The sequence below is a fragment of the Hibiscus syriacus genome, unplaced genomic scaffold, assembly GCF_006381635.1.
Source record: "Hibiscus syriacus cultivar Baekdansim isolate YM2019G1 unplaced genomic scaffold, ASM638163v2 tig00112281_pilon, whole genome shotgun sequence".
NCBI classification, from domain to species: Eukaryota; Viridiplantae; Streptophyta; class Magnoliopsida; order Malvales; family Malvaceae; genus Hibiscus; species Hibiscus syriacus.
This window is the reverse complement of record NW_024063292.1, coordinates 1765236-1894637: the sequence shown is the minus strand read 5'-3', so window position 1 is coordinate 1894637 and position 129402 is coordinate 1765236. Positions and strand designations below refer to the sequence as shown.

General features: G+C 34.0%; 2 protein-coding genes, 2 long non-coding RNA genes and 2 pseudogenes across 4 annotated transcripts; 2 read left to right on the top strand and 4 right to left on the bottom strand.

Moving 5' to 3' along the window:
- The first annotated feature begins 20796 nt into the window (after positions 1 to 20796).
- On the top strand, positions 20797 to 40357 carry LOC120177025 (receptor protein kinase TMK1-like). Its single transcript, XM_039183287.1, has 4 exons — positions 20797 to 20959; positions 21238 to 21506; positions 26354 to 26361; positions 40344 to 40357. The coding sequence occupies exons 1-4, from the start codon at positions 20848 to 20850 to the stop codon at positions 40345 to 40347; spliced, it is 393 nt and encodes a 130-aa protein (XP_039039218.1). The 5' UTR covers positions 20797 to 20847; the 3' UTR covers positions 40348 to 40357.
- Positions 40358 to 62307: 21950 nt separating this feature from the next.
- On the bottom strand, positions 62308 to 80330 carry LOC120177124. The gene is made up of 3 exons (XR_005521379.1): positions 80244 to 80330; positions 71282 to 71285; positions 62308 to 62318 (listed from the first exon to the last, which is right to left on the bottom strand). It is a non-coding gene; the product is annotated as an uncharacterized LOC120177124 (long non-coding RNA).
- Positions 74250 to 108613, top strand: LOC120177123 (annotated as a pseudogene).
- On the bottom strand, positions 105276 to 105937 carry LOC120177125. The gene is made up of 2 exons (XR_005521380.1): positions 105833 to 105937; positions 105276 to 105585 (listed from the first exon to the last, which is right to left on the bottom strand). It is a non-coding gene; the product is annotated as an uncharacterized LOC120177125 (long non-coding RNA).
- Positions 106115 to 111751, bottom strand: LOC120177122 (conserved oligomeric Golgi complex subunit 2-like). Its single transcript, XM_039183356.1, has 11 exons — positions 111624 to 111751; positions 110885 to 111397; positions 110608 to 110805; positions 109516 to 109852; positions 109073 to 109234; positions 108430 to 108529; positions 108128 to 108343; positions 107940 to 108048; positions 107185 to 107385; positions 106534 to 106638; positions 106115 to 106231 (listed from the first exon to the last, which is right to left on the bottom strand). Exons 2-11 carry the CDS (start codon positions 111341 to 111343, stop codon positions 106133 to 106135), a joined length of 1986 nt encoding a protein of 661 aa, XP_039039287.1. The 5' UTR covers positions 111344 to 111397; positions 111624 to 111751; the 3' UTR covers positions 106115 to 106132.
- A 1120-nt stretch (positions 111752 to 112871) lies between these two features.
- On the bottom strand, positions 112872 to 119184 carry LOC120177058 (annotated as a pseudogene).
- Between the last annotated feature and the right edge of the window lie 10218 nt (positions 119185 to 129402).

Here is a 129402-nt window from a genome sequence, read left to right as displayed (position 1 = left end):
TGAAGCAATGTACATGTATGCCAATATCAATTCCCAAAACTCAAAATGAGTTCGTAATATTCAAGGTATTTTAAATTAAATAAAATGTATGAGCTTAATGAGTTTTAAATACATGTATGAGTAAAAAAATGTGAAAAAGAAGTAATATAATTATATTAAAAAGTATGTATAAATATAAATATGTATGTGGAATTATATATATATATATATTGAAAAAAAATATGTGTCTATATATATATATAAAACTATGTGAACTAAATATGATCATGTATATGTATAAGTATATATAAGAGATTAAACAAAAAGTAAAATTTGAATATATATATATATATATATATATATATATATATATATATATATATATATATATATAATTTTTTAATTTAAAAATAATAAAATTTTGTGAAAATATTATAGATTAGGGTGTGAAAATGATGTATAAACGAAGTCCATTCACTAATTTAACACAAACTAACAAGATATTAAGCCTAAATTCAAAAAAGAAAAAAAATTAGGATTTTAAAAAAAATTGTATAAACAAGAAATGAAAGAATGTAGTACGATTTGATGATGAATGCAGGTATTGGAGAAGAAAAATTATGCGATTTTTACCCAAAGTTGAAGGAAACGACGAAAATTTGAGAAAGAGAGAGGGCTGACGATCGATTGCTTTAGGGATTTTAAAAGAATGAGGATTTTGGGGTATTTGAACTCAAAAACACGACCAGGGGTATTGGTACTTCAATAGGAGTATCGATACTTCAAAGCATAAAAAGTGAGTATCGATATAATGGTATCGATACCCTATCAATACTTCAAGAACAATATCATTACTATACGGATGATATCAATACTATATGAACAATATTGATACCAAATGCACGAAATAGTAAAAAATATAGAATTAAAATCCAAAACTTTCATTTAATCATTAATTAATCACATACAAGACATATTATCATATAAGACATAAAAATTATAACCAAGATACTAATATTCATTCATACAAGGTTTAACAACAAAAATACCTATGAATGCTAAAGTTGCATAAAAATTAAAACCCATCGGGACTGCAGGCTTAGAAATTGATTGAGGCTTTGGAATATAGTTGCTCTAATGAGCAGAAATACGGTTGGACGAGTTTTCCCGGTTGTGTTTGGACTTCTTGGACTGCCAATGGTGCTTGTCGTTACTCCTGGTTTGTTTATCTTTCTAGGAATTGCTAGTCTTGCGTTTCTAAGAAGCTTTCATCTTCACCTCAGTAGCGATAACTCGGTTCACCAAGCTCTGGAAGTCAGTGATATCCAAGGTAGTGAATGTATGAATTAGCTCGTCATTCAGTTCGTTGATAAACATTCGACATTTTCGCTCTCTTTCTTGATGTATTCTGACCCGTATTGGCAATATTTACAAAAGTCGCACACATACTGCTCGATGGGTTGGCCATCTTGTTTAAGGTACAAGAAAAGATTTCTGCGTTCAACCAAATATTGCTCATTAATATATTTCTTGTTGAATTCTTCTAGAAAGAACTTCTAGGTAACAAATTTAGCAGGAGCAGTCAGGGTAGTGGTTTCCCACCAATTCAAAGCCTCATCTACCAACAGGGCCACAACATACTCGAGTTTATGCTCATCCGAGCATTGCAATTGCTTGGTCAAAATTCGGGTGGTATTCTCGAGCCAATACTCAGCCTCTTTGGGTTTATCTTTATTGGCATTAGTAAAAAGTATATGTCTGGTGTTGGGCCAACATGTCGATAGGGCCATTGTTGGGTACAACAGGGGAAATAGCATGTTGATCATGTCTCAGGTTGACTATAAGTTGATTGAACATCTCCGTCATTCTTGTTGGACTGAATTTACAATAGAATTTCCCTGTTGATTAAGAAATTGGGCTCGTTACTGTGCTTGTTGTGTAGGATTTCGATCAATCCTTACACTGTTTTCATTTGATGACCCCTCAGAACTTTCACTATCCCGGGTCATTCTTGTTTCCTACATTCTATGATAGAACAAAAAGGGAAATTTTAGGTTAGGCAAGAATACAAGTATGCTTGAGTACAACTCCTAGATGGCTCAATGTAATCCTATATGATGCATGAGACTCGATTTTGTCCTAGACTCGACCAAAAGCTCTGATACCATTTCTTTGTAACACCCCCAAACCTGAATCAAGGATTTATAGCATTACTGAGATTAATAAGCAAATACAAGATCATTAAACATTGAATCAGACATACGTAGTGGACATTACAATTGAAGAGTCATTTTTTTCGAATACAAGATTAATCAAATCTCAATCAATTTACTTATTAATTAATTAAATTAAACCATGAATCTCAATTTATAACATATAATTTCAATTAATTTTCATTCTTAATACATTAACTGAATACTATCATTTAAACCACATACATTCTATAAGAGTTTAGTGAACTTAACATAATATGACAGTTATATGTAGCCCATCTTATATATATATTCCAAAAAAGAACCCTTAATGGCTTACACAAAAGAACATACTTGTAAGCTATATACACACCAAAAAAGCCATTGACATTATATATATATTAGGGGTCCATCAACTCCATTGACTATACTATTTCATTAAATTCTTAGGAACATTTCATAAACAATTTAATTACCCACTATATGCATGAGATTTGAACCACTATACTCAATGCTAAGCCATCAACTAGGAGTATAATGATAACGAAATAAGTCATACTTGGAATCTTCCTTTGGGTTGATTAGCCATGGAGGTCGAGATTTAAATACTCTAGAACCTGTGGTTTGCGAAAGAAATTAACAAGAGTGATAAGTACTTAAAGTACTTAGTGAGGTAACACTTAATTTCATTGATTATTTACCATTTAATGATTTCTACAATAAACTAATATTTTGATTTCTTATAACTACTATATACCATAATATGATAGTATTCAATTTAAACAATCTACCTGATCTAGCTTCAATTTTGAACATGGAGAGAGTATACAATCATATACATTTAATTTAACAATCGACCAATTAAACATTTCAATTCTTCTTCTATTAGATCAAGGTATAAATTCCATATATACAACATACAATCCACATAGCATTTTGAATTAAGCAATTCAATCTATGTAGCAATTTGATTTGAATAATTCATGTATATACAAGAACTCTTATGATTTAATCTTGTCAATTAATTTAAGCCTTGATTTCTAGTTCAGTCTAGATAAGCAAGTATCCAACCAACTATTGTCATACACTTTAATTGCACCGTAGTGCTCGTCAATCCTCATACTATCACCAAAAAAGTACCCTCTGTATGTCTCCAATAAGCATCGTAGTGTTGAACCATAGTCCCTCATACACAATTGAGCTCTAGACTCTAAGGCATGCCCTTATACTTGGACCAACTATTAACCAAGGACATTGGATTTTATTTGCCAAGAATTCAAATTTCCATAACATGGCAATCAATAATCGTTCTATGTCAAGATTATACATTCAATTCCAAATTGATCATGGTAGCAAGCAACAATTTGTTCATTCAAGATTTCAATCCGATCGAGTTCGATTTTGGCAGCATGCACTAATTCACAATTCGATTCAGTTCAATCATAGCAACATGCAATAATTCATCATTCGACTCAATTCGATCATGGAAGAATGCAATAATTCACAATTTGATTCGATTCGATTCAATTCAATCATGACAACATGCAATAATTCACAATTTGATTCAATTCAATCATGGCACCATGCAATAATTCACAATTTGATTCAATTCAATCATGGAAGTTAACTTAATTTGATCATGGCAGCAGGCAATAATCCATAATTCAATTCGATCATGGAAACATGCATTTATTCACAAACCAATTCAATTAGATCATGGTAACATGTATTAATTCACAATCCAATTCAATTTAAATCAAGGAAACGAGTAATACCTAATTTACCAATTAATTTCATATGACACTCAATAACTTATAGTCTTTAATTTATCTTTCTTTCCCTTAATTTAGGTTCCAATATGATTTAATTTTATTATTAGCATACTGATTTCATGAGCAATTGAACATAGCAATAAAAATAAGGGTGAACTACATGGGTGACCACCGAACTATAATCATCAACCATTTTGGCCACCAACATTTAAAAGTGATCAAACATACCACCAAACTATTTAAATGGTTCAATCAAGCCATTGGCTTATAATTTTTAATAGATGTGATGATGTTGTCATTAATAAAATTGACAAAATTATATATTTGGTCCTTCCTCCAATTATATAGTGACATGTGGCACCTCTAGATTGGAGGACTAAATTTAATTAATTGAATTAAAATAGTGACTAAATTGATATAATGTGTAAATATTAAGAACCAAATATATAATTATGCCAATTTTATTAACGACCACATCATCACCTATGTTAAAAACTAACAGTCGGTGGCTTGATTGCACCATTTAAATAATTTGGTGGTATGTTTGATCACTTTTAAACGTTGGTGGTCAAAATGGTTGATGAACATAGTTCATTGGTCATTCGTATAGTTTACCCTGAAAATAAAAGGGTGGTTGGGACCTAATTCCCAACCCTAGCATAGTTACCCTCACAATACTCCAAGTTAGCCATGAATTGCTATTCCTTTTTGCCTATCTTTGGTGGATCCTCCCTTAGTTCCTTCAGAAACTTCTTTAATTCCTTGATCTAGTAATTTATACACAACATAGGGAAGTTATTAGAATCAATACAATAGTAATTCAAGCTTAATTAAGCTATTTGGCACTAAACAGATTTAGTTCTCGCAGATTGTACACCTTAGAGTAATATGTCCATAACTTTTAATTTACTCATCAGATTTTCGATTTCTTTATACCTTAGAAATCTAATTCAATTATCTTTTCAACCATGTAAGGATTGCATTTTAATTTTGTTATATACAATTACAGTTTTTCATTTGAAGTTAGATGATTTTCCAATGACCAATCTGTCACTCTTATAATTCAATGTACTTTGGTGAACTAATTCACCTAAAATCCTTACCATTTTAGCTTAGGTCTTTTTACCATTATTCAATTTTATCCTTTCCATGAATTTTCATATCAACCTTAACCTTTAATACTTCAATTAACAGATTTCCAAAAATTGTCCAATTCAACTATTTTACCCATATATCACCTACAATCTTTCGAATTATCTCAAATTGATCCTATGAAATTTATTATTTATTCATTTCAGTCCTTTTCCCGTTTTCAATTATTTTTTCCAGTATTCAATTATGTCCAATTAGACCCCAAATTTACCAATTTGTTCAAAATAGTCCCTAATTGAATTCTTACAACCATAGTGACTAATTTCACTTCTAAGGTCAAATTTCCATAATTTCACATAATTTTCTATTGTTTAATGTTTCAAAATCCCTATAATTTTCAATTTTTAGCAACTTTTCCTATACCCATTTTCCAATTCGGTACACAACCTTTCAATTTTCTTGATTTCGTCACATGCATGAACAATTCTTTTGGTTATCACCCTTAAGGTGATAACCCTTAGTTTACCCAATTTAACAAGGTTCTTAATCACTTATAATTAACTTAACATGATCATCATAATCTCTAGTATCATGTAAGCCAACAATTTAAATTAATTCCATAATCAAACTTATCAATTTATTAAGAATCAACTCAATTGAATCCTTAAAATTTCGAATGGAAAGAGAGGGAAAGAATTACTTGTTATGCTAGATGAATTTTCCTATGTAATCTAAGTTTAGCTTGAAACCAAGCTTGCATGGCCGATCTTCCTCTTTGCACCCTCTCAGATTTTTCTCTCAATTTGTTTCTCTCAATTTCGGCCACCAAGATGAAAGGAAGAAGAGAATGTTATTTCTTCACTAATAATGCAAGTTTAGACTCACTTAGTGCTTAAGTAATAAATTATTCATGGGCAAATTTAGGAATCCATGAAATTAGCATGCAAACTTCTTATTTATGATCCATTCCAATTATATCACTCCAATTTGGTTAGCACTCCATCAATCCTTTCAATTAAGACCTTGTTTAATTCAACTAACTTAAATTTTAATTCAACTTGATTGTTATTCTAGGAAATTTGATTGGGTTCTTTTCAATCCAACTAATTTAAATTTCAATTAAATTTGGTTTTTACTTTAGGCAATTCAATTAAATTTGATCCTATAATTCAATTCAATTTGATCTTTATTTAATTATATTAATTTAAATCTTTATTCAATTTGGTTTTTATCCTTGGCAATGTAGCTTAATTCTCCTAGGCTAGGATTTCAGGGTGTTACATGACTGAATTGTAAATTGGGAAACTTGGGATTCTGTTTTATAATCCTTGGTAAGTGGAATGTCTAGTTTTGTAATTTACTCTTTGTCTTTAAAAACAAAACACCCACCCCCGATTATATCATCTTAGCAGTACCCTCGTTTATTTTTCAAACCCTAGTAGTGTCTTTCCTTCCCCCTCGCAACCCTAGTCGCTGTTCATCGCTTCGCCGTCGGTTGACCAATTGGGTGAGTCCATCGACCCTTTCTCTTGATCCTACGATATTCGCTCATCACCATCGACTTGAGGCATCCATTCCGTGGAACCCACGAGCCTTTAAGCCACGAGCGTCACTGTCGCTGCTTGTTCTGGCCGTGTGTGGCTCTCGCTCGATCGGGTATCGCGTGGGGAAGACTTGGTCGACCATTGCTCCACCGGGGTCACTTTCAGCGGCCATGTTGGAGCCTTTGAAAGTTCTATCGCTTTACCCCTCCGTCTTTAGCGCCGCTGACGGCCGTTTAATGCTACGACAAGGCTGGCCATGAAAATCCCGACTGTGAGACTGCTTCCAGTGAAGTTTGGTTGTCTGTAGCCTTGCTTTTGTGTACTGGAAGCCCTTGTTCAGTACTGGCATATCGATATATTTGATACGAAACCACTGCCTTTGCTACTGAATCGATTTGAAATTATTTATTAATTCGTCGATAATTATTATAGTGATATAGAAATTTGTTATTGGATGCTTATTGGAAATTTGATTCGGCAACATAATGTCGTAGGAAATATCAAACCGGGAATCGAGTTACTGCCACCACCTCTGTTGCCCGTAAACTTTGAACCGAATCGAGTTGCAAGTGTTAACCGTGAGCAAATTTATTATTATTTTTAGTACATTTAGTTCTTGTTAAATTCTAGATTAATTTAGTAATAATAATTATTTCGTAAGTTCTGATTTGGGTCGTTCTTCTTCTCGGGCTGACTGTGGTAGAGGATATTACAGTCGGTAGCGTAGTCAAGGTGTGTCTCTGACTGGTGCTATATTAAATTATGTGTTTATTTGATTGTTTGGTATGCATGGTGAATTGTGAGATTGACTGTTATGTGATATCGGCTGAAATTGTTTACATTAAATTTTGATAAATGTCATGTGTTGTGTGTTGATATGTCGGATTCAGAATATATGTTATTGCATTCAGAATATCTGATTATTATGATCTGTTATACATAAATCGTGTTATGTGTAATATGTTATTTATCAGATTTAGACTATGCTATGTGATCGGACTCTGGGATCGGGTAATTGCATTCTTATTCGAATTAGATTAGAATTCGGATATATGCTATTCGAGTATGTGTTATTCGGATATGTGTTACTTGGATCAGATCAAATAACGAATGTGTGCTATTTGCATGTCATATTGGGACAATTTCTGATAGGGAAGTTCAGTGCATTCACTCGATGAAGTGAATGTCACTTTTCAGATTTAGTGGGCTTCACCTTTGTGGCGGACCCCACTTACATGGTGTGAGGGATGGACATAGTGCAATTATGGGGAACCCACTTTTCTGGGTGAGATTAGTGTATGGGTAGGTGCATGTGCACATGCATAACATCTTAAATGTCATGCTTATTGATGATTTGGTATGTGAATATGATCTTTGAATGCTTCGAATGATGCCTATTTTTGTTATATATGCACTTTAGAGACACACTAAGCCTCGTTGCTTACTCTCCCTTAATCTCTTCTTTCAGATACTTGAGCTAGGATTCGATACTTGGAGTTTCATCTTACTTCAGAACTCATTATTTCAATAGTATGAATTTTTATTTGGAATTCTTGTTAATTTCTTTATTTATTATTTTATTTGGGTATATTTTTATTAAGATTTACTTATTTTGGGACATTGGACATTATTTTACCTTTTTAATGGTTGAGAAGGTTTTTATACTTGTGTTGGTTTAGAGTTGATTTATTATTTAATAATATTTAGTATTTTTGGGGTTTCAAAGCCTTCTGGTATTCTATAGCTATTTTCGAGTTATAAAACCAAAATTGATTTTAGTGAAGGATAAGTTTTATTGTGACTCTCGAGTTTTGACCTAATTTTCCATAGGTCAGAATTGGATGTTATAGGCTCGCAGAACCATAGAAAAGCTTGTGGAACAATTAGGTTAAGAATAACCTAGAATTTAGGCTTGGTTTGAGCCCAATTGAGATGAGAAATGAAATCAGGGCATTTATGGGTAAAAGTATTGGTACATGATGAACACTACCGAAACTGTTCTTAAGGTAGCTTAAATAAAAAATGTTTTTGGCTTAAAATATCGATACTCATTCTTGAAGTATCGATACTGAGTACTGAGTTTTGATACTCTGAGGTGAGTATCGATACTAGGATTACAAATCAGATTCCAGTAACCATTTTTGGTATAGATACTCAAGAGAGTATCGAACCGATGGTAGAGTATTAATACTCTCAATAAGAGTATCGATATTAGGATGACTTTTGAAACATCGAAGCTTTTTTTTTGTATCGGTACTTGAGAAAGTATCGATACCCTTAGATAGTAAGTATCGGTACTCTCAATAAGAGTGTCAATAGTAAAATTTTCCAAAACATGAAGCCAATTTTGGTATCGATACTGCCAAGCTTAGTATCGGTACCATCGTCTTGGATTGGGTAGAAAGCCCAATTTTGTTTCAAGTACTCGGGAGATGAATTCAAGAGTTGTTGAGACTTCCTTAATAAGAATACAAGTGAAAACAAGTAATAACCATAGTTATAACAAGAACGACTTAAGTAAAATGGCATAAAACTAGCCTTTGGTTGATGTTCGGGAAACAATAAGAACATCCGAGCTACTTGAATATATGAACGTTCGCCGAGTAACTTTAAATAGAGATATCTAAGTTTTCTCATATCATTACTAAGGCACTAGTATCAACGCGAATGCATTTTCGTACCAGTGCTGAGACACTTTAGTATCAGTGCTAAGGTACTTATGTTATTCGATGGCAATACCACGATATATGTATAGGTGGTGCAATACTCATACCTTGTGTTGAACTCAAAACCTGCTATGACTTTTGCTTGTATTTTTGTTGCCGCATGATTGAACTTGTTAGCATTTGCATTTAATGGAGGCATGAAGTATAGTAGAGTTATCTATGTAGTATTGGGCTCGTAGCTTAGCGTTCGGAATTTGTTTTCGTTCGCAGGTTAGTAGGTACCAGTCAAGGAGCGTATCGTAGATTTCGGATTTCAGATATCATCAAGCCATAGAGTACGTCTTGGTTATTTTAGTGGGCATGCATTTCATAGACCCTTTTTGTACAATTTGAGTCGTAACTCTTTTGAAAAATCTTGATGTATTTTGAGAATCCAATTTTGGAGCTCTACTGTTTGTAAACTCAATTACTATGTTTTAGAATTTATAATTGCAATAGATGGTTTTACTTATGAGTAAAAATGTTTTAAAATATTTTTTTGGGTTAGCCACTTCGATGGTCTCGTGTAATATACAAACATTTCGAACTTTGAGGTCGAATCGGATAGGGGTGTTCACTATTCGATCTTAACCAAATTAACTGATCAAATCAAATTAGTTCGATTAATTCTATTGGCTACCGAATTAGTTTGATTGGGGAATGGTTAATTTTTTTCAATATTCGATTAAAGGTTAGTTCGGTTTGAAATCATTTAATTAACTGAATTAACCAAAATATTAAATATATTATATATTATATATAATAAATCCATACTTTAAATTCAAACTCATTAAGAATTAAGATCCAATTATTTTTTTAACCACACTAAATTCATTAAATTATCAATACCTAATTAAACTTTAACCCATATAAAAAATATCTCTATTATAATCAAATTAATCTAACTAATATTTTTTTGAAAAAATCGGTTAATTTAGTTAATCGATCGCAAAAAATTGAACTTTGTTCAGTTCTTCGATTAACGGTTGAAGAAAAAGTTTAGTTAATTCGGTTAATGATAATTTAGTCCAGTCTTTGTTCGAATTAACTGTTACAACCATAGCCCGTATACATTTCAAAACACGAGCTAAAGATGTTACATCAACTTTACAAACATCTGATCATAAATGCTTAAAATTTTGTTCCATTATTAACTTTACGATTATTCCATTAATCGTGTAAAATCATAAATTTAGGCAGAAGTTTAGTAGTTCAATAGTAAACAATACTGTTTAAAAACTACATAATTTTAAAATATTTATTTGTTCTCGTAAAATATAATTTTTATCTAAAATATAAAACTTCGATTAATATTTATAACCGTAATAATATATCTTAGACATTTCTTATTCATATACATACCATCTAGAAAATTTAAAATAGTAGGATGTCATTACTGATACTTGTAGTTATTCTTTGTTGATTGATGCCAACTCGACTTCTTACTTCACTTGCCCTTCTTTATACACTAAGTATTCACTTAGTGAGGCATTATAAACAAACTAAGGTGAAATAAAATATTAAACAACTTAACAACATCATAACATTAGTTTTCTTTATATAAAACTTAACTTAAAATATCATAACAATTCAAAACAATAAACTTAAATTCAAATAAAATTATTAAATATTCAAACCAATTTATTCAAGCCGTCTTTCCTTATCAGCGACCTGAAAATCATCATCTCATGATTTTGTCAAAACCATGATAATCAATAATAAACATAACAACCATGTCATACTCTATTTCATTCAAATACTTTTCAGAACTTTCTTATTTTATTCTCATTTTCCACTTTCATTTTCCATGTTCATAATAAACACTTTTAGATTTGAGAATTTATTTTCTGAATCTAAACTTATTTCCATATTCATAACTAAGTTTCAGACTCAAAGCTTACTGTCAGATTCATAGCTTATTTTCAAATTCATAGCCTAATTCATATTTATGAGAATGTAAGGTACATAAGTAGAATATAAGGGTCGTACAGGGCACATCACGGTGCCAATCTTAACTGAAACATGTAATACACTTTGAGTGCAATCATAACATGGCACCAACGGTGCAGATCATAATGTACACGAATGTACCATAACTTAACTGGAAAATGTTCAACTTAATGACATGCCAAATGTACCTACGACTCTTAATGCAACATACAATGGGTTTTCCATTAATTATTATTATATATTATTCAATTATCAAAGATATCAACATATCAACATATCCAACTCTTCATATCATAACATAATGGGCAGATCATACCCTAAATATTTCATTTCCACAAAACATTTATATATAATAATCATCGCCAATTATCTTTCTTTAAAATATAAACATCATATTCATCATGTAATAAATATCATAACTATCATACCAATTGTAATAAATCTGACTTATTTCGAGCACTTATAATAACCTATAACATAGAAGTAACATGAAAACAAAATTTATGACAAGTTTTATATGCTGGCAGTATGCACTACTTGAAAATAAATATTATTATGTATTAATATAAACACTTAAAAATTATTTTGTTTATACCGCTAGAAACTAGACTCAAATGAAAATCTAACTATATAAGGCACTTTTTCTAGTTCATCTTATACAATTTATAGTGAATTTTTGAAGTTGACCTATAGAAGTTGTTTTGAACAAAATATGTTGTCCTGCTTTCTGACCTATCCTCAATTAAAAATTCATATCTTTCTGTATACATATCAAAATAAGTATCCGTTTGTTTTTAAACGAAACTATACTGACATAAAAATCCAACATTATAAAAATCGTTCTCTAATCATTTCTGTATAATTTATGATGATTTTCTAAACTTACTATTCAAAACACAAATCTGGACAGATTTCACTAACTTATATTTTTAGCTTCTTCACTAATTCTATTAGCATATTAACTGAACATATATGTATGAATCAAAATTCGCATAATAGTTAGAAGTTACTTATTACCATATTAATTTTGTCACTGGCTCATCGCAAGTCAATGTTTGCTCAAAAACAAAAATACGAATTAAATATGCACTCACCTGGTGTCCTTAGCTTATAAACCTTCCTAGCACTTCATATTGCGCCCTTAAGCTTATCCTTAGCTTTAACATTGTTTGATCTTGATTTCAATCATTATCTAAATGAACACAATTTACATAATATATACATTTCAAACCATATGTTAGAATCTTAGTAACATAGGCACACAATAGAAAATAAATTCCTAAAAACCTTTCGATGCTCATTCAATACGAATTTCATATCACGTCATCAATGTTGACTTTAATACTTCAAATTGACCAATAAATCCCTTTTTATCCAAATTCACCCAAACTTCACATAACATTTTTCAACTTTCCATTTTAACGACAATTTATGAATTCTTTTAGAATTCATATCAACTTTCCATTTTATTCTAAATAGTCATTTTCCTTTTAGCTTCAATTCAAGTTTCAAACAATTTAATTAAATTTTCAGAATCTAATTTTCAGCTAAATACCTCAATAACTCCACTATTACCACTCAAGTCACTAACTTTCTCAATATTTGCCATTTAATACTTAAACTTTGCCAACTTTCCAAAATAGTCAAATTTCACATTCTAACATCAAATTCAATATTCTAACTTTCAATTCAAGCATAATACATCATCTTTCTAGCATTTTCACATAAACCCCATAACTTTTCATAATTGTCGAATAGTTCCCCCAACTTTTATAAAATTAAAAAATGGCCCAAATAACTTTCTAAAGTTTGTAGAACCTTTCAAACATCATTTCTATGCTTAGGGAAAATTTTCATATTTTTCCCCAATTAATTCCTTAGGGTTGAATATCATAGTGGTTAGGGTTCTTGATTTTCACTTGATTCAAGCATGAATTTCATCTCTAAACAACATTTCAAGGCTTCTACAATCAAAACCCTAACATAATTTAACCAAATCACAATTTTCTCAAAACCCTAAGTCATGACCAAATGAAATTTCACCCAATTTCAAGTAGTTTTAACCATCATACAAGTTTTAGAATTAATCTCCACCATCAAAAACATAAAATCTTTCATCAAATCCTCAAAATCAACAAATCCTACATAAACCATAATTTCCAAACTTATCATATAAGTATGATCTCCATGTAATATTTATACCAAATGATAGAGAATTTCAAGGGATTAATTCTCTATCTAATAGCTTAATCCAAAAATCAATTGAATAAGCTTAAAATAAAAAATAAAATGCTTGCCTTGTAGCTATGGTGGTGCACGTTTTGGGGATGAAATAACTGAAAATTTATTAGTTTTCTCCAATTAAAACATAATACACTTGGCTTAATCTAATATAAATGAATTTAAAATTCATTAATGTGAAATTATCATTTCGCCCTTAATGAAACATGATATTTCAACTTGCCATTGCATTATTAGCCCTTTAAATATTCCAAATTCAAATATGAACAAAAAAAATTCACTTTCCACCTTTGTCCTTGCAAAATTTGAAAAACTACAGTTTAGTCATTGATTTTTCCAATTTCAGCTAAATATGTAAAATTGACTTCAATTCTACTGATGCACATTAAATTTCATTGTTTTAAAATTTAGAAATAATATTTCCAACCTTCATCTATCATCCTTTAAATTTTCCTAAAATTCTGGTCAGTGTTTTGAAAATCGGATCGGACCGGCCGGTTCCACCGGGAACCGCTGCATTGTCCGGTCCATTCTACCCCGGTTGAACCAGACCGTGAACCGGTTCAACCTAATTTTTTTTATAAATATTTTTAGTATTTTTATTTAATTTTTTAAATAATTATGACGTTATCCGATTCTTACGACCGGTTAAACCAGTGAACCGGCAGCACGGCCGGTTCGCTGACCGGTCCGGTTCTGAAAACCATGATTCTGGTTCGATATGATTTTCTTTCGGGTTTTACTGCTTTATAGCTTTTAACACAAATTCTAGATCAAAATTCTAATTCCCAAGAAAACGTCATTCTTTGGATTGAACTATTCATTTACGGGTTCAAAACACTTAACTTTTAAAAGTTACCATTTTGATCCCTAAACTTTCCAACTTTCTACTTTGGTCACTAAAACTTTCAAAATTTATGTTTTGGTCACTAACCAAAATTTGGGGTATTACATTAACCGTTTGAACACCCCTAAAATCGGATTTGGATGTTACAGGCTAACATCGTTTTCATTGCATTAAAATTCACCAGAATGGATGTTTCCAAACAATTTTCTAGAGATAAACTGTCCATATGTAAAAATCAGAACAACTTTTATGTCCTCTTCCTCATCATCTCCTACTTCAAGTTCTTCCGGTATACGTTCCAACTCTACCATGCCCTTATGTGTGAATATAAGAACAATTCTCTATTGTTGATTCGAGCCCGTGAGCAAAACTCAAACCAGAAAAAACCTAGAAAAACAGAAGGCGAAAACCTTAATTACAGCCAGCGGCCAAGAGAAAAAATAAGGCAAAAACCTTACTATAGAAATAGTCATCACAAAGGGGTATTTAACTCTTAGATTCTTTAATAGAAACTCTTTATCTATAAGATCGTATCATATATGTAAAAATATATCCGGTTGATAGTGATTTTTCTAAATTTCAATTGAAGGATATCATTTCATTAAATAATTTAAAATAAATATTATTTTAATATCTAATCTTTAAAAATATTATATTTGAGTAAAAAACCTCATATCAAACTGAAACACGTGATCTGAAAATGTATAATATATAATAAGCCTTTTTAAACAAAACAAAAAATAACTTGAATTTGATATATGGCACAGAAGTTTGGTCGAACGAACCTCAATCAATAAATAACAGAATGTTAATTTTTTTTTAGATTGAGTTGAGATTGCAGTTGGAATGCGGACTAAGACTTTTAGGCCGAAAGCCATGGTAAACGTACTCTAAAAGAAAGGGGTGGCATTTGTTTTGTTACTAAAGTGATTTAAAATAGGTTAAATTACGCGTTTTATGCCCAAACTATTCTTTTTGGTCTGTTTTAGTATCTAAATTTTTATTTCTTTCAAAATCATAATAAAAATTTAGTGTTTGTTTCAATTTAATATCCCCATTAAAAACTTTTGTTTTGCTTCATTTTAGTATCTCGCTCAAAATTTAACATTAAATAAAATTTAGATATTAAAATGGACCAAAATTGGTAGTTTAGGTATTTAATGCGTTAAGTTTTTAACGGTAAGATACTAAAATGAAATGAAAACTAAACTTTAAGTAAATTTTTAAAAAATTAAAAATTTAAGTACTAAAATTGATCAAAATTAATTGTTTATGCGCTAAATGCGCAGTTTACTCTTTAAATACTAAAAACCGTTTGGTGTGTGCCGGCAAGGCAATTGTCAATTGCCAATTTGCCGATGGCATTAGCCAATGGCCTCAGCTAAGTTGGCGTGCAGTGAAACCCGAACCCGGCAAGGATTCCGAGATTTGTCAAGCCCAATACTAGGGATCGGCACATGGTTATAAAAATCCAATGGCTTAAACTAAAAAATTCTCTTAACTATGTTTTTTTTTTCTTTAAGCCATTAAATTATTTAGGGTAAAAATATATAAATAGTTTGTTGAGTTAATCGATCTGATGAATCGATCAAGAGGGGTGAATTAGCAATAAAAATTTCAGTGGAAGCTTTTGCAGAAAATTGAAAAGATTTGTATAGTGATTTAGAGTGGTTCGACTTTCTCAACCAAAGTTTACATCCACTACCTTAGCTATCCACACTAAGGATTTTCCACAAATTCACTAATTCTTCTAGTTCGATTTAGAGTGGTTCGACTTTCTCAACCAAAGTTTACATCCACTACCTTAGCTATCCACACTAAGGATTTTCCACAAATTCACTAATTTCTTCTATAGTTCGATTTTTCCTTTCAACAAATTCATTTTGTTGAGGAATTCTAGGTGCTGAAAAATTATGGCTAATCCCATTTGAATTACAAAACTCAGTAAATCCAAGATTTTCAAATTCAGTACCATGATCATTCCTAACACTAGAAATGGAGTAACCTTTTTCTTTTTGCATCATAGATTTTATCTTTATCAAATTTTAACTTTGGCAACCCTCTTACTAAATTTCCTTGAATTAGTCTTTGTAAAAAACTCATGCTAGTGTGTCCTAGTCTCCTATGTCATAACCAACTATCATGTTCATCCTTAGCAACTAGGCACAAATTAATCATATTTAATGAATCTAAATGCACCATGTATATGTTTCTTATTCTATGACCAATAAGCTTAATCCGATTAGATGCAATGTCAATAATTTTACAACCATTTGATTCAAATAAGACATTGTATCCTTTATCGCATAATTGACTAATACTCAATAGATTATGTTTTAACTCATTCACATATAATACATTTTCTATTTGTATGGAAGAGGTATTCCCTATAGTACCTATACCTTCAATGTAACCTTTTGAGTTGTCACCAAAGGTTACCACTCCTCAATTTTTGTCGTTAAGCTCTATAAACCAGCTCTTGTCTCCGGTCATATGTCTTGAGCATCCCTATCAAGGAACCATGAATTTGAACTTGTATTTTGTGCCTTGTAGCAATGTTCATTTTCCTACAAACATAGATTAATTTCTAATTTTTGGTACCCAAATTCTTTTGGGTCCATATTCATTAGTCTATAAAATTCTAGTCCCCTTGGGTATCCATTTATTTTGGATATCCTTATCTTTAGTAGTATTGAGTACTTTCGGAACCCATATACTTCTAATGATTTTACCATTAGAGGTTCTTTGGGGACTTCTATGATTGTAAGATTTAAAATTCTTTCTAATATAGTTGGATTTTGAACTTTCTCCTTTTTCAAAATGTTTTGGTCCAACTTTATTGAAAGAAGCTTTAAGATCATCAATTTCTTATTGATGATCATCGTTAACTCTCGAAAGTAAATTATGCAAATCAGAATTTTTCTTTTCAAAATATTTGATTTTGATTTGCAATTCATTAATTTTACTTTCAATATCATTATTGGTCTTGGATATGAGATTATTTTCGTTTTTCAATTTTGAAATATATTTCTTGTATTTTGAAAACAATTTCTCATAATCCTAAGCCAACCCAGTATATTCCTCTAATAACTCATCATAAGAATAATCTTCTAAATCAAATGAGTTAGAGGTTACCTGAGAATCTTCCCGGTGGCCATCAAGCACAGGTTCACTACTTCTTGCTCCTCTTTATTTGATGATTCATCATCATCGCTCCAAGTAGCCACGTGTGCCTTGTGTTTCTTCTTTGATTGACCATTCTTATTTAATTGTGGGCAATCGTATTTGACATGCTCGGGCTTTTTGCATTCATAGCAAATGATCGGGTCCTTCTCATTTGGTTCATTTTTGAAGCCTTCATTTTTTTTTAATTTTTTTCCTCTGTTGGGCTTCATTAATTTTCTGAACCGCTTGGCAAATAATGCCATCTCTTCATCATCATCATCAGAATCATTCTCGTCTTTTGTGGATTTGAGAGCAACTCCAACGTTTTTCTTCTTCTCTATCTCATTCTTTGACTCATCATTCTTCTCGAGGTCTACCTCATCTTGAATTATCATTTCATGCGTGAGGAGAGAACCAATAAGCTCATCGAGAGTTAAAGACTTTAGGTCTTTAGCTTCGATAATCTTCGTCTTCTTTGATTGCCAAGCTTTTGGAAGAGAATAAATTATCTTCCTCACAAGCTTCTCGTTTGGAATAATTTCTCCATATGCTTTGAGACCATTGACAATAACGGAAAATCTATCCGTCAGCTTTGATATCTTCTCCTAGATTCATCCTGAAATTTTCATAGCTATGAGTAAGAAGACTAATTTTTTATTCTTTTACCTCGTTGGTGCCTTCATGAGTGACTTGTAGTTTATCCCATATTTCCTTGGCGGTTGTACAAGATGAAACTCTCCCGTATTCATCTGGTCCAAGTGCACAGAAAATAATATGAATAGCCTTTGAGTTGAGTTGAAACATTATTGTCTATTCTTCATTTCACAAATTTGGATATGTGGATGGTTCAAAATATCTGTTCATCACGATTTTCCATGCTCCCATGTCACTAGCTTGAATGAAGTACCTTATTATATTCTTCCAATAAGCATAGTTAGCTCCATTGAAGAAAGGAGGCTTGCTGACAGACAATGACTTAAGAACGAAGTCAAAATTTGATGTGGAGACCATTGATGAATATCGATATAACTCTTCCCGAATCGACTCAAGAAGTGGTAAAACCTTCAAATGAGTGTAGTTCTGATACCAATTGTTGAGTTAATCGATCTGATGAATCAGCCAAGAGGGGGTGAATTGGCAATAAAAATTTCGGTGGAAGCTTTTGTAGAAAATTAAAAAGATTTGCACAACGATTTAGAGTGGTTCGACTTTCTCAACCAAAGTCTACGTGCACTACCTTAGCTATCCACACTAAGGATTTTCCACAAATTCACTAATTTGTCTTTCTTTTGAGGACAGAGAGTAATATTACAAATCCCTCAAGAATTATACCCAAATTCTTGAGAACACTCTCTCCCAAAGAGAAAATTACAAATTTCGCAAACTTAAAGAAAAACCTCTCAAGGCAAGATGTTTTCACAATTCTAGAACAAAAAATGAACACTAAAAAATGAATACAATTGAGCACAAATGGTGTTCTTGAAAGCAAAATGAATATTGAATGGAAAATAGGCTTGAAATGCTTCAAACAATAAATTTAAGACTTTCTCTTTGATTCTCTCTCAATTCTTGTTTCTTGTTTTTCATCAATGGCTTCAGAACTTGTTTAAATACACCTTGGATTGATTCTGAAGGTTGAGGATCGTTGGTGAAGTCAATAGAGCTGTTGTTGTATGTTTTCCATTTAAAAAATATGTTGGGAGCGTAGGTGTATCGGTACATTCATCAAAGGGTATCGATACACTCAGTGTAAAATTTAAATATTTCGACCGTTATTTGACCAAGTGTATCGGTACATCCCAGGGGTATTGGTACGCTAATTATATTCGATGTTTTTCGGAGCCTGGAGTGTATCGGTACATCAGCTATATATCAGTACCTTTATTTCATTCGAAATTTAGGTGTATCGGTACATATAGGAGTGTAAGGGTACCTCCCTTTATAAAAATTATTTTTGGCTCGATTATGGTTCGAAATACTTTGTAAAAATTGTTTCAAAAATATTTTAAGATTGAAACACAATTTTACACTTAAGTAAGGATTAAAATTGACATTTGAAAAATTGGAGTAATATTTTTGATATTCGAATAATTTAATCGAATATTATTTTTGAAATCGAATATAAAATCTTAAAATTCATTTATACTTTATTTGTTATATCGAAACATTAAAATGTTTTCAACATAGTTCCCGATTACAAGATATTATTTTGTTGAGTCCTCGACTATTAAAAGTTATAAAATGGTTACTCGACTATTTATATATTTCAAACTCGTTTTTTGTTAAAAATTTACGACGGTCTGAGAAGAACGTTAACGTGTTGATAGATATGATTAATCATATTTTAATGATGTCTACTGGCATCGTAGTTGCTTTCAAACACTTACTCAACAACATAATATTTTAAGCACTGGCTCAACGACATAATATAATTAAAGAGTCGATCCACAAAATATAGTTCAAACAATTTTGAGATCAGATTTGATCAAATCTTAGTCAACATGTTAACATTTAGTTTAGATGACCGTTAATTTTTAACTTAAAATAATAAGTTTAGAATATTTGAATTGTCTGGAGTCCATTTTATAACTTTTAATAATTATAAAATTTATTAAAGTAATATTCTATAATTGAATGATCATTATATAATTTTTAATAGTAGATCTAGGTTCGAAACTTCGAAACCCACCCCTTTTTGGTCATCGGTGCAACCCACGCTTTGGTTTATAAAAACCAAATCTCAAAAAATAATATGCACATGCGAGAAATGAACGATTCAATGTAAAAAAAAGATGTTACATTTTATTTCCTTTTCGAATCGTTTACAATAGCTTTGCCTTTGTATTTTCAGTGCTTTCCTCTGTACTTTGTATGTAAAATCGTCTTTTACAAATGGGGAGGATTACATGTATTTATAGTGAAAAAAACTAATTATTTTTAGAATCCTATTAACAATAGAATCCTAATACAACTAGACTCTTTGCTCGGTTGTTGCACGTTTATTGGTGTGATTGTTGCTTTAAAAGATATGGTGGTGGAAGAATCCTCCTAGAAGAGAAACTCTTGCTAGTTCTATCTTTTAAGAAAATGAGTGTCTACATGTCCGACACCGACATCTCATTGCTCTTCTTGGATATTGCCTTGATGGAAATGAAAAGCTTCTTGTGTATGAATTCATGCCCAAAGGTACTCTTAGTGGACACATCTTTAACTGGGCTGCAGAAGGATTAAAACCACTTGAATGGACAAAGAGATTGACCATTGCCTTAGATGTGGCAAAGGGAATATCTTCACAGTTTAGCCCATCAAAGTTTTATACATCGAAACTTGAAGCCTTCGAACATTCTACTAGGAGATGATATGAGGGCTAAGGTCGCAGACTTCGGTCTTGTGCGTCTTGCCCCTGAGGGGAAGGGCTCCATTGAAACTAGAATTGCTGGAACCTTCGGATACTTGGCACCAGAATATGCAGGTATCTTTTGTTCATCGGTTTTCCCCTTTAATTTCATATAATTTTCTTCTTCATAAAGCTAAATGCAAATAAGTTATTCATGGTGAAAGAATGCAAATATTCGGTTGAATATCACTTGACACGTTGAGCATATAGCCGAATTTCGCTCGATAGTTCTTCAAATTGCAAAATTTTATTCCATCTTATGTATTTGTTGAAGTGTTGACTATGACATATAGTTCTATACACAAAATATTCTCAACATCGAATCATTTTTTTTCTTTGAATACCAATTGTAGTTACCGGACGAGTTACCACTAAAGTTGATGTGTTTAGCTTTGGGGTGATACTGATGGAGCTGATCACTGGTAGAAGAGCACTTGATGAGAGCCAACCCGAGGAAAGCGTGCACCTTGGTTCAAGAGAGTGCACATCAACAAGGACTCATTCCGCAAAGCCATCGACCCCACAATCGACCTCAATGAGGAAACGCTCGCCAGTATCAGCACTGTTGCTGAATTGGCTGGTCATTGCTGAGCAAGGGAACCTTATCAAAGGCCCGATATGGGTGTTGGAAATATGAAACAGCAAAACCACACCGTTAAGATAAACAGTAATTTAAAATGAACATATTCGTAAACCACATCGTGGTAAAATCACTGCCTTAGAAAGGAATTCTTCCCGATGTGTGTAATCGCTACAGTAGGCGGACCGTCCCCTGAGGTTAATACGGTCGCTCCGAATTTCGTACACCCGAAACCGGAGTGGATTGTTGGTGATATTACTCTTCTTATCGGAATCCACACAGAGAGAATATCTAGAAAACACTTGGAGAGTGAATTCTGAAATGTTGAGAGTGAGTTGAAAAGTTGAATTCAACTCTCTATTTATATGCTAGAAATAGGGTTAAAATCGTATATATAAAAAATCAGAATTAAAATCATTCTTTGTAATAGCTGAAACGTCTAGATGAACCTGACTCAGAAATAGTCTAGGTTCATTGCACCATTATTCAGCTGTTATAACTCCTGAAATTATATCATGTAACTTCTGAAATTAAATCATATAACTCTTGTAATCCTTGTTATTAACAACTTGTCTCCTCTGTACAAAGCTGTAAATCAGTCCAGATACATCTTAACATTTTTTTAATTTAATTTAGGAAAAAACTGTTTAATTTCTTATAACTCATAAATCAGCTGTTATCATTTGAATTTATACAATCCTCAGTAGCCTATAAATATCAGTTGAAATCTTTCACATTTTCCATTTGTTTCTTTCAAAGTGAAATTTCTTAAGAATTTTTTCTAAAAAGATAGTATCCGCGCGCGGACGTGTCGAAAACATGTATTACCACGACCACACGACCACAAGCCAAGCCGAGCTGAGCCAAGATGGACGGCGGTGGTGCGCGAGAATCCCCTTATTCTCTTTCACTCAACAAGGAATTGGGAAATCCAAACCACTAAAGAAATGGCAAGCTTATGAAGGCAGAAGCAATTTGGAGTCCTCATCTTCTTCACTTCTTCCCAGCTTAGACAACACGCAAACCAGCATTCCTTCACGGCCTTACGGATTTGCCGAGTCATTCACATCAGCAGATGGAAGATAAGCAGCTGTTGTATATTATCGAATCAGTCAATCTGTATGTTCATTCTGATTGCTTCTTGCTTCTTAGTAGAACTTGTGTAGCCTAATTATTTCCTCGAACGAGGTTGTATTTTGCTTGGAATATGATTCGGATGTTCTTCGGTTTCGATGCTCTCGAAGCCAAACAATTAATGTTTTGTTTAGTTTGTTAGGTATGGCTCATAAATATACCAGTAAAGAGGACAGGAGATGGCGGAGTGAGCGAACATCAACTGTCCTTACAAAGAAAGTCTCGTTGTGGGGTTACAAATTATGTGGGTTGGGGGTGCGGGGGCGTAGCCCCCGCGGTACGGTACAGGGTTAATTTTGTAATTATGTACCAGGGTTTTCTATTATAAATAGAGATGTAAACTAGACCTAAAATATCATTGAATAAAATTCTAGCGCCGCCTAGGCACCGAGGACGTAAGCACATTGCCGAACCTCGTAAAATTCTCGTGTTCTTTCGTTTTCTTTACCCGTTTTCGTCAACAATTGGTATCAGATGTCAGGAGCAAAATTCGAAGTCGCGAAATTCGATGGTCAGGGTAACTTCGGATTATGGCAAACGAGGGTGAAGGATCTATTGGCGCAGCAAGGGATCTTGAAGGCTTTGCGACCTACAAAGCCGGCGTCGATGGATGAGGAAGATTGGGAAGAATTGCAGCAGCGAGCGGCAGGAACCATACGATTATGCTTGGCGGACGAGGTCATGTATCACGTCATGCATCTATCGTCTCCAGACGAAATTTGGAGGAAGTTGGAAAGTCAGTTTATGTCCAAATCCTTAACGACAAAACTGTATCTGAAGCAGCGGCTGTATGGGCTGAAGATACAGGACGATCACGATTTGGCGCAACACGTGAATGTCTTCAATCAAATCGTTTCTGATCTGGCTCGGCTTGATGTGAAAATTGAGGATGAAGACAGAGCGATGATTCTGTTGTGTTCGTTGCCTTCCTCTTACGAACACATGGTGACTACTCTTACATATGGGAAAGAGACTATCAATGTTGAGGAGATTACTGCAGCCTTGTTGGCTCACAACCAGCGGAAGCAGAATGCAGGGGAAAGCTCTCAAGACGATAGCTTATATGTCAAGGGTAATCGAGATCGTGGACGGAAGCCAGAGAAGGCAGGGTCCGGGAAGTGGAATTCCAGATCCAAATCCAGGGATAAGAAGACGATTCACTGTTACAAGTGCAAGGAGGCGGGACATATGAAGCGAGACTGTCCGAAGTTGAAAAAGCAGACTGATGAGAAGCGTGATGGCTCATCCAAGTCTGTGAACGTGGTCGAGGATGATACTTCTGATTGCAGTGAGGGTGATATGCTTTCTATTTCAACGACACAATTGACGGATGCTTGGATTCTTGATTCTGGATGTTCTTATCACATCACGCCAAATAGGGAATGGTTTTCGACATACAGGCCGGTTAATTCTGGTTCGGTTTATTTGGGTGATGATCGATGTTGCAATATTGTTGGTATTGGTGATGTCAGAATTAAGATGCACGATGGCTCCGTTCGGACGTTGAGTGGTGTTCGACATATCCCAGACTTGAAGAAGAATTTGATTTCCTTGGGCACTTTGCACAAGAATGGTTTTATCCCTAAGGCTGACGAGGATAGGGAAACCATTCGGATTGTTAAAGGAGCATTGAATGTGATGAAAGGCAAGATGACTGCAGGGAATATCTACAGATTGTTAGGGAGTACCGTTGCAGGTGGAGTTCACTCTGTTGAGTCCTGTGATGATACGACAAAATTGTGGCATATGCGCCTTGCTCATCTTAGTGAACGTGGTATGGCAGAATTACACAAGAGAAACTTGTTGCATGGTGTCAAAAGCTGTAAGCTCAATTTTTGCAAGTATTGTGTTCTTGGTAAACAGACTAAAGTCCGTTTCAAGACTGCGAAGCACACAACTCAAGGGATTCTTGATTATGTGCATTCTGATGTATGGGGGCCTTCCACGACATCGTCTTTGGGTGGATCTAGGTACTATGTTACTTTATTGATGATTTTTCACGGAAAGTTTGGGTGTATTTTTTGAAACAGAAATCTGAAGTTTTTGAGAAGTTCAAGCTGTGGAAAGCTGAGGTAGAAAACCAAACAGGACGAAAAATCAAGTGTTTGCAGTTTGACAATGGTACGGAGTACACAGATTCACAGTTCCTACAATTCTGTAAGGAGCATGGGATTCAGAGGCATTTTACAGTGCGCAAGACACCACAACAGAATGGTGTTGCGGAACGAATGACAGGTCGTTGAATGAAAGAGCCAGATGTTTGCGGTTGAATGCGGGCTTCCCAAACACTTCTGGGCTGAGGCTGTTAACATGGCGTGTTACCTTATCAACAGATCGCCAAGGGCATCGCTGGCTGGGAAAGTTGCAGAAGAGGTATGGACTGGTCATGATGTTAGTTTGATAACTTACGGATTTTTGGTTGTCCTGCTTATGTGCATGTACCTGCTGATGAGAGATCCAAACTTGATGCAAAATCGAAGGAGTGCATTTTTCTGGGTTACAAGAAAGGTGTCAAAGGATTCAAGTTCTGGGATCCAGTTGCGAAGAAAGTTGTGATTAGTAGAGATGTCGTTTTTTGATGAACAGTCTATGTTGCAGCAGAAGCAAGGCACGACAGTGGTAGATTTCGAGCAGTTTCCAGTTGAGAAAGCAGAAACTTCTCAACCGACTTCTGGTGGTTCCAATACGGATGATTTGCAGGATTATAGTCTCGCCAGAGACAGGGTGAGACGGACGAATATAAGCCTCCGAACAGATTGGGTTTTGAAGACTTGGTATCTTTTGCACTTACTGTTAGCAGTGATGATCCAGTTACTTTTCATGATGCCGTTACTAGTCAGGAAACGACAAGTGGATGGCAGCCATGGTTGAGGAGATGGAGTCTTTGAATCACAATCGCACATGGGAGTTAGTTCCCCTTCCTGAGGGTAAGAAGCCGATTGGTTGCAAATGGGTGTATAAGAAGAAACCAGCAGTAACAGAAAAAGAGGGGAGAAGTTCAAGGCTCGTTTGGTAGCGAAGGGTTTTTCACAGCAGAAAGGAGTTGATTATGATGAAATCTTTTCTCCTGTGGTCAGGCACACTTCAATCCGAGCAGTACTTGCATTGGTGGCTAGTTGGGATTTGCATTTAGAGCAGATGGATGTTAAAACTGCTTTTTTGCATGGTGATTTAGAGGAGCAGATCTACATGCGGCAACCTGAAGGTTTCACTCAACCTGGAAACGAGCATTTAGTTTGCAGATTGAAGAAATCTTTGTACGGGTTAAAACAGTCTCCGAGACAGTGGTATAAACGGTTTGACTCCTATATGATCAAGATTGGCTACAACCGATGTGAGTATGATTGTTGTGTCTATGTTAAGAGCCTTGATGATGGTTCTTTTATTTTTCTATTACTGTATGTTGATTGCTGCGAAGAACATGGATGATGTTATCGGTTTGAAAACTTTATTGAGTCAGGAATTTGATATGAAAGATTTAGGTGCTGCAAAGAAAATTCTTGGAATGGAAATTTGCAGGGACAGAGACTCAAGGAAACTGCGGCTATCTCAACGGGGTTATGTTGAGAAAATGCTAGAAAGGTTTGCGATGAGCAGCGCGAAACCAGTTAGCACTCCATTGGCGAATCACTTTAAGCTCTCATCAGAACAGTGCCCTAAGACAGATAAGGAAGCTGAAAATATGGCAAAGGTTCCGTATTCTAATGCTGTTGGCTGCTTGATGTATGCGATGGTATGTACTCGTCCTGATTTAGCTCATGCTGTTAGTCAAGTTTGTAAGTACATGTCTAAACCTGGTAAGCAACATTGGGATGCAGTCAAGTGGATCTTTCGGTACTTAAAGGGTACTGTGGGACATGGAATTGTTTTTGGGAGTCAGCGGGATAATCCTTTGGTTGTAGGATATGTGGATTCAGATTATGCAGGTGACTTGGATAATAGAAGATCTACGACAGGGTATGTGTTTACTCTTGGTGGAGGGCCTATTTGTTGGAAGTCTACTGTTCAATCTGTCGTGGCACTATCTACAACTGAAGCTGAATACATGGCAGCGGCTGAAGCTGCAAAAGAAGCTTTATGGCTTACTGGTTTAGTGAAGGAGTTGGGTGTTCAACAAGGTGGAGTTCAGTTGCTTTGTGATAATCAAAGTGCTATTCACTTGGCTAAGAATCAGGTGTAATGTGCTAGAACTAAACATATTGATGTAAGGTTCCACAAGATCAGAGAGTTGGTTGCATCTGGAGAGGTTTTGTTTCAGAAGGTACATACTGATGAGAATGCCGCTGATATGTTCACCAAGCCAGTTACGACAGACAAGTTCAAGCATTGCTTGGACTTGTTGAATGTTTCGAGTTGTTAAAGAAGCAAGGTAACCCAACCCACATTGAAGTTTCCAAGGGGCAGGATATTCGCCAAGGTGGAGATTTGTTAGGTATGGCTCATAAATATACCAGTAAAGAGGACAGAGATGGAGCGGAGTGAGCGAAGCGAACATCAACTGTCCTTACAAAGAAAGTCTCGTTGTGGGGTTACAAATTATGTGGGTTGGGGGTGCGGGGGCGTAGCTCCTGCGGTACGGTAGAGGGTTAATTTTGTAATTATGTACCAGGGTTTTCTATTATAAATAGAGATGTAACCTAGACCTAAAATATCATTGAATAAAATTCTAGCGCCGCCTAGGCACCGAGGACGTAAGCACATTGCCGAACCTCGTAAAATTCTCGTGTTCTTTCGTTTTCTTTACCCGTTTTCGTCAACAGTTCATGCAAATATGTCCATTCTTAATCCTGCTTGAGTGATCATGCTCGACATACAAGTGCATATGACATATTCGTGTTAGATATGTATCGGAATCAGTCGTGTCTAAACAGTAGCTTGGAACACCAAACTTTGACCATGAAAACAGACACAAAGTTCAAGTGATGTTGGGAAATAGAACAGAAAAAAGGCAGAAGTGAAACGGCTCAATACCATCCAATGAAGAAAGAGATGGGATGTGGTGGGGAATGGCGTTGCTGTCTGTAGTATTAAAGTAGTGTGCGGGGACCTGCAGGTGTTGGCGGTGAGGTGTAATTGTTGCGTTTCCACATGGCTCAAATTCTTGTCGCAACTGTCCCCTCTGGCTCTCGGTCTCGCACCCACTGTTGTTTTCGTGTCATTTCTTTTTATGTCTATCCTTCCATACTACCATTGCATTGCGGTAGCAAATAAGGATGAATATTTTTTAAAATTTCAATTTTTTTGTGACTTAAATATTTTTTTTATTGATTATGTAATTTTATCTCTTAAATTTTATAATTTTACATCTTAAAATTTTAATGTGATTTTATAAGCTTACATTCCTTACATAATATCATACATCTGTTTCTAATAGGAAATTATAAATTTTATATTGAGATGGAGATAAAATATAATTGAATTATAAATTTAAAATTTAAAATAAATATCTATCTTTAATATAAAAAAATTAGCGACAATACAAAAGACATCGAAGTAATATGATACTGTTTTTAACCACTCTATCATCCACCCTCTGAATCTTCACTTTCAAACGAAACTCTAAATGTGGTCGGTCCAGATTCAGTTACGTGTATTAGTTTTAAGGTACCACCACATAATATTAGCATTTTACGGTTTGAGTTTTTATATTAATCGCTCATTATTAGTATGAACCGATTTGGTTACTAGAATTATATCAACGGTTCTTGAGCCATGCCTACTTTTTAGTGTATTATTCATATTTTAAATATACTTATTTTATTAATGTGATTTTTGTACTTTAAAATATAAATTTTAATATCTAAAATTTCCATCTTGACATGCGTGAAGTAATGCGAATCGTCTCTCCAATCTCAACTAAATTAATGACATCATATAATGATCCCGATTGTGTAATTAGGTTCTTAATCTTTTTAACCACGTATATTTAATTTATATTTATATTTATATTTTTAATGTCATTTAGTTGAAAAACAATACCTATTACAAATTCAAAAGTGAATAATTAAACTTATAAGTTTGAATAATTATAATTTTAAAAAAGTTAAATATTTGATTGTACTAACAATGTATATACAACATTACCTATTCTGTGGTAAAAGGGTCTCTTACTTTCTCTAGAAATTATATGTTCGAACAGTTGCAACTTTATTACGTATATACATTGTCAATAATTAAGAGACATTTTTAACAGATACTAATTTGTAATCATTCTTATACTTGTAATTAGGATTAACTCGGGTTACCATGTAGGTAAATTTTGGAGTTGGTTTAGTTATTAGCATTTGAGGCTGTTGTTGAACTTTGGAGCCCAGTTAGTTTTTCAAGGATGTCTTTGTAAAAGGGGGCAACTAAGGAGGACCTAAAGAGTAATTTATCTATTATGTGAGAAAAATTTTCTTTTTTATATAATTTTAAATTGTTGTCGCGTGTTCTAGAGAACACAACATGATCTCATCAAACCTATCCCTCTATTAAACTCTTTCCCTTCACCCATCTCCTATTTAATTTTAGGGATTTGTTGTGGCTATAGTAAGATTTAAGGTAAGCATCTTACTCTCCATTTTTCAAGCTTCAAAAAAAGTGGCGAATCTCCATGAAAATGTGTTTTGATGGAAAGTTAAGGTTTTGTAGGGTTCCACGTGGGAGTGGGAATAGGTTGAGGGAGAGAATATGAGTTTAGAGTTTAATTGTTTTCTAATCATTGCCTTTAAATGTTTTACGGCATTATGAGTTTACATAAAAACTAATAAAAAAACTGAAAAATAAGTGTTCTATTCATTTGGTAAAAGTTACATTAATTTATGTACAAAGCTACAAGTATGCATGCAATTAACCTTAACTGCCTAACAGCTGAATAACAACTTCAGTTGACTAACAAACCTTTAAAAACCTTCCTTCAGCATCACACAATCTCAGCCATGTGTAGTAAGTGATTACAACACCTTTCAACTCCGATGTTACCCCTGCTTCTTCCACTTTTCTCTTCTTAGTTTATCATCATATAGACCTTGGCATGGAATTCCTCAAATGCTACTTTGGTGAGAGGTTTAGTGAGTCCATCAACTATTTGATGTGAAGCTGAAACATAGTTCACACACAACTGTCCAGAAGCTACCTTCTATCGAACGAAATGCACATATAGATCAACATGCTTGGATTGTGCATGGTAGACGAGGTTTGCACTCATTGCCACCATACTTGTGTTGTCGCACCACACAATTGGTGCTCTACTCTGTTGCAGACTTAGATCTTTACCCATGTGACTTCAGTTGTTGAATCTGCAACGCTCTTGTACTCTTCTTCCATGGTGGATCTTGAGACAATTCTTTGTTTCTTGGAGTACGATGCCACAAGGTATTTGCCTATAAACACATCATACCTCAATATCTACCTTCGATCATCTACACTTGTACCCCAATCAACATCAGCAAATGCTTACATAGTCAATCCATTTCTAGTATGAGAGAATACAAGACCATAGTCCAATGTGGTGGCCAAGTTGTTAGGATTGTTGAAGCTCAATTGGACAACTGAAAATCGTACAAGAGGGGTGAGTTGGTAAAAATTGTTGAAGGAGTAAGGAGAAAAAAGATAGGCAATTATGCACAGCGATTTATAGTGGTTCGACTTCTCAATCTAAGTCTACCTCCACCACCTTAGCTCCTCACTAAGGATTTTTCAATAAATTCACTAATTTGTTCTTTCTTTTTCAAGGACAAAGATATAACCTTTACAAAACTCCCTAACTTTTTAAAGGCTCAGCTAGGACCAAAACCCCTTTACAAGGAAAAAGGTGTAAACAAAGAAAACCTCTAAAAAGGAATGCGTTTACAAATTAAAGCTCACTAAACACTAATATTTACAAGATAATAGGAATAAAGAGTGAAAAGATCTTCTCTTGTGTTTGATTGCTTGGATAGGTGTTCTAACCCATCTTCAAGTGTCTTGAACTTGTATTTATATGTTGGAATGAGTTTGTGGCCGTTTCTAGCCGTTGAAAGTGATTTGGAGCCATTAGGGATGTTTTCTCTGCAAAATAAAATTGCCCAATATAGAGGGTATCGGTAATCCTATAGGGAGTATCGGTACTACCTTTGTTATTTTTAAAGCCGTTGGGCCTGACGGTATCAATATTAAGCCTATGGTATTGATACTACTATGTAAAGTAGTATCGGTACCCCTTTGGGTATCGGTACCATTTTTGTATTCTGGAATTTGAGCAATGCTGGTAGTAGCGATACTACCTAGAGAGTATCGATACTTCTCTTACCTTGGGTATCGGTACCACATGAATAGTATCAATACTGTAAGAACAGTATCAGTACTACGTACGTGAAAATTAGTTTTGTGCTCAAATTCACTTCTAAAGGACTTTGAATTATTTTTGAAAACTTTAAAAACTTTGAATAAATTCAATTCAAGTCCAAAAACATTTTGCCTTAATTTTTTATATCAAAACTTGGTTCAACACAAGTATCTAAGGTTTCTCTTAACTGCAACAAGATGAGTTACACGAGGAGCATGCATAAATTAAGTAACTTGCCTAACACTAAAGGAGATATCAGGTTTTGTGTGACACACATAGAGCAATGAGCCTATAATGCTTTGATATTCACTTGCATCTTGGAGAAACTCATCCTCCTATTGAGATAACTTTGAAGATGTGATCATGGGAGCAACACACGCAATAGCATTCTTCATTCCAGTCTTCACCAGTAGTTCTAGGATAATTTTTTTCTGGCTAAGGACAACAGAGTCATGAAAACGATTTACTTTTAAGCCTAGGAAATAGCTTAACTCCCCGATATCTTTAATATAGAACCTCACTTGCAATGTTTCAACTGCTTCTTTAATTGTATGGGAAGACCTATCAGTAATAACTATATCATATACATATACATATACATATACATATACATACGCATACATACGCATACGCATACGCATACGCATACGCATACGCATACGCATACGCATACGCATATACAAGGATGTATATGTGATCATCACCTATTCCACTAATGAACAATGAAGGATCTGCTCGAGATACAACAAATCCCATTTGTACTAGGTTCTCATTCAGCTTGGCATACCAGTTCCTAGGTGTTTGTCTTAGGTTATATAAGGCTTTTTTCAGCTTACACACAAGGGGAGTGCCATCTTCAACAATATGCTCAAAGCCAGTAGGTTGTTTCATAAACACAACCTCATCCAAATCACCATTGAGAAAGGCATTGTTTATGTCTACGTGCCTTAGCTCATAGCCATTTGAAACAGAAATAGCCAAAATTGTATTAAGGGTAAAGAACCTAATCAGTGGGCTAAAAATATCTCTAAAGTCATGCCTGGGATTTGTGAAAAACATTTGGCAACCAATTGAGCCTTGTACCTATAAATTGAACTATCAAGATTGAGCTTTAGTTTGAACAACCACTTGTAACCCACAATAACTCTTACTTCAGGCAATCAAACCAAGGAATAAGTGTCATTTCTTTGCAAGGCATCGAACTCATCTTGAACAACAACTTTCCAATTCACTGATTGCAATGCCTCACAAATACTGGTTGGTACCTCATCTTCAAAACAACTAGCATAAGCTTTAATTTTAAAAATTCTAGATCTACTCTTTGTCATAATTTGATGCACATGTTGATTAGCTGCATTGACCACAGGTATAATACTTCTACTATCATTTATACCTTCACTTGAAACTTCATGCACAGATGCCTCATGAGTTAAAGGTACACTACTATTTGTCTGGTTTGAATCTATATTACTAACTGACTCATCCACCAAGCTAGGCATATTATCATTATTAGAAGGTCTTGGTTGCTTTTTCAAGCAAGGTGTATCATCAAAGGTTGTTTAAAACATTTTGATGTTTCGAGATAACAAATGGAGTATGAATGATTTTAAGATTTTATATACGATTTCAAATATTCGATTAAATTATTCGAATATCAAAAATATTACTCCAAGTTTTTCAAATGTCAAATTTAATTCTTACCTTAAGTGTAAAATTGTGTATGGGTATTAAAATATTTTTGAAACAAATTTTACAAAGTATTTCGAACCTTAATCGGGCCAAAAATGATTTTTTCAAAGGGAGGTACTGATACACTCTTTGATGTATCGATACACCCCCAACATTGAATGCATTTTGTGTATCGATACACTGGCTGATGTACCGATACACCCCTAGCTCCGAGAAACATCGAACATAATTAGTGTACCGATACACCCCAAGTGTACCGATACACTAGGTCAATCAACGATCGAAATATTTGAATTTTACACTAAGTGTACCGGTACACCTTGAGAGTGTACCGATACACCCATGCTCCCAACAAATTGTTTAAATGGTTTTCACACCATAATGGCTCTATTGACTTCACCAATGATCCCCAACATTTAAAATCATTTGAAGGTGTATTTAAACAAGCTCAGAAGCCATTGATAAAAAAGAAGAAACAAGTATTGAGAGAGAATCAAAGAGAAAGCATCAAACCTTATTGTTTGAGCATTTAAAGCCTATTTTTCATTCAATATTCATTTTGCTTTCATGAACACTAATTGTGCTCGATTGTATTATTTTTTAATGTTCTTGTTTTGTTATAGAATTGTGCAAACATCTTGCCTTGTGAGGTTTTTCTATAAGTTTGCGAAATTTGTATTCTTCTCTTTTGGAGAGAGTGTTCTCAAGAATTTGGGGTATAATTCTTGAGGGAGTTGTAAGGTTACTCTTTGTCCTCAAAAGAAAGAACAAATTAGTGAATTTCTTGGAAAATCCTTAGTGTGGATAGCTAATGTAGTGAACGTAGACTTTGGTTGAGAAAGTCGAACCACTCTAAATCGATGTACAAATATTTTCAATTTTCTGCAAAAGCTTCCACCAAAATATTTATTACCTATTCACCCCCTCTTGGCCAATTCTTTGATCGATTAAATTAACAATTGGTATCAGAGCTACACTCATTTGAAGGTTTAACCACCTCTTGAGTCGATTTGGGAAGAATTGTATCGATATTCAAGTCTTCAATGGCCTCCACTTCAAGCTTCGTTCTTGATTCAATGCCCGTCAACATGCCTCATTTCTTCAATAGAGCTAATTATGCATATTGGAAGACTAGAATGAGGTACTTCATTCAAGCAAGTGACATGGATCATGAAATATCATGGAAGACGGATACATCATACCTTCCACTCATTCAAGATTGTGGAGTGAAAAAGAAATAAGAATGTTCCAGCTCAACTCAAAGACTATCCATATTATGTTTTGTGCTCTTGGACCAGATGAATACGGAAGAGTTTCATCTTGTACAACCGCCAAGGAGATATGAGATAAACTACAAGTCACTCATGAAGGCACAAATGAGGTAAAAGAATCTAAAATTAGTCTTCTAACTCATAACTATGAAAATTTCAGGATGAAACTGGATGAAGACATCAAAGCTATGAATGATAGATTTTTCGTGATTGTCAATGGTCTCAAATCATTTGGAGAGATCATTTCAAACGAGAAGCTTGTGAGGAAGTTAATTTATTTTCTTATTAAATCTTGGCAATCTAAGAAGACGACGATCATTGAAGCTAAAAACCTAAAGTCTTTAAATCTCGATGAACTCATTGGTTCTCTCCTCACGCACGAAATGATGATTCAAGATGAGGTAGACCTCGAGAAGAATGGCGAGACAAAGAAGGATACGGAGAAGAAGAAAAATGTTGGAGTTGCTCTCAAATCCACAAAAGGTTAGAGTGATTATGATGATGATGAAGATGAAGAAATGATATTATTTGCCAAACAGTTCAGAAAATTAATGAAGCCAAATAGAGGAAGAAAATTCAAAAGAAATGAAGGCTTAAAAAATGAACCAAAGGAGAAGGACCAAATCATTTTATACGAATACAAAAAGTTCGGGCATGTCAAATACGATTGTGTGTAATTAAATAAAAAGGGTCAATCCAAGAAGAAGCACAAGGCATACGTGGCTACTTGGAGCGATGATGATTAATCATCAAATGAAGAGGAACAAGAAGTAGTGAACTTGTGCTTGATGGCCACCGGGGAAGATTCTCAGGTAACCTCTAACTCATTTGATTTAGAAGATTATTCTTATGATGAGTTAGTAGAGGAATATACTGGGTTGGCTTCGGATTATGAGAAATTATTTTCAAAATACAAGAAATATATTTCAAAATTGAAAAACGAAAAATAATCTCATATATAATACCAACAATGATCTTGAAGGTAAAATTAAAGAAATGCAAATCAAAATTGAAGATTTTGAAAAGAGAAATTCTGATTTGCATAATTTACTTTCAAGAGTTCATGACGATCATCAAAAAGAAATTGATGATCTTAAAGCGTCCTTTGATAAAGTTAGAACAAAACATTTTGAAAATGGAGAAAGTTAAAAACCCAACTTTGTTAGAAAAACCTTTAAAAACTACAATCATAGAGGTCCCCAAAGAACCTCAAATAGAAAAAGCGTTAGAAGTATATGAGTTCCTAAAGAACTCATTACTACTAAAGATAAGGATATTCTATACAAATGGATACCTAAGGGGACTAGGATTTTAGAAACTAATGAATATGGACCCAAAATAATTTGGGTGCCAAAAATAAAAAATTAATCTATGTTTGTAGGAAAAGGATCATTGCTACAAGGCACAAAATACAAGTTCAAATTCATGGTTCCTTGATAGTGGATGCTCAAGACATATGACCGAAGACAAGAGCTGGTTTATAGAGCTTAATGACAAAAATGGAGGAGTGGTAACCTTTGGTGACAATTTAAAAGGCTACATTCAAGGTATAGGTACAATAGGTAATACATCTTCCATACAAATAGAAAAAGTATTATATGTGAATGGGTTAAAGCATAATCTATTGAGTATTAGTCAATTATGCAATAAAGGATACAATGTCTTATTTGAAACAAATGGCTGTAAAATTATTGACATTGCATCTAATCGGATTATGTTTGTTGGTCATAGAATAGGAAACATATACATGGTGCATTTAGATTCTATTAATATGACTAACTTGTGCCTAATTGCTAAGGATGAACATGATAGTTGGTTATGGCATAGGAGACTAGGACATACTAGCATGAGTGTTTTACAAAGAGTAAATCAAGGAGATTTAGTAAGAGGATGGTCAAAGCTAAAATTTAATAATGATAAAATCTGTGATGCATGTGCTAAAGGAAAACATAAAAGAGCTTCCTTTAAATCCATTAATGATGTATCAACTAGTATAATATTACAATTGATCCATATAGATCTTTTTAGGCCGATTAGGACCACTAGCTTGGGTGGAAAACAATATTTTTTTGTATTGGTAGATGACTATTCTAGATATACTTGGGGTTCTATTCTTAAGTACTAAAGATGAAGTATTAGAAAATTCATTACATTTTCAAAAGTAATTCTAAACGAAAAAGGTTACTTCATAACTAGTGTTAGGAGTGATCATGGTACTGAATTTGAAAATCTTGAATTTACTGATTTTTTAATTCAAATGGGATTTGTAACATCCCAAATTACGGGTTAGTGACTAAATTGTAAAATTTTAGAATTTGAGGATAAAAATAAAATAGTTGAATAGTTCAATGATTTATGTGGAGATATTTCCTAAAGTTATTAGTAATTATTAAATGAAGTGAAGGGCAAAACAGTCATTTGACTTAGAAATTAATTAAAATAGGTTTGATAAGGATATAAGGATAAGATGTAGATATTTTCTCCAAAACTTCTCTTCATCTTCTTTCTTTCTTCTTCACCGTGAACCCCCAAAGGCAAAGGTGAATTTTTTTGTTAGTTAATTATTTGTTGATTTTATGGTTGGGTTTTGATCATTAGATGTTAACTAAGCTTAAGGAAAGCTTAAGTTGTCTTAAAATCAAAAGATGAAGAAGTTATGAGAGATTAAAGAAGATGGGTTTTAAGTGAATTTTTGGAAAAGAGTTTATAAGTTGAATTTGAAACTAAATTTGACTTGTCGTCAACTTAATTAAGAGATATGAAGTGATAGAATTGGATTTAGAGTATCTTGAAAATTTGGTATGATTATTGATTTCCATATGAAATATAGAATTTTAAGGTTAAAGATGTATTGAATGAGTAGAAATTAGTTTAAGTATATGTACTTGAGTTAAGAATAGAAAGGGGAATGAAACATGAAGAATTTTAATGAAAAATTATGGAATTTTCAGATTAAAATCAGTTTATAATTGACAGATGCATCGATACACTATGAATGTGTACCGATGCACTAAGACAAATTTTGAAGGTGCATTGATACATTAAGGAGTGCATCGATGCATGGGAATTTCGAAGCTATTTTGGGTACCAATGCATCCATAGTGCATCAATACACTCCTAAAGGAAATTAGAAATATGAGTTTATTAAATTCGTTTAAGTTAATAGCATCGAAGTTGAAGGTTTAGGCTTCTTATAATCGTCTTGAAAAATATATTTATGAAGATACAGAGCCTAAACGAATTCTGGAATAATCGAAGGATTAGGATTTATTCAAAGCAAGGCTAAGGTGAGTGCAATTTAAATTGTACTTATGTTATTGAATAAATATTGGCTTACGATGAGCTAGTGACGGAGTTACTATGGTAAGAAATAACTTTTAAAATGTTATGGGATTCTTATGTGTGCATTAGGATATGGAAATGGGTGTATGTTATTATATGTTACATGATCTATATGTTTATATGAATATGCAATATGTGATATATGATGTATATATGAACATATGTCAACAAGATATGACATGCATGTTGCATGAACACATGAGAAATAATATAAGTTATATGATACGATTTATATGATTAAATGCACATGTGATATATGTTATATGATATGGATCTATGTGACTATGTGAGAAAGAATATATGTCTATGAGAAGACATAAAAACAAGGTATAAGCTATGTGACATGTGAATATGAATCATATGAAAATGTTCTACGTGTAAGTGAACTATTTGTTTATATGGATATGTGATAATTATAAAAGATAATGCCCATGTTATGTGTCATGAGATCTAGAGGTATAGTTGGCATGCCAAGAGTTGAGGGTCTATGCGGTCATTCGGGATAATTCTACGTGGTCCTTCGGGACATATATGTAATTCCGTGGAACATGTATGTGGTACTTCGGTACACTTATTTGTTCCATTGTATTATGTATATGGTTCTTAAGGAGTGGTCCTTCGGGACATATGTGATATGTAGTCCTTCGGGACATAGTGGTCCTTTGGGATATTTCTACGCGGTCATTCGGGACAAATATTCAGTGCCCCTAGTGGGAATTTATATGAGCTGTGGTGACAGCATTTGTGCACAACCTCAATGTACTCACATACCTTAAGTTCTAAACATTGTACATGGGATAATAAAGAGATTTAATAAGTATATTGAATATGATATGTATATGTGATTTGTTATATGGAATAGATCACAAGATTTATGTAATGATATATTCTTTTATATGATATGATCGTAATAATTGTTCATGCATTTGATATGAATTATATGATGTTAAGTGCATTTCTTTATGAAATGATATATAATGTGTATAAATGGTAAGTATATGATTATATGATAAAAGGCATTAATGATAATAATAGGACAATGAAAAGGAAGAAGATAATCATATATGTACATGTGTGGATTTGATATATGAAATGTTTTATGATTTTTATTATATGTTTTATATACCTCAATAAGTCAACAACTTAGCGTGTGATTGTTTCACACGTAGGTTTCAAGAAGAGGAAGATTGATAGAAGTTATGCAAGACAGGTCAGTTCCTCCTATCCAAATATCATATCAGAAAAGAAATGTATAGTATGTATTTTGTAATAAGGAAAGTGGTTGGCATGTAATTAAGGGATTAAATCCGATATGTTCTAATCGATTTTGAAAAGTCATACGATTGAGTTTTGTAATGTTTTAAATGCGTATATGAAATTGATAAATTTTATATGGATTAAAGCTTAGATTTTATACTGTTCATTACTGTTCACGGTACTGTTCATATCATATAGTACTGTTCATAAGTACGTTTTTTTTCAATTTTATAATGAAGCATAATTTAATAGTATATTATTGTATTTTCTTAATATGAGTTCAAATGTTTTGATATTTTATAAGAATACTGTTTTAATAGTCAATGTGACATCTCATACTCGTATCAGAGTCGGGTACGGGTTGGGGTGTTACAAGATTAGCCATAATTATACATCACCTAAAACCCCTAAACAAAATGAAGTTGTTGAGAGGAAAAATCAAACTTTAGAAGAAATGGTTAAAACCATGCTTTGTGAAAACAATTTGCCAAAAATACTGCTTGTTATGTTATAAATCGAGTAATGATTAGGCCAATTTTAAAGAAAACTCCATATGAACTTTTCAAAAATAAAAAGCCTAACATTAATTATTTTCATCCTGTTGGATTTAAACGTTTTGTTTTAAACAACGGTAAAGAAAATCTTGGCAAATTTGATGCTAAAAGTGATGAAGGAATTTTTCTGGGTTATTCCTTAAATTCTAAAGCTTATCAAGTATTTAATAGAAGAACTTTAGTGGTAGAACAGTCTATACATATTGTTTTTGATGATAATCCTCTTGCGAGGAAGGATTCTTGTGTTGATGATGATGTAGGTATTGTAAATACACATTATGTTGGACATGACGTTAGAGAACCATCGTCAAAGGAAGAAGTGAAAAATGAGGAATCTCATGATGCTCTCGAGAATCCAACCATTGAAGAAAGGGAAGTCTCTTACCCAAGAGAATACAACTATGTCAAGGATGGTGAAATTATAGGTGATCCATCTAAAGGGGTAATAACTCGATCTTCTCTTAGAAATATATGTAATTATGTTGCATTTATCTCATGCATAGAGCCTAAGAATATCCAAGAAGCATTAAAAGATGAAAATTGGATTATGACTATGCAAGAAGAGTTAAATCAATTTGAGAGAAATAAAGTATGAACATTAGTTGAAAGGCCTAGTAATAAATCTACTGTAGGTACTAAATGGGTATTTAGGAACAAGCTCGAAAAAAGTGGTAATATAGTGAGGAACAAGGCTAGACTTGATACTCAAGAAGAAGGCATATACTATGATGAAACATACGCTCCCGTAGATAGGATGAAGCAATAAGAATGTTATTAGCATTTTCATGTTTCAATGAATGTAAATTATATCAAATGGATGTTAAAAGTGCATTTTTGAATGGTTTTATAAAAGAAAAAGTGTATGTGGAACAACCTCTTGGTTTTGAAGATTCAAAATTTCCAGATCATGTTTTTAAATTGACAAAAGCTTTATATTGTTTAAAATAAGCTCCTAGAGTTTGGTATGAAAGATTGTCAAACTTTTTAATAGAAAAAGGTTTTCAAAAGGGAAGGTTGACATTATATTTCTTTTAAAGAGAAAAGGTAAAGATTTATTAGTAGTTCAAATTTATGTTGATGATATAATATTTGGTTATGTGCTACTGCCAAGAATTTTCTAAGCTACTGCAAAGTGAATTCGAGATGAGCATGATGGGAGAGATCTCATTTTTCTTGGGACTCCAAATCAAGCAAAGAAAATATTGCATCTTCATCAATCAAGCAAAATACATCAAGGATATGATCAGAAAGTTTGGATTGGAAAATGGAAAACCCCAAGCCACTCCAATGAGCTCATCTACAAAGCTTGACAAAGATGAATAAGGTAAATGTGTAGATGTTAAATTGTATAGGTCAATGATTGGCTCTTTGCTTTATCTAACCGCAAGTAGACCAGACATTATGTTTAGTGTTTGCTTATGTGCTAGATTTCAATCATGTTCTAAGGAATCACATCTAAAATCCATGAAGAGAATCTTTAGATATCTTAAGGACACTCCTAGTTTAGGACTTTGGTATCCTAGAGACTCTAGCTTTAGCTTGTATGCCTTCTCTGATGCGGATTATGGAGGATGCAAAATAGATAGGAAAAGCACATCCGGTACTTGTCAATTCCTAAGAAATGTGTTAATTTCATGGTTTACAAAGAAACAAAATTGTGTTGCATTATCTACCACTGAAGCGGAATACATTTCAGCCGGTAGTTATTATGCACAAGTTTTATGGATGAAACAACAACTTTTAGATTATGAAATTAAAGTAGGTACTATGCCTATCAAGTGTAACAATACTAGTGCTATTTGTCTCACTAAAAATCCCATCCAACACTCTAGAACTAAGCATATTGAAATTTGACATCATTTCATTAGAGATCATGTCACTAAAGGAGATATAGTTCTAGAATATGTTGATACTGCATCAATTAGCGGATATTTTTACAAAACCTTTAGAAAAAGAGAGATTTTGGACACTTAGGAGAGAATTAGGTTTAACAAACCTACTTTGACTTAGTGTTTAAAATAATTCTAGCACTTTTAATTAAAATTGAAAAATGCTTATAAAAATAACACTTTTGATTGCATTCTTTGCTAATAGTTAGGTTATGATCTTTAGTGAAAATTAATTATATGTTCAAATAAAATTTAAGGATAGTTTTAATTGATTGAACATAGTTAATTTTTGAAATATGAGTTGCCAATACCACTAGAGCTAATTATTTTAGCATTCTAAATGTTTAAAACATATTTTGGACATTTTTGTGCAAAGTGTATCGATACATATGTATCGATACATCCTCTCTATATATCGATACACTATGAAAGTGTACTGATGCATTCCTTGAATGTGTATCGATACACTCAAGAGTGTACTGATACACTCGTCGGGTTTTAGGCTTATTATCCCTAAAATTAATTCATTTTGCCAAACCCTCATACTCAAAACTCTCATTACTGTCGCCCCTCTCTCTCACCCTACTCTCAAACATTGCTCAAATCCAACGTTTCAAGTCGGAATCTCTTCATTTTTAACAAATAACCCTGCTAACAATCATTAAATCGTACGAACAACATTAAATCTCTCTCAAATCCGAATTTCCAAGGTATATTTTTTAAAACCAATATTTTATTATTTTTCAACTTAGGACTAGTTTTAATTAGTTCTAGGTTGAAATATATATCGGGCATTTGTTAGATTGTAGTCTAGAACTATAATCTACAACTAATTTCTTCAAAAACAACACTATTTTCAAATTCTCTTTAAATTTCAAAATAAAAAATTGTGTTTTGATTCTAAAATTGTTGTTTTTGATTTAATTATGATTAAAAAAATACATATTGATTTTCAAACATTGTTTTCAAAAATAATTTTCAAATTTGCCCATTAAGATTATTTTAGAGAACCTTGAATATTGAGGACTCGTATTGAGTTTTGGGATTGATTGTATTGCATACATGTGTTTTTAAATTGCAGGTAACCCTATCCATTTCGATTCTAATTATGTCTAAACCCCCTAGGTCATCCTCTAGTCAGTCTTCAAACCAACCTCAAAACTGACCTCCCATTCCACTTCCTAATCCAAATCCAAACGAACTTGAAATTACTATCTTAAATTCATGTTTTAACCAACCTGGTCATAGAGAAAATCTCTACCATAGGTATGTTAATTTATTCCAGTCATATAAAATCCGGGAAGAGCATATTCCTTCTATCCAAGCCATGGTCGATATGAAATTTGAATATCTTCCTACCCTCCGATCGTGGAAATTTGATAAACTGTTTTAGCTCAAACCTATCGTTTATTATCAACTAGTCCACATTTTCTATTCCAATGCGGTTTGTGTCCAAAACGAGTCTAGTATTAAAACCATATGTATTCGGTCTTATCTCTTAGGCCAATTTGTCTATATTGACTCCGACACAATCGCTAATATTTTTGGATTAGATAACGTGGGATTAGATAATAAATGAGAAATTGTGGCTACTCCTTATATAGCCAAATCTAGTGCAAGTACATTGTTAACCTATCACGAGTGTTTTCTTCACTTAATCATCTCTTGGTGGTTTAGACCATCCGGAGGTAGATATTCTACGCTTAGAGTACTAGACCTTTGGTGGATACGTTATATCCAAAATAAAAAGAAAATAAATCTTCCACAAATCATCTTTGGTGAGCTAGTAGAAACTGTGAACAACGTTCCCTCCAAATGTAGAAACTTTATTTTATGGTTGTCTTCTTAGCAATTTGTTTATGAAATTCAATATAAGGGTCCAGCTTGATGTAGCCATCCCTCTAAAGAACCAAATAAATTTCACAACTTTGAAGAAATCGTGTAGGTCCGGGGACAATGATCAATGGGTTCGATCCACCAGAAAACACCGGGAGCTAGCTCTTCATGAGCTCCTCTGACACCGGTAGCGGATGATGATCCAGAGATTGAACAAATTATGCGAGATATTGATGATCATGTACCCGAGGATGAGCGACACAACAAGAGAGTCCAATACCTCCATATTTTCAATCATTTATGGAGACATTCGACTTAAGGTTTACATCCATAGAGTCCCACTTAACCGCTATGGGGCTCAACAATTAGAAATTTTGCGGGAGATGCGCGCGAACAACGAAACAACGAACGAACGAATCAATGCGCTCACACTCGAAATGGCTGTTCCACGAGCACATTTTCCTCTTCCCGATCCACCGATGAATTATTAGACCTACCTTTGCTTTGTTTTCTTAGGTTGATTTAGAAATTAATTGTTAAAACATTTTGATTGTTTTTGGATTTGTTTGTTATGGATGTTTGGATGATTGAACTTAGATGTTTGGTTTTAATTGTTTGAATTTGGTTTGAATGGTTAATTTGAACTTAATGTTTTTATTAATTTTTGCATCATTAGTTTAATATGACCAATTACCATTACATATTGTTTATGAATATTGATTATGAACTAATGGCTAATCTTTCTCTTGATTGTGATTTTAGCAGCTTAAGCTTTTATCTAAATATCAATTGACTAATTTTCTTATACACTTGTTTAAAACGTTTTATAGAGTTTTTTTTTTATTTAACAAAAACGGGGAGAATAAAGTAAGGGGGAGTAATTTTCAAAATTGATTTCAAAAATGATTTTCAAAGAAAATCTTAAAATTACTAAAATGTTTTGTTATATCAAAAAGGGGGAGATTGTTGAAAACATTTTGATGTTTCGATATAACAAATAGAGTATAAATGATTTTAAGATTTTATATCCGATTTCAAATATTCGATTAAATTATTCAAATATCATAAATATTACTCCAAGTTTTTCAAATGTCAAATTTAATCCTTACTTAAGTGTAAAATTGTGTACGAGTCTTAAAATATTTTTGAAACAATTTTTACAAAGTATTTCGAACCTTAATCGAGCCAAAAATGATTTTTACAAAGGGAGGTACCAATACACTCTTTGATGTATCGATACACCCCCAACATCAAATACATTTTGTGTATCGATACACTGGCTGATGTACCGATACACCCTGGCTCCGAGAAACATCGAATGTAATTCGTGTACCGATACACCCCAAGTGTACCGATACACTAGGTCAACCAACGGTCGAAATATTTGAATTTTACACTGAGAGTACCGATACACCCACGTTCCCAACTGATTTTTTTAAATGGTTTTCACACCATAACGGCTTTATTGACTTCACCAATGATCCCCAACGTTCAGAATCAATTGAAGGTGTATTTAAACAAGCTCAGAAGCCATTGATCAAAAAGAAGAAACTAGTATTGAGAGACAAAGAGAAAGCATCAGTTCTTATTTTTTGAGCATTTCAAGCCTATTTTTCATTCAATATTCATTTTGCTTTCAAGAACACTAATTGTGCTCAATTGTATTATTTTTCAGTGTTCTTCCTTTGTTCTAGAATTATGCAAACATCTTGCCTTGTGAGGTTTTTTTATAAGTTTGCGAAATTTGTATTCTTCTATTTGGGAGAGAGTGTTCTCAAGAATTTGGGGTATAATTCTTGAAGGAGTTGGAAGGTTACTCTTTGTCCTCATAAGAAAAAAAATTAGTGATTTTTTTGGAAAATCCTTAGTGTGGATAGCTAAGGCAGTGGACGTGTCGAACTACTCTAAATCGCTGTGCAAATATTTTCAATTTTCTGCAAAAGCTTCCACCAAAATTTTTATTGCCAATTCACCCCCTCTTAGTCGATCGATTAACTCAACAGATGTACTATTTTTAGGACCAACATTCCACCCTTCACATCGACCTACCTGAATTTTCAACTGTTTGAGGTCAGTAACAATTCTTACAGCCTGGGACTGATGGTTTTTTAACACAAGTGGTACTTTACCCCTTTTTGTAAATGTGAACACTTCCTTATTAAACACAACATGTCGAGATATGTATACTCGACCATCAGCAACAAGACATTAAAATCCTCTATGTTATGGACTAACTCCCATGTAAGAACATGGCTTTGATCTTGTCGTAACCGTCTTTCGGTTGGGCCACAGAATTAGGCTTCAACTTGAAAATTGTGATTGGAGTCGCCACCAATTATTTATTTAAAAAAAAATAGGTTAATCGGATACCTTATATCTTACCTGATCTGCGTCTTACCAAAGATATGTCGGATTCGGGAGTCGGTTACGGTCAAGGAAGGATTAGCACCCTTGAACCGCCCTTTCGGTACTACGTAATTTCCAGTTGTTTTTAATTAAGAAAATCGAAAGTTAAAATTTAAAGGTAACATATGATCCAAAATTGCTTACCTCCGATCAATTTGAAAGAGTACCCTTAAAAAGTCGAGAAACGCGTTAAAGGAAAAAGGAAATAAGAGTAAATGAAATAAAGAAAATAGAAGGGAAAAAATAAAAAAAAATGATGAAAAACTAAAAGAGGAATAAAAATATATAATTATTAAGTGCAAAATAATAATAATGATAATAAGTAGTAAAATAAAAAAAACGCAATCACACCAAAAGAAAGTAAAAAAAGAAAGTCAAGGTTTGGTGAAGTATAACTGTCGGGAAGGAAAAAGACGATAAGGGGTAGGACCGTAGTTAATAAATGAGTGTGATGTATCCCTATAATATAGTAAGAATGAATAAACAAAAAAACATTATGATATAATATATATATAATAAATATAATAACGAAAAAAAATAATTCAATAAAGTAAATAATAATAATGTAATATAATATAAATACATGAAAAAAAAAATAAAGAAGTATAAAATATAAAAATATAATTAAATGTATATATATGCATATGTTTAAAAAAAAGTAAAAATAAAAAATAAAATACAATAAAAAATATACATATAATGATAATAATAGTAGCAAAAGAGAAAAATATATTTATACGTTAATAGTAAAATAATAATATAATAGTTATAAATATATATATGATAACTTTAAAAAACATTAAAATAATATTAGAATAAAAATAATTATATATATATACTTAATAATACGAATTATCAAAAAGAAATAAATAAAAATATGAAAATAATACATAAGGGACCGTTCATCGGCGGCAAACCTCGAAAAAAAATTGATTTTTAAAATCCTTTCCTTCCCTCGTTTTAAATATTCTAGTATTTTTCCAAAACGGCCTCGGGGTTGTGTAGATCTAAAAGAAAAGTTTCGAACGACAACCCCTTTTCCTCGGCCAAAACTATTTTTTTTTCAAGCACAAAGACGAATAACAATACATGCAAGTGAAGAAAAGAATGCGAAAGGTAAAAGCTTTCACCTTTTATTGCTCCTGAATTGTTTACAATAGCTTCAAAACAATCTATTTGCTCGTATTTTTTTCTGGTAATTTCGTATGCCCATCGTGTGTTACAATAGTGAGCTACAATGGCTATTTATAGTGCTTGTGGATCCTATCTTTAGGAGTTTAAAACATAGAAAAATTCTATTCTATTTTAGGAGTTGAATCCTAGCAGAATTCTATCCTATTTTTGAGAGTTTGAATCCTAGTAGGACGAAAAAGGTGTGTTGACAGCTGCCCCTCTTTGCCCATAGTCGTGTAACAGGGATAGGGAAAAGATTGAAAGACACACTTTTCGTTCGGTGGAGTTGAAAATTGACTCTGATGTTTCAATAACTCCCTGTCGAATTGAGTTACGGATGACTCCTCCGTCGTGAAGTCGAGTTCATCTGGAAGCTTCTGAGCACTATATCCTTCGTCGTGAAGTTGGAATCGAACTCAAAGCTTTTGGCGAGTGGCCTTTGAATCGTCTTCTGGATCAAGATACTTCGTCGTGAAGGTGAAACTTGACCTGAAGACTTCGGTGTTGATGCGTTACAGATGACTCATTCGTTGTGAAGTTGAGTCAATCTGTTTGTGAAATTGGAATCGTACAGGGCCCCTTCGTCGTGAAGTTGAGCCTAAGAATTGGATATCCTTCGCCATGAAGTTGAAATCCAAATATTGTTCCGAGTCCAATATCCTCCGTTGTGAAGTTGAAATTGGTTCTGGAACTGGGAAATTGTTTGTTGACAGTCAGTCGCCCCTTCACTGTGAAGTTGAGCTTGTGCTGTCTCGAGTCTAATATCCTTCGCTGTGAAGATGAAATTGACTCTGAACGAAATCTTGTTAACAATCAGCCGTCCCTTCATTGTGAAGTTGAACTTGTGTTGTCTCAGTCCAATATCCTTCGCTGCGAAGTTGAAATTGGCTCTGAAATTTGAAAAATGTTTGTTGACAACCAGCCGTCCCTTCGTTGTGAAGTTGAACTTGTGTTGTCTCGAGTCCAATATCCTTCGCTGTGAAGTTGAGTTTGGCTCCGAAATTGCTTGTCGACAGTCAGCCGCCCCTTCGCTGTGAAGTTGAGCTTGTGCTGTCTTGGGTCCAATATCCTTCGCTGTGAAGTTAAAATTGGCCCTAAAACTGGGAAATTATTGTTGAAAACCAGCCGTCTCTTCGTTGTGAAGTTGAGATTGGCTCCGAAATTGTTTGTTGACAGTCAGCCGCCCCTTCGCTGTGAAGTTGAGCTTGTGCTGTCTTGGGTCCAATATCCTTCGTTGTGAAGTTAAAATTGGCCCTGAAACTGGGAAATTATTGTTGACAACCAGCCGTCCCTTCGTTGTGAAGTTGAACTTGTGTTGTCTCGAGTCCAATATCCTTCGCTGTGAAGTCGAAATTGACTCTAGCTAAAACGTTATTTTGGGGCTCAGGAGAGAAATCTCGATCTCTGGTTGTTTTTCTGGAATCTTGGTTCTGGAATCTTCAAGTTCTGATCCATGGTCTCAAATTCTTCAAATGTTCAAATCTGATGTGCACATTCTATTTTTTGATTTGAGAAATACTATCCCAAGTATGTGCCTGAGCTGAGTGTAACGGTTCAGATGATGCTTCAAGAGGAATTGTCTCAAAAGAGACAGAACTCGTTTCAAGGGAAACAATCTCAAAGATATTTGTTGTTTCAAGGGAAACGATCTTAAGGGAGACAAAATTTTGTTTTAAGAAAAACTGTCTCAAGAGAGACAAAACTTAGTTCCAAAAGAAATTGTCTCACGGGGAGATGAAATTAGTTCCAAGGAAAACATATTCAAAGATGATGCTTCAAGAGAAAACTGTCTCAAGGGAGACAAAATTTTGTTTCAAGAGAAACTGTCTCAAGAGAGACGAAATTCATTTCAAGGGAAATGTTTTCAATGTTTATGTCTCAAGAGAAACTATCTCAAGAGAGATGAAATTCATTTCAAGGGAAATGTTTTCAATGTTTATGTTTCAAGAGAAACTGTCTCAAGGGAGACAAAATTTTGTTTCGAGGGAAACTATCTCAAGAGAGACAAAATTCATTTCAAGGGAAATGTTTTCAATGTTTATGTTTCAAGAGAAACTGTCTCAAGGGAGACAAAATTTTGTTTCAAGGGAAACTATCTCAAGAGAGACAAAATTCATTTCAAGGGAAATGTTTCCAATGTTTATGTTTCAAGAGAAACTGTCTCAATGGAGACGGAATTTTGTTTCAAGGGAAACTATCTCAAGAGAGACAAAACTCATTTCAAGGGAAATGTTTTCAATGTTTATGTTTCAAGAGAAACTGTCTCAAGGGAGAAAAAATTTTGTTTCAAGGGAAACTGTCTCAAGAGAGACAAAGTTTGTTTCAAGGGAAACTGTCTCAAGAGAGACAATGGTGAGCACGATTCCCTTCGTCATGAAGTTGAAATCGTGGGTGGCCCCTTCGTCGTGAAGTTGAGCCAGGAATTGGATATCCTTCGTCGTGAAGTTGAAATCCAACTTGAAAATACGAACTGGATCGGTTCTGAATTATCTCTCGAACTCGTCTGAAGTTGATTCTAAGATCTGTCGATCTTTCAATATGTCAAATTGGTTGAAGTGTAGCTTCTTGCTGCTGAGTTAAGCAACCAACATCAATCTTTAAAGGTGCTTTTGAATCGAGTATCCTTCGTCTTGAAGTCGAAACTTGACTCTAAAAGCTGCAAAAATTATGTATGTGGGAAAAAAATGATGCTCTAAAATGTATGCATAAGATGCATATAACATGAATTGGTTATATTTATCTCTTGAAAAAGGCATGATAATTCGCATTAGGATGTTGAATCCCCAAAGATGCCCAAAAAAAAAAGGCCCCAATATTTCATGTTGAATCTTCAAAGATGCCCCAAATGTTCCTCATTTCTTGCTTCAGTATTGATTCTGAGCATGAATTTTGTATCTAAGAGTCACATGTCATTTACCAAGATCCACTCTAGAGAGACTGTCTTGTTTGAAAAAAAATGTTTTTCTTTCTCTTTTAATATCAATTAAAAGAGTTTCAAAAAATGTTTAATCCCAAGTTTTAAAAATATTGCCCCTTTCACGGTTTTACAATTGAGACGAATCATAAAACTAGAGTTCATTGGATATCAAAGAATTAATTACAATGTTAATCCTTCAATAAATTATAGCTATTTGACAAGTGTCATGATCAAAGCTATCTTTGAGAGATGGTCAAGTAAGGAAAGGATAAAAAGTCTCAGGTCATTGTGTTTGGTCAAAGGTTTGGCATTTGATGCTCAAAGGTTTGGTATTTGATGCTCAAAGGATTGATGGGGTAGCTTGCATGCTTCTCTACTGGAAGTGTTCTCTGACTCCCAACCTTCGTTGTCACACTCGGATTGTGCGATGCCTTATCAAGTAATTTGTGTGATCACCTCAGTTGCACAATTTTTATATTCGAGCCGCCTTTTCAGGTTTTCAACTCGAATCCTCCTTTGGTTTCAAGACGTTATTCAGGATTTACGTCTTGAACCCCCCTTTGTTATTTTTCTCTACCATACATTAATTACATTGTTTTTTTTTCAAACAAAGATTAATCCTGATGGGTGGGATGAAATCTGAAGATAGTCTCTTCTGTTTAGAAATCCATGTATGATTAGAAGGGAATTTTAAGGCACGTAATGTAGGCCACGGTTCGTGGTTATGAAAGAAAATGATAAATAGGCCCAAACAAGTGTTTCAGGGTATTGAACCAAGGATCAATTCATTCTGATGCCATCAATCTTGTCTTGCTCAAAATGTCTCTTTCTCTTGATGCTCTATGATCTTTGAGTGAAGGGATTCAGTGATTCGGGAATGATTGTGCTTGATCAATCTCATTGAAGCTTGATGCACCATTTGTCTTTAGGGAATTTTGCATGTGCTTTTTGTTCCCTTTTTTTATTTTTGTTCTTTCTTTTTTGTTCTTGTTTTTTTCCTTTTTTGCTTCTTTTCTTTTTTCTTTTTGCCCTTTTTGTTCTAATTGAATCATCGCACTTGGCATTTGGTTCACCTTTCAGTATCTCATCTGAATCAATGTCTTCACTCATGTGAGCAGATTTTCTCCACCTTGCCCCCTAGTGTGGAGGGTGATTCTTGGTTAGGGTTGAATCAGAAGAAAAAATAATACTATAGGCTCAAAAGGGGACGCAAGGGATATATATTTTCTCCTGTTTCATCATTTCATACATGTAAGTCTTCACAGAAGAGGTATCCCCAGGGGATAGATTTTCAGGATTAATTCTATTCACATGAAAACAGTGTAGTTAATGCATGATAGAATTATTTCGAATGAATTATTTTCTGCTCCTTGCTCCCAACATGTCTCAATGTTCAGGCTCCTGGCGAGATGCCCCAAACTGTATCTTGGAAGAATGCTCATGTTCAAATGAACAACTCAATGCCTTGGGTTTTAATGGTAAAAAAGGTTAATTTTGAGTCTAAAAAGATAGTTGTGTGATCTTATTGACTCAAAGAAAGGTGTGGGTGTATCAAAAACATAAAGGTAATGTTCAAGAATTTCAAATGGAGGTAATGTCAAAATTTGGTTTTTTGATAATGACTATGAGTTATTTTGGGTAAAGAATCAATGTGTTTTATTCTAGGGTTTGAGACAGGGTAAGAAAGGTCTAATCTTGTCATATGTCAAAAATCTATAATTCTTGAAGAATTAAAAGAATCCTTAATTCATTTAATATTCAAAGAACTAAAGATTAAATTTGTTCAATTGCTCCACCTTAGAAAGTAACATGAATTCAAACGTTTAAAATAAGTGTTCAACAAAATATCCTCTAAGTGCAAATGGTATAGCCATGCCCCCTTCTTCAAGCGCCTTACAGTTTTCAGAAGAATGTTTGGGAATCCTTATGTGGCAACAATTTCAACATTGTAGCCCTTAGGAGATGGGTACTCTTCTCAGATCATCCTGGCAGGCTTAGTCCTACAATCAGCTGATCCAGCTCCCCCTGTACTGATTTCAGTTTTTCTTTAATTGTTAAAATCTGGCTTCCATGTGGTGTAATGTGGTTAAGACCACTTTATCGAATCCTCCTAATTTAATTAAGTGCAAATGGTATAGCCATGCCCCCCTTCTTCGGCAAGCGCCTTACAGTTTTCAGAAGAATGTTTGGGAATCCTTATGTGGCAACAATTTCACATTGTAGCCCTTAGGAGATGGGTACTCTTTTCTCAGATCATCCTGGCAGGCTTAGTCCTACAATCAGCTGATCCAGCTCCCCCTGTACTGATTTCAGTTTTTCTTTAATTGTTAAAATCTGGCTTCCATGTGTGTAACTAGTCTTCTGCTTTCGTCTTTCACCGGTTGAATAATCTGGTCGAACCTCTCCGACCTCTCTGGATGAACCGTGAAAATGTTGAGTTGTTTTTTGTACTGGTCTAAGTCTCGAATGATCGCATCTCGAGCATTTACTTTTGTTGAGCCTGTTCCCAACGAATTCGTCATTGGAGCCCTTAATTGATAGGAACTATGTGAAGTTCATTAATCTGTTTATTGAATTCGCCGGCAATGGTCTCCAATTTCAGCTATCATTTTGCCATGTGTGTTCAAGGGACTTCCGAGATACATAACCTTCATCTTGCCCCTGCAACCTCTGCCAGTCAGTTCTTCAAAGATAAGCTTTCATTGTGCTTGATGTAGACCCGGTCATTTTGAGTCTTTTAATGCAGCAGAGTGATATACTCTTCAATTGTGGGCACCACGTCTTCTGGATTGAATGTGACACATAGTCGCCTGTAACTATCCTCTGTATTTTCATCTCTTGTATTACAACACCTTTGTCCATGGATTCAGATTATTCGAGTTTTAACAAACAACGTTTTAGTGAAATAAAATAAGATGAAAAGAGTTAGTGAGGTGAAAAATATCAAAAACGATCATAAAAATGAAAGTCCTACCCCACATGATATCTACCCCACATGCTTATTATTCCTACCCGGACATGATCTCTATCCCGCATGCTAATTTCAAACAAATCCTAACCGCATATTTGTCTAGTTCGCATGCTTTGAACAGAAAGTAAAGCATGAATTAAAATAGCCTAGGGTTTGAGGTGAGGTTTTGGGGTGGGCTTTAATTCTCCATAGTCTCCCGGTTTAGGTTCTAAAAAAACGGTACCCGAGTTCTCCTTGCTGGTGCCCCTTTGGGCTTGCCAGACCCTTAGTCCTAAACCCATCACAGGTTTGTGTGGACTAAGTTAAACTCGAGAGGACACATTCCCTTATGTCTATGCGGAGAATAAATTCACACGAAGACATAAGGTATATGAATCCCGAAGGCTACTTGCTAGGCATATGCGGTGAATAAATTCACACGAATGCGTCGCTTTCACCCCCACTTAAAACGGGTTCGGAGCTAAGGTTTAGAGCCTTAGATGAAAAAAGACTTTAAGGGCTGAAATCATTGAGAAAACGGTTAGTACAACTAATTACTCGAAAATATAATCAAAAGTAAGTAATAAGGATCGAAATGTTACCTTAAAATTTAAACTTACCCTTTTCATTAAAAAGACAACTGGAAATTACCTTAGCCTGACTCACTTACCTGTGTCCCCAGCGGAGTCGCCAAGCTGTCGTAACCGTCTTTCGGTTGGGCCACAGAATTGGGCTTCGACTTGAAAAATGTGATTGGAGTCGCCACCGATTATTTATTTAAAAAAAATAGGTTAATCGGATACCTTATATCTTACCTGATCTGCGTCTTACCAAAGATATGTCGGATTCGGGAGTCGGTTACGGTCAAGGAAGGATTAGCACCCTTGAACCGCCCTTTCGGTACTACGTAATTTCCAGTTGTTTTTAATTAAGAAAATCGAAAGTTAAAATTTAAAGGTAACATATGATCCAAAATTGCTTACCTCCGATCAATTTGAAAGAGTACCCTTAAAAAGTCGAGAAACGCGTTAAAGGAAAAAGGAAATAAGAGTAAATGAAATAAAGAAAATAAAAGGGAAAAAATAAAAAAAAATGATGAAAAACTAAAAGAGGAATAAAAATATAATTATTAAGTGCAAAATAATAATAATGATAATAAGTAGTAAAATAAAAAAAAACACAATCACACCAAAAGAAAGTAAAAAAAAGAAAGTCAAGGTTTGGTGAAGTATAACTGTCGGGAAGGAAAAAGACGATAAGGGGTAGGACCGTAGTTAATAAATGAGTGATGTATTCCTATAATATATAAGAATGAATAAACAAAAAAAACATTATGATATAATATATATATAATAATATAATAACGAAAAAAAAATAATTTAATAAAGTAAAATAATAATAATATAATAAATACATGAAAACAAAAAAATAAAGAAGTATAAAATATAAAATATAATTAAATGTATATATGTGCATATGTTAAAAAAAATAAAATAAAAAATAAAATACAATAAAAATATACATATAATGATAATAATAGTAGGAAAAGAGAAAAATATATTTATATACGTTAATAGTAAAATAATAATAAATATAATAGTTATAAATATATATATATGATAACTTTAAAAAACATTAAAATAATATTAGAATAAAAATAATAATATATATATACTTAATAATACGAATTATCAAAAAAATAAATAAAAATATGAAAATAATACATAAGGGACCGTTCATCGGCGGCAAACCTTGAAAAAAAATTGATTTTTAAAATCCTTTCCTTCCCTCATTTTAAATATTCTAGTATTTTTCCAAAACGGCCTCGGGATTGTGTAGATCTAAAAGAAAAGTTTCGAACGACAACCCCTTTTCCTCGGCCAAAACTATTTTTTTTTTCAAGCACAAAGACGAATAACAATACATGCAAGTGAAGAAAAGAATGCGAAAGGTAAAAGCTTTCACCTTTTATTGCTCCTGAATTGTTTACAATAGCTTCAAAACAATCTATTTGCTCGTATTTTTTTTCTGGTAATTTCGTATGCCCATCGTGTGTTACAATAGTGAGCTACAATGGCTATTTATAGTGCTTGTGGATCCTATCTTTAGGAGTTTAAAACATAGCAAAATTCTATCCTATTTTAGGAGTTGAATCCTAGCAGAATTCTATCCTATTTTTGAGAGTTTGAATCCTAGTAGGACGAAAAAGGTGTGTTGACAGATCTAAAGGCCAACTTATGATTTTAAATGGGCCTTAAATGTAGAAAACGTTGACACCCGAATACCTTCATTGAATTGTACTCAAGATTCTTCTCAAACAGCTTCTTGAATGGTGACACTCCTTGTAGCACCTTGGCGAGAAGTATGTTTATCAGATGTTCTGCAGCAACAACATCATTTGACTAAAATGCCATTGCCATGGATACTCGAGCTAGAAGGATGAGAGCAAGTTCAACCACATGTAGATGTTTACACTCAACTATGTTGTTCTATTTAGAGGTATGTAGGTAAATCAACCTGTGGGTTATTCCATCTTTAGCCAAGACTGAAGACAGACCGTGAAACCCCCATCTTGAGCCACTCTGAATTGCCTTAATAGACAAACCAAATTGAGTGGTCACAAATTTCTAGAATAGTTGGAAAACCATAAGAGCTTGAGACTTATTTTTCAGTAGGTAAATCTAGGTATGCCTAGTGTATGCATCCAAAAATGTAACATAGAAACGGTAGACATCAGAGGAAACATGTGGAGGTCTTCAAAAGTCAGTGTAAACAAGTCCAAATGGACTATCATACTTAGTAGTTGATTCCACAAAGGGTCATCTATGGCTTTTGCTCATATGGAAAGTAACACACGTTTTATTCACATTAGAAGTAATCTTTACACCAATTTCATTAGCAATTTTTCCTTAAGTATCACTAGTTTGATGCCCTAGGCATCTATATCACAGCTCATCTAAAGATAAAGAAAAAGATTTAACAGCAAGGTTAACTTTAGAAAAATTGCCATCTTCGTCTTTATTGTTCATCGCGAAAGAGTAGAGGCCACTCTTATCTCCCCTTAAAGAAAAACACGACCAAAAGCTTCATTCCAAACATAACATTGAATAGCATGAAATTCAAGGAATACATCATTATCCCTAGCTTCGAGACAGAGAGCAAGTTCTTTGTTATTTGTGGCACGTGCAATAAATTACTCAACAAAAGTTATCGTGAAGAAGAGGAAATAATTGGATTAACAACCAAATAGACATCAAGTGGCATACCATTACCAATAGTTAGTTGATATGGACCATGAAACTCAGTTTCATTCATGACCTTTGTGGCATCAGACGTGATGTGATGAGTCGTGCCTGAGTCAACTACCCAACAATCAGATGTTGCAGTTACCACATTAGCTTAAGGCTACCCAGTCACCAAAGAACCCGATTGTCCCTTACCACAACGCTCACAACCTAGACTTGTATTTTCAGCATACGAATTCTGAACACTAAGATTTGCATATTCCCTTTTATACTGCCTAAAGTTATCAGCAGTAACACAAGAAAAAACTTCACCATAACGACGCCAACACCGATAAACGAAGTGGCCAAGCTTGCCATAAATTTGACATTAAACACATCCATCCTTGTCCAAGACCTTCATTTCTAGATCCAGATGATTGAGTTGATCTGTGATTTAATCGATTAAATGTTGAAATGTTTCGTGTAACTTTCCATTGAGTAAGATTTACACTCATAGGTAACGACTTCGGCTGTTCATCAAACCCAGCCAATTGAGTTTTAGCATCCATAGCATGGTATAAATTTTATCTAAAGATAGAGTTTCTTGAATGGTTGTTTTAACAGTCATGAATGATTGATACTCCCTGTGTAACCCTTTCAGAATACAGACAGTGTGTTCAACATAAGGAATTTCACTCCCACAAGACGCAAGAGCATCACAAACTTCCTTTACCCACTTAAGGTAAGCATGTATACTATCAGTACCCTTCCTTAACTACTAGAGCTTATAATGAAGGCTTATCACTGTCGTCGTGGATCTATTAGCAAAAAATTGAAACAGTGTGTTCCAGACCACCATCGTAGTTTCAGCCCCCACAAACTGAGGAATGAGATGAGCATTAATTGTGGACAACAACTAGTAGGCAAGCTCATTGTCCTACATAATGAAATAATCATTCGCTTCATTCGAACATGCCATACCACTATAATCAACAATCGTCTGCGGGGAGGTTCCATGATGTCAGTCAAGAAGTGTTCAAGATGATTACTATGAACTCTGAGTAGGATATGATGTTTCCAAAGTAAAAAATTCATTTCATCAAGAAGGACATTAACCTTTTTGTGCGTGAAGCCCTTAGCGCTGCTAAACAAGAGATATATGAGCAACTTTCTGATCGCATAACCCCAAGAGTTTAAGCAACAAAAGTCAAGTTATGAACCCAAGACCAATGGAAAATGATACCACGATGAGTTTACAGAAAAACTAATAAAGAAACTGAAGGATAAGTGCTCTATTCATTTGGTAAAAGTTACATTGATTTATATATAAAGCTACATGCATATATGCATGAAATGTGCATGAATTTTCATGTTGTTTTGATTCAGTTATAGACGATGATTGTGACGTTATAAGATGATATTTATGATATGTATGGATGCATGGAAGACCCTTGTGACCTTAGGTAATGATTTGTGGGTCATATGGACGTGTTTGAGGTGTGTTAGAGTCATTTCTTGAGCTTTAATAAATAAAATTTGAATTTTAGTATCGGTACTATTAGAACAATATCGATACCAGTTGAATATATGAAAAATATGAATTTTAAGGCATGAGGTATCTATACCAATTCATCTGGTATTGATACAATTCATATAATATCGTCACAATTTATATGTTATTGATATCATTAGAAGGATATTGATACTGAGCAAATTTCAAACTAAGTTTTGATATCAGTACTCACATAGGATAACGATACTACAAGGTAGGGTATTAATACCCAAATGAAAGGTATTTATACTAAGGGCACTTCGAAACATTTTTCAGGATTGATACCTCATATCAGTACATTGTGATGTAGTATTGATACCCCTCATAGAATACTAATATTAAAAGTGTGTATAGGCCATTATGATTCTTAAAAATTCAAATCGATCTTCTATTATTTCAAATAACAATCTTGAGAACTTAATAGTTGATTAATGAATACTTTTCACAATATGGGAACTCTAGAATAGAAAGGCTATAAGGTATTAAAAATCAAAGTGACTTACGAGAATATCATATAAATGACGAACAAATTGTTATATATATATATATATATATATATATATATATATATATATATATATATATACACATATATATCATTTAGGAGTGCCGTTACCTTATATATCGTTTATGAGTGGTACCCGAGATATGACAAGGGTACCGTATTAATATATTTGATTTTTAGTCATGAGTGACGATAAGACTATGAACTATGAGCATAATACAAGACTAATAAGCAAGGTGTCTTTGGTGCACATCATTTTCTCTTTTTAATTTTATAGTTTTATTCTAATGCCATGTCGGCATTGTAATTATTATTCTCTCTTGATAAAAACGAATTAAAATATACAACTGGTTTCCTTCTTTTTCACCTTTCCACTGTTGATATTTGGGAACAAATACTTCATCGCCGAAAAATCAAAAGGAATTTGACACCATAGTTTCTTCATAAAAAGTAAGAAAATTTGAGGGTCATTTCATTGTTTTTAAAAGAAAAATATGAAGTCTTAGTTTCATTAAATATTTAATAGGAAAATGATTAAAATAGAAATAAACTAAAAGTTTAATGAGTAAAAAATAAAAAAGTTAATAAATAAATTGATTTTTAAAAAAATTTAGTGATTAAAATAAAAATGAGAAAAAAAGTTAATGAAACTTTATAATTTACTCTTTTAGAAAATAACTGGATGACTGAGTCAGCTGGTCAATACATAGCCGACCCCAAAATCAAATTCAATATTATGCCTACTGATTTCATTTCATTTTCTTCCTAGTTGTGGTGAGCTTGCTGGTCGGATGCGGTGAGAATCCGAGGGGAATGTCAAAGAATTATTGAAATTGCTTAATGTTTACAACAATAGAGTAGATTCATCTTCTGTGGATTCATAAAATAATAGAAACAATAATAGTCCGAAATGAGGAATTCGATTAAAGTTTCATATTGTGAGTAATAATTTTCAATCTAAAATACGAATTAATACTCCAAGTACCAGATCCACATAAAACCAAGAATTTGAAATAAAAAACTATTAAATTTAGTGTGTCTCTAAAATATAACAGTCACAAAACAAATCACAATCCAATTAAAAAAATCATATACGTTCATAGTTCGAATAATATGCAAATTAATATGCACTCATACCATTATAATATCCGAAGAATAGGATCCCGAAACTACGCTCTACAAGACAATATCTCACAAAGACAGAGGTCAAGTGACCACTGAATCAGAAGTGAAATTCACCTCGTTGGGTGAATACAATAAACTACTTATATCAATCTCAACCCAATATAACATGGCATCATGATATATATATATATATATATATATATATATATTAAATTTTCTATCATATGCAAATGCAAAAATATTCACATAATCACATAGTCTGAATGCACAGTATAAAATTTGAATCCGACAAATCAACATAATCAAATATTCCAAATGGACAACACATATTTTGTATCATACAAACTAACATGTATCACATGATATTTTTTCGAATTACATTTAATACAATCAATTTCAAAGAATAATCAAACTCACGATCAACAAAATAACTAATGACGATCGTAACAACTTCACGATCAGTTTATGTAGTGAATTGACCTGAAACAATTTAATAAATAAATTAATATTATAAAAAATGTCACTAAAAATCTCAATTAAAACTCACGGTCAACATTGTTAATACGAGTTGATTCGAAATTAGTAGATAACAACGACTGGGATGATAATTCAGGTCTCACTCGATTTCTCCTATAAAATTATGTTGTCTAATTTTAAATCTCAATAAACCAATTTTCAAATTAAAGGAAATAATTATCGATGATAATAAAATAATTTTAATTCGAATAAAAATAGACAGCAGGGTTTGATTCGAATATAGGGGACTTTCAGATCAAGTGAAATGTCTAGCCGCAACAGAAGCACACTGACAGCAGTCCCTAGGGTCAATGATCTCACGACCAGCCTTGACGTGGCCTTAAACGGCCGGTGACGACGCCAACGGAAAATGGCGGTGACGACAACAACCAACGGCTGCCCAGCCCAAATCCCGCATATTAGGCCTACACCTCGGGAATCCCGGCCACGCCTTGGCCAACAACGCCGATTTGAAGTGCGGAGGTGACGGTACAAAGCACCCGCGTTGTCCCTAACGTGAGAGAGAGGAGATGGCCAAACGACCAAGGGAAAACGAATCACGACCGGAGGTGCGACGGAGTAATGACGACTAACCAGTGACCCAAGCTGTTCAACGACGGTGAGGGAATAGCAAGAGAGGGAGGGCTTTTGAACTAAAAGAAATAAAACAAAGAAGAAATAAAGAACAGCGGCGCGGGAGAAGAAGAGTTGGAGTTGAACTTTAAGAATTTTTTGTCTAATTGCAGGGTTGATCTCTAAACTTCTTATGGTTTTTGAAACGTGTCTCAACTTTGGACCTTTTATAATTTGGTCATATAGTTCAATTTAGGGATTTGGGGAAAATTCTCAAATCCTAGTTGTTGAACCTATTTTTATATAACAATTTTAAAGGTATCTTGTTTTTGGATTTGATTGAATTTTTTTCCAAGTTTTCAAAAAAATAATTCAGTCTATAAAACTTAAATTTAAACACAAAACAAATTTTTTGGGTAAATAGTATCGATACTGCATGGTACTAATATTGTTCTTATAGTATCAATTTCAAAGATAGGAGAAGTATCGATATTACATGTTGTTTTCCAAAGTGTTCAAATCACCATAAATAAATTTGGTACCAATACTCAAAGAGTACCGATACTACTTTACATAGTAGTATCAATTCCATGAAACCCTTGTACTGATACTGATGAGCTCAACGGTTGATAACAACTAGTTTATTTAAATATTACAAAAACAGTACCGATACTGCTCGCTCGAGTATCAATACTCCTTGTTCTAGACAATTTTATTTTGCAGAAAATTAATCTTCAACGGCTACAAAAACATCTCTATCGGCTAGAAATGATAACAAACTCATTCCAATATATAAAACAAGTTGAGGAAACTTGAAGAAGGTTATAACACAAATCCAATCAATCAAGATCAATAGAAAAGCTTTTACATTATTAGGATACGTTGAAGCTCAAATGACAATCGAAAACGTTTGCCTAGAAGGGGTGAATTGGCTTTTTGAGAATTTTAGGGAGTAAGGAGAATTAAAGGGATAAAAAATTGATGCACAAGGATTTATAGTGGTTTGACTTTCTCAACCAAAGTCTACATCCACTACCTAAGCTCCTCACTTAGGATTTTTCAACAAATCCACTAATTTGTTCTTTCTTTTTCAAGGACAAAGAGATAACCTTTACAAACTCTCTAGCTTTTCAAAGGCTTAGCTAGAACCAAAATCCCTTTATAAAGGATAAAAGAAGTAAACAATAAAACCTCTACAAGGTAGGGTGTTTACAAATTAAAGCTCACAAAAACACAATATTTACAAGAGAAAGGAAAATAAGAATGAAAAACTCTTCTCTTGTGTTTGATTGCTTGGATAGGTGTTCCAACCCTTCAAGTGTCTTGAACTTGTATTTATAAGTTGGAATGAGTTTTGTGGTCGTTTCTAACCGTTGGGAGTGATTTGGAGCAGTTGGGATGTTTTCTCTGATAAAACTACCTGGGACAGAGGGTATCAATACTCCTATAGGGAGTATCGGTACTACCTTTGTAATATTTAAATAAAACAGTCGTTGGGTCTGACGGTATTGATACTATCCTTCATGGTATCGATACGACTATGTAAATTAGTATTGGTACTCCTTTGGATATTGGTACCTATTTTTCATTCTAGAATTTGAGCAAGCTGGTAGTATCGATACTACCTTGATAATATCGATACTTCTCTTACCTAGGGTATCGGCACCACATGAACAATATCGGTACTGTTGATATAGTATCGATACTGTAAGAACAATATCGATACTACGTACGTTGAAAATCAATTTTGTGCTCAAATTCACTTTTAATGGACTTTGAGTTATTTTTGAAAACTTTTAATAAATTCAATTCAAGTCCAAAAACATTTTGCCTTAATTTGTTATATCAAAATATTATAAAACATGGTTCAACACACTCTTTATTCTTTTTTTTCTCTTGTCATAGAGTATTTTTGTGCTTAATTGTATAAACGCCTATCTTTGTGAGGTATTCTTGTTTACTTATTTATTCTTCGTAAAAAGAGGAGTGGTTCTAGTTTAACCATTGAAACTTAGGGAATTTTGTAAAGGTTACTCTTAAGTAAAAAAAACAAATTAGTGAATTTGTTAGAAAATCCTTAGTGTGGAGCTAAGGTAGTAGATGCAAACTTTATTGAGGAATTTGAACCACTATAAATCATTGTGTCATATTTTTCTATCATTTCTCCTCAATCACAAAAATTCAAAAGGTCAATTCACTCCTATTGGCTATTTTTTCGGTTGTCCATAGAGCCTAAAATCCTAATAATAGGGTTTTAAATTGGGGTAAATTTCAGGTGTTATTGATAAACTTGACGATGATTTCCAACGACATCGTATAATCAAGGTTCTAAATGACTTAATCGACATCAACAATGTAAGTATTATTATCGTCCTATTGATTACAACATCATGGTTATCTTCAAAAAAATTATGAACCAGTTCAAAGAGGCAATGAGAGACATCTTCGACGACGACGAATGAGGTAGAGTGTTCTTGAGGTTTATGAAATAACTAGTGTCAATGAATAAAGCCTTAACTCTGTCGTTGAGTGAGTGAGTGACTAGTTTTACTTTTCTATGAAAACTATTAGCCATTGAAGTTGTAAATATGAATTTGTTTTTATTTGTGTTTGTTGGTGTAACATCCCAAAAACTAAGTTAGTGACTAAATTGTAAGATTTTGAAACTTCGGGTCTAATTTCAAAAAATTAGAAAAGTTCAAGGATTTAAATTGGAATATATGTTGGTGTTGGATTAAATAGTAAAGAATGAAGGGTATTATGGTCTTTTAATTTTAAAGGATATTTTATCTCCTTTATTAAGAGATAAACACGTGGAAATTGGAGAGATATCTAGAAACATTTTCCTCTTGCATTCTTCTTCTTCCCGCGTGCTCTACTTCAAAGGTAAGATTCTGAATTTTTGTTGATTTCTTTAACTTTTGGGGTTGTATTGAAGGCTTAGGTGTTATACAAGCTTAAAGAAAGCTTGTATAGGATTAAAACAACAAGAGGAGAGAATTATAAAGGAATTTGTAAAAAGGTGTAGAAGTGAATTGTTGATATGATGTAGTTTTTAGAGTTTTGTTGATAAATTTGACTTGTCATAAGTAGGAATAAGAAGTCTAAAGTATTAGAAATGAGTTTAGAACATGTTGAAAGTTTAGTAAAATTCTTAATTTCAAGAGTTATGGTGAGATATTGAAGATAATGATGTGTTATAGTGTTAAAAGATGGTTTAAGTATGTATAGTTGAGTTTAATGGTATGAAAAGAGTTCTATAAGTGGAGTTTAAGTGAAGTGTTAGTAATTTTCGGTTTAAGGAAGTATAATCTGGTTGGTGGTATCGGTACTCGATGAGTAGTACCGATACTACAAGGCATTAATAGGTGAAAATTATGTGTAGGTATCGATACTGCATGAACAGTATCGATACCATAAGGCAAAAGTTGACAAAATCTTCATAGGGTATCGATACTGAAGTGGAAGTATCAGTACCATAGGTATCAATACCAAGGTAGAAGTATCGATACCATTTTTACAATGAAAATTCCAGAATCAAGAATAGTTATCGATACCGTGGGATGGTATCGATACTATAAGCATAAAGGTATCGGTACTGTACTTGTAGTACCGATACTACTCAAGCTGAAATTTGGAATTTAGTGCTTTGATTAGTTTACATTTGTAAGAATCTTTTAGAGTAATTGACTTCCGATATTTATATGAATTGTATATTCGTGTAGATATCGAACAAAAGCAAAGTTCAGACAAGTCAACAGAGTAAGATTTACTGATAGAGATATAAGAGATTGGTATTGACTAGTGAGACCAAGGTGAGTACATGATATTATGTATAAGTTATTTAATGGAATTAAGACTTGTGATGAGTCTAATTCATATGGATTACATGAGTACATGAAGATAAGTATGTTATTGCTATGTTGCTTATGCGTACATAAGTATATGCATAGGTCTAGATGTTAAGTACATTTTTATACATGATTTATGTGAATGCATGTCTGTGTGATAAACTATGTAAACTGATATAATTGACTTATGTAATTAAAGGGAAAAATGAAATAAGCTATGTGACTATGAGCTATGTGATAATAAGAGATATGTGAGTACATGATCATAAGATATAAGTCATGTAACAAGATATATGTGATTACATGGAAATATAATATAAGTTATGTGAAAGTGATCTATGTGATTATATATTTATGTGATACAAGTTATGTGACAAATATAAATAATAATGTCCATGTTATATGATATGAGAGCTAGGAGTATTATAACACCCTCAACCCGTATCCAACCCGGATCCAAGTCTGAGGTGTCACATTGACTTTTCAAAACTCTTTTATTTACAAATCCCCCAAAATCTTAAATTCATAATTTGAGAAAGTGAGTACTTTTTAGAAATAAATATAATCAAATTGTTTTACAACCTAATCAAAGCATATTCAATCCAAATCTTGTAACTACATGCCAACTAAATTCTATAATATAAAATACATATACTCCATATGTTTCTGATCTGATATTCGTAAGGAATATGCTAACCTGTCCTGATCCTCTTAGCTTCTTTTCTCGTTTCTGTAACCTACGTGTGAAACAATCACACGCTAAGTCTATGACTTAGTGAGGCCTTAAAATTATAAAACAACTCTAACTATTTACACATGCATGACTACATCACCTTATAATGCTACAACAAAACAATATAAGATTATATATAACGTACTATACACATATACATATCACACATTATTTCCATCTCTAACCTTATTCCACTATCAATATTCTTATCATTTATATCTTATAATTATATCCTCTTATATCTATTCTTTTAATCAACATATGATTCAATTAACCAAGCAATACAAACATCATCATATAAATCATATCAGATTATCTAATAAGAAATACATGCATACATATAAATCATCATTAGTCACTTATCATTTAATCACATAGCACATATACTTAATTTTATCTTTTTAATCATATACTATACTCATACCTCATCATGTCCTTTCTATTCATATCACAACATATATTTGTTATTATCTCTTGATTAGCCCATGTACATATATGAGAACTGTAGATATGTGAGTCTCTAGAGGTTGTGCACTAATATTGTCACCACAGCTCGTGTAAATGCACCAAAGTGCCACGTAAAGTTGCACCGAAGTGCTGTGTAGAATTGCACCGAAGTGCCATATAAAATGTCCTTAAGGACCACGTAGAAAATTCCTTAAGAATCATATATTGTTGGGTTATGGGGTCCAGCAATCACCCTTAGGGATTCTATCGTGTATGGCCGCGATATTGGTGTGTGACTGCCCAACCTGCCGAGGCCCACGTGTGCCTCGCGAAGCTCCTAGGCCCGCCTGCAGAACGCTATAGATACGGGGCTCTGCAATGCCGTGGTGAACTGTGGGGGTGCCCCATAAGAATCCACATTGGCTTGGGGGGAACCCAGTGATCACCCACTACAAAGATATGAGGTTAAAATAACCCACCTACTTATCGCCAATTGGTTTTAAGAATGAATGGTGATCATTCGCTTCAGAACTCTGTGGTTAAGTGTGCTTGGACTAGGAAAATCCAAGGATGGGTGACCCACTGGGAAGTTGTTCAGAAATGAATAACTCGATCCTAACAATTGGTATCAGAGCAGATTGCAGGTTCGAATCCCCCAGGTGTCGCTGGGGGTGATTGTTGGGTTATGGGGTCCAGCGATCACCCTTAGGGATTCTATCGTGTATGGGCACAATATTGGTGCGTGACTACCCAACCTGTCGAGGCCCACGTATGCCTTGCGAAGCCCCTAGGCCCGCCCGCAGCACGCTATAGATGTGGGGCTCTGTAATACCGTGGTAAACTGTGGGGGTGCCCCACAAGAATCCACATTGGCTTGGGGGAACCCAGTGATCACCCACTACAAAGATATGAGGTTAAAATGACCCACCTACTTATCATCAATTGGTTTTAAGAAGGAATGGTGATCATTCGCTTCAGAACTCTATGGTTAAGTGTGCTTGGACTAGGAAAATCCAAGGATGGGTGACCCACTAGAAAGTTGTTCAGAAATGAATGACTCGATCCTAATATATACATATGCCAAGGACCAAATATGTGTCTCAAAAGACCTTATACATGTTCCAAAGAATACATATATGTCCCGAAGGACCGCGTAGACCCTCGACTCTTGGCATGCCAACTATACCTCTAGCTCTCTTGAAACATAACATGGGCATTAATATTTAGATTATCTCACATTCACATATACATATAGTCTCATAGTTCTTTCACATAACTCATTATCAGATTTCCATAAAATCACACATAGTCAAGTAGTTCATTTCCATATAGTTCACATGTACATATACTCATATAGCTATTATCATTTCTCCTGTAAATACATAGATCACATCTCATAACATATATCATGTACATATAATAACTTATCGTATATCATATAACTTATGGTTTGTACTTTTATACTCACATCATTTATATATTAATTTCATATATTCCTTAGTTCAGTTTCACATAGTTTATTACATATACATGTATTCTCATAAATTATCATCAAATAGCTCCTATAACATCTTCCTATAGCTTCATTTAAGCCTATAAATCTTTCTCATATAATTTATCTCTTGTTCTTATATGTTTATATTTACCATATAGCACATAACTTTTATTGCATATCTATATCGCATTCCTACATCCCTAATTCATAATATAATTTATATCGTATCATCTATCTTATTCTTTATTTCTTGGTATGCACTGATATTACATTTGCATGCAATCTTATGACTTATTATCAAGTAATTCAGATAATATTCTTGTATTGTTTCATAGATCATTATCATATAGACATAAATGCACATCACATAACATGTAATGCAAGCATGACACATTCACATAGTATATAATCATAATCATGCTTCGACTCATGCTATCATATATTCAAATATTGGGAACAAACTTATCACAAGTCTAATTTCCATGTAAAAATACATATATTCCAATAGTATGCAATCACATGTGCCTCACTTGCTATCAATTACTCCTATGTCTTACTTTCTCTTCTTGATCAATTATAACCTTTCAATCATTACGGAACTTGCTCTCGATCGATATCTACACAATCATGTATATATATTAGTATTCTAAATACTATGATTTGATCCTTGATTTCTTAAGCTATAAGAAAGATCTCCTTCCATTTTCCCTTTGAAGTGCATCGGTATACTCTTGTAGTGTATCGATGCACTAATTACTTTCGATATTTAAATTTCATGGGGGTGCATCGATGCACTAACTGTGAATCGGTACACTCATGGCATTCGATGTTTCCATTTTTTAATGGGTGTATCGATGCACCTCCTGTGCATCGATGCACATTGAATTATTTCTAAAATTTTCCCTTTATGCATCGGTACATATTGAGTGTGTATCGATGCACATTCGCCCAGAATTCCATTTCGTGCACGAAAATCCACTCAAATCAACTCAAATACTTCATCTTTCATTCACTTTCATGTTCTTAACTCATATACACATGCTTAAACCAATTTATATCCATATAAACCATCTTCTTTAACCTCAAAATTCTTTCCCTCATATGTAACTCAAGAATTACACCAACTTTGCAACATGTTTTAATTTTAATTTTATTGCTTCTAACTTCTTAATTAGACCCTTTACAAGTCAAATTCAACTTCAAAATCTATTAACTCATTCTATTTCAATAATTCACTTAAAAACTCCTTTTACTTAATCTCTTATAACTTATTCATTTTGGAGTTTTAAGTCACCATAAATCTTCCCTTACTCTTTCTTATCACTCAAGAATCAAAAGAAACCATAAAATTGAAGAAACAAGCAAATTAAATCCAACTCACCTTATACATAAAGACACGGGAAGAATAAGAAACTGAACCCCATCTCTCTAAACTTTTCTCTCCCCTTTACACGTGGTTATCTCTTTTATAAAGAGATAATAAAAATATTTCTTTACAAAGACCAATTTACCCTTACCTCCTTACATATTTACCAAATAATCCTCAAAATATTCCTAATTATGTCTCTGAACTTTCCAATCTTTTGAAATTAGACCTCAAATTTCCAAAATTTACATTTAAGTCACTAGTCCTTATTTTGGGATGTTACAAATCTCCCCTCTTTAAAGAAAATTCATCCTCGAATTTTCACTGCACATCTTGATAAGAACATATCTTCTAATATTCTCATGTTGTTTTCTCAACTTTATTCCTTCGTAATTTATAATCAGTGATTTGCCCTCAATTTCCAAAGAACCCAACTTATATCTATCTTTTCTCTCCTTTGATTCTGCATTTTTCCTTTGTCCTTATAAAAATCTATGTAATGTCATTCATCATGTAGACAGTAACATCCATTTTCATCACTCAACATCATAAACCCATCTCTAATTACTTCATAACAATAATCAAACTCTTATTCTATCATTATTTAACCAAGAACATAACCAAAATCTTCTTCAAATATGAGTAAACATATGCTTTATGAAATCAAACAATCTTTTCATAACACCTTACACACTTTTCTTACTTCTATATTAAACTTATCATCTACACTTCTATATAACCTTTATCATATCTAATCCTTTAAACTCAATCCTTTTTATTTTTTTATTCCATTATTCATTTATTTACTCAAAATCGAAATCTCCTTATACACAAATCATCTCTTTCCTTTCATGTTCACATACTCTTGTCCTATTACCTATACTCATCTATGTGTACCAATCTTCATTGCATCCTCGTAACTTTGATAACCCAATTTATTTATACATGACTTCATTCTTTATTATATCTTATACTTGTATTTTCCTTCCTTAAAGCTCCACACAAATACTTTTCTCCTTATCTACATCATAGTTATCTTATCAGAATACACAACTATATTCAGATCCACATCATAATTGATTAACTCAACTTTATTATTATTTTTTTTCCAATCTTATAACTCTATCACCTTTACTCTAACAACTAGTCAATAACATATGTTTAATCTATGGAAAAAGCCCTAGTCAACCAATCATATACATCATTTCCAATCGAAATTATCTCAAAATTAGTTTATTTAACTTATCAAATTCACCTTTATTCTCATACATCCAGTAATTTCCGTTATTCCAACCCAACGTTCTAACTTCCTTTATCTTATAAACTGATCACTGATGTACCCATCCTTAAACTCTTCTTATCAATCCTTAACTTTACTCAAACATACAAATCCTCACCTTCTTCACTATGTCACATTATTATGATCAAATATACAACTGTATCCAGATCCACCTCATCTTTGGTTAATTTATCATGACAATATCTCAAAATCTTATAATTCCAATACATTTTCCATCACATAATCTGGTTAGCCAACGCTAACTCTTTCCATCTAGAATGCAAACCTTTATTATATTCACACTTTTGCTTATACACAATACTATCTCTTTGTTTCAAATTCATCATTCTAGTTTCATTTATCTTATAAATTGGTCACTTATTCACTTATTCTTAAACTCTTCTACAAATTCTAATCACATCATTAAATCTTTTAACTTCCTTATAGTGACACTTGTTCACCATATTCTATCTTATCTGCGTAATGACAAACTACTCCATAACACTTGTCCGATTCAAAACAGTGAAGACTCTTTATCACTATTCGGATATGATTTCAACTTTTTGAAATCAACCTTTGATCTTACGAGGCACTTCCTGAGGTGTCCGTTCTTCATCCTACCTGGCCAGGGCAGGTGAATAGCTATCATAATCAGGAATATCGCCTTTTACTTTACTTCAAAATTATCATAATCATACTTCTATTATAACTTAGCAATATAATTCTATTAGCAAAACAACACACTTCTTACACTATCAGATCATAAATTTTCACTATATTTTGGCATGCATTCAATTTAAAAACTCTATAGACCTTGGTTTATGCCTAGAACCAGCTAAACCATAGGTCTGATACCATAAAATGTAACACCCTCAACCCGTATCCAACCCGGATCCGAGTCCGAGGTGTCACATTGACTTTTCAAAACTTTTTTCTTTACAAATCCCCCAAAATCTTAAATTCATAATTTGAGAAAGTGAGTACTTTTTAGAAATAAATATAATCAAATTGTTTTACAACCTAATCAGAGCATATTCAATCCAAATCTTGTAACTACATGCCAACTAAATTCTATAATATAAAATACATATACTCCATATGTTTCTGATCTGATATTCGTAAGGAATATGCTAACATGTCCTGATCCTCTTAGCTTCTCTTCTCGTTTCTGCAACCTACGTGTGAAACAATCACACGCTAAGTCTATGACTTAGTGAGGCATTAAAATTATAAAAGAACTCTAACTATTTACACATGCATGACCAAATCATCTTATAATGCCACTTCAAAACAATATAAGATTATATATAACGTACTATACACATATACATATCACACATTATTTCCATCTCTAACTTTATTGCACTATCAATATTCTTAACATTTATATCATATAATTATATCCTCTTATATTTATTCTTTTAATCAACATATGATTCAATTAACCAAGCAATACATACATCATCATATAAATCATATCAGATTATCTAATAAGAAATACATGCATACATATAAATCATCATTAGTCATTTATCATTTAATCACATAGAACATATACTTAACTTTATCTGTTTAATCATATATTATACCCATACCTCATTATGTCATTTCTATAACATTCATCATATTACAACATATATTTGTTATTATCTCTTGATTAGCCCATGTACATATATGAGAACTATAGATATGTGAGTCTCTAGAGGTTGTGCACTAATGTTGTCACCACAGCTCGTATAAATGCACCAAAGTGCCACGTAGAGTTGCACTGAAGTGCTGCATAGAATTGCACCGAAGTGCCATATAAAATGTCCCTAAGGACCACGTAGAAAATTCCTTAAGAATCATATACATATGCCAAGGACCAAATATCAAAAGACCTCATACATGTTCCAAAGAATACATATATATCCCGAAGGACTGCGTAGACCCTCAACTCTTGGCATGCCAACTATACCTTTAGCTTTCTTGACACATAACATGGGCATTAATATTTAGATTATCTCACATTCACATATACATATAGTCTCATAGTTCTTTCACATAACTCATTATCAGATTTCCATAAAATCACACATAGTCACGTTGTTCATTTCCATATAGTTCACATGTACATATACTCATATAACTATTATCATTTCTCCTGTAATCACATAGATCACATCTCATAACATACATCATGCACATATAATAACTTATCGCATATCATATAACTTATGGTTTGTACTTTTATACTCACATCATTTATATATTAATTTCATATATTCCTTAGTTCAGTTTCACATAGTTTATCACATATACATGTATTCTCATAAATTATCATTAAATAGCTCCTATAACATCTTCCTATGGCTTCATTTAAGCCTATAAATCTTTCTAATATAATTTATCTCTTGTTCTCAAATGTTTATATTTATCATATAACACAACTTTTATTGCATCTCTATATCGCATTCCTACATCACTATTTCATAATATAATTTATATCGTATCATCTATCTTATTCTTTATTTCTTGGTATGCACTGATATTACATTTGAATGCAATCTTATGACTTATTATCAAGTAATTCAGATAATATTCTTGTATTGTTTCATAGATCATTATCATATAGACATAAATGCACATCACATAACATGTAATGCAAGCATGACACATTCACATAGTACATAATCCTAATCATGCTTCGACTCATGCTATCATATATTCAAATATCGGGAACAAATTTATCACAAGTCTAATTCCCATGTAAAAATACATACATTCCAATAGTATGCACTCACCTGTGCCTCACTTGCTATCAATTACTCCTATGACTTACTTTCTCTTCTTGATAAATTCTAACCTTTCAATCATTACGGAACTTGTTCTCGATCGATATCTACACAATCATGTATACATATTAGCATTCTAAATACTATGATTTGATCCTTGATTTCTTAAGCTATAAGAAAGATATACTTCCATTTTCCCTAATTACATTCGATATTTAAATTTCAAAGGGGTGCATCGATGCACTAACTGTGCATCGGTACACTCATGGAATTCAATGTTTCCATTTTTAATGGGTTTATCGATGCACTTCTTGTGCATCGATGCACATTGAATTATTTCTGGAATTTGCCCTTGATGCATCGATACATATTGAATGTGTATCGATGCACACTCGCCCATAATTTCATTTCGTGCACGAAAATCCACTCAAATCAACTCAAATGCTTCATCTTTCATCCCCTTTCATGTTCTTAACTCATATACACATGCTTAAACCAATTTATATCCATATAAACCATCTTTAACCTCAAAATTCTATCCCTCATATGTAACTCAAGAATTACACCAACTTTGCAACATGTTTTAATTCCAATTCTATTCCTTCTAACTTCTTAATTAGACCCTTGACAAGTCAAATTCAACTTCAAAATCTATTAACTCATTATATTTCAATAATTCACTTAAAAACTCCTTTTACTTAATCTCTTATAACTTGTTGATTTTGGAGTTTTAAGTCACCATAAATCTTCCCTTACTCTTTCTTATCACTCAAGAATCAAAAGAAACCATAAAATTGAAGAAACAAGCAAATTAAATCCAACTCACCTTATACATGAAGACACGGGAAGAAGAAGAAATTGAACCCCATCTCTCCAGACTTTTCTCTCCCCTTTACACGTGGTTATCTCTTTTATAAAGAGATAATAAAAATCTTTCTTTACAAAGACCAATTTACCCTTACCTCCTTACATATTTACCAAATAATCCTCAAAATATTCCTAATTAAGTCTTTGAACTTTCCAATCTTTCGAAATTAGACTTCAAATTTCCAAAACTTACATTTAAGTCACTAGTCCTTATTTTGGGATATTACAAGTATAGTTGGCATGCCAAGAGTTGAGGGTTCTACGTGGTCATTTGGGACATATATGTGATCCTTTGGAACACATATGTGGTCCTTCAAGACATATATTTGGTCATTTGGAACATATATGTGGTCCTTAGGGACAATTCTATGTGGTCCTTAGGGACAATTCTATGTGGTCCTTCAGGACATATATGAGGTCCTTCAGGACATATATAAGGTCCTTTAGGGCAATTTTATATGTCACTCAGTGAAAATTTATACGAGCTGTGGTGACAACATTTGTGCACAATTTCAATGCGCTCACATACCTTAAGTTCTCAATAATGTACATGGGCAGAGAAAAAATATAAAAATAATTAACTTTATTATAAGATGACATGTTATTAATTGTGAAATGTATTACAATATTTATGTGATGTTGTATGTATTGTTTGGCTAAATGAGTCATATGATGATATATGTGCATATAAGCATTTTGGTTGTAGGAAATGTATATGCATAGTTATAGTTTCCATTATTAGTTTATATGTCTCACTAAGTCTGTGACTTAGCGTGTGAGTGTTTCACACGTAGGATATGAGAAGTTTGAAAAGTGAAGATAAGCAGCAGAGACAACATAACATCATTGGAGATCATATCAGAAGAAATTTAATAGTAGGTTTCTTTGTTGCATTAAATAACGTTGGTATGTACCTAAAGGATTAAATTGTATAAGCTTTGATCATTTTTTGTAAACTTTTTGATTTAATATATGTAAATTATTCAGTATATTTAAATTAAGTATGAAATTATCCTCTATTTGATATAAGTAAATGATTTGAAAAGTCAATGTGATGCCTCAGACTCGTATACGGGACGGATACGGGTTGTGGGTATTACAGTTGGAGTTTTAGATTTAGATTATCTTCCATATGAGACTTTCTTATCTAATCTTACTATATTGGCTCTTTCGTCATCTTCTTATTATGGGATAAAGATGTGATCTTCGGTTTTTGGAGTTTCGAATAAAACTTTTCTCACTTCTTCTTCTTTAGTTGAAGTTTTGCTTTTGAGACTCACTTCTTTTCCCTTTGTTAGTGTTTACACAACAACCCATTTGAGAAAATGGAATCTATAGATGGAATTTGACTCATAAGTAAATAGACATTGTTGTGTTAAGATGAAAAAATAAGCTTTTTCTTTTCATAAAGATTCTGTTATGAATTTTTCTTGCTTTAGAAAATGAAGAAGACGATGAGAGAAAGTAAAAATGAACTTTATTTATTATAATTTGGGTAATGGTGAGGTGGTCAACGGTTCAGGTAAACGGTTAATAGCCAGTTAAGTTTTTCGTCACCCATATTAATGATAATTGATCAATTTGTTACAAATCCAACATTAGTGACCATTTTATTACTTGTAAAACTTCATTAAAAAACAAAATCTCACTCAAACATTAATGATCATTTATGTAGTTTACCCTGTTTATTTTATGGTTTCTACTTTCTATAGGGTTAAGTCTAAACCCTAAGCCAGTATCCCACCTAAAATCCTGAGATGCGGACATTGAAGATTAAGGAGCCAAGCAAAAGCGTAACATAAAAATGGAGAAGCTGAAAACCTTGGCTTTAGTGGGAGGCGGAGCTTTTGTAGGTGATGTTTCTACCTTGTTTATTCTTAAGCTTCTCCTAAGGTGAAGATACTAAATTTTTTTTATTATAATTATTATTATAATTATAATTATTATAATTATTTAGATATATATTATTATTATTATTAAAAAATAATAAATAATAATAATAATTACAAACAGGCCCAAATTATCTGGCCCAATTACAAGTTCAGATGGCCCAACTAAACCCTAAAAAATAGATTAGGGTTTGATCTAACCCTAGCCGCCTCATCATCTCAGCCGTTAGATCTGAGAGATCCAACGGCCCACACTCCTCCAGATGCAAACCCTAGGGTATGATACCCTAGGGCCACGCGGCCGCCACAGCTGCTCCCACCATCTCCACCGCTGCCACGTCTCGTCGAAGGCTTCTAGAAGAGCCACTCCAGCCGCACACGTCTCCCCCAAACGGTGAGTCACCACTGGAAGTCCGGTGACTCACCGAAGAAACCCTTTTGGACCGGTCCGAAGCTATCACTGGTGGTGGCTATAAAAGCCACCGAGCCCCTGCCAACAAAAAGAAGAGAGGAAGAACGAAGAACAAAAAAAAAACCCACAACACAGCAACCAAAAACAAAAGAAAAGAAAGGAGAGAAGCTTACCGAGGAAGCCACGACCGCCGGACCTCTTCAAACGTCACCAAAACCTTCGAAAATCGAATGTACTTTCTTAGATTTGCTCTGATCGGGAGCTATTTAAGAGAAAAGAACACCGGAACCGTCATTAGGACGGTCCGATCTACGTTTTAGTGTAAAAAAAAAAATTTCGGCCACCGAAGGTGGTGGCCGACGGCGGGGTCAACGCCGGAGAACGGCTGCCGGCCGGTCGCTTCTCTCTGTTTTAGAGAGAATTTTAAATTCTCTCAGAGAAGAGAGAGAGAGGGAATAAAGGAAATGAGAGCTAGCCCTTCGGGCCAGCCGGTTTCGGGCTTTAAATAGCCCTTCCCGAACGACGTCGTTTCGGGGAGGGCTATTTGTGTAATTAACTAAGGGTTAAATCCCGTCCGCAGTCCTTTAACTTGTAATTCTTACATTTTAGTCACTAAATCAAATTTATAATCCTTTTAATTTGGTCTCTAAATTTTATTTATTTATATTTTAGCCCTTAACCGTAATTATAAATATTTTAGATAAATTACTGATTTAATCCTTTAATTTTAATAAATAATATTTTAATCCTGAGTATATATTTTTAATTTATTTTAATCTGATATTTGAATTTTATATAATTTTATTTTAGTCACCAAATTAATAAATAAGGAAAATGGTATGTTTAATCCCTATAATTTTAAATAATTAATTATGAATTAGGTATTTAATTTTAATTTTATTATAATTTAGTCACTAATTTTAAATATTTTCATTTATTTTACTGCTTTTAAATATATAGTTCTAATTGTATTTTTATTATTTTAATTTTACTTGTTTATATATTTAAATATTATTTTTATATAGTCATATATATATATATATATATATAATAAATAATAATTTATATTTTTTTTACATAAATTATTTTAATATTTATTTATTTATTTTTCAATATCGAAGAAAAGGGAAGTCTTACTACAACTGGATGTCATATTCTGGTATTTTAAAATTAAATATTATAAAAAATTATAATTTAATTTTATTTAAATTATTATATTAATATTTATTAATATCGAAGAAAAGAGCTGTCTTAAGGCACCTAGAAGTCCTTTTCTGATATTTCTAACTAAATAAATATTATATTTATAAATATATATAAATTATTTTTTTTCTTTTTCCTCATAATTATAATTTTGAAATAATAGGATTATAAATTAAATATATTTTGAATTTTTAAATTTCTAATAATAGAGACAATTTATAATTAAAAAGTACCAATTTTGGGCGTTGTAGGGCTGCTAATCTTCCCTAAACGTAACCGACCACGAATCTCTTTTTATTATTAAAAAGAACGAAATTTTGGTTAAAACGCATATCAGTTTATCTTTTAATTGATGTTTTCTTAAAAATTCTTTTAAAAGATTTTTTTTTTAGGTATTCGACCTACCTGACCCAAAAGGGCGATGGCGACTCCCAAATTATTTTCAAAACCATTTATTCACATCACTTTTCCCGCCAAATAAATATTTCGTGCCCGGACGAAAACCGGTTACGACACAAGGCAAGGGTCTTCTCATACCGTTTGAAGTTCAGTTGATCTAATTGATTCGTCGATCGCTTTTTCCTCTATTTTTGCATTGGAAATGTTAGTTCGTTTTTGTTTGTCCACATCGATGTTCGCTAAAATTCCTAAATCTGAATAGAATTTCTAGGCTCTGCTTTCTTTCGTTTCAGGGAGTTTTTTTTGAAGTAATTAATTGACTTTTAGTTGCCCAGAAAGAAGACCAACTATAAGAATTTTGAACGAATCATTTACTTGACCTGATTTCGTAAATAATAGAAAATTGGTATCCTTTAGGCAGTTTATCAAAAAAAAAAATTAATGATTGAAGCATCATTGTTTTTGCAGAAGGATTTCAAATCAGTGCGATAAAAATGCTATCGAATTGAATGGTAATGACTGTTTTATTAATAATTGTCTTGTTATACAGCATTTCTATGTTTTAGGAAATCGGATTAGTTGTCGAGCTTTTGCCTGAAAGAAAAGGCTTGCTGTTGAATTGTTTTCTCTCGTTTGATTTATCAATAGACCTCTACATGCTTTTAGCGATTATCTATACGCCTTGTAACGTTACAAACACAATTGACCGGCAATGTACTTTTCTTTAGCTGAAAATTATAGCTGCTACAGAAACCGACATCTGAAATTGTTCTGGTAGATATGATTAAGTGAGACTAATATTTAGAAGTCTTTTCAAGACGCGCACTTAGGCGTGCCTGTGCCTTAGCATTATTCATCAAAAGTGCCCTAGATCCTTTCAGACCAGGCTCACACCTAGTGTGCTTAGACACCCTTTTTAAGGGGATAGACATACAAAAAGCTCGCCTAGCTGAATTTCTCTTTAATTTCTTCTCTTTCTTTTTATTTGATATGCCTTTAGTAATATGAAAAGGATACTATCAAACTGTATACATCCTAATATTTACGCATTCAACAACAAACATTGACCAATGAGGTTGCATGTTTTATAGATAAACTAGAATCCACTTTGGAGTTTATTATATATCTTAAGCTTTATATATATACATCTATTACAAAATCTCGCTTATTTACATATTGTGCTTTATTTCACCCAGGCTAGTGCCTTTTTCTGTGTGCCCTGCGGTTGAGTATAAGGGCTTGAGCACCTAGAGTGCACCTTGTCCCCTTGACACTGATATGTAGGTAATTACTAGTTGTAAGCCTCTCAGTTATCACTTACTCGCTTGCTAATGAATCTCTATGAATTTGATTTTATAATGAATCCTTCATTGTTTGAAAAACAAATTCTAATAGGATTTTGTAGTGTTCTGTTTAATAAAGAGGCTATGTGAAATTGAGGTTGGCAAACAGATGGTTATTATTATTTTTTGACAGTTTTGTCTTAGTTTATTAATATGATGAATTATGGATTTTTATGACCAAAATACTGTTTTACGATTAGGGGTGAAATCGGTTCAGTTTGGTCGAATTTGTTGATTTTGAGTCGACCATTTTAATTTGGTTTGGATCAGTTCTTGGTTTTTCCATATTAATTTTTGGTTTTGACTTTATTTTGACAAAATGGATTTAATTTTTGATTTTGACATTTATTTGATAAATTTTCAAAGTCTTTTATGTAAATATTTCTAGAAAAATTAATTTTTGAAATGAATAAACAATTAATATATCTTATATAATATTTGTAATTATTTTCAATATTCAAAATACAGAACACTTATTTTCCATTATAAAAAACAATCAATTAGAAATTAAATAGAAAATTGAATTTGGTTCGGTTTGTGTGCCCATGGTTTTTAAACTCGTATTCCATAAATTGTCCAAACACTTCAGTTTGATTTTTGGTTTGGTTGGGTTTTCTTCTCAGCAATATTTGTGATAGCTATGAATTGGATCCCTCTCAAAGGAAGACAATTGGTATAGAACTAGTGGTATTCGACTATTCGGTACTAATGGGTTATAACAGTTAGCATATGATCCCGTCTAATAGGTTATATTAATTAGCACATGCTCATGCTAAAAGATTGAATTAGTTATAATGTGGGTATACTAACATTTATAATGGTTAGTAACTATCGGAATGGGGCTATAGCGGCGTTATTTTAGTCCTATAGCGATGTTTTTAAGCGTCGCAAAAAACCTTCTCGACATATAAAATAGCGCAGCAAGAAATGCCGTTAAAACTAACGCCGCAAACATTGGCGGTGTTTGTAAATAAAAAATGCCGCAATAGGTTCATACATTTAGCGGCGTTTTTCTTACAAGCGTTGCAAAAGGTTCAGACGTTTAGCGGCGTTTTTCTTATAAACACCACAATGGGTAGGTAATTTAGTGGCGTTTTTAACTGAAAAAGCCACAATTGTGTAGACCATTAGTGACTTTTTTATTTTAAAACGTCGCAAATGAAACCTGCTTTGCAAATGTTATTTTCTGCTATTTATTACCTAAGTTTAATATCATGTAGCAATATCCAATAACAACAACCTTAAAATTTAATTACGACCCAAATTAAGTAAAAATAATTGACATAAATAAATCAAAGTTTACAAATTGACAACTTCTGCAAGCAAATTCCTCTTAACTCTCACATGTTCAACATATGTTACATACACAATCTGTGAGTCTTCATTGCTCCTTAACAGGGAAAGAAAGTAAAAAAAATAGTTTTGCTTGTTTGATGAATCATCGTTAAGTTTTTCCTCCGTGTAAATTGTAAATGGAGAACCTCTTCATCCATTTCACCAAATAAATCCCCTAGTTCAGGGTCACCAAGAAGACTCATTGCACACTTCAATGCTTCACTTGAAACAGATAACGACCTTCCACCTGCAGTATGAAACAAAAGAGAGAGTTACCGCAACTATTTTCTAATGGAATCACTTTACCTGTGTAGGAAGTAAGTTTTTCCTTAAAAAAAAAAAGAGCTCGGTTCAACAATTTCATGATCATCTTGGTAACTATACTAAATGATTTTAGTAACCTATGCTCTTTGGTTTTAAAATCAGAGAAACCATTTTGGACATAAATTCAATTCCTACATAGTCCATGGTTCTAATTCAGCTACAAATTTTTAGATATGAAAATTAAAGTAAAAAAGAGAAGTGTTTACTTGGAGTAATAGTAGGGGTAGTGTCGTCTTCATCGATGATAGATAATGCTTTTACAATTGAAGATTCTTTCAATTCCATGGATTTCCTCAATCCGGTTCTAAACATCGGGTAATTATCTACTCCACCATTGTTCTCAATAAGCTTCGACCATCCTGCGTAGGATCTATGAAATTTGAGATCACAAAATAAAAATATAGAGGCGAAAAGATTCAGAGATTATTACCTTGAAGCAAGAGATCGGCCATTGAAGGGTGTGGTGTGGAGCAACAGGAGCTCCATTCGGGTCATCATCGTGTTTCGATGGTAGGACCAGACCGGAAACCTCCCAACAATAATTTGATCCGGTGTGAGAGAAAATCTGTCACGTGGACATTCCAACGAATCAAATAAACTAAATAAAAGTGAATGAAATTCATAACATCCCACAGATATCGTAGGATAAGAAATTTTGACAAAATCGTCAAATTGAACAAATCTGCATAAAAAAATTATCCTTTTTGCACACGACATTAATGAATCCCAGAGAGCATTACAAAAGTACAATTTATCCTCTCACTTTCCTTAGGCTTTAAGAATGAGTATAATTTTAAACATTATCTAGGAAAACTACAGTCACAAAAAGGTCTAATTCCACGTACCTGTCCATCTTGCATTCCTTTCTCAATATCAACTGTGAGAGTGTACCCCTCTCGTTCATATTTGACATTTTGGCACTGCTCCCAAACCTGAAATCGGTAAACAAGTCTAATTAATTCGACATACAATACAATCGCAGCAGCAATCATCATTCATATCTCAACAAAATGCAGAACTGTTAATGCAGTATCTTAGAGACACATGGCAACATTTCTGATAACTTGCATGAATAAAAATGGTAAAATCCAATTATCACTCAGATATCATCACAATCAAGTGTTACTGATTCGACAAAACGATTCAAAAAAAAAAAATACTATCACAATCAAGTGTTGCAAACACAAAACTAATCATAAATTCAAAACTAATGACACTAAAAGCAAGCACAAACCCAAGATTTTAGAAGTGTAATGTAAGCCACAAGATCATAAATGAACCACCATAGCCACACTTTCATGCATGTTTAAAATTCCCAGAAAAAGAAAGAATCTTGCAGAAAAATAGGTGCTGTCAAAGGAGTAAAGTTAGGAACCCTATGATCATGGAAGTATAATGCTACTGAAATTCATGGAGAAAGGGGAAATTAAGATAATAAATAAGAAAAGTAAAGCTAATAGAGTAGATCCCAAAGACATAAGAAATTTAAACAGCCGAAGATAACATTTTAAAAGCTATGATTACCCAACTAATCTTAATCTAATCAGAATTACAATCAACCCCAATCCAAAAACCACAAATAAAACAAGCTAAAAGGGACAAAAACATAAATAATTAACTTACAATTAAGAGGTGTGTTTTTAACTTCATTACAAAGATACCCTAATCCAAAAATGATTAAACAAATCATGAGATAATAAATAAAAGAAATCCATAAGTGAAATTGGGAGAAAGTGAAAAGAAAGGAAGGAAATTTCACCTTAGACCCACATCCTCTAATCACATCTTCATCAAGATTCTCCATCAACATTCCTTTTTCAATTCAAGGCACTCAATCCGAAATCCACATCTCAATCTCCATGCAAAATCAAAATGAAAGAAAAGGCGAAATCGAAGTAATTCCCTTCAAATCAAAATGAAACAGAAAAAGCTAATTTGGATAATATTCCCCTAGCAAGTTGAAGAACAACGTATAAGAAGAAAAAGAAAAAGTGAAATCAAAATGTAAGAAACTTACATCCTATTGTTATAGAAAGAAATTAGGGTGCGACGTAGAAGAAAAACATACTTGGTGGTTGGAAGTTGACGACCGGAAGAGAGCGACAGCTGCTGATGGTGGTGCATGCGCTATGGTGGATGTGCTGAGTAAGGGTTAGAGCACTTGAAATAATTGAGAGAGGCAGAGAGCTGATTGATCGAGAGGAAGAGGGATTTTGGGGTTTTTATTAAACTTTGCGGTGTTTTGTTTTCCAAACGTCACTATAGTACACACAATTGCGGCGTTTTTAAATGACACGCCACTAACAATCTAAATTATTGCGGCGTTTAAAAAAAAGCCACAAAAGTACCAAATTATTGTGGCGTTTCTCCAACAACGCCACTTTTTAACAGTCTATCACGGCGTTTATAAACAAAATGCTGCAACGTTTCCCAAAAACGCCACTATATATCGGTCTATCGCGGAGCTTATCTAAAAACGCCACTATATGTAAAACATTATCGGCGTTTGCTCTAAAAACGCCACTAAAACCACCGCTACAAACCTGTTTTGTTGTAGTGTATTAAGAGAACAAGATTATCAATATGACTAGCCGTTGATTATGGTAGTGACAGTATCTAACAGCGATGAATCTTTTATGATTCTAAAAAAATCAAAACTGAATTGTATGATATGATATTTCAAGAATGATCTATTTTCGAAGTTGAATAATGAATTCGTGATATTATCCATTTTTATATGAATATATGATATCATAATGATCCTCTAATGATATCATAATGATATTCTAATGATATCATAACGAGTGTTCTCAAATGGTCCATGTAAGATATTGAGAATGATACTTGATCCGGTAAGGTGGGAGTGAATATACTTTTAAGGTTTGTTTTGCTTATTCCTCCTTTATATTTTTGAATTAGTTAGAGATATAAACTTTTGAGAAGCTTGGATATTCAAGTTTGGATTAAATGATATGCCTGTGTTGCATCTCAGTTTCTGTATGTGACAGCATCACTAAGTTAAAAGATTCTTGATATTTTCTTTTGGCTAGATACTTCAAAGGAAACTTACATGATGCGGAGATTGTTGTTTGATTGTTTAGTATGCTTGTCACAAGTGATGAAAAGCTGCAGTTATTTTAATTTTTAATCCTTGTGTTTGATGCTCTAATTGACCTACAACGCACACAGAAGGCGAAGCATTCTAGATTTGATAATCGTATTTGTTAATTATGTGTTATTTTAAAATTTCAACATCATTTACCATTCAAATTTGAACTCTTGTTTTTGTTCCATTTCTTTGATTGTTATTTCTTGAATTGGAATTGCATCAGACACAATTGTCAAATGCGGGATCGATCTTGGAAATGGAAATTGTGGGCTGGCTGGCTTGAACCTTCTAGCAGATGAAATAATTTCTGAACAACTGACTAGGTAAATCTCTTTAACTCGAGGTTTATGGTTGAACGATGTTTTCAAAGTTGACCCTCTCTACGAAATTAAAATGCTACATGAGAATTGTGTTTTTTTGTTCATTCCTCAAGATCTTAGTTCATGTTTTCCCTAAATCTTGTATTCTCACTTGTCAAGACAAGCTGAAAGTCAAAGGTGAGAGTATTGGTCTTTTTGTGTTTGTATAGCATGTGCACTACTATCTCCCTATATGGACTTATGAAAAATGTTTATTTGTATGATATATTATCATACTATATATGAATTTTGTTATAACAAAGATTTTTATGTGGATGATCAACCTGGCAACTTTCAACAACTGGAAGAATTTTTTTGATAGAATATTAGGCCTCATTAAAATCCTCCTTTTTCACCCTCCATGTTATGCAATAACATGAAGGAAAAGAAAGGAGAATTTAGAGGTTGTTAGATTTTTATTGTTCATAGGCTTAAAGTCTTTGAAGGTGTTGTTAGATGGGTAACTAGGACAACTAACTTAGAGGCTGATGCCTTAGCAATAGGCTGAGTTAGTGTTGCTGTTTACGGTTGTTTTATGGTTTTCTATTTCTGTAAGGGGTGTTTTTCTTTGTTGTTTCTTATGTAACTTTCTTTTGATGAATAAAATCTTAAGGCACTCTTTTTCTCCTTCCGCTGATTAAGGAGCTTCCCTACAAGCTCCATTAATCAAGAAGGGGTTTTTTTACGAGGCTTGCAATTCTTATAAAAAAAAACAATTGGGAGAATTTCTGGATCAAAATAATTGAGGTTTCGGAGCAAGACCCTTCACAATAAGCAGAAACCCAGTAGCTATGTAGAATGTCTACATTTGGGGTGTAAGCTAACAAAAATGTCGGTTGAATAGTTTGTGAATGAGCACAATTTTAGCTTTTTTACGTGCTGTTACTAATTAAATAAACAAATTTAAGCACATTTAACAAGTGAGCAATGCTTTACTGTCATAAAAAAAGTGAGCCGTGCTCTATTATAGGTGAGCTTGGTTTGTTTAAGTTCATCTAGCTACTATATACATATGTATTATTTGAAAGTTTTTCCTTTTAGATTTTTATACTTTTACTATTTTACTTTCATTTTAGACACTTTTTAGTGTTTTAGTCAAAACCTACATTCTTTTTATTACAGCTAGACCTCAAATTTTGTGGATAATTGATTTTTTTTATAGGAATGGAAGGCCTCGTTAAAACTCCTTCATGATTAAAGGATCACAAAGTGCTCCTTAATCAGCGGAAGGGGGAAAGAGTGCCTAAATATTTCATTAATAACCACAAATTAAAAAAACTTAAAAACAACCATACAATTTCTCTTGCCAATAACCAACCCAAAACCTAACAGATAAACTAACCAACCAAACGAAAACATCATATCTATCCAATACCAGCCTTAGCTAAACTATCAGCCTCAACATTTGCTGACCTAGCAACCCATCTAATACTACCATTCAAACCTCTAATCGTATCGACAATAGCTGTCACAATGTCTAAGTACACATAGGGACAGCGGTCAATACTCTTGACCCATTCCACTGCTAAATTACTGTCTGATTCTTAATGAGTAACTTATAACATATGAACCAGGTATTTAAAGTTCATTTAAATGGCCAAACATCTTGGCTCTAACATTCTTTTCCTCCTCCTTGTTGATGCTTCCTACCTCTCTCACCCTCATCCACACTTTTCTCACTGATCATCTTTCATTTCCAGTAACTCAAGTTAAGAGTGTCATGTTTTTTGGAATAATTTTTTTGTGATAAATTTGTTGCTGATTCTTTTCCATCCTATTCAGCTAAAAATTTGTGGTCATGCATTGACCAATATTCATATAGTAAGCGAATATGACTTCGTTGCTTGTTGTTAGGAATATTCAATTCTTTGGCTTTGATTCTCAAGAAAAGGTTACAACATCCTATGTCGTGGTCATCGGTCTTGGAGGTGTTGGAAGTCATGCTGCATCTATGCTCTTGAGATCAGGAGTTGGCAAGCTCCTATTGGTGGACTTTGACCAGGTATCTTATATCTAACATTAATCCATTGTTAATTATTTTGGCTTTGCTAGTATATGGTCTGTATATTGCATATTTATCCAAATTTTGCGTGCAGCTGTTAGCTCTTACAAACGAAATAAGCTAAGAGGGGTGAATTGGTCTTTTAAAAATTTATGGAAACAATAGAAACTATTACTTTTTGCATAATGATTTAGAGTTGTTTAACTTTCTAAACCAAAGTATACATCCACTATCTTAGCATCCACACTAAGGATTTCTCAAATCCACTAGATTTATTAACCTTTGAGGACAAGGTGTACCTTACAATGACACACAAGCTTTATACCCAAAACCTTACTTACACTCTTTCTACAAGAGAAATTACAAATAGAGCAAACAAAGAGAAAACCTAACAATGCAAATATGTTTTCACAAATTATAGTTGTTACCTACAACCAAAAACAACATTTAATGCACAAGGGATCGATCCTTTGGTGAAAGGGATTGATCATTTTTCAAATGATTCGACCGTTGCAAGAAAGGGATCGATCCTTTTGGTGAAAGGATCGATCCTTTTCATTGAGGGATCGATCTTTTTGGTGAAAGGATCGATCCAAAAGTTTATGGAATCCAAGGGATCGATACTTTTTCAAGGGGATTGATCGTTTGGTCAAAGAGATCGATCCTTTTGCTGGGAAATCGATCCTTTGAGCAAAGAATGTTTGGAAACTCGATTTTAAAGTGCGAAAACGATCAAGTAAGTTTTTGAAAATGTTCGACTAAGTTGATAAACATTTAAAACATATTTTTCAAGTTAATTTGAACTTCAAATTATTTTTAATAAATTCGATCAAGTCCAAAATCAATTTTGCAATTTAATGTTATATCAAAATCTTAATTCAACAATCTCTCCCTTTTTGATATAACAAAACTCTTTGAAAAGTTGCTTTTGAAAAATGCTCTCCCTTTGAAAAATAATATAAGGATTTATGAATTTATAAAAAATTTAAGTTTCAATTTTAATTTGAAAAATAATTTTTCATTTTACACTTCTCCCCTTTTTCTTTATAAAAAATAATTCACAATGTTAGTACAATATAACAAGGAGATAAAGTAATCAAAAACAAGATAAAATCAAAGATACGCATTTAAGGTACCAAAAATATAAATATCTCAAAATATCAAATACATATAATTTCAAATATCCAACATGTAACTCATCAAAGTATCAAATAAACACAAGTTCATAATACCAAACTTCCAAAGTCAAATATCCAAATGTAGCAAAGTCTAAAACTTCAATAATGAAAATGATAATCCGTCAAGCTGACGTTGGATCCGCTCAAAACACTTTGATCTTACGAGCCTCAATAGCTTCTTGACGACGCTCGATCGCATCAAAGCGGGAGTTGATATGGGCTCGGAGAGAATAAAAAGAATGAAGCATCCTCTCCTCAAAACCTCGGAAGAAATCCGCGTGAGGTGTCGGGCCTATATGAGCCACTCTCTCAGGCTCCTCTCCAACATCGTCACCATGTGCATCATCCATATGCTCGTCTCCGTCATGGTCATCATCCATATGCTTTCTGTGGCAATTACGAACCCAATGCATGGATCCCTTGAGCTCCTCTGTGTAGTCGATCTTCACCATGATGTCGCGACCAATGGTCCTCTCATCGGAAAGGAACGTGCCGGGCTCGTGTGAAGTGTTGACGTCGAGAAGCTCAAACAAATGACTAAGGTACATCCCATAGACAATTTTCGGTCGAGCCTTTGATTTGATAACACTCACAATATTGTTTTTTAACCAAAAAGAAAGTTTAAAGGATGCTAAAAAATAATTTAGGAGGAATTAGAAACCAATTTTGTGCTTAAAAAGATGGTATGCTCGAATGGTTTTGGTTGGAAACTTTTATCGAACACCTTGTGGGTGTAGGATAAAATTTGAGCTTTATGAAAAAAATAGATTATGGGTAATGCTCCCTGCAACAAAACAAGTGATAATCAACTTAAAATTTATTCTCTAACCACCTAATTCAACTAAATTTGTTCAAATTTAAAAAATTGAAAAGTTATGTTTTGAAAAATTCTTACCCAAATGTGATGATTCCTTCAAATTGATGTAATGATTTGTTGTAAGGATCGAAGTGGATTGATTTTCGCACAAAACCCACTTGGAAATGATTAGGATTGAAGGATTTTGATGAAAACGGAGTTTGAGACGTTTTTGGGTATTTTGTTTCGAAATATAGGGCTTGGTGGGGGGAAATGCGACTTAATACAATTAAAAAGGGCTCCCTAGATGAATTTGGCCTTTTTGCAAAGGTGTAGCTTTATAATAACACAAGGTTTATACCCTAAAACATTGCTTACACTCTTTCCATAAGAGGAATTACAAATAGATCAAACAAAGAGAAAACCTCATAAGACAAATATGTTTGTACAAATTAAGCATTCACCCAATACACACTTGAGCAAAATGAACAATGTAGCTCACAAGTGTGTTTACAACAAAGAATTTGACAAATAAAGCATAAAACAAAACTTTGATGTTGGTAGGTTGGTTCAATATGATTCTTGTTGACTTTGGAAAATTTTGATCTTCAATTTATGTCTTCTCCATTAATTCTTGTCGTTTGGAGTCGTTGAGATCATTATAGCCGTTACCTATAACCAAAAACAACATTTAATGTACAAGGGATCGATCCTTTGGTGAAAGGGATCGAGCATTTTTCAAATAATTCGACCAATGTTTAGAAAGGGATCGATCCTTTAAGGGAAGGGATCGATCATTTTCATCGAGGGATTGATTCTTTTGGTAAAGGGATCGATCTTTTTTCTCAAGCGATCGTTTCATTTGGTGAACGGATCGATCCAAAAGTTTCTAGAATCCAATGGATCAATCTTTTTTCAAGGAGATCGATCGTATGGTCAAAGGGATCGATCCTATTGCTAAGGGATCGATCCTTTGAGCCAAAAATATTTGGAAACTCAATTTTAAAGCGCGAAAACGATCGAGTAAGTTTTTGAAAAGATTCGACTAAGTTTGAAAACATTTAAAACATATTTTTCAAGTTAATTTGGACTTTGAATTATTTTTTTTATAATTTTTTGATAAATTCGATTAAGTCTAAAATCAATTTTATAATTTAATGTTATATCAAAATCTTAATTCAACATTTTTGCTTCTCTCTGCAAGTTATCTTAATCTAGAACTGCGAATTGCTGGTCAATCACAATTGATGTGTCATATATTATTTTCCTTGGGTCCTCCATTTATTGTATCTATTGCCACGTTCTTAAATTTCCACAAAACTTTTATTATTTGGAAAATATTGTGACTTCACAAATTTGGAAACATAATAGATGTTGATATCTTACTTAAAAACAAAAGAATATTATAAATTTCACCTCAAGATTCGAATTTGAGATGAGATATTCTAGTGTTCAAAATCCCTCTCCAAATTCCATTTTTTAAAATTTTGGCAAACTAAATAATTTGATTTTACTTTTTGAAATTGTTTCTAGAAATAAATATTCTCTTTGGAAGCCTTCATCCAAACATACTCTTATGTTATAACTTAATGGAAGTTAATGAAATTTGGAAAAATTTGCCCATGGAAAAAACCAGAAACATGCTGCCTGTGTCATTACTATCTTTATATAATAGGATGTGCCAATTAAATTGAATATTATGGGTAAAAGTGGATTCCAACTTTCTTGTGACATCATTATTTCTTGGCATGCTCCTTTTGGAACTTCCAGAGATACAATTTAATAATATTATATAGAACTTTTCCATCAATTTGCATATTTGAATTTTGCTTTGCTAGTCAAGGAGCCGATAATGTTGTAAGTTGGACTCAGATGTGGATGCAAAACATGTATTTTCTTTAAAAATTCATCTGCTTTAATTTCTATTAATAAGAAATCTTATTCTTGATTATACGAGAAGGTCTCTCTTTCATCATTAAATAGACACGCTGTTGCAACACGAGCAGATGTTGGTATCCCTAAAGCAGAGTGCCTCAAGAAGCATTTCTCTCTAATCTTCCCTGAGTGCCAAGTAGATGCAAAGGTGCTGCTATATGATGTGTCATCCGAAGAAGAAATTCTTTCTGGCAACCCTGATTTTGTTTTGGATTGCATTGACGACATTGACACAAAGGTGTGATCCTAACTCATGAACTTTCAGTTTTACCAACAGGGTAATATAAGTTTATATAATTTTGCAGTCAAATGGTTTTTGACCATATGTACAAATCCTAATTTCTTTATGCGGTTCATTTTATGTTTTAATTTATGTAATATTTTTTTTATTATGTTAGTGTATGGGTAATCCTTCTTTATGCTTGTTTGAAATTGAACTCATCTAAAGCATGAGTACGCTAATGACAGTTTCTTCAGCTGATTGCTAATAATCTGTCTGGTTAAAACATTGTTTCTAAATGACTTAATATATGATTTGGTACCTGAATTTGTCACTTTTTTCTAATGTGGTGCCTGTGTTTTTTTTATCCAATTTGTTACCCGAATTTGTTATTTTTTTCTAATGTGGTACCTGAATTCGGCACTTTTTTTCTAATGTGGCACTTGAAATTGTCAATTTTAACTCTTATGATGTGGCATTTTTGCCATGTGTCCCAACCTTATTGGTTGTTGAGATGCCACATCATCATCACATTCACATGTATCACATAGGAGAAAAAAGAAAAATTCAGGTATCAAATTAGAGAAAAAGACGTTCAAATACGTAATTGACTAAAGAGAACACAGGTAACACATTAGGAAAAAAAGTGACATTCAAGTACCAACTTGTATATTAAGCTTTTTCGGAACTACTCAGATTGTTGTAATGGCAGAAATTCTACCTAAGATGACCATTTTTCCTGTTGTAATAGGTGGCACTTCTTGCTGCCTGTGTACGCAGAGGTCTGAAGGTACTATCTGCAACAGGAGCCGGTGCGAGAGCTGATCCAACAAGAATTCGTGTGGCTGATTTAAGAGAGTCAACAAATGATCCATTATCTAGAGCTGTAACCTCCTGGCCCTGTTTTAATTCTCAATACTGTAGCTTGTTGAGATATTTTTATTTGCGTATCTCTTTCTTTGTGCTTAAATTTTTTTTAAAATTTTGGTGACACCTTATGTTTCATGGTATCCATTAATTTATTTAATTAATTATTTTAAACTTTTGATTCTTTCTAATACATATGAAATGGAATTGTTAGATTTTGAAGCAATGATATGTGATGTGCTCTTGTAATCTAAATTGGTATATTATTTAAGATGCAAACTGTATTTTGTTTGAGAATCATCTATCAAGGCTTTGCTTAGTAGGGAGAATGGAAAAATGGAAAGCTGAGAGGAGAAAAGTGGAAATACGAAAAATATGTTATTTTCTTATTGATTTTTTTTATAGGAAGTGTAGGTCTCATTAAAAATCCCCCTCATGATTAACGGAACACCAATCGGTGTTTCTTAATCAACGGAGGGAGGAAAAGAGTACCTCAAAATTCATTAATACCAAAAGATTACATAACGTTTAAAAACAAACAAACCCCTTACAATAATAACCCGAAACATACCAAAAAAACACCAGTAAACATTTTTAATTCTGCCCAAGCTAATGCTTATGCCACCCACGTGAAGGTGGCAGATGCCATACCATGTTAGTATGCCCCAACAACCCAGCGCCCCTGCATCCCACATGCAGTTTGATTCCCCATCACCCATGCCCTGCTGCTCCACAAGCACACAAACCAGGCCTGATGCCCATCCTCCACCTAGCAATCCCAATCCCTGCCCATACCTTGCTGCCAAATACACATCTACCAACAACTCTAAAATACTAACCTGACATAAAGCCAAAATTTGACCCGAAAATACAACACAATACTACTAAAAAGACGCCAAATAAAACAGGTTATACAATCCATATAATCCAGAATCTAACACTACAGCCATAATGTTCAGATATCAAACCACTTTAAAGCCTTCAAGATCAGAAAAAACTCCCCTCGATGCACCTTCCTCTGAGTCCTCTTGCTTCGACTTTAACGAGGCTTCCTTTGGTGAGCCGACAATTTTTCTTGAAAATTTCGAAGAGAACTAAATATAGCATTTCTCTCCTCCAAAGCTCTAAGTTTCTGACGCCCTTCCAAAATGGGGAAATCAATTAAAAAATCCTTAAATATTTTGATTGCACACTTATTTGTAAGGCCCACATTAAACTCATCCTCCACCACCTTTGAATCTACACGTCCATCCAACATGGGGAAATGAATAGAATAATCCTTTTTTCCCTAAAAAACACGTGCAGGCTCATAACTTTTCCTGTTGTCTTCTTCTGCCCCACTCTTTTCGTGAACCACCACGTCCATACAAGGCACAATGCCCTTTTTCGACAGCCCTTCTTTAGGCAGGTTTGGGACATCATGTGCGTTGACAGCGCACCCCCCACCTCAGATCCCACGTTCTCCCTACACAAGACTTTTCCACTTGAATCAATGGAAATATTCCTCTCTTTATTTAAAGCCACAATACCTATACTCACGTCACTAGCCTTGGTCTTTGGGCCCTCAATACACAAAATAGACTTATTGTGCACATTTCTATCGAAAGCAACACAACCCTCCAACACATTGTGTGCAAGAACTTCGAAAGCAGCAGAACACTCTAACTCGGGAACCACATATTCCCTACAATCTACCTCCAAAACATTCAAAGTGCCATTCCACGGACAAATTGAAGCATGCACTGCTACCCCAAATACAAGCTGTCTGGGGACCAAATCCAACATCCCGGACCTTTTCGAATCGAAGATCTTCATCAACTTTCTTAGCCAAGGAACACCACGCTCCACCATCAGCAAGGGAGTCATATAAGACCGCTCGAGCCTTATCATGAACTTTTTCCCTTTGAGTGGAGACAGCAATTAACTCTCCCATCGTAGATAACGGGGAAGCACCCACCATTTCCATCGAATACGGCTCTTCCCAGATAGATTCTGGGCTGAAACATGGTTCAAACTCTGAAACATGAACTATAAAAAACCAATTCCCAACTTTCAAATCGAAGGATTCATCCACTCGAGCTTTGCAGTTCGTGGTGATATGAAATAAAGCCCTGTCAAAAGATCCGGTATTTAAAGTCCCTTCCTCAATGGAAATAAGCTCTCCCCATTTTCTTGCAATATACCTGAACGTGGAATTACTCCACGCAAACGGAGGGATCCCTTTGCACGATAACCAAGCCCGATGGCTACTGCACTGAAGCTGTTCCGACCATACTTCCATTTTGTCGAAGCATTTTTTTCAACTCCCCAATCTGATTATTAAGAGTATAATCCCTTCTCACTTCATCTTCAAATATAATTAAAATTGCTAGCCCAATTAACCTCATAATTTTCGGTCCTAAGATGCCTTGTGCATAAAATCATCCAGTTCTTTCATTTTCATGAAATTTCTGCACCAACCGACCAAGCTATCTCTAATAGTTAGAAGCTTATCCTCATCAACAACACCAACAATAGGATCCTCTTCCTGACTATCATCATCCATTTTACTCTTATTCTCTGCTGGATTTGGACCAGAAAGCTTTTTCCTCCAGAAGGCTACACGGGGTAGAAATCTCGCCATGTAAACTCTAATTTTACTACCATGAATCTAGGATCTATCAGCACCGATGATAGCCTTCCTCGCGTCCTCCAATCTAGTAAAACGAACAAAGCCAAACCTACTACCTCCCTTGCTTCTTTTGTTTGGGATGAAGGAATCAACCACCTCACCATATTTATCGAAAAATAACCAAACCTTGGTAATGAAAACTCTCTGGAATGTTGAAAATGATCAATGTGAAACAATTTTTCCCAACAGGAACTCTCACCTTACTCGCCATCAAAGAGAAATGAAAAGGAATAAAGACAGAAAAAATTATCAAAAACACCTGATTTTTAAAGAGAATGAGGAGATTCTCTCACTAACTCTTTTGAGATACAGCAAAGAGTTATTATTGGTTTTGAATACAGCTAAAGGGTTGTTTGTTTACTTCAGAATGATTAAGCGTTGAGTGATTTAGAGGCTCTGTATGAATTAGCTCTGAATGTGACATGTTGTTTGATAATGGCTCTGAATCATTCAGAATGTACTTCTGTGCTGAATCATTCAGCACTGTTTTGCTGAATTAGTCAGCACTGAATCATTCAGATGTGAGAAACAAACATTCTGAATGCTGAACGGTTCAACATTCAGCGTTGAATGGTTCTATTCAGAGCCAAACAAACAACCTCTAAGTTGTTTTGGAGTTGTTAGTCATTTTGAATGGATGGCTCTTTCTATCTCTGGCTTTTGGAATCTACACCTATTACTGCAGTCCTGGTGAAATAGATTTCATTTAGTTTTGAACTTGGTTTAAAAAAGCGCGCATCAAGTGATGCGGCCGTTGCGATGGTCAAAGCGCATCTGGCAGCCTGATGCGGTAAGAGGTACATAATGCGGTCTGATGCACATATGCAATTGCATTCTTCTCTTCCCTTTTGTCCTTGTTCATCTGCAAAAAAGAAACAAAACAAAGCTCACTGAAAAGGATTCAAGCTAGGAGAGGGGGGGAAGAAAAGATGATGTGAAAAGAGTAGAAAAATACCAATACATATATATGTCACGACCAGAAGCTAAGCGGCGATCACAAAGCCAACAAGATTGCAAAAAATGAGATGCGGCTGTGGCACTACCATCGACTATGTGGTTAGTAGAAGCCGATCTTTCCGAAGAAGGGTTTTTGGAAGACACTGTGGACGAGAAACGTTGATCGGAATGAGAGTTACCGTCGTGGAATTCAAGGTGGGGAGGGGGAGGATCAGACACGATTGGGTGTCGGTCCACGACTTCCTCCACGTCGGAGGCATCGACGAAGGCGATCCCCGTCATGCTCATCGTTCTCTTGATCAACTGGCGTGTACGTTTTCCGAGCAACATCGTGTGTTATATACTTATATTGTTTTTTTCTCTGTTCCTTTCTCGAGGGATTTGTGAAGAGAAATGAAAAGGGAGTGGAAATAGAAGATATTGAAGGGGGAAAGAGAGCAGATAAATTAAAGGACAAGGAAGAGAGAGAGAGAGAATCTGGGCCGTTACTTGCGGGCACAGGGTCTCAATGAAGTCCACCTCACGCTTTATTTATTGCTTTATTTATTTATATACTTATTAGCGTCCCTCTCGAGCTCGAATATTATTGAGTTCGAATCGATTTAAAAACTTTAAAATTAAGTTCGAATCGACTCGAAAACTCACAAGTCTAAATTTTTTAAGCTCGACTCGAAACCATGAATTAAAACTCGAAATGAAAAAAATAATCTTAAACTTAATTCGATTGAAACTCGAATATGAATCTTAAATACGTGAAAACTTTATACTGTATTTTTTTTGAAAGAATCAACACATAAATGTTAATATTATTAATAATTTATTTTTTTAAAAATAAATTTTAATATATTATATTTTTGAGTTATTTGTGAGCTTGCCAAGTCGAGTATCAAATAATTTGTTTCGGCTCGTTAAGAACTCGAGTCGAGTTCAAGATCGAGCCAAGTCCATTCGAGTTGAATATCTATCGAGCTTTGAACGAGTCAATCTTGAGTAGCTCACGATCTGTCTCGTCTTATTTACCGTCTAACCCTTCTAGATATAGCAATGGAGTGGACTTTCTTCATCCGAATCAATAAATCGGGTTTATTATAATGAACATGCTATAAACTATTTTTACTATTCAATATTGTAATGATAAACTTAGTTAAAATTAGAAATGAAAATGTATTATGTAAATTGTAGAGTGGGGAGTTGGAGCTGGGAGTTTGCTTGGGCGATATATCGCCTTAAGGTTAAGTCTTTGCTCACTACTATTTTTAAAATTGTGTGGAATGAGATGAAGATTTGGTGTTTCTGGATGATGATCTTACATGGGATACGGTGGGTAGAGCTTCCGGGGTTAATGAGTCAAGTCATTTCACTAGAGGATCAAGAAGAGGAGGTGATGATGGGGTTGGCCCATCAAGAAATGATAAAGGAAAAAGACTCACTCTTCTTGTTGAAGATGAGATGGAGGAAGACATTGGAGTGACTGATGATGATGAGGGAGATAGAGACGTGCTCGGGGTTTGATGATGGGGATCTTGGAGACATTTAGTTTGTGACAAGAGAAAGTTTGGAGAACTTTGTGGGGGGAAAGGGAAGTGGGGCTATTGCTGATTTTTCTTTTGGTTGTTTTGATTTTCCAACGCGTACTTGTCTATTATGTTATTCAACATTTATGAAGTACTATTAAACTAATTTTGGTATTAATTGAAGTATTTTTTATATATAAGTATTTACAAGGTATAAAATTAGTTCAAAAGTATTTTTTTGAGAAAATTGGCGCAACGGGTTCATGATGCAAGCGCATCACGCATCGGCTCCCGAGACACTAAACGCATCAGAGCATATCCCGCATTTTAAAACCAAGGTTTTGAAAATCTTGAATATCTTATGCACACGTGTTTTTCGATTTTGGAGATCCAATTTTGGGCTTGTTCATCAATTATATTAGAAAACATTTTTTAGGGGGTTCATTTCCTATTATTGTTTGCTTAACTCCTTAATAAATTCTTGCTTATAGGTAAGACACCGTTTAAGGAAATATTATGGGATTGAGGGTGGAATTCCTGTTGTTTTCTCTTTAGAGAAACCTAAAGCTAAGCTGCTTCCTTTTAGAGGACCAAGTGGCGAAGAAGACAACCCTTTAGATTATCAAGTGAAAATGCTTGCTTATTACTTCTGCAGTTTCAAATTTGATCACTTAACATCAAGCAGTGGGGAAATTTCATCCACTATTTTACAGCAGAATTTGGAATTTAAAATACATTTGGATGGAGCTAAAGCTGTATTTCTTTTAGAGAGATAATTTGAAATTGCTACTTGCTAGTGTTAGGGCCCTGGTTTCTGCTATCACTAGATTTATAGATGGGAGGAAAAGGGAAATGTTTTGATTTACATTAGCATGCAATCTACATGTTTAATCCAAGAATTTAATGTGTTATTCTGCTGTCAGATTGCACCTGGGTTTAGGATCCGCATCATACATGTTCTGGGTACCATCCCTGTAATTTTTGGACAGGTTATGGCCTCCTATGTTGTTACACAACTTGCAAGGTTGGATGTTCAAACAGAGCCATTGGTATATTTAGATGTTGACCATTATCAGACACTTCTGCAACGGCTTATTGAGCATGAGGAGTCATTACATGGTACAGACATACAAGTCCAGGTAGAATTTGCCTAGAAACCCTTTTCATGAGGAGTCATTATTTTGTTTTGTTTGCTATCTGTTATAGTTGGAGAAGAAAACGAAGAACGAAGGGGCGAGAGAGATTTGGGAATTGAGACAGGAGGGTTAGGGATTCTGGAGAAAAAAGGGTTAGGGATTCGAGAGAGTAATTGGGGATTGAAATCATAAAAGAAATTAAAAAGACAAAGGGAATTAGAGATGGACTTATCTGATGAAATGGAGGCGGGCCAGGGGAGTTAGAAATGACATGGAGCAGCCCAGTCAATTGGCCCAATACCTGATCATCACAAGGAATATGTTTGTTAAGCATTCAGTTATTTAGATTGCCAGCTGGCATTACTAGATTTTCCATACGGATTTGTAACTAAATAATACCTCTTGTAGAGCACATTTTCTTTCTATGTTTTGAATGAATGAGAATTTCCTTTCTGTAATCCTTTTCTTCTTCTTCTATAATCTTTCTCTTCGATAATTTCTTCTCTTTTATCCTCAGCCTACAACAAATTGGTATCGAGAGCCTTAATTCCTAGCAAGTTTTTTAGTGGGTATGCCAAAGAAAAACCAGAGTATGACTGAAGCTAATTTTTCTACATTGCAAAAACAAATGGAAGAATTGACAGCGTCAGTGAAGCAAGGACAGGACGAGACTAGTCCACCTAAATGGTGGGAAATGCAAGAGAACAGAATTAATGCATTGGAGTCGATGATGACTACTAATCAGGGCTATGTTGAAGAACTTTTCAAGATTCTAACAGGCAGAATGGATGAAAATTAACAACCTGATGGGGAACAAGTACAAACTTATAATCCTTCTAAAAATGGTGAGAAGAGTCCTGTATTGGTAACGGTGGTGAATGACAAGTCTAGATTCACGTATAAAACAGATGAGCCTGGGATATTAAAGACTAAACCTGATACTTGTTTAGCTTTTAAGAATGATTTTAGACAGGAGACTCAAATGGGTGAAAATAGTAAAGTTAAACCTATTATGTTGAGTCTAGATGATGAGAAAAAAAGGGCCAGGGGGTTCATTTAGTACTTCAGGGACTATGTGGAACATGCCTAAAATAGAACTACCATTCTTTGAGGGGGTTAATCCGAGGGGATGGATTCAAAAATGCCTAAAATGTTTTTCCATTTGTGGGGTTCCTGTTGAGCAGAGAGTAGAGGTAGCTACTATGTATTTAACGGGTAAGGCTGAAATATGGTTTGATGGGTATATTATGCAAAAACACCATGTTACATGGCATGAATTTGAGGCTGATCTCTGCCATAGATTTAGTGACAAATCTTTTTCAAATATTGTAGAGGAGTTTACTAAATTGACTCAGAAAGGGACTGTAGAGGATTATCAGGAAAAGTTTGAGGAGTTACAACCTCATATGCTCTTGCAGAATCCTACTTTGACTAGGGAATTTTTTGTGTCACTTTTTATTAGTGGAATCAAGGATGATATTAAGCACAGGGTTAAAGCTTTAGATCCTAAGAATTTGTCTGAAGCATGTAAGCAAGCTAAACTCTATGAACTATCCGTGGAGTTTGAAAACAGAAGGTTTAGGCCTGCTTTTAAATCCCCACCCTACCCAAACCCCCTTACTGTTTCAAAAACATCTTCACTACCAGTGTCTACTAAACCTATTGTAGCATCTAACCCTAAACAGAATCTTATTAAATACAAAAGGCAAAATAATCTTTGTTTTAAGTGTGGTGAAAAGTTCCTTCCAGGTCATCAATGCAAAAATAGACAACTAAACATGATTACTGAAGAAATTGATACTTCCCCAGTAGAATTTTTGCCTACAGTATCAGATCAGTCTCCACAAACAGATGAGGAAACTTTGGAAATTTCTATGAATGCAATTACTGGTTCTATTGGTCATACTACATTGAGAATCTAGGGCACTATTCAGGGCAAAGCATTAAGTATTCTAATTGATAGTGGCAGTACACACAGTTTCTTGAATCCTAAATGGGTTGATGCTGGCATTCAGATTACTACCCCTCATCCTTTGGCTATAATTGTGGCAAATGGACAACAATTATTAAGTATTGCTAGATGTAATAAAGTACAGTGGCAAATGCAGGGACATACGCTTTTGCATGATTTTAGATTACTTAAACTGGGTGGATGTGACATGGTTTTAGGAGTGGACTGGATGAAGTTATTTAGTCTAATACTAATGGACTTCAACAATATGACTTTGAGTTTTGATCATGAAGGGCAACAAATTTATATTCAGGGACAATATTCATCAACTGAATTACAGCAAATTTCTGGGGCTACATTATTAAAAATGACTGCAGGGGATTCTGAATTATGGGCCATATTGTCCTATTGACTATGGCATGAGTTTCTTCTTCTATTCCTATGGAACTTCAACCTGTATTGGAGAAATACAGCTCAGTTTTTGCTGAACCTAAATGCCTTCCTCCTCAGAGGTCTCATGATCATTCCATTCCACTTAAACCTAATGCCACACCAGTTAATTTAAGGCCCTATAGATTTCCTCACAATCAGAAGGCTGAGGTTGAAAAACAAATAACTATAATGCTTTCTTCTTCTGTCATTCAACCTAGCAGGAGCCCTTTTGCTTCTCCTTGCCTTCTTATTAAAAAGAAAGATGGTACTTGGAGGTTTTGTATGGATTATAGACAACTAAATAGTCTGACTATTAAGGATAAGTTTCATATTCCTATAGTGGAGGATTTGTTGGATGAGTTACATGGAGCTGTTTATTTTTTAAAAATTGATTTGAGGTCAGGCTATTGGCAGATTTAAATTAAACCAGAAGATATCTATAAGACTGCATTTATAACACATCAAGGCCATTATGAATTTAAGGTAATGCTTTTTGGCCTTACTAATGCTCATGCTATATTTCAGGCACTTATGAATGAATTGTTTAATTCTTTCCTTTGAAAATTTGTTTTGGTTTTCTTTGATGATATTCTAGTGTACAGCAGCAGTATGACAGACCATGTTAAACATTTACAGTTGGTGTTGGAAGTTTTGCAAAAGAACCAATTATTTGCAAAACTTTCCAAATGTTTTTTTGGATAGACTAAAGTAGAGTATTTGGGTCATATTATATCTGCTGAAGGGGTGTCTACAGACCCCAGTAAGGTGGAAGCTATGCAAAATTGGCCCAAGCCTACATCCCTTAAATCTCTGAGAGGATTTCTTGGTCTGACAGGATATTACAGGCGATTTATTAAGAATTATGGTCTTATTAGCAGACCATTGACACAGATGTTGAAAAAGTATGGGTTTCATTGGAATTATGCTACTTATTCTGCTTTTCAGGATCTTAAGAAAGCTATGTCTTCTGCTCCAGTTTTAGCACTACCAGATTTTGCTAAGACTTTTTATCTGGAAACAGATGCTAGTTCTGGGGGTATAGGGGTTGTTCTTACACAGGAGGGAAGACCTATTTCCTATTTAAGTAAAGCTGTAAGTCCTATTCACTCAGCTCTATCTATTTATGAAAGAGAATATCTTTTTATTTTAATGGATGTTTCTAAATAGAGGCATTATTTGGAGAGTATGTCATTTGTTATTAAAACTGATCATGAACCATTAAAATTTCTGTTGGAACAGAAGTTAACTACCACTATTCAGAAGAAAGGTTTGACCAAGTTATTGGGATTAGACTATACTATTCAATATAGAAAGGGAAAATCAAATGTGTTGCTGATTCTTTATCCAGAACATGGGAGGATCATGCTCATTGTTTGGCTATGGGAGTGACTGTTTTGGTGCCTACTTGGGTTCAGGAGATTGAAGATAGCTATAGGGATGATTCTATAGCTCAAAATTGGATTTCTATTCTAACTATTAATCTTGCTGCTGATACTAAATGGAAGTATTCTAAGGCTATTCTTAGATATGATGGGAGGGTTTATATTGGAGCTCATGGAAGTCTTAGGTTGAAAATTATACAGGCTTTGCATGATTCTCCTCAAGGGGGTCACTCTGGGGCCCAAGCTACTTATTATAGGATTAGGTCAAATTTTTATTGGCCAAATCTTAAATCTATGGTTGCTACTTATGTGAGATGTTGTGAAGTTTGCCAGACTACTAAGGTGGAACATGTAGTAAAACCTGGTTTGTTGCAGCCCCTACATGTTCCTAATCAAGCCTGGGAAATCATTACTATGGATTTCATTGAAGGATTGCCTACTTCCTTCAAGAAAAACTGTATTTTGGTCATTGTGGATAAATTTACCAAATACAACCATTTTCTACCTTTATCTCATCCTTATTTTGCAGCAGAGGTTGCTAAGCTCTACCTTGACAGTGTGTATAAACTACATGGTCAGCCTAAGATGGCCATTTCTGACAGAGATAAGACCTTTACTAGTTTGTTTTGGAAAAAAATTGATGAAACAATTGGGTACAAGAACATTGTTCAGCACTGCTTATCATCCTGAAACGAATGGACAAACAGAGAGGGTCAACCAGTGTTTAAAACAGTATTTGCGAGGCATTTGTTTTTATCAGCCTAGATGTTGGGCTAAATGGTTACCTCAGGCAGAGTGGTGGTACAACACCACTTACCATACAACTTTAAAATTAACTCCTTTTCAGGCTTTATATGGGTACAAACCACCTATTATGGTTTGGCCAACTGATACTACAGTTCAGTCAGTTAGTGAAATTATGTTTAACAGGGAGCATATAAGGCAATTAGTCAAGCATAAACTAGAATTGGCCAGTAACAGAATGAAGCAACAGGCTGATAAAAACAGAACAGAAAAGATTTTTCAAATTGGAGAATTGGTGTACCTGAAGTTACAGCCTATAGACAATCTTCGATTGCCCTGCGTAAAAATATTAAGTTAGCAGCAAAATATTTTGGACCATATAAAATACTTGAAAAAATAGGCGAAGTAGCTTATCGACTGGATTTACCTGATTCTTCGAGACTCCACCCTGTCTTTCATGTAAGCCTTCTGAAGAGATTCATCGGGGATTCATCAGTGACTGCTACAGATCCTCCTGTCATAGACGAAGATGGTCAGTTGCAAATAAAACCCTTGAAAATAGTGGGAAGACGAATCGTAAATAGACATGGAAGACCAATTACTCAGCTTTTGGTTCGATGGCAAAACTTGAATGAATCGAATGACACTTGGGAAGATTACTCATTTCTGCGTAGCCAGTTTCCTGCGTTTGATCCTTGGGGACAAGGCTTGTCTCGAGGGGCGGGTATTGTTATAGTTGGAGAAGAAAACGAAGAACGAAGGGGTGAGAGAGATTTGGGAATGGAGACAGGAGGGTTAGGGATTCTGGAGAAAGATGGGTTAGGGATTCGAGAGAGTAATTGGGGATTGAAATCAGAAAAGGTATTGGAAAGACAAAGGGAATTAGAGATGGACTTATCTGATGAAGTGGAGGCGGGCCAGGGGAGTTTGAAATGACATGGAGCAGCCCAGTCAATTGGCCCAATACCTGATCAGCACAAGGAATCTGTTTTTTAAGCATTCAGTTATTTAGATTGCCAGCTGGCATTACTAGATTTGCCATACGGGTTTGTAAATAAATAATACCTCTTGTAGAGCACATTTTCTTTCTATGTTTTGAATGAATGAGAATTTCCTTTCTGTAATTCTTTTCTTCTTCTTCTACAATCTTTCTCTTCGATAATTTCTTCTCTTTTATCCTCGGTCTACAACACTATCTCAAGTACATTTTTCAATTTCCTTGTAGTTATTGTATGATCTAAAGATTTTAACATTTGTTCTTCCCTTTATCTTTCCATCTGCTTGGGTTAGAGGAACTTCTGATTTATGTTTTTTTTTTGGTTTAATATTTTAGGTAATTCATTAAATCAAATTTAGATCAACTTTTGCTCTAATAATAGAGTTAACTAAGTGTATAATAATTTGGGGACATGAAATCAATTGTGAATACTGTATGATAATTTGTAGTGGTCTTTTGTGCTGAAAATTATAGCAAGTTAATGAGCAACGTTTTCTGGAATGTTTAGGCATTTTAAGTGATGATTCATATATCCATGTTTTATGCTTTTCGTCAAAAGGTTCTTGATGGGGGATGAAGTAGCAAGGACATATGTAATATATGCTTTGCTTCTTGCAATGAGCATTTTAGGGAAAAACAGGTTAGGTTCGAGGCTTTTGACATATGCTTGGGAAAATGAAGGTTGGATTTTGAACCAAACTGGCTAAGACTTGGAGTTGTACAAAATAGTGGAAGAACATGATCTAGCAGTATACCAATTCTCAACAAAATTGAGGATTGGCACACTGAAAATTATAATCATCTATTAACACTTCAATTTTATTAAATTTTTAAGCGTAAAGAAATGCCCACAGTTGAATTTCTAAGGCACAGTATTTGTTTTTGACTTAATATGCTTGGAATCAACGGTCTGTGGTCATCAAATGTTCCCTATATCTTCTGTTGGCCATTTCCTCTCATTCTGTCGGCTTTAATTTCATGAACTAAAGTCGAAACCTTTGGATATCACCTTATGAAAATGCTTTTATCCTTATGATATAGAATCTCATCAACTTAAAGCTATTTTATTGATTGAGGCAATGCATTATTGTATAGTTGAAGCTGTATTGCCTTTGTACTTGAAATAATTACATTCATTTTTATCATTTCAACTGAAGACTTTTTATTAATATAAGCAACTTAAAACTATTCTTCTTTTTTATAATACATATACATTCTTCTTCATTAATTGTCCTGGATCACAGAAACCATGCTAGTTTCAATAATGCCTATCCACAAACACTCATTTGTTGAATACTGAAACAGGTTGTCAATAGGTTAATCCAGATTATCCAACATTTAAAAGGTAAATACTAAATGGTAAATGATTAACAACCCCTTAAAAGTTTTTTAAAATGATATATTTATTTCAAATCTTTGTGTCATAATATCATTTGTCCAAGAAATATTAAACAGAAGTCTAAAGTCCATACGAAATTATGGTCAGTAGCATTGTTCCAAATTCTCTTATTAGTAAACCATTATATTGTGACCCTCCAGCTGGTTATAGTGTGTCATTCTTATTTCCCTTGTCTCAGAAACCATTTCTATGTCATATTAATATTTTTTGCACATGTTCTACATCAGATTATTATTGTTGTTCTTCAATTTATGTGTTTTCTTTTTCTTGTTGCCATTGCCTGTAGGTTGATGTTGAGGAAGTGCGGTACGTCGTTAAAGAGTTGTGGCATGGGAGAAGTGCAAGAGAACTATCTGCAAAAGATGTGGGTCGTGGCATGTGGCGATCTGTTAACGAGTTGATGCTTGTTTGGTATGGTTTGCTTCATGCTGTATAACTTGGAGCATTTGGCTTTCACAATTTTTTGGGTATAATTGCATAGGATCATCATGCTTTTTCTGATATCGAGGATATTACAAGTGTTTTTTATGTTGTTTATGTGTTATGGTCTGGGAATATCCTGAAACTCGTCTTATTTTTTATTTTTGGTATTGTTGAATTATGGTGATTTATTGTAGTCCAATAGTACTTTTATACTTTCCTGTAAAGCTCCCCCCAGTGAGGGTGAAATTGCAAAAAGGTGCTCTGTCCAAACAACTAGAGGACTGTAACTCTGTGGAATCTTATCATGTACTATAATATGAGTATTGGGAATTCTGTCTCCCTTGGATTCTCTTATTTTTGTTTTTATTTGTCCTCTTACAGTAAAAACCGGAAACAGGGGACTTTACCTTGTATAGAGCTAGTATCATTTTATATATGTATATGTATATTGTTTCAATCCTAGTGGGGGCAGTTGCCCTCACTAATTCAATGATGGATACATCCACGCTAATTACACATTGGACAACAATTTTGTTATGTAGTGCATGGATAACATTTTAAGCTCATTTTTAGAGGAAATTGCATCAGTCTTCCCGCCATGAACTTTGACCAGAGCCATTTCTTTTGCCGCGTCACTCGTCCATTTCCAGCCATCTTGCAGTTGTACATGTTCAAGCCTAAGTGTAGCCTATTGATTGGTTCATAGCCTTTGCTTGCACTTTTTATCTACTTAGAGCACAATATCTGTTGCTTAAGCTGTGTTATAAATATATGGAGGTTAGGAATTGAAATCATACTTGCCTTATACGTCTATGGTGATATTTTATGTACCTTTAACGTATTACTATCCATTATTCATTTCAGATGGGATCAGGCAAAGCCAGCATCTGTATCAAATTTAGTTCTTTTAAAATTTAAAGAGGTAATAGTCTTAGGAAAGACATTGTCTTTCTCACTTAATACTATACTTTTCCAAGTATTATGAATTCTTTATGCATAAGTATTTTACTTTTCAAAGTATTAGGAAGAAGGAAAGTGAACAATCATGTCTTAGTTCTCGCTAAATCACCAGATGATTGATAAACGAACTCTTTGATAGAACAACTAATGTCTAATTTACTTTAATTTAGTCACTGTGGAATGAGCTTATTGCTGTTTTCATATTTTGATGCGATATTTGTTTTTTGAAGGCTGATGAACATGAGCAGAGGCGTCTTGATGATATCAAAGAAAACGAACCAGAATTTTTCAACAGGGTGACATCCATGCTGAAGAGAGCCGAACATGACTTTGGCTTGTAACTTGACGCAATCAGTTGAGTGGTTAATTTCTCTCTGACTGTTCTTTATCCTTAGATGATGGTGTTCACATACCAACTTATGAGCCATTGTGTCATGTAGAAGGATAGGAACTCAATGGCGGGTGTAAAACATTCATCAAACGATGCAACTTTTGTTCGTTTTATGACAAGTCTTTTACTTCTACTCTTTTACGTTAAATGTGTTGGTTCAAGTACGCATCTTTAGCTAAGCTTCTTCCTTAGGGGGGCTAACTGAAGTGAATAATCTGCAAAACTTATTGTAGAACATGTTATTCTTAGTGCTTTTATTTCTTTTGCTTGCTCCCTTTGCATAACTCGCAATTTATGTTTAAACTATTTTGTGTTCTCGGTCAGGAGGTCATATCAGGTGGCTTCAAGCAATTTTTTGTTTAATCTGCTGCATTAATTAACTTCATTTGATCTAAAAATGCATTCAAAATCTGAAGGGAAAAACATAAAAGAATTACATGGATTGATTGATTGGTTGAAACTCCCCTTTTCTTGTGGGTTAAATTGTCTCCAAAATTAGGCAGAAGTTGGTCATTTTCAAGGAGAAATCAAGGCTTTGGTATACCACTTTAGATGCAAAATTTAATGATTACAGCAAATATTCTGTTATAAAGAAAGTGAAAAACAAGTAAACGTAGAGGGAATTAAGAGCAAAGATATCGAGGCTGCCCTATCTTTGCAAATTCTCTCATTCTATTGACTTTTTGGTCTCTGCCGCAGCCTCCGCCATCAGTAAATCTGAACACATCTTGCGTGGCTGATGAAAGCTTGAAATGGTTTCCTGAATCACAGTTCCAAAGTTGCTCAAATTTTTTTGGTGATTATATATTATTCTCTCTTTTCTTTTTCCTCTGCAGAGTGTAGAGACAAATTCGAGATCTCTAAAAGGGAATGAAAAAATAAATCATTGTTCGTCAGACAAAACTTAATCAAATACCTTTAAGATGCTGAGCAGTTTTTTGTACAAAATTTTCATGTTATTGCAAGAAAAAATCAACAATAAACATAATATATGCAGAGAGCTTTACCTGAAAGAACCAGATGCCGATGCAATATTGATTTCAAAACTTGATCTCATTCTGCCTATTAGCAGGTGCGACACACTGCCATAAGGATCGGTATGTCAGACACATTATATCCAGATATCTGAGCTCGCCCCAGCCCGTCTTTGTGCACCTTGCCTTAATCTTTGAAGTGAAGGCTCTGTCTTCCGTGCCTGTACAAGATAATTTAGAGGTTTTATTCAAAGCATATTTAATATCAAGAGAAAAAAACCAGGGAAAGAAATTGTTTGTGATACTAACCACACTGACGAGGTCAGCAGCTATTCATAAGCGAGTAGTTATGTCTGTTGCAGTACCTAGCAGTACATTATTCCTCGCATTGCTTGTCAAATACTTTGTAGCTTGTTCACCGTCCAGGAAAGTCTGAAAGCATTGAAAAATGCCGACTAAGCAAAGTAATATCCACTGATTGCCACAGTGTGCAGCAGAAAGCAAACACTTTACGTAAAAGTATAAAACATGTTCTTCACGGAAAATACATGCCAAAGAAGTAAATAACCTGGACTGCAGCTAAACTTGTTATATATCTAAGCAAAAAATATATATATATTTTCTATCAGATTTTGTATTTCAATTTTATGTTCCTTGGATTGTTTTCTTTTCTTTAAGTAAAAAAGGTGGAGAAAGGGTGTGTGTCTTGACGGAAATATTAAAAGATTGCATACCTTCAATGGGCGCAATACTCCTGCCACATAAGGTGAATGTCTGACAGGAAGAGGTTTGTTTGTCATCCTATAAGTTGCAGTTATACCCTTCAGCTGTCTCAAGTCCTGTGGAATTTAAGATAAACAAAGAATGAACAAAAATTTCCCGAGTATAATGAAATTGCAAGACAAAAAGAAAAAACAATTGAACCCATAAAGCTTGTCACAGTCATTTCATAGCACATGGTGACTCAAGGCGCTAGACAAAAAAGAAATCTGCTCATAGTGGTGAGGCACAATGTGGAAGTGTGTAAAAAATACACTTAAGGTACATGATTTTGTTAATAAACTCAAAGGGTTTCAGAAATCCAACCAAATATGCAAAAAATATTTTTTCAGAGTTTTATTTTTGGCTAATATGCATGATTTGTCTATGATATCAAGTATGTTTTTATATTGAGGAGTATGGAGTTTGATATTATACTCATTTTACTATTATGTACGGCTAATGAAAAATAAAATAAAAACAAACGCAAGAGAATTTCAGTTATATGATCTCCTTTTGCATTTATTGGGTATGAGACGCATTCGTTGTTTGGCAGCTTAGCACCTAGGCACACGCCTTAACAACACTTGTGCAAAAAAGTTAAATGCTAACATTGTAATGCTTACCTCAACAGACTTCTGAACTAAAGCCTCTTTAATTGTGTTGATAACTAAGGGTAACAAATCATCCAATGATTTTCCACAGTACAAAATGCTCTGCTTTACGAGGTCAAGGACTTCAGCAGAACATGAAGATAGAACATGAAGTACATGATCAAGGTAAGAACAAGAAATCTCCTTGGAGATACAATTTATGTCATGAATAACCTGCAAGCACGACATATGCTCAAAAGTCTGGATAAACAGTAGTCAAGTCTACATTATATATTTATATGGTGCTCGACTTGGAGAATGAAAGTAACCTATAAGTAGAATTCAAAAATGAAAAAGAAATAGATGATAGAATCTTTAAAGTCCCATCAACAGTAAGGTACATAAACTCAGCAGATTGAACTTTGGGGGCTGAAAATGATAGGTCTAAAGCAGTTGCATAACCACATTACTTATTTTCCCACATTTTAATAATGAAATTTAGGTATATATTTTAAAGTATAAGAAAGTATAATTACCAGTTCTAATTTCTTTCTAGATCTTTCTAGATTAGAAATAATCAAGTGGAAAGTGGAGAAATAATAATTTCTCCATATTTATCTCCCCATTCAGGTACCCAAACAAAAATAATTCTTAGTTCTTCCTTCAATTCTCTAAATTTTAAATTTCAAAACTCAAACATAAGAACACCATTGATTAAACCTCTATGTGTTAAATAAGGCTCAGTGAATTTAAGTTGGAAACATAATAGAATAAAGACATGGGCGTACATAAACAAAATCATCTGAAGCAGCTGAAAGAGCCCACTCACATCCAGGGTTGGAGCCAGCACTACCCTTCTTCCGTGCAGCCAATCCAGAGGACAACCAATTTGAGTATCTATCACACACAAAATACAATCAGATGATGATAGCCGGTGTATCTATACTACTCAAAACTATTTGATCTGAGGAATGACCTTGAGAGAAGCTGCAGGGACAAGCGAAGAAACTTGTCAGAACAAGAAAGGACAAGAACTTCTTCATTCCAGCAGGATCTCAAGCTATCCAAAAGAGTAACACTTTGTTTAAGTGTTAAGTTCTGAGAATATTCTTCACCAGAACCAGAATTTTGGGCAAGAACAATACTAGGTGCTGCAAGTGCAGAGTCCAGAGCACCTGCTATTTCTTGAAACCTGAAGCAGTTGAAAACAAAAGCAGTTCATATCCAAGTAATAATACAATATTGTATTAATAAACATCAAATAGATCCACTCAATACCTTAACGAGAAATAAACACCAACATTCCACTGCTTCATGAATTCAACATAAAAAGGCGCTGCACGAAATTTGGCAACAGCAGCTCTGGTTGGGCAATAGCCTGAAAATGGAAAATTCTTTTTATACAATAATAAAATGGACTAAAGTTTAGACACTCTAATTCTTTACCAAAGTAGACTTTGTGAATTTTTTAGTCTTAGATGGAAAACAAAATGCGACACAGGATCAAGGATCGCCTTATAATTGAGAGTGACTGCAGAGTGGCCGTCAACTGGGTCAAGGACCCAGTTTCTTGTCCTGTCGTTTATGCTCACGTTGTTAAGGATATTATTGGGAAACTTAGAGATTTTGAAGGTGTTATTAGATGGGTTAATAGGGCAGCTAATCTAGAGGCTGATACTCTAGCCAAAGCTGGTATTGGTTGATTTGTTTTTGTTGTTTTTAAGGTCTGTTTGGTTAGTTTGCCGACCTCCTTAAAGGAGTTCAGGGTATTGTATTCCTATGTTTTCTTTTATTAATGAAATTCAAGGTACTCTGATCCTCCTTTTGATGTTTAAGGAACTCTTTCCGAGTTTCCGTAAATCATGAAGGGGGTTTCAAATGAGTCCTACTATTCCTATCAAAAAAAATGTCAGAGGGCTACCTTCAAGATAAGCCAAGAAATCTAGGCTTGATTTGTAGTTTTTGAGGAATTCCTTAGGTCTTCCTGGAGAAAATGCACCAGGCTTTCCCTTTTGGATGGCTTCTAAGACCTCCTTCAGAATTGAATTTGCCAAGAACTCAAATACATGTAATCCTGAATTTTCTGGAAAAAAAAAACATAACAAAACTTCAACAGCCTTTACATTTAGCAAACTGAAGTTAGGTATACAAAGACCATGAGAAGACGGATATCATGCACCAAATGGACAAAGGGTTTTAACAACTCTGGTTTCTATATTCAACAAGCTCAAAACATATTCTTGTCAGGACACAACCATGCCTAGCACCAAATTCAATATAAATGATAATAAAGACACAATGAAAAACTAGATAAAGTCACAGTATTAATAGGATTGATATGGGTAAAAACAAGCATATATGTACCCGCAGAAGCAATTTCCAGGAAGAACTTAAAATCCTTCTCAATAAGCTTTTTAATTTGTCCATAATCATTCTCAAGTTCATCTCCAGATGCCCCAGCAACAACTCCAGAAGATCCATGTGGAATAACATTTTGCATCAATGGAGCCACAATGGTTGTGCGAAAAATTTCTTCTGCATTACCAGTGTTATCAATAGCAGCATAAGCACGTAAGCAATTATAAATTGCAGTGACATCCCTGTGTTCCAGCCCATCAACAAAACAGTGTCCCAAGCCTGCATTTAACAGTTGGCTAGCACTGAGAATCCTCTTCTCAATGTTCTGAACGAAAGGCAGGTTCTGCATTTGCATAATATAGAAAACAGATATTCTATGAATTTCTACATCCAAATTGGTCACATCATTCCGAGGTACATATCCATAATGCATATGATACAGATTTTAGTAAAATCATTTTAGTGTTAGTCACCGAGAGCAAAATTACCATAATTGTCAACCATTCTTATAAGTTGTGAGATTTGATATGAATTCTATGTTTATAGTTGATATGAGGCCTATATACATGCTACATGATGCTTAAAAAACATTTGACTCATGAGTTTATTAATGAAGAGGTTAACAGTTCACACTGCATTTACGCAAATGCATCCTTCGAAATTGCCATGACCTGATGGTATGAATTAAATGTTTTACAAAAATATTGGCATGCTGTTAATGGTGATGTTACCTAAGTAGTTCTGGATTTTCTAAAGAAAAGTGATTTTGATGATGTGATTAACCTTACTAAATAGTGCTAGTTTTTTAACTGTAAGAATCTGGAGAGGATGTGGGACTCTAAACCAATAAGTTTTTTGCAATGTTCTTCAAAAAACTTATATCTGAACTGGCAGTATATTGACTCTTAAGCACATTCTTCTTGCTATGATATAGATAATCAGAGAATAAGTTACTTTGTAACAAATTTCCATTATTATAAATACAATCAATATAAAAGTGAATTCAGAAAACAAATGCAAAAGGAAATTACATAATTAGATGGGAAATATTTCAGCAGTTACAACATAAAATTTGAGACTGAAAAGAAAGAGAGGTACCTGTGCATGGGCAATATAAAAGTTGAGGCGATTCATCTCACTGGCAATTCTCTCAAGAAGCATGCTTTGGGTCTCTCTGATATTTGCTGTTCCATTCTCAACATGCGAGTTCAAAGCATTACTCTTTTGAATTGAATCAACATCTCCATTCGACAAATCTGAAGACGCGCTAGGAAGCTCCTTTATAAGCTTTTCAACCTAATAAAGGAGTTGGTTTACATCAAAACTATTAGAAACTGAAATGGAAGTGGATCATCAAGTGTACAACTGCAATTACCTTGGAAACAACATGAAAAGTGTCGAGCAGCAGCTCCAGCACCTCTCTGGCAGCAGTAGCCTCAGCCCGTTGGCTCAGTCCATTCTTCAAAGAGGTTAGTGAGCTCTCAACAGCTCCCCTAAAGCCTTGGATCTTGTCACGGATCTCAAGAAGTGGAGCACGCATACGAAGCACTGCAGAATCCACATCGACCAGTTTGGTGGAGAGGTTTACAAAGTCGGCGTAATCGCGGTTGATGAGATCAATGAGTTCATGGTTGAGAGATGAGAGATGAGCCTGGAATTCAGATCGTAGGGTGTCAAATGGAACAAAGGTTCGGAGCTCCGCAATGTACGATTCAGAGTTGAAGTCAGGGGAAAGGAAGAGAGAGGGCTTTAACCACATTGGGTGAGAGTCAAGCGGGTCGGAGAACAGATCCGTGGCGGATCTTGGGGCTGGAGATGGTATTTGATCCGGCATTTTGACACTTCGAATGGAATTCAAGTCCAAATCAGATTTGAATTATAACAATTCCTATACTGCAAGCAGACATATTGCCATAAATAAACGAAAAAAAAATCAATATGCACCCGAAGTGATATTGTATTTTATCATTCAAACTCAATTACTGAAAAATCAATAAACATGCGAAATAAACGATGCTCCAGATATAAACTTGAATGAATTACTTGGAAAATGAAGCAAAATTCTAACAAAATAAAAATCTATAGATTAATAGGAAGAAAAAGGACAAGCTGACCTATACGACGTCGTGAGCAGGATGAATCTGAAAGGCAAAGCGTCGGATTAAAACAAATGAATGGTAAAAACAAGAAGCAAAGAAAGGGAGGAGGCCACTGCCGGTTGAAGTACAGCAGCAAGAGGAGGCGTCAGTAAAGGGGAGAGGAGGGACTCCTTAGGCAAGAAGAAAACAATCGAGGCAGATCCAGAGGCCAACGACGTAGTTTTATTTGAAAACTGGAAAATGATCATTTCGTCGATTTTAAGTGGCACAAAGTTACATGTCTATTAAAAAATTTGATATTGCATTTAAAATCATTTAAATTTTGTTTATTAAAATTTTGGGTAAATTACTTATAAATTATATGGTCGGTTTTATTTTAATCATTAAATAAAAAATATTAATTAGTTCACCAAGGTTCAGTGTTTTGGTCTTAATCAAGTTATTGACCCTTAAAAAATATTAAAAATAATGTAATTTGATGTAATAATAATTTTATTTTAAAAAAATCATGTTTCGATTATAATGTCATGATCACGAGAGATACAAAAATCGGAGGAGGAAGAAAATTGGGGATCAAAGAGAAGGGGTTAGGGATTGTATATAAAGATTTGGGGATTTTTACTTACTCTGATAGTGAAGAGGTCAGAAGTAATTACAAGGGGACTAGCATGGATTACTCTTCTTCTATTTTTTTCGATTATTGTTCTTCTCTTATTGGGTCATAACATATAATTCCTTGAATTTCTCCTATATTTCATTGTGAATGATAATAAAGGAAAATGAGAGAAACATTTTGTTGAAAAATGAGAAAATGGAAATCACAAAGAAAATGAACAAAACTTATAAATTTAATCTAGCACAAGTTTAAAAAGATGAATTGAATGGAGGAGGGAGGAGGGAGGAGGGAGGAGGGAGGAGGGAAGGAAAATGAAAAATAATATACACAATAATATTATTATAAATATATTATATAATATGATAAGTAGATTCATTTACATTCTAAATTTGATCTTGACATATGTTTTGATTAAGTAAAATATTTAAATATTTTGTTCAGGTCTAAAGATAATTGTCAAAGATGATGGAAATAAAATAAATTTGATTTTTATTAAATGTTAATGTAAAAATATTTTTTACAATTTATTTAACTTTAAAGTAGTAAAATGAGCCCCAATGAAGTTTCCGAGGCAGTGGGCCAGCCCAACACCATACTTTGAATATTAAAACGGAAAATAATGGATTGTACTCTCCATAAATAAATAATCACGGCTTTTCCAGCAAAGCCGACAGATAAACCTCCCTAAGCTCCGCTCCCCTATCGAGCTTCCGTTCGACCACCCACTTCAACTTTTTGAATCCAACGCTCCGAAAAAACGGCGCGTACACCTCCTCCAATTGATCGCCTTCGCAAAAGAAATGATCCACCCAGAACAAACCTCCCGGCATTAACACCCTGTAAACATCAAGAAATTGAGCACCGTCATCGGAACCCAGTTGCTCAAAACATGCATCGAGTGAACTATATCCAACGTGTTATCGAAAAATGACAGTCTCTGCGATATGCTCATGTGGACAACCCCTCTTGAAGCAATGAAACTATTGAACGGACCGTTTAAGTTCATCGAAGTTGTGACGATGGTTACGTTTCTTTCCATCAATTTCACGACGAAAGTCGCCACCCCGCCCCCGATATCGATTCCTATTCGGATTGTACACGGTTTTCTCGTTACTAGCACTTCTCGATGGAGAAGTTAAGCTCGCTGTCGGGTGTCGTCCAACGAGTTCTCTCGCGACCTTTTATATCAAAGCAGTCTTTGCAATCGTCAAAGCCCTTTTGTTTCTTTCGATTAATCAAACAAGTGTAGTTCTTACAAGAGTAAGCTGTCCATACGACTGATGAATCGAGTGGCGTTATCCATAGGCTGAGTGGAAGCGGATGAGGTTCGGGGTATCAAGGAGGAGCATGTTGGAAACTAAACACTCACATAAACAACTTTTATTGAAACTCAAACAAATATTACAAGAGCATTCTCACTCAAAAACAAGATACTGCAACTCACTCTTATAAGACTTTGCTTCTTCACTCACTTAGAAGCTTTTAATTTTTCTTGATGCTTAAACTAAAATGGGGAGGGGTATTTATACTACTTAAGAAAAATCCTACACCACACAAATAAACTAATTTAAACAATTAAAAAATAGAGAAATACCTAACTCTCACATAACTGAATTGATGTAAGCAATGACATCTTCACCTAATTGATGTAAATAATGACATCAATTTAGTTTGGGTGTGGGTTTAGGCTCTCATAATGGATCACATTTATGATCCAACACCCCCTTAAACTTGATCTTGTGACCCCTTGTAAGTTCCTTAATCTTATGAAGTCTTCGCTTGTCAGTGGCTTGGTAAAAATATCAGCAACTTGATCTTGTGACTTCACGTATTCAACTTCCACATCATTTCTTGCAACACACTCCCTTATATAGTGATAGCGAATATCAATGTGCTTGCTTCGATCATGGAATATTGTATTCTTTGCTAAGGAAATGGCTGACTTGTTGTTGACACAAACCTTGGTAGGCTCTTCTTATATCAAACCTATCTCCTTCAATAGATTTCTAAGCCAAAATGCATGACAAACTCATGAGATAGCAGCAACATATTTCGCTTCACAAGTGGATAATATGACAATCGGTTGTTTCTTTGACATCCATGTGAAAGCAGTATCTCCCATGAAAAATAAAAATCCAGTAGTGCTCCTTCGATTATCTATGTCTTCACCCCAATCACTGTCGCTATATCCAACAAGCTTGTAATCATTAGAAACTGAATAGAACAAGCCAGAGTCAATTGTACCTTTTAGATAGTGAAGAATTCTCTTTTTAACTTTAAAATGGGTAGTTGTTAGAGATTCCATGTAGCGACTAATCAATCCAAATGCGTGAAGAATATCGAGCCTCGTACAAGTTAGATAGCGTAGACTTTCCACCAAACTTTTGAAGAATGTTGGATCTATGCTTTCGCCTTCTTCATGTTTGGACATCTTGATCTCGTATTCTTTCGGTGTGCTTATTGGCTTACAGTTCTCCATCTTGAACTTCTTCAGGATCTCCTTTACATAGATTTCCTGTGAAATGAAAATTCCATCTTTTTGTTGCTTAACTTCAATGCCAAGGTAGTACGCCATGAGCCACATGTCTGTCATCTTGAATTCTTTCATCATCACATCCTTAAATTATTAAACATGCTTGGGTTGCTTCCGGTGAAGATCAAGTTGTCCACGTAGAGGCACACGATCAAAATATCTTCATCTTTGATCTTGATATATAGAGTGTGCTCGTAGGGAAATTTGTTGAAGCCATTCTCTTGGAAGTACTTGTCTATTCGGCTATTCCATACCCTTGGTGCTTGTTTTAGCCCGTAAAGAGTCTTCTTCAACTTCAATACCTTGTCTTCGTGCACTTTGACTTCGTAGCCTGATGGTTGTTGAATGTAGACTTCCTCTTCAAGAACTCCATTTAGGAAGGCAGACTTTACATCCATCTGCTGTATCTTCCACTTATTTTGAGCTACCAAAGAAATGATTACTTTGATAGTCTCCAATCGAGCAACAGGAGCAAATACCTCATCATAGTCAATTTCAGCCTTTTGACAATAGCCTTTAGCAACTAGCCTTGCCTTGTGTTTTTCAATCACTCCTTTGGCGTTTTGCTTTATTTTGTACACCCATTTGATACCTATCACCTTATGTCCCTTGGAAAGTGAGGTAAGTTCCCATGTGTCATTCTTCTCGATAGCTTTGATTTCTTCGTCCATCGCCTCTCTCCATTTCTTTTTTTTGTACTGCTCCTTGAAAGCTCACTGGTTCACAATCGACAAACAGACAAAATAATGTAAGAATATCTTGTCGTTAAGTTACCTCATAGAGATCTCTAAAGCTTCTTGTACGTTACACAACTCTTTCACTTTGACTTCCACTTGACGACGAAGAAGGTGATGAGTCTCCTTGAGTGGTTGATGTTGGTGAAGTGGGCAGAGTTTCAAGCTCTTGTTGAGGTCCTTTTTAAGGTTCACCTAGTTGTTCCCTCATTGTCTGTTCATTTTCTTCAAACTGAGGAAAGAAATTTAACTCATCTGCATGAGAGTTAAAATCCCATTCTCCTTCTTCGTTGAAGACCACATATCGACTAATCATAATCTTCTTATTGTATGGATTGTACAGCTTGTAGATTTTCGAATTAGCATCATAGCCGATGAAGATAAAACTCTCACTTTTATCATCAAGCTTAGTTCTTCTCTCGTCTGGTACGTGAACATGGGCTATACTTCCATAGATTCTCAAGTGGGAAATGCTAGGCTTTCTTCCACTCCATGCCTCTTGCGGTGTCTTACCCATACACTTCTTGTTGGAGATCAGTTTATCAAGTAGACTGCACACGCTACTACTTCCGTCCAAAATTCTTTGGGTAGTTTCTTTCTTTTGAGCATGCTTCGTGCCATGTCAAGGATTGTTCTGTTCTTCCTTTCTACCACACCATTTCACTGGGGGGATCTAGGAACTGTCATTGGTCGACGAATTCAATTTGCTTCACATAACTCTTGAAACTCCTGGAAGTAAATTCTCTACCTCGGTCGGATCTCATGGCTTTGATCTTTCTACCGCTTTCTCTCTCCACTGCTTTGAACTTCTTGAAGACTTTGAAAACTTTTGACTTCTGTTTCAAAAAATAAACCCAGGTTTTTCTTGAAAAATCATTAATGAAGAGAAGAAAATAGTTACTATTACTGAGAGAGCTTGGCTTGATCGGTCCACACACATCGGTATGGATGAGCTCAAGTGGCTTTTTGGCTCTTGTCTCTGACTCTTTTGGAAATTTTTTCCTGAATTATTTTCCGACTAGACACCCTTCAAAAAGTTGGTCAATATGGTTGATGTGAGGTAGCCCCTTCACCATCTCCTTCTTAGATAGCAACTCTAGACCTCCAAATTTGAGATGTCCAAATCGAAGATGCCAAAGTCATGATGCATCTTTGTAACAAGCTTTCAGGCACTTTGCAACATCATTTTCTATGTTGATCAAGAATATTCTATTCTTTGTCATCAACACTTTAGCAATGAAGTTATTCTTATTATCTTTTATAGAAAGATTATAATTCTTCATATGAATATCATAACATTTCTCTACTAGTTGCCCTAAACTTAAGATGTTACTTTTCATATTGGGCACATAGTAGACATTGGAAATAAATTGATCTCTCCCATATTTCAAAAGGATAAGGATGTTACCTCTCCCTTTCACTGCTATTGTGGAATCATATCCAAATGAAACATTTCCACTTACTGACTCGTCTAGCTCCATGAACATGTATTTCCTTCCACACATGTGATTTCTTGCACCATTGTCAAGATACCAGGAATTTGCTTGGCCACCATCAATTTCCTTTCATGATAGAAGAAGAGTTTCTTTGCCATCTATCTTTTCCTCCATGTAGTTGGCATTCTCCTCAATTTTGTTATTGGGAGCCCTACATTCTGAAGTATAATGTCCAAACTTTTGACAATTATAACATCGAACTTGAGATTTTTCATACTTTGAGTTCAGATTGATTCTTCCATTGCCTCGTGTTGAGTTTTCTCTTTTCTCATAGTTGTTGTTGGAATTGTTGTTATTGTAATTCCAGCCTCGTCCACGACCGCGACTTCCACCTCGTCCATGGTCTCTACCTATGCCTAGGCCACGTTGGTTTCTATCATTACATTGACTTTCATGCATATCCTTGAGTTGAAGGTTGAGGAGTTTCTCAGTAAACTCATGCTTCTTCTTATGCTTTTCTGCGTATGCTTGTAATGATCCTTGGAGTTGCTCAATCGTCATTTCTTCTAAGTCTTTAGTTTCTTCAATTGTCACGATGATGTGCTCAAATTTGGTATCCTACGAACGAAGTACCTTCTCTATTATCCTCACATCTTCTAACTTTTCACATTTCTTTTTAATTGATTAAAAACATCTACTACACTTGAGAAATAATCTAAAATAAACTCAGATGCTTTCATGTGTAAGGATTCGAATTCACATCTTAATGTTTGGAGACGAACCTTCTTTACTTGCTCGGATCCTTTGTAAGAGGTTTACAGCTTCTCCCATGCTTCCTTACTAGAGCTTGCACTCAAATTTTTTTCAAAACCATCATCATATAATGCTTGATGGATGAGGTAGAGAGCCTTCTTGTATCTCTTTATTGAATCCTTCAAATTTATCTTTTGATCTAGTGTAAGAGTAGCAAAAGCAGCATCATCCGTAGGCTCGTTATAGCCTTTCTCTATGATAACGCACACATCTTGTGATCCAAGAAGTGCCTTCATTTTGATACTCCAATTGTCGTAGTTATTGTTGTTGAGTGTCGGAACTTGGAATGGTGTCATACTATTTTCCATATCTCTCAATATAATGAGAATTTGAAAAATCCGATTGCACGGATGAATCCGGAACACCGAAAACCCTTGGGAGGGACTTGGACAACTAGGTCAAGGGGCTCCAACTGGGCTGACTCGGTTTAACTCGGTGAGCAACTCGATTTTCTGGCAGCAGTCTTCCGATGGTGCGTGGCGGCGCGTCAGAACTCAAATTGGGAAAATTCTGGTGGTGTCGGATTCCTCTCGTCGAGACCTTCCATCTTTCCAACTCGTTCTGATGCCACTTTTTTGGAAACTAAACACTCACACAAACAACTTTTATTGAAACTCAAACAAATATTACAAGAGCACTCTCACTCAAAAACAAGATACTACAACGCACTCTTATAAGACTTTGCTTCTTACTCAATTAAAAGCTATTAATTTTTCTTGATGCTTAAACTAAAATGGGGAGGGGTATTTATACTACTTAAGAACAATCCTACACCACACAAATAAACTAATTTAAACAATTAAAAAATAGACAAATACCTAACTCTCACCTAACTAAATTGATGTAAGCAATGACATCTTCACCTAATTGATGTAAACGATGACATCTTCACCTAATTGATGTAAGAAATGACATCTTCACCTAATTGATGTAAGTAATGACATCAATTTAGTTTGGGTATGGGTTTAGGCTCCCATAATGGATCAAGTTTATGATCCAACAGAGTAGTGGGTCGACAACGACGACGAGGCAGTGACTCGCAGCCTTTGAGGAGAAGTTTCTGGGTGAGAAGATCATCATCAAGATATGAACCATTAATGTTGTAAGACATGTAACGTCAGAGTTCATCTGGGAAAAGAGAGCATGCGCGTCCCACGTGAGAATATATTATGTCGGAGCTGAAATTTGCATTGAACTCTAAAGAGAGTGATTGTTGAGAAACGAAGGTAAGTAACTTGTCGGATTGTGAAGTAAGTTGGCCAGAAAATCTGACTCGGTCATTAGTGGCAGTGGCTGCGGCTGCGGCTGTGGAAGTGAGGGACTGGAGTGAACAAGAAGAGTAAAGAGAGGAAGATAGGAACAAAGTGAGGAGATTTGTCGATAAAAGAAGGAAAAAGAAGTAGAGATTGGGTGAAAGAGTGCTCGACTTTGGAGGGGCATCCATTGCTTTGGCTCGTCGTCCGATTGGTAGTAATATATATAGAAAATAGAAAATCAATTAATATTTGGACATATACTAATTTTTATATTTATATTAATACTTTATTTGTAAAATAAATACAATTTTATTACTAAAGTGATTATAAAAGAAAGTGTCTATATATATATTGATAGAGCAGAGTATGAGTTGAGTAGGAAGCTAGTGATTATTGTTTAGTAATTTCTCTCTTAGAACTATGAGAGAGAGAGAGAGAAAAAGAAGAAGCTAAAACACCTAATACGATACAAGTGTAAAATAGTCAACTGATTATAAAATGATATACAACTATGAAAATTACAAACTCAACAACCAATATATATATATATACACACACACACACAAATGGCTTTCTATATTTGAATTATATAGATATTCACTCCATTGGCATGTTAAACTTTGATATTGGTAAACCATTATTGTGGCAAGGTGGATATAGTTTAGTTATTTGAGGCCATGGTGGCAGACTTGAGGGTCTTTCTTCAGCTGACTGAAGCTCGTGCTTTTCTCTTGCTGCTGATTATTGAAAGTGATGCTCTAACCATTGTCAACTGATTAGCTAATCCTGCATTTGTAATTTTATAGTTAATATTGAATACGAGGGTCTGCACGGTGGATGTTTTGGCCATTGTTCGGAAGCTTGTCCACATAGAAATCTTATGCCTGAGACTCTAACCTGAAATGGCCATTCATTCATATGTTAGTGGGTTGACCTTATTTTGAGGAGTTACATTATTGGATTTAGATGCAGTTGGGAAGAACTTGATGCATTTCTTTCTGGGTTTTATCATCCATTCAACAACCCAAGTTTCCCTTGCTCTATTTGGTGTTTCAGTGAGACGTGCTGCCATCTCAACGATTGATGTATTGACCCCTAGAGTTTAGCATTTAGAGTGAAGAGTAGAAGAAGAATAATTGAGATTTATGGCTCTTAAGAGGAAGTCAAAGTGGTTTGACAAATGGTGTGAACATGGTCAAACAATGTCAACTCAACTGCCCAAACATACCACATTTGGCTTCTATGACTTCAATAATGACTATTATCTACTAAATGACTAATTTATTACAAAATAATAACATTATTGAAAATTTCATTACTTTTAAAATTCTAGTGCTAAAAATATAACTTATTCCTACTTTAGCAACCATTTATATGGTTTACACATAAAATTTTAGGTGAACTATTTCAAATATTACTCATCTTTAAGCGCAAGCTCGAAAATGCCACTAACATTTTAATTTTGTCAATTTTAGCACTGACGTTTATATTTAACTCCAATTATGCCACCCCACTATTAATCTGTTAACGGCACGATGACATGACAATTCTGGACCATGATGGTGATGATTTGTTACCCTCACCAAAATAACGTTGTTTTGGCGCAACTAATTTGATGATCCAAAAACCCAAAACGACGTCGTTAGAATAATTTGATGAAAAAAATTAATTTCCATGAGACTTGAACTAAAGTATTTCGAAACCAATGCCAAATACCCAACCACAAAACTAACTTACAAACATGTTATATTTTTAACAAAACTAATATATATACTTAATAGTAGTTGTATACTTTCATCTCCCTCATCGATTCAAATTCATAGCTTAAGTGATGCCAACTAACTATGTAACATCCCAAACTATGGGTTAGTGACCAAATTGTAAAAGTTCAAAAGTTAGTGACTAAAGTAGAATTTATTAAAAAGTGTAGGGACTTATATTGTAACATCCCAAAATCAGAGCTAGTGATAAAAATGTAAATTTTGGAAACTTTGGGCTCAATTTTGAAATGAGTTAAAAGTTCAAGGACTCAAGTATGAATATATTAGTATGGGATTAAATAATAATTATGGAAAGAGTGAAGGGCATTATGGTAATTTTAGTTTAAAATATATTTTTATTCCCTTTAATAAGGGTTATACACATGAAAAAGGGGAATCACCCAGAACCTTTCGTTCTTCTTCCTCCCGTTTGGTTTAGAAACAAAGGTAAGTTTGATTTTAGTTGATGATTTCTTGAATTTTAAGTTAGTTTTGATTCTTTGGGTGTTATATAAGCTTAAGAAAAGCTTTTATAAGCTTAAAACATCAAGAAGAGAGAATTATAAAGGAAATTTGATTAAGGGTCTAGAAATGAAATTTTGATATAAAGAGGTTTTTGAAGTTCTAATGATGAATTTGACTTGTCAAGGGTTTAATTAAGAAGCTAGAGGTAATAGGAATAAATTTAGAACATGTTGAAATTTGAGTTTAATTATTGAATTCCATGTGGTGGATAGGATTTTAAGGTTTAAGATGTGATAAGTGGGTATTAATGAGTTTAAGTATGTAAATGTGAGTTAAGAATATGATAGGGGGTGAAACATGAAGTGTTTAAGAGGATTTGGAGTGATTTTCGGGTTTAAAAGTGATTTATGGGCAAGGGGGTACCTGTACCTCAAGAGCAAATTTCAGGAAGATATTTAAAGGGTGCCGATACCCTGAGGAGTGTATCGATACCCCTCGAAAAGAAAATTTTTGAATGTAATTTGTGTACCGATACATAGGTAGTGTATCGATACACCAGTAAAGGGATGTACTGATATCTTATAGTGTGTACCGATACACTTCAAAGGGAAAATGGAAATAGATCTTTCTTTTAGTTTAAGAAATGAAATATTAGAGTATGCCAAGTGGAATGCTGATATGTATATCATACGTGTGATTGTGTAGATATCAATAGAGAGAAATGTCCGGACAAGGTGTCAAGTAATAGACATCAAGAAGAAATAAGGATTTGGTATTGACTAGTGAGGCAAGGTGAGTGTATATTTATTGGTATATGATATGTATGGAAATAAGACTCACGATGAGTCTATTTCCAATATTTGATTGCATGATTGTATGAATGTTAATATGGGTGATATGATTATTATGTATGCATGAATACATGAATAGAGTTATAGGTGTTATAAATGACTTTGTGTGCTATGGGTATAGGTAATTGTATGATGATAATGTATCAATTATATGAATTAGATTTAAGCGAATAAATGAAAAGTGAGATAAATAAAGTAGGGTTGACCTATATGATAATATAAGAATATGAAATAAGTTATATGATAAAGATGGAACATGTGATTTAAACTACAAGTTAAAGAAATTATATGATATCTGTGAACATAAGATATTCAAGGGTAAGACATGTGATACTGTATAAGGGATTATACAAGAAAAGTTATGAGCTCTATGAGATATGAACTACGTGATCATATGAAAATGTGACAGTGAGCTATGTGAAAGAAACTATGAGATTATGTGCCTGTGTGATATGTTTATATGAATATGTGAAATGATAAAAGATAATGCTCATGTTATGTGTCATGAGAGCTAGAGGTATAGTTGGCATGCCAAGAGTCGAGGGTTCTACGTGGTCCTTCAGGACATATGTGTTCTATGTGGTCCTTCGGGACATAGTGGTCCTACGGGACAAATTCTACGTGCCTCTAGTATGATTATACGAGCTGTGGTGACAGCATGTGTGCACAACCTCTATGTACTCGCATATCTTTGGTTCTCACATGTGTACATGGGCTAATAAAGAGATAACCCTGAATACAATGTATGTAATATATATATATATATGATGTGTGATATGAATTGTATGATATGATATATGTGTGTTAGGGATTATTGTATCTATTATATAATATACATGAATATATGTTAATGTATAAGTGAATGAGTATAAATGATTTACATGATTATATAAGAATTTGTTATAAGATATATGATATGAACAAAAGAGATCATATGAACAAGAGATAAGAGATATGAAGGATAATAATAAATGAGTATGATAAAAACATAAATGATGACATGTATGTATGTATGTATGAAATTGTTACATGAAAAGTATATGAGTTGTATGATATGATAGCATAAAATATTCGTGTCTGGTCAAGTAATTAGGGTTTCCTTTATGAGTTTAATGTTTCACTAAGTCATAGACTTAGCGTGTGAATATTTCACACGTAGGTTATGAGAAGGTTAAGGAGCAAAAAGGAGCATGACAGGTCAGTTTCTCCTTACCGAAGATCAGATCAGAAGATAAATGAATAATATGTATTTTGGTATATAGAATCTAGTTGGCATGTAGTTAAAAGATTGGAATTGTATTCGCTCTGATAAGTTTTGTAAACTCCTTGATTTAAATTGTATAACTTATGCATTTTGATTTAATAAAACTTAGAAATATCATTCTTTTAAAAAAAGTAATTGTTTTAAAAAGTCAATATGACACCTCGGACTCGTATCCGGGTCGGGTATGGGTTGGGGGTGTTACATATATGAAAATTTTTGGTCTAGGATTAAATTACAATGAAGGATGATTGGAAGGGCAAAATAGTCATTTGACCTAGAAATGAATTAAAAATGTGATAAGAAAAGGATAAATACATGAAGATTGGGGGAAGGAAAACAAAGTTTTCCAGATAATTCTCCTTTCTTCTTCTCCTTCAGCCGTGAGCTACCATAGCAAAGCTGAGTTTTCTGGTTAGTTGATTATTTGTTGATTTTAAGTATGGGTTTTGATCATTAGGTGATACTTAAGCTTAAGGAAAGCTTAAGTTGTCTTAAAATCAAAAGATGAAGAAGTTATGAAAGATTAAAGAGAAGGGGTTTCTAAATGAATTTCTGAAAAAGAGCTAATAAAGGAACTTTGAGATGGGATTTGGATTGTCATCAATAAGAATAATAGATTTATGAAGTTATAAAGGATTTATAACAAAGTCGAAAGTTTAGCAAGATTCTTAATTTTAAGAATCATGATGAGATATGGAAGATAATGATGGTTTATATGGATATAAGTTGATGTGAGTAAGGGTAGTTGAGTTTAATGGCATGATAGGGGCTAAAATGGAAGATTTAGATTAGTATTGATGAATTTTTGGGTTTAAAGAGTAAATTTTGGGTTATGATATTGGTACTGCTTCAACCAATATTGATACCATAAGCTTTAAATTGACAAATTATATAGAAGGTACTGATATCTAGAGGGTAGTATCGATACATGGGGGTACTGATACCCTAAGGAGGGTATCGATACCAGGAAACATAGAATGAAAAATGAGAATCAATACCTTATGGGGGGTACCGATACTACCCTAAATAGAAAATGAAATTGAGCTTTTATTTTGGTATAAGAGAGTAAGGATCGAATCATGATATTTAGAATGCTGATATATATATAATATATATGATTGTGTAGATATCGAACATAAGCAAGTTCCAGAACGACCATCAAGTTAGGATCGATCCAAAGAGATTATAATCATAAAAGTGGATTGGGAATTAAGTGAGGCTAAGGTGAGTGCATACTATAGATATAGTGCAATGGAATAAGACTTGTGATAAGTCTATTTCCTATATTGGTTTTCATAGTCATATGGTTATGAACATGCATACATGATGACCATTATAAATACATGCATAAGTTATATATGTTTTTATGATGTATTACATGGCATATGATTCATGTGAACATGTTTAAATAACATGTTATATGATGTGAGATTAATGATTATATGCACATGTGATTTGTGACAGAAGAGAAGAAATATTTGATCATGAAAGAAATGATATGAATACATGAAAATATAAAGCATAATGATAGTGCCCATGTTATGTGATATGAGAGCTATAGGTATAGTTGGCATGCCAAGAGTCGAGGGTTACCTATGTTCTTCGGGATATATGGACATATTACTTATCTTCTTCGGGACATATGGATATATATTACTTATCTTCTTCGGGACATATGGACATATTACTTATGATTTTCGGGATATATGGACAAATTACCTATGTTATTCGGGACATATGGATAGATTATTATACGAGCCGTGGTGACAACATATGTGTGCAAACCTCAATGTAGTCACATACCCTAAGTTCTCAGTAATGTACATGGGTTTATAACATGTATCAAAAGTGTTGATATTATTATATGTTATCATGTTATTATTCTTTACACTGAAATACATGTGACGTGATTGAATTAATAGATTTCATGTTCATATTTATAAGAAATGTATCATTATTATATTTTATATCTCACCAAGTTTATGACTTAGCGTGTAAGTGATTTACACGTAGGTACTGAGAAGCAGGATGATCAAATCTAAGTTCAACAGAACAACATATCTCTACTTGAAGATCATATCAGAAGTATAATTACACAGTATGTTTTTTTGTTGTAATAAATAGATTGACATGTAAACAAAACCGTTAAGTATGTATGCTCTGATGGAGTTTGGTAATGTTTTGAACGTATTTTATGTAAATTATTCAGTAGTATTTTGTAAGAGTTTAAAAGTATTCACTATTTTGTACAAATAAATGTTTTGAAATATTAATGTGACACTTCAGATTCGTATCCGAGTCAGATACGGGTTTGAGTGTTACGTTTAATGGTATCAGAACTACGGTTTAGCCGATTCTAGGCATAAAAATGAAGTCTATAGTGTCTTTATAGGTGTACATGCCAACATAAATGTGAAAACTTATGATCTGGTAAGAGTAACAAGTATGTTGTTTTGCTAATAGAGTTATATGGTTGTATTTTATTAGATGTCTGGACATGATAGCTCTCAAAGTGAAGCGGGAGATGATCGGCCCGCTGAGAGCAGTAATTTACATGCCCTGTCCAAGCAATGTGAAGAACATACACCTTCTGGAGTGCCTGTAAAAGATCAAGATGTTTTCTTTAGGACGTTGGACGTTATTCTGACGCGTTTCCAGCCTCCTGTTTCCTCTACACAGAGGATGAATGTAGCAAATGAGTTAAAGAGATTAGGAGCTCCTTAATTCAAAGATGAAGCTGAGGAAGGTCTTGTTGCTGCGGACCTTTGGCTCAATGATGAGAAGATTATGTTAGATGGACTCCACTATTATGATGTGGAGAAGTTAGATGGAGTGGTCTCCTTGCTTCGTGGGCAAACGAGAATTTGGTGGACTAATGTCACTCTGAGGATGACAAGTGATCAACTGATCTAGTCCTTGTTCCTAGAAGAGTTTAAGCACAGGTATATAGGAGATCAGTTCATTAAACAGATGAAGCAAGAATTTTTGAACCTGAATCAAATGAATCGCATTGTGTATGAATATGAGTGTGAGTTCAATTAGTTAAGTCGTTTTGCGGCTGAGTTAATTCCGACGGAGAAGGATACGTGTGAGTGGTTTATAGAGGGCTTGCGCCCGAGGTTGAAAGAAATGTTGATAGTGTTGAATTTACCATCGTTTCAAGAAGTAGTAAATCGTGCTAAATCTTTAGAGAGAGCTCAGAATGAAAGGTTTGCGGATCAAATAACCCAACCATCTAAAAGAACTGGGGCTTCATCAAGGTTTGCACCACCTAAGATAGGTAGAGATTCCGATTTTCAATTTCAGGAAAAGTCTGAATCGATGGCATCCTCTGCTAGAGGATCAAATTAGATGAGAGCTAGACAGGCCCAATCAATAGGGTCTGGTGAGGGAAGAGCACAATAGAGACACTGTCCGACTTGTGGAAAATATCATGGTGGGATATGTAGAGTAGAATCTGGAGCTTGTTTCTGATGTGGTGAAGTGGGACATTTCGTGAGAGATTGTCCATTGGGGACACGAGAGCCAGTACAGTCAAGCGATCTGCTTCGATGTCTCAGGGAGTAAGAGGTAGAGGAAGAGGCAGAAGTCAACCTGAATCTTCTACTCAACAGAAAATACACTCCGCTGCTCGAATGTATAACCTCAAGATAAATGAAGATTTTAATGATCCAGAAATAATAGCAGGTACCTTTCTACTATATAATAAATATGTCATGATATTGTTTGATCTGGGTTTGTATATTCATAGATTAGTAGTATATTGGTGAGAAAATTGAGAATTTAATTAGAAATTATTTATAGTGATATAGTAGTGACAATTTTAATTGGACACAATGTTCGGGTAAATAAGATATATTGAGGGTGTCCCATTAGAATTTAGAGAATTGGATTCTCTGCTAATTTGATGGAATTACTATTCGAGGGATTTGAAGTAAGATTGGGAATGAACCAGTTATATAGCTATCATACAAATGTTAATTGTAGATTGAAAAGGGTAAAGCTAATCAGTTCAGATGGATTGGAAATTATAGTGTTAGAGGATCTCTATCATTCTGAAATAGAGTAGTTTCTTTGCTACACTGACAAGATAAAGTAGAGGGGATGGATGTTATTAGGAGAATATTAAAAGACCAAGTGATTGAGAATATTTTTTTTGGAAGAGTTTAAGAATATGTACATCAGTGATCAGTTTATAAGACAAAGGTAAATGGAATGTTTGAATTTGAACCAAGGAAATTGTATTATAGATGAATAAGAATAAGGTTTGATAAGTTAAGGAAATGGAGGATGAATTATTTTGACTGAGAAGAAGAATATATATGGATGGTTGATGAAGGTTTACGTTTTTGACTGAACGAAATAAGTTGAATAACAAAGTAGTGTGATAGTGAGTGTATTAAAGTTAAAGGATTTGTATATTTGACAAAAATTAAGGATTGATAGAAAAGTTTAAAATGATAAAGAGGGATAAGAATAAGTGATATGAAAGGAATGTAAGAGCATAAGGGAAAAAGGTAAAGGAAGAATTAAAGTAATGAAGTTAAGTTTATGATAGCACGAAAGATTTATTGAAAAGGTAATATGTGAAAATGAATAGGAGACGTGTAGACAGTATCTTCATCTCTTTGTGCAATGAAAATTCGGGGATGAATTTTCTTAAGGGAGAGATTTGTAATATCCCAAACTATGGGTTAGTGACCAAATTGTAAAAGATCAAAAGTTAGTGACTAAAGTAGAATTTATTAAAAATATAGGGACTTATATGGAAATTTTTGGTATATGATTAAATTACAAAGAATGATGATTGGAAGGGCAATGGTCATTTGACCTAGAAATGAATTAAAATGTGATAAGATAAGGATAAATACGTGCAGATTGGGGGAAGGAAAACAAAGTTTTCCAGATAATTCTCCATTCTTCTTCTACTTCAGCCGTGAGCTACCATAGCAAATGTGAGTTTTCTGGTTAATTGATTTTAAGTATGGGTTTTGATCATTATGTGATACTTAAGCTTAAGGAAAGCTTAAGTTGTCTTAAAATCAAAAGATGAAGAAGTTATGAAAGATTAAAGAGAAGGGGTTTCTAAATGAATTTCTGAAAAAGAGTTAATAAATGAACTTTGAGATGGGATTTGACTTGTCATCAACAAGAATAAGAGATTTATGAAGTTAAAAAGGATTTATAACAAAGTCGAAAGTTTAGTAAGATTCTTAATTTTAAGAATCATGATGAGATATGAAAGATAATGATGGTTTATATGGATATAAGTTGATGTGAGTAAGGGTAGTTGAGTTTAATGGCATGATAGGGGCTTAAAATGGAAGATTTAGATTAGTATTGATGAATTTTTGAGTTTAAAAAGTAAATTCTAGGTTTGGGTATCGGTACTGCTTCAACCAGTATCGATATCATAAGCTTTAAATTGACAAATTATGCAGGAGGTATCGATACCTGGAGGGTAGTATCGATACATGTGGGTACCGATACCAGGAAACATCAAATGAAAAATGAGTATCTATACCTTATGGAGGGTACTGATACTACCCTAAATAGAAAATGAAATTGAGATTTTATTTTGGTCTAAGAAAGTAAGGATCGAATCATGATATTTAGAATGTTGATATTTATATAATATATATGATTGTGTAGATATTGAACACAAGCAAGTTCCGGAACGACCATCAAGTTAGGATCGATCCAAAGAGATATAATCATAAAAGTGGATTGAGAATTAAGTGAGGCTAAAGTGAGTGCATACTACAGATAAGACTTGTGATAAGTCTATTTCCTATATTGGTTTTCATAGTCATATGGTTATGAACATGCATACATGATGACCATTATAAATACATGAATAAGTTATATATGTTTTTATGATGTATTAGATGTTATATGATTCATGTGAACATATTTAAATAACATGTTATATGATATGAGATTGATGATTATATGCACATGTGATATGTGACAGAAGAGAAGAAATATTTGATCATGAAAGAAATGATATGAATACATGAATATATGAAGCATAATGATAGTGTCCATGTTATGTGATATGAGAGC

Bases quoted from the DNA above. Each gene is read 5' to 3' on its own strand.
- LOC120177122 (XM_039183356.1), bottom strand. From the start codon at position 111,343: ATGCCGGATCAAATACCATCTCCAGCCCCAAGATCCGCCACGGATCTG. The intron at 110,806-110,884 runs GTAATTGCAGTT...CTCCTTTATTAG, and splicing joins CTTTTCATGTTGTTTCCAAG to GTTGAAAAGCTTATAAAGGA. The intron at 108,530-109,072 runs GTAGCCCTCTGA...TTCCATTTTCAG, and splicing joins TTTCTTGGCTTATCTTGAAG to GCTATTGCCCAACCAGAGCT.
- LOC120177025 (XM_039183287.1), top strand. From the start codon at position 20,848: ATGAGGGCTAAGGTCGCAGACTTCGGTCTTGTGCGTCTTGCCCCTGAG. The intron at 20,960-21,237 runs GTATCTTTTGTT...TACCAATTGTAG, and splicing joins CTTGGCACCAGAATATGCAG to TTACCGGACGAGTTACCACT.